Raw genomic sequence first — 144,179 nt, forward strand, 5'->3', positions numbered from 1 at the left:
AGAACATGGGCCGTTCTTACAGTATTCTCCCTGTACACCAAGTCAGAACCGTAGGATAAATAAAGAGGCATATAAACAGACAATGAAAGCTCTTACAATATTAGATGATTACATTTCTCTAAAAACAGCCTATAGGGTACATGTGCACCACCAAGTCAGAACAGTAGGCTAAGTTATGAGGGAGAAAGGGACCAAATTGTTAGGGTGATGCACATGGACTACTAACAGCTTACTACACAACATACACTTAGTATTACTTTCTTAGCTACAGTATACATATCTCCCTGGCATATTACATAATTTCCGACTCACCTTGTTGTGCCGTGCTCACTTGAACAGGAAGGTGGCGCTGCGGTCCTTGTGTGCACATTTTGCCATCAAAGTCTGGCATTCTCTGGATGTATGGTACTTTCAAGACACCCAGATGTCTTGAACTCACTGAAGTCTGTTCCCAGTTGTTTTGAACGCAGTAGAAGTCATGCTGGATTGACAGCATGTCCAATGTAGTCAACCTTTTCTGGCCTGTGGTGTTGCATATGAATGTTTTTTCCTTTTAAGCTTGGAAAAAAGACTCCAAAACCCAGACTTGGACCAGACACCCACTCCACTGAATCGCAGTCTAGTGATTCCTTTGCAATGTTATTGTCCAATGGCCGATGAGGACAGATACGTTTTACCTATAATTTCTCTTCATATTACAAAGATTGAAAAGGACTTGCCAGTAGATGGTCGACTTGATTCATGATGATGACTGCTTGTCTGGCTTGCTAGCTAAGATTTAGAAAGTATGATATTGTTAACATGATCAGTCCAATCAAAGCAACCGTAGATATAACTTGATTTGACGTAAATGTTTCTGCAGCTAACGACCTTGAGCTTTCTTGGATGGGCACTTCTAATGTAGCTCTATGGCAGCACCCAAGGGGCTGTCACGGATCCCTCTGGAACTGTCATTAAGCAATCCTGGTCCCTATTCCCTGATTAGTAATTGTATAAGTGTGTCCTTGGTTTACCATTGCCTTGTCGATTGTTGTTACACTGTCCGTTGGTTCGTGTGAGTACCTGTGCTATGTTGTTTTGGCTTTCATGCTACGTATATTGTGCAGATGATTACAGGTCTCATCCCGTGTGATAATAATTGTGCGATTGTGTATTTATTCAAGTTACTCCTCGCTCTTGTGTTTGGGTTTCTACCCTGTGTTTTGTATAGTGTTTGTTTGGTCTTCGTCCCCGTGCCTTTACATGGCACGCTGTAATTTGGGAAATAAAAACCCATGTTATGCATTCCTGCGCCTGTCTCCCGAACCATTTATACCAACGTGACAGGGGCTTGAGTTTTCGAGCTCTCCCCATAGATGTCCCCATGAGGGAAAGAACATTGAGCCAATCAAGGCGCAACTAGAGAACATTACCAACCCCTAGGCTCTGTATTTTCCGCTGGCTGCCCCACCACAACAGAATGCACCGAGCTAGGCTGAAACACCTTAAATTTGAAAGTGCCTTACTCAAGAAAGCAAAAAAGAGACTATGTTTGTATGCAACTTTATTAATTCAATTATTATTATTTTTTACATTGTTTTCAAACTGATATGTTGCATGTATTAATGACAAAAACATGCAAAGCAGGCACAACAAAATATATTTATACACTACACTAAAGTTTGGGGTCGCTTAGAAATGTCCTTGTTTTTGAAAGAAAGCAAGTTTTTGTTCTTTAAAATAGCATGAAATTGATCAGAAATACAGTGTAGACATTGTTGGTGTTGTAAATGACTATTTTCATTAAATAGTACCCGCAAAACACCAGTCTCAACGTCAACAGTGAAGAGGCTGCTGGCCTTCTAGGCAGAGTTGCAAAGAAAAAGCCATATCTCAGACTGGCCAATAAAAAGTAAAATATTAAGATGGGAAAAAGAAGACAGACACTGGACAGAGGCACTCTGCCTAGAAGGCCAGCATCCCAGAGTCGCCTCTTCACTGTTGAGACAGGTGTTCTGCAGGTACTATTTAAATGAAGCTGCCAGTTGAGGATTTGTGAGGCGTCTGTTTCTCAAACTAGACACTCTAATGTTCTTGTCCTCTTGCTCAGTTGTGCACCGGGGCCTCTCACTCCTCTTTCTATTCTGGTTAGATCCAGTTTGCGCTGTTCTGTGAAGGGGGTAGTACACAGCGTTGTACGAGAACTTCAGTTTCTTGGTAATTTCTCACATGGAATAGCCTTCATTTCTCAGAACAAGAATAGACTGACGAGTTTCAGAAGAAAGGGCTTTGTTTCTGGCCATTTTGAGCCTGTATCGAACCCACAAAAGCTGATGCTCCAGATACTCAACTAGTCTAAAGGCCAGTTTTATTGCTTCTTTAATCAGAACAACAGCTTTCAGCTGTGCTAACATAATTGCAAAGTAGTTTTTTAATGATCAATTAGCCTTTTAAAATTATCAACTTGGATTAGTTAACACAACGTGCCATTGGAACACAGGAGTGATGATTGCTGATAATGGGCCTCTGTACGCCTATGTAGATATTTCATAAAAAATCATCAGTTTCCAGCTACAATAGTCATTTACAACATGAACAATGTCTACACTGTATTTTGGATCAATTTTATGTTATTTTAATGGACAAAAAAATTAGCTTTTCTTTCAAAAACATGGACATTTTTAAGTAACCCCAAACGTTTGGGTAGTGTGTATATATATTTTTTGCTAAACAGGTAGGGCTCAAAACAGTTTCTATCTGTTCGTGCTTCCACCATGGAAGACTGCAAAGACATCGAGAGGATGATCATGGTGAGTTTACCCATGGACCTCATAATATACACTGAGTGTACAAAACATGACAGACTGACCAGGTGAATCCAGGTGAAAGCTATGATCCCTTATTGATGTCACTTGTTGAGTCCACTTCAATCAGTGTAGATGAAGGGAAGAGATAGGATAAAGAAGGATTTTTAAGCCTTGAGACAATTGATTGTGTATATGTGCCATTCAGAGAGTGAATGGGCAGGACAAAATATTTAAGTGCCTTTGAAAGAGGTATGGTAGTAGGTGCCAGGCACACCAGTTTATGTCAAGAACTGCAATGCTGTTGGGTTTTCCACACTCAACAGTTACCTGTGTGTATCAAGAATAATCCACCACCCAAACGACATATAGCCAATTTGACACAAAAGTGCGAACCATTGGAGTCAACATGGACCAGTATCCCTGTGGAACGCTTTCGACACCTTGTAGAGTCCATGCCCCGATCAATTAAGGGTGTTCTGAGGGCAAAAGTGGTGGTCAAAGATTTGCATAACTAACCCAAGATAGACCACATGCTGCTTCGTGGGCAGAACAAGCAAGGAGTTGGGCAGAGACAAGTACGAGCTAGCGAAATCCTATTGGCACGTTCTAGCATGTATTTGCATATTTCCATTAGGCAATTCCTACTCTGTGAAGTGCATATGTGCAATAACTCAATTCCCCCTCCACTCCTGAAGAACAAAATATTTTTTACATCTACAAAACTTAGTCCACTCTGTTCATAACAGATTTTAGTTTTTGAAACCGATTTTTTTATTGAGATGAAATGTTTCATCGTTGACAAAATTAGCAGAATGTCAGCCAAAATCCATCTCAATCCATCTTCTCCTACTTCCAGGCACTGGGTTTCCTCTCATCACCATATTTGGTAGTGAGTGGAAACGTCAACCGGATCCTTCACATTTATACATCAGGTGAAATATCTGGCTACAACTTAATATTCGGGAAGGGATTTCTTAATGTTTTGTACACTCAGTGTGTAAAGGCAAGGGCATGCTTGGAATTTGGTGAACAATGAATGACATTTGCATATAAATATTATGTCAGTATCTACATAGATCTCTATTCTTCGTCATGTGAAATCAAATTTTTTGTTTGCAGCTGCAGTTACGTTGTATAAATTATTTTGTCTCGCAACAGCTAGGCGTATCCTGTTAATCAACAGGCTACAGAAGCCATGGTTGTACAGTTGGAGTGATACAAATGTTTAATCAAACCTGGGCCATGTTCAGTTGCCAAATGTTGTCGAAATACCATGATTAGATTCCTTGTCAGAGAGGCATATTATTTCTATATTACAGATTTCTAATGGAACGTTCCAAAACCTTGTGTCCTGCTGAACGTCCCCCTGGTATATATATATATATCCCATTTAGCAGACGCTTTTGTCCAAAGCGACTTACAAGTCGGCTGGGGCCACTACTGCATATGGGTGGCCCCAGTGGGAATCGAACCCACGACGCTTGGCGTTGCAAGCGCCATGCTCTACCGACTGAGCCACACAGGACCCTGGTATGAGATTATTGTATACAATCTCTCTTATGATTGTCTCAGTGACCCTGCTGGTCATCTATCAACGTTTGAACATCTTGAAGAACAATCTGGCCGTATTGGCCATGTACTCTTATAATCTCCACCTGTCACACAAAGAAGAGCCTGGTTCCTCTCTAGGTTTCTTCTTTGATTCCTGCCTTTCTAGGGAGTTTTTCCTAGGCACCCTGCTTCTGCATCTGCATTGCTCTCTGTTTTGGGTTTTAGGCTGGGTTTCTGTATAAGCACTTTGTGACATCTGCTGATGTAAACATGCCTTTATAAATATATTTGATTTAATTTGTAAAATCAATGTTAATTATGTTTGGAATCAATAACACTAATTACATTTTGTTAGGCCTAATGTGAATTGTATGTCCTCATGTGTCCTCGGGAACTGGCTGAAAACGAGAAAGTATTCGACCAAATAAAACTTACACAGAAAGGTTGAATAATTCAACCCAATTAAAAAAATATTCATCAAATATTTTTTTTCCTGAATCGATGTGCTATTAAATCAGTACTTTCTCCTTCACTCAATCCCCCTAGTGATGAGTTGAGTTCGAGCTCTGTAAATAGATTACAACGTTAACCCTTCCTGCCCTGTGTCTTTGTCAACTTTCACAAAAAAAACATTATTTCCCAGTATCGTTGCAGAAGTACCCAAACATCAGAGAGTGAGAGAACAAAGGACTGTCTTCTCAATCTATCCTCCCCATCATAGTTACCAGGCTGGCTCCATATGTTAATTCGCTCTCTTTCTGTTACTTAACCGTCAGTGCTGACTCTGCTCTCTTTCTGGCCACTCATTATGTAAGAGGCCTAACATATTTTTATGAGACCACCAGAATGAGAACATTATGCATTTCAACGACAGCCAGTCTCTCTTTTCCTTCCATGACACGTCTCTTTTTCCACATTCAGAGCAGAAGCCGCCTGGTTGCCGTTGGCCACCTGGTTAATATTCCTAACAGCAACCTCTTCACATCTATTACTCTGTCTTTATGGATTCTCTCTCTGTGTGTGTGTGTGTGTGTGTGTGTATGTGTGTGCGTGTGTGTGTGTGTGTGTGTGTGTGTGTGTGTGTGTGTGTGTGTGTGTGTGTGTGTGTGTGTGTGTGTGTGTGTGTGTGTGTGTGTGTGTGTGTGTGTGTGTGTGTGTGTGTGTGTGCCTGTGCCCATTCACTCCCCTACATATTTATTTGAACAGTGAAGGTAAAACTTTTAGTTTGGTTCTATAGTCCAGCATTTTGGATTTGATATCAAATGTTTTATATGAACTGACAGTACAGAATGTCATCTTTTTATTTGAGGTTATTTTCATAAAGAATTAACTACCGTTCAAAAGTTTGGGGTCTCTTGTTTTTGAAAGAAAAGCACTTTTTTTTGGTCCATTACAAAAACATAAAATGTATCAGAAATACAGTGTAGACATTGTTAATGTTGTAAATGACTATTGAAAGCTGTTGTTCTGATTAAAGAAGCAATAAAACTGGCCTTCTTTAGACTAGTTGAGTATCTGGAGCATCAGCATTTGTGGGTTCGATTACAGGCTCAGAATGGCCAGAAACAAAGACCTATCTTCTGAAACTCGTCAATTCTTGTTCTGAGAAATGAAGGCTATCCCATGCAAGAAATTGCCAAGAAACTGAAGATCTTGTACAACACTGTGTACTACTCCCTTCACAGAACAGCGCACACTGGCTCTAACCAGAATAGAAAGAAGAGTATCACAGGTAAAGGCATCGGGAAGGCACTTATGAGCAAAGTAGCTCAAGTAAGTGATTCTGTCCTGGTGTTGCATTTGTCATAAAAGTGAACCCTCTGGCTATGTTTCTGTTCTGTTGATGTATTGACACCGCTAAAGCCATTTTTTTTTCTCATGGTACACGTGAATTATTGTTGTCATCCATGTACAGTGGCATACGAAAATATTTACCCCCCCTTGCATTTTTCCTATTTTGTTGCCTTACAACCTGGAATTAAAATGGATTTTTAGGGGGTTTGTATCATTTGATTTACACAACATGCCTACCACTTTGAAGATGCAAAATATTTTTGGTGCAACAAACAAGAAATAAGACAAAAAAAACAGAACTTGAGCGTGCACAACTATTCACCTTCAAAGTCAATACTTTGTAGAACCACCTTTTGCAGCAATTACAGCTGCAAGTCTCTTGGGGTATGTCTCTATAAGCTTGGCACATCTAGCCACTGGGAATTTTGTACATTCTTCAAGGCAAAACTGCAACAGATGCCTCAAGTTGGATGGATTCCGCTGGTGTACAGCAATCTTTAAGTCATACCACAGATTCTCAATTGGATTGAGGTCTGGGCTTCAACTAGGCCATTCCAAGATATTTAAATGTTTCCCCTTAAACCATTCGAGTGTTGCTTTAGCAGTATGCTTAGGGTCATTGACCTGCTGGAAGGTGAACCACCGTCCCAGTCTCAAATCTCTGGAAGACAGAAGCAGGTTCCCCTCAAGAATTTCCCTGTATTTAGCATCATCCATCATTCCTTCTATTCTGACCAGTTTTCCAGTCCCTGCCACTGAAAAGAATCCCACAGCATTGTGCTGCCACCACCATGCTTCACTGCGGGGATGATGTTCTCAAGGTGATGAAATGTGTTGGGTTTGCACCAGAAATAGCTTTTTCCCTGATGGTCAAAAAGCTCAATTTTAGTCTCATCTAACCAGAGTACCTTCTTCCATATGTTTGGGGAGTCTCACACATGCCTTTTGGCGAACACCAAACGTGTTTGCTTATTTTTTTCTGGCCACTCTCCCGTAAAGCCCAGCTCTGTGGAGTGTATGGCTTAAAGTGGTCCTATGGACAGATACTCCAATCTCTGCTGTGGAGCTTTGCAACTCCTTCACGGTTATCTTTTGTCTCTGTGTTGCCTCTCTGATTAATGCCCTCCTTGCCTGGTCCATGAGTTTTGGTGGGCGGCCCTCTCTTGGCAGGTTTGTTGTGATGCCATATCCTTTCCATTTTAGTAATGGATTTAAATGGTGCTCCATGGAATGTTCAAAGTTTTTGATATTTTTTTATAACCCAACCCTGATTTGTACTTCTCCACAACGTTGTCCCTGACCTGTTTGGAGAGCTCCTTGGTCTTCATGGTGCAGCTTGCTTGGTGGTGCCCCTTGCTTAGTGGTGTTGCAGACTCTGGGGACTTTCAGAACAGGTGTGTATATATACTGAGATCATGTGACACTTAGATTGCTCACAGGTCGACTTTATTTAACCAATTATGTGACTTCTGAAGGTAATTGTTTGCACCAGATCTTATTTAGGGGCTTCATAGCAAAGGGTGGAATACATATGTACGCACCAAGTTATTTTTTCACTTCACTTCACTTCATTTCACTTCACCAATTTAAACTATTTTGTGTATGTCCATTACATTAAAACAGGTTGTAATGCAACAAAATAGGAAAAATGCCAAAGGGGATGAATACTTTTGCAAGGCACTGTATACTCTGCTATTTCTAGTTGAGTGTGTACATATCTGTGATTATTAATGTGCAAACCTGTCTGTTTATTTTTTTGTTAGCGTTTCCTCTTCAGGGAACTTTCTTTGACCTTTTTCTCTCTCTCCTCTTTTCCTTCTCGCATGCGCGCACACACACACACACGCACACGCACACACCCCTACCCTTGTAGTGTAGATGGACCTGGCCGCCAGCTGCACCCAGCTCAACTTTACTGTGCTGGACTGGAATAAACCATCTCTGGATTTCTACTTTAACCAGGGGTGTTTTGACATGTTGGCAAACATGGGGTACCACTGCATGAGCTCTGAGGGGAACAACTGGAACAGCTAGGCCAGGGGGACACCTACCCTCTGCAATACTCAGGTCAACCTGGAACACGTGCAGGAATAAAGAACCAACTCAAAGGCCCCGCTCCAATAGTTGAAAATGTACATTTCCTTTCCTCCATCCTCCCTGAACTGATCTAATAGGATTGAGAAAATGTCTTTGCATAGTCCTCGCAAGATCAGTGATTACCTTCAAGGAAATGAGGAAGACGGGATACATTTCCTAAGTATTGGAACGAGCCCAATGCAATGTAAAATGGTTGTTGATGAACCAACAAGGCCCGACCAGTGTTTTGACATTACTTGTGTGTACAGTAATGTTTACCTGTAACCCCATAGCACTTGTCCCTGCCTAAGCTGTTGATATTATGTGAGAAATCTGGTAAACAGGAACCAAAGACACTATACAATCACCTGTCTAAAACACCAGCCAAATTATGATTAAGTACTGTACAATTGTCTTTGTGATGAAGCACAATGTGATTTAAAAAAAAACTGCTACTTGTTTCACCTTCAACAGTATTGAATGCCTGTTCAGGTTAGTTTATCATTTCTGCAATCTTAGGCTGCTACTTTAAGCAAATACGACAAACCAAGGCTTGCAATTTGCAATGGTGATTTATGAACAAAGTGTTTTATAGTACATTGAGCTATTATGCCTTCTGGGGATCTGGCTTAGAGCCCAGTCCACAACATCATCATCATTACTCTACACTGGACAGCTCTCTAAGTTATTACATATCCAGATGATCATCTTGGTACATTCATATAATAGGTAAGATTGATCTTTAATCTACTTGTAGCTTTATCACTGAATTGAATGTAATTGCTTTGCTTGATTGTTTTTGCTTGGCTTCTAGGTTGATGGTGAATAACGTAATTTATTGTTGATGGAAAATGCCATTAACAGAACTGTAAGCGAATGCCATTTTTAGTTGACCTTAGTGTTATTGCATATCATCCATTAATCTCTAGATGTAAAAAATAAAGATGGAACATATTTTCATTCAAGAGATCTATAAAACATTGACGTTTTAAACAAAATCCACTCGTCCATCCCCACTTCTTTTGTCACTAAGTAAAACTGTCAACCTGTTACACTTTGAAATCACAGCAAGAACCTTAGTGTTGCATTGCATACTACATTAAATAAGCTATTTGTTGTGTTTGTTACACACTATTGAAGAAAGTGGTGTGCCAATACAGTTGTGTGCTCATAATATGGTATCATTTTTTATTTGTTTCCTTTTATTATTGAACCACTCCTCACTGGGGAACATAAATAACTTTATTGTAAAATTGTTTTATCATTCTATATATTCCCATGGCCCAAATCCAACTATTGATAAATACCCTATATATATATCCAAAGGTATGTGGACACCCCTTCAAATGAGTGGATTATGTTATTTCAGCCACATCCGTTGCTGACAGGTGTATAAAATCGAGCACACCGCCATGCAATCTCCATAGACAAACATTTGCATTAGAATGGCCTTACTGACTTTCAACGTGGCATCATCATAGGATCCGATCCCACTATTCCAACAAGTCAGTTCTGCTCTGCTAGAGCTGCCCCGGACAACTGTACATGCTGTTAGGGTGAAGGGGAAATGTCTAGGAGCAACAACGGCTCAGTAGTGAAGTGATAGGCCACACAAGCTCACAGAATGGGACCATTGAGTGCTGAAGCACGTAGCACGTACAAATCGTCTGACTTCGGATGCAACACTGACGACCATGTTCCAAACTGTCTCTGGACGCAACGTAAGTACCAGAACTGTTCGTCGGGAGCTTCACTAAATCAGTTTCCATGGCCAAGCAGCTGCACACAAGCCTAAAATCACCATGAGCAATTCCAAGCGTCGGGTGGAGTGGTGTAAAGCTCGCCACCATTGGACTCTGGAGCAGTGGAAACGCATTCTCTGGAATTATGAATCACGCTTCACCATCTGGCAGTCCGATGGATGAATCTCGGTTTGGCGGATGCCAGGAGAATGATACCTGCCCTAATGCATAGTGCCAACTGTAAAGTTTGGTGTAGGAGGATAATGGTCTGGGGCTGTTTTTCATGGTTCAGGCTAGGTCCATTAGTGATTGGGAATCTTAACGCTACAGCATACAATTACATTCTAGACGATTCTGTGCTTACAACTTTGTAGCGACAGTTTGGGGAGGACCCTATTGTGTTTCAGCATGACAATGCCCCCATGCACAAAGCGAGGTTAATTTAGAAATGGTTTGTCAAGATCGGTGTGGAAGAACTTGACTGTCCTGCACAGAACCCAGACCTCAACCCCATCAAACACCTTTGGGATAAATTGGAACACAGACTGTGAGCCAGGCCTAATCGCGCAACATCAGTGCCCGACCTCACTAATGTTCTTGTGGCTGAATGGAAGCAAGTCCCAGCAGCAATGTTCCAACATCTAGTAGAAAGCCTTCCCAGAAGAGTATAGGCTGTTATAACAGCAAAGTGGGGACCAACTCCTATCAATGCCAATGAGATGTTCAACGAGCAGGTGTCCAACTACTTTTGGTCATGTAGTGTATATTCCTTGTCATCAAATACATAATGACATAGAGTTATTCTGTAGAATAGGCTATTTTGACAGAATAGCCACAAATATGTACACCTATCTACTGGTATGATGGGCTCCTCACATTAAACCCTGTGGTATATGGTACTTCCACTCTACACCTAAATATATAGTCCCATTGATAGACAATCTATTTTGGGCCATGATACACACAACGGAACGAAACTGGGAGGGACCTACCTGAATTAGTCCAATGGAAACGCTTGTTTTCGTTACAAACACGCAACTGTTTGCAACGGTTTGGACTAATGACTACACCCCAGGTCACACAGAGCCTGCGCGTAGCACCTTGCCCTATACAACAGAGCCACCTTGTGGACACTTGGATTAGTTTAATCGATCGGTATATTCTAATAGCCTACAGTTCTCCCCTCCCTGCAACAAGTTGATTCAGCTCGGTATTTTGATTTGTGCAATGAAGCAAATATAGTGTGACTAATGCGTTAATAGTTATTTAGTGGCTTTTGAGAGTGCATCCCAGTTGTGGGTTGAGGCTTTGCATTCGTGCGAGCGTCTGGCACACGACGGGTGCACTGCACTGAAAACTCTTTCCCGGAGAAGAAAAGCTCATGCGAAAGTGTGCTAGATCATACGTGGTCTAGGTCAGAAATGACCCCCAGGAATGCTGCAAAGGCAAAGGGAAGACAAGGAAGTTGACTCAACGAATCAAGTGGTAGAAGGATGCAATCGTAGTGGATGTAAAATACATATTTCGTTGCACCCTGGCTGCATATTGCTCAACATTGCGCATTTGAATACGACCTGCAAGCCAGACAGTCCACGATATTTCGTCTGATTAAATGCATTGATTAAAGCAACATGAATGGCTATTGATTTGAAACCCATGTAATTGTTTAATCTTTCACATGACTTTAACTTGTATCAATAGGGCTGTTGAGATATCATTTGTTACTGCGGGCAATAACACTTGCGTGTCTTGTCGAAAATGTGAGCATTTGGATTTGATTTCACCAAGAAGGGAAACATGTGTCGCTGGAATGAAGTTAACGTGAACACTTCGAATAGTCTGCAATGATAGCCGGGGAATGTGGAACGACCATGCATCGAATTCTACAGAGAAGAACAGTGCGCAAACTTCGCTTCGTCTGGGTATTCATGGCCATGGTGGCTCTGTCGCTCGCCGCCTGCAGCGCACTATTTACGGCGTGGACCTGGAGACAGACGCTGGACCTGTCCCAGTCCGTTAAAACTCTGCAAGACCGATTGGAGCAAGTAAGTAGCCATGCTATGTCATTATTATATATATATACATACCCGTGACAATATATCCTCCAAACACCGGCTTCTCGGGCATTATCACTTAAATAACCGATGATAGTGTGGAAAGCATGGAATTCAAATTTATATTTATTTATATATATATTGCAATTTTACGAATTAAATTTGAATTCCATGCTTTCCACACTATCATCGGTTATTTAAGTGATAATGCCCGAGAAGCCGGTGTTTGTAGGATATATTGTCACGGGTATGTATAATACATGTATATTACACATTCGGATTTTGTAGCAACGCTAACGTAGCTACATGTGTGCATCAATTCGTCTTGGTCTTGCCATTGTAAATTACGCACGCTCTCACTCTGTAGGCCGACTCCAAGTTATTATTTCTATCGTAACAATTTGAAGCAGTTGAAGTGACTGTTGAACAACTTCTTTGTCTCTGCTATGGAAAATGCAAAGCCATATTTTAATTCCCCCCTCTACGCCCAAGCTTTGTGGCGTTAAGTTGTACACAAATAGCGGGCCACTTCTCTGCTGGTGACCTGCGCATTCTGGGGACTGCTCTAGAGGCAGTTTTATTGCTTACAAATAAGTGTGCTCAAGCCGTGGAGTTATTGCTTATAGTTTCTCTGCCAAGTTTAATCGTTCTACTGCCAGTTGTGTTCCAATTTTAGCCCAATTTACTGGAATCCTTTGACTTCTTGGCTCGAGCGCACATTATAGCCAACTGACTTTGCACTGAACTGAGGCATTGAATTGCGTAAAACAGAGTAGACCTTACTGTGGTTAAGCGATTTGCAACATGTAAAGCCTACTAATTGCAGGTAGGCTAGGCTACCACAGGTGGTAGAATTCTGCAGGTCAATGTATTGCTTTCAAATGCATAGTACAATTATTTCTATACATCATTGTAATGCACACTGTATTACATTGTAACAATTTACCCAACACTGGACTTTTAACACAAGTCACTGATCTTTTCATTCATTCGAAACTCATCTTTATTAATAATACATTATGCATGTGCATCCTCAAATAGTCTACTTATGCACTTAATACACATGCACTCAATATCACTCATGGTGTGTCTGACAGTAGGCTACCAGTGATCTGACTCTGCCATCTGTTGATACTTTTTGCAAGCACTCAATGAGCTGGCCTGGGACAGTTCAAGTCCCCAATAAATTTAACCTCTAGTCCAGGCAGAGCTGAGTACATCTAAACCAGCCCATAGGCTGCACGCACCGACACACTAGCGGTATATTGAAACCTACTTCCTCCTCTTTGGCATGTATACGGCAGGCCCCAGTACTTCATAAAGTACGAGTTCACTTTGCTAGCTTGCCAAATTTTAGCACAGCTTTTTTTCCCTTCCTGCTTCTCAGTCTCAGCAGGGAAGTTAAGAAAGGGAGTTAAGAAATGTGAGGAATGCGGGCACTAAAAACACCATTAGTTGTCACAACCGGTTTAGGCGGAAGTGGTTGACCTATTCTAAGCTTTGGAGTTACAGCGTGATACTGCAAGATACTGGAAGACGATTTGTTTATGTGGTTTTGCTGAAATCTTTTGTCTGTGTAAATTTGCAGCGGGAGCCAATTTGAAGACTCAATGGTCTCTCTGACGGTTCCATTCTCTCTCTCTCTCTTTCTTTCACTTTCTTGATTTCTTGCTCTCTGTCTGTATTTCTCTTTATTTATTTATTTATTTCTCTCTATCTCTCGCTCTCCCTCTCTCTCTCGCTCTCGCTCTCCCTCTCTCTCTCTCTCTCTCTCTCTCTCTCTCTCGCTCTCTCTGTGCAACAGGTGAACACTCAGCGTAAGGCCATTGTCCAACTCATCATGGAGAAGAGAGAGTTGCTGGTGGGGCAAAGGGTGAAAAGAGATGGTACATGCCTGTGTGTGTGTGCTGGCGTGCCTGCATGCTGATGTATGTGTGTGTGTGTGTGTGTGTGTGTGTGTGTGTGTGTGTGTGTGTGTGTGTGTGTGTGTGAGACTATTTGTGCATGGAAGCAAAAAAAGGATCAAAATAGCACTACACCTCAAGTACACTCTACTACAGACAATGCCTCTTTCTCTGCATCCCCATCATCATACATGCAATACATAATCAACAATAACCAAACAGATGAGATAGATCTCATCGATGGTGCTCTGCTCTGTGTTTTTGCGGAGCTGGAGCAGCATTTAACTACAGCGACCAGACCAGGGGAATCTTGGCTCTGCATGGCACCTTGGTTAAGCCCTGTGGTCACTTGCTGCCCGCTGCTAAAAGTCGACACAGGAAACAGTAGGCAGCTGGATGACTGATGCAGAAATTACAGGTCTGCTCTGGACTGACGAGAACCTGGAGAAACCATCTGGCAAGAGGAGGGAGACAATGTTGCACGCTTCAGGGACTTAAAATGATTTTGCTCTTGACGAGACTGACAACAGCTATTATTTGGCGATTTGTTTATGATTAAGCAGTCATATATAGGCTAGGTAGTGCACATGTCATGTCTAAATAGGGTGTGTCATGAAATAATGCTGAAGATGGCCAATAGTAAACTTGGGTCAATTTGTTAGGAGTGCTACTCTAGACTTAAAGACATCCTCCAGTGATTTAGGAACTTTTCCTGTTGAATATAAATACAGAATAATATAGTAAATGCAGTAAAGTACACACACTAAAGGGTAAAAAAAATGTTTTGAGCAAAATACTGTTTTTTAGACAAAACTGAAAATTGGTCTGATGGGAAGTTGTGATGTCATCGGCCTCCCCCTTGCTTGAGGAACAATAGAGGAGCAATAGAGAACAAAAGAGGAAATCCCCCCCCCCCCCCACTTGTGCTATGTCATGACTTACCTGGACCACCTATTGAGATGTGCCTTTTCTTAAGTAAATCAGGTGTTGAATTCGGTGAAAAGGAGACTGGAGTGACACTTTAAGAGTTGATGTACAGTACCAGTCAAAAGTCTGGACACACCTACTCATTCAAGGGTTTTTCTTGATTCTTACTATTTTTGTGGCCTTCTGAGTGGCACAGTGGTCTAAGGCACTGCATCGCAGTGCCACTAGAGATCTTGGTTTGAGTCCAGGCTCTGTTGCAGCTGGCCGCGACCGGGAGACCCGGCGCACAATTGGCCCAGCGTCGTCTGAGTTAAGGGAGGGTTTGGCTGGCAGGGATGTTCTTGTCCCATCGCACTCCAGTGACGGGCCGGGTGCAGTGCACGCTGACACGTTTGCCATGGTGTTTCCTCTGACACATTGGTGCTTCTGGGTTAAGCGGGCAGTGTGGCTTGGTTGGGTTGTGTTGTGGAGGACGTACAGCTCTCGACCTTCGCCTCTCCCAAGTCCGTATAGGAGTTGCAGCAACGAGACAAGACTGGAACTACTAATTGGATTTATTTTTTTTATGTTATTTTTTATTTGTACTATTTCCTACATTTAAAAAAAATATTGAATGAGTAGGTGTGTCCAAACCTTTGACTGGTACTGTATGTTCAGTTCAGAAGCATGATATATCAAATATCATCCCTAAATGGGCCAAATGATAAATGGCTTAAATTCCCAAGCCCACCAGTGTTCAATGTTTGCTGTTTTTTCCCCCAACATAACTGATCCTATAGTGAATACTTTCTGTGTATTTGTGTGAGTGAACGAGTGAGTGTGTGTGGGTGTGTGTAAAGTCCAGTTCAGATACAACAGCCGACATGAGACTAGACAAGATAAATCTAGCAAGTTTTGGAATTTTGTGTTGTACCACAGCTGATTAAAAGACAGGTCATTCAGATCAAGAAGACAATACATGCAGTTGAGGCCATTTCCACAGTAACCGTGCCTCTTTACAATGACTTGATAAAACTATGAAACAAATTGGAGACTTTTTGTACTCAGCTATTGTAGCAAACAAGTGTCATGAGATACATGCACCAAAAACATGGTACACTTTGTTGCTTGTCAGATAAATATCAGCAAGCTAGGCTAGCTATGTGCAGAAAAATAGCTAGCTAGCTCTCTGCTTGGTTAGCTAGCTAGCTGCTTTGCTGAACACAGGACATTAGCGCACTGCTCTCTGATTGGCTAAATGGATCCTTCCATTCTCAAGACTTTAGCTAAAGGTTTGACATGTTGAATCTTGGAAACTCCAGCCGATGACATGAGACATCCTAAAACTAGACAGTTAGGATCAAACCAAATTAGATCTAAAACTCTATAAGACCGTCACGTTGTGTATCGTCTAATGTAGTTGAAATGGGCTTAAGGCCTGGAATCACTCCCTGCAGGCCTGATACTGGAGCTAAAATAAACCTCTGGAGAACAAAAAGGCCTGTCTTACCCCTCGCTCTTCCTCTTTTCCCCTCCCTCCCCCCTCTTATCCACCTATCCCCCAGTTTTCAAGATAGATTTGTATATATTGTATTTATTTGAACGGTGTCCATGGCTGTTGCTCTTGCCTGTTTTTCCTGACAGGGCCGTTACAGTTAATTTGGGTCATAGAACAGCCAAAGACCTCTCTCTATTTCTCTCTTTTGCTCCATCTTTCACCCTCTCTCTCCATCCCCCTTCCCTCTCTCTCTCTCTCCCTCAGCTGTCTCCTGTCTCTCTCTCTTGCGTTCTCTCTCCTTCTGTGTGCTTCTCTTTCTATCGTCCCCTTCTGTGTGCCTCTTTCTTTCCCTCCATTGAGCTCTTTCTCTCTCCTCCATCTATCTCTTGCCCTCTCCTCCCTCTTACCCTGTTCTCTCGTACTGTATTCTATGCTTCTGTCTTGCTCTACTCCAGCTGGCACAGAAAGTAGTGAGAACAGACAGAGAGGAAAGTAGACTACACTTAACTGAGAACAAGTAAAAATGAAATATCAGAACAGAGCAGGAGAGGAGAAATGAAATCCTTCTCCATCTGTTAGAGCCGGTTGAGTATTCAGGTGGTGGATAAACAACTGCAAATTAATACATTATGGTCGCCACGACACACACCACAGATGTGAACAATGATATAATCTCCTCTACTTGGAAAAAACAACAACAAAAACATCCCTCTGAATTGTTTTCTTCTGTCGTATTAACTCATATTCTTTCTTCCTTCCCTCTGCAAGGGGGAACTGGGAAAGGGAAGAGTGGAAATGGAAAGAAAGTGGCTTCTCAGTTTGAGAGTAAGTGACTTGGCAGATCCTCATCAACGGTTGCATCTGAAATAGCACCCTATTCCCTATGGGCCCTGGTCAAACTTAGTGCACTATATAAGGTTTAGGGTGCCATTTCAAACGTACCCACAGTGTTATAATGTAGCATCTGTTGAAGTGGTTTTGATTGGACACCAAATACGATTACAGTTATAAAATCTTAATTACTCCTTTCGCTCTCTTTCTTTCCGCTAGTAACCAAAGAGTCTGTTCAGAAAGGTAAGCTTTATGAACGTGGATCAAGTCAAATCACATTTTATTTGTCACATGCACCAAATACCTTACAGTGGAATGCTTACTTACAAGCCCTTAACTAGCAATGCAGTTTTAAGAAAATAGCTTTTTTTGTAACAGACAAGAATAACAAATAATTAAAGATCAGCAGTAAATGACAATAGCTGGGTTATATATAACAATAGGGGGTACCTGTACAGAGTCATTGTGTGGGGGCACCGGTGTCGAGGTAATTGAGGTAATATGTACATGTAGGTAGAGTTATTAAAGTGACTATGCATAGATAATAACAGAGAGTAGTCATAGAAGGGGGGGGGGGCAATGCAAATAGTCTGGGTAGCCATTTGATTAGATCTTCAGGAGTCTTATGACTTGGGGTTAGAAGCTGTTTAGAAGCCTCTTGGACCTAGACTTGGCGCTCCGGTACCGCTTGCCTTGCGGTAGCAGAGAGAACAGTATGACTCGGGTGGCTGGAGTCTTAAACAATTTGTAGGCCCTTCCTCTGACACCGCCTGGTATAGAGGTGCTGGATGGCAAGAGGCTTGGCCCCGGTGATGTACTGGGCCGTACAAACTACCCTCTGTAGTGCCTTGCCGAGCAGTTGCGATACCAGGCAGTGATGCAACCCATCAGGATGCTCTCGATGGTGCAGCTGCAAAACCTTTTGAGGATGACAAATATTATAGAAAAGGGTCTTCTGGGTTTCTGGAATTGGATTCGTAAGATCACTGCCCCCATGACAATGATACAAACTGTACAAAATTGACCCTACACACACAAACCTACAGTATAAATAAAGAGAAAATAATATACTGCTATATTTATGTCAATGGGTGCAATGGTTCCTCCCCCACAACATGTGTGTGTTTCAGTGGGAGCTGATGGCTTGATAAAAGGATGGACGGACTCGGAGCAGTTGAATATGAGCAAAGCTGTGAAGTACAACACAGACAGAGGCACCTTCACAGTGGAGAGAGCTGGAGTCTACTTCCTCTACTGTCAGGTGAGCCTCTGAGAGTTGTAGTCCTGTGCCACCTGTCAAACAACACAGGCTCAATCAAACCCTGATTGGTCTGCTCTTTTCTTCTACTTCTTCTTCTTATTCTCCATCTCTCTCTCTCCCTCCATCCCTCCCACAGGTGTTGTTCAATGAGAATCAGTCTCAGCTGGTGAAGTTGGAAGTGGCGGTGGTGAAGAGCGGCCAGCCGCTGCAGAAGCTGCAGTGCATGGAGGGCTATGGCACTACACCTGCATCCGGATCCCACCAGTTCCACTTTCTCAAACCCTGCCAGGTGTCTGGCCTGCTGCGGCTAGAGAAGGGGGCAGAGCTACAGGCCATCACAGGCGCCGGCTTCAGCCTCCACACCACGGGGAAGCACTACTTAAGCCTCTTCAAGGTCAACTGAGTTGCCGGAGAGGATGGAAATATTGGAAGGATGGAGGGGGTGGAAAAATGTTTGAAGGAAGCGGTTTGTCCTATTCCGACCTGTATTAATGAGACACACCAACGTGACATTCCTCATTTGTTTTATTGTGAAATCTGGACCAATGATCAGGGGCATTGGAATAACTATGGATCATGTTCGCTACAGACACTTTGTATCAGAGGAGGCTGGTGGGAGGAGCTATATGAGGACTGGCTCATTTTAATGGCTGGAATGGAATAAGTGGAACCGAGTCGAACGTGGTTTCCATATGTTTGATACCGCTCCATTTATTTCCTTCCAGCCATTACAATGAGCCTGTCCTCCTATAGCCCCCCCCACCAGCCTCCTCTGCTCTGTATGATACTTCTTCAAAGACAGAAGCTGTAAGGAAGATTATAAAGGGATACTCATGCACTTCTCGACCCTCCTAGCGATTCTACCCCTGCTTTTTTAAGGAAAACCCATGGAACGTTGTCTGGATCAGTTGATGCTGTTCTTCTGGAGTGAAGCTCATCCTCCTGAGTCGTAGTTCACCGTGACTTCGCCGGAGCATAGCAGAGAACTGACCCATGATGCACCTCTCTGAGGCGCTAAGCTGGTGGACTACTGAATGAGAAGGATTCTGAGTAATGAGCTGGATGGATACGTTGAACTATGAGTCTCTCATCCATTGTAATCCTTGTTATCTCAGCAGTTGGGTTGTACATGTCTTTCACACACAGGAACGTATACAACAACAAAAAAACTAGCCTATGATCTTACCAACGTCTCTCAGTCTAGAGACTCTTTATGACTATGCATCTCAATCTTTTAAACTGAGTCTCTTAACATTATAGGCCTATCATATATCATTTAAGATACAAATATTCAGTATGTTCTGTCGAATCACATTTCAATATGTTACATGATTGTCAGTTTCAGACTGCACATCGAAGAACTAGGGCCGCGATTCATTCCAAGACGCGTTACAGAGCAACACTCTATAAACAGCCGACAATGAGTCTTTTAAAGGCATTTTCCCAAAAATTCACGAAGATCGCATCCACAGTAATCGCTGCGCATGTTGGCTCAAGAGAAAATGACCTTCAAAAGTCCATTACAGTGAGCTGTGCTATGAGACGCGTTGGATTGAATCCCGGCGTAGATGTGTATATAAGGCTCAGCCTGTCGAGATGCAGTATATCATGGTGGAAATATAAATGATTTAGTATATCATAATCACAATACTTGTACTCATTCCAAGCTCTCTTAGGTGCCATTTGCAGCAATATGTATTGAACACAGACAGTACAAACAGTATTTCTAGCAGGTGGTCTGGTTTAATGTTTTAACACTCCTACTCTGGTTTATAAGTAGTGTGTGGGTGACCACATTGGCTTCTCCTCAGCAATTTACACACATACACACACACACACACACACACACACACACACACACACACACACACACACACACACACAGAGACAAATACACCACAATGCAAAAGTCACATAATTCTAGTTTTCAGTTCAAAACAGTCCTAATTTCTCATCATTAAATGGAAAGTACCTAATTTGTAAAAAAAAGAGGTCTATTTGTGAGTCAAACCCGTAGGTCAAGGTTGAAGAACCAGTGAGGGGATATTGTGTGTGCACGTGTTTGCGAAATTATGTGTGCAATGCTGGTTGTTGTTCTAAACTGACTTCCCAAAAGTCAAATAATTCTGGTTTTCAGCTCAAAAGAGCTGTAGTTTGTCATCATTAGATCACAAGTGGAAAGTGTGTTATTGTGTTGTAAACATATTTCCTGTTTGATTTCCTAATCCTTCTCCGCTTCCCTTTTGCACCTCACATTTAGCCCGTTTTGCATCTAACATTTCCCTTTCAGAACCCAACACACACACACACACACACTCACACTTCCTGAATCCAACCAGAACCAAATAGCTGACCGCTTTTGAGGAATCAAATTCCTAACACTTCACTCCCCCAATTCCTATATTTTTAAATGTCAAAGTTTATTGCCAACTTAAAAAGCATTATTTGGCACAAAGAGGCCTGTCTTGTGAGAAGTCCAAAAAAGTAGGTAAAGGTTGAAGAACCAGCAAGGGGATATAGTGTGTGTACGTGTCTGCGAAATGATGTGTGCAATGCTGGTTGTTGTTCTAAACTCACTTCCCATAAAATAGTAAACCTTTTTAAACCCTTTTAATATCTCCTTGTGTTCGCTTTCAACTCTGGCCAGGGACTACTACTGCTCTATGATACAATATGACAAACAAAAAAATAGACAATCTTCTTACTCCTCCGTTATTCTCCACCGTCGCCCAATGACATCACTGTATTGCTAAATAGAATGTGTGGAACGCTGCACTATTCTGGTTCTTTAGTCATGACTCACATACTACTGTGTATTGAGTCGTCACCACCTGTGATTCATACTTCTGTAGCTCAAGGTCTGGAGTCAGTACAACACAGTGCAGACAGACTGGGATGACTTCATGTGAGGGCTAGATGAGGCGATTCAGCAGCCCGTGTGTCTTCCTGTGTTGCTATTCAAGCATCCATCCACGAATCACATCATTTTGTTCAATTTAATTTGATTTTATTACAAACAAAACTCGAAATAAAAAGAGATGCATTTTTATTATTGACATGTTTAACTGCCACTCATTGTTTATCGGTCGGCACCACCACATCGTACACAGTGACACGAAATATCGAGGAATTAAAAACAAAACACAAAATTTGAAAAAAGAACAAGAAAAGAGAGAGGAAGTGCCTGATTTGACCGTGCCCATTTTAGTTAAGGGGTTGCAAAACACTTCCTAAGAAACATAATCAGTGAAATGTAGTTTAGACTCTTCACTTGGAACACCTGTGTGGAGTATTCATGGTTTTAAGGAAATACATGAATATTTTCTACTTTAATTATTTGAAATATGTCCAGGGAACTAACTAAAAGTGGTCTATTTCAACTAGCATGTAAAAAGTTTACATCTCCCGATTAATTCAGACTTAAGACTTAATTCAGACTTAACTTCTTTACACTTATTTCAGCTATGTTATGTTTAAGGCTGTTTGTGGATACAGTATATAAAGTTGACTTGATTCTACTAACAGCCTCTGAGTTTCCAGAGAATAAGGAATTGATGTACTTTAACTGATGTTAAGATAGTACAGGGTTTAATTTTGTCTTAACGCATTTAGGGTTACATATGTAGTATATTATATTGGTTATTTGCAAGCCCCGAATCTAGAATGTAAGCAAGAAATGTTTTGTTGTTGCTGTGTTCTCTCAACCCCTTCGCTTTGCTTTATGCTCCGACTATAAGACGTCTGATATAAGAGGTGCATTTGTGCACCAAAACTTATGATTTTATTGTTTTCTCAACCTCTCATTTGGTAGAAGCTCTTTTTTTTCAATAGCAACAGCAACGTCAACAGCAACGTCAACAACAACAATAATAATCATAGTTGCAGTAAGTCAACAAGAGTAAAAACACAAGAGAACACGAATGAGCCAAGTTTAAATATGCAAAGAATATCACAGAATTCGTAGAAAGAAGGAGAAACTCAAAAAGAAACTAACAAGAAAGAAAGGATTGATTGAGAGGAGGAGGAGGAAAGGAAAGGGAGATATAGTGCCTTCGGAAAGTATTCAGACCCCTTGACTTTTTCCACATTTTGTTACTTTACAGCCTTATTCTAAGATGGATTAAATAAAACAATTTCCTCAGCAATCTACACACAATACCCCATAATGACATGAATGAGAAAACAGGTTTTTAGAATTTTCCGCAAATTATTTAAAATAAAAAAACAAAAATACTTTATTTACATGAGTATTCAGACCCTCGAAATTGAGCTTAGGTGTTTCCATTGATCATCCTTGAGATGTTTCTACAACTTTATTGGAGTTCACCTGTGGTAAATTCATTTGACTGGACAAGATTTGGAAAGGCTCACACCTGTCTATATAAGGTCCCACAGTTGACAGAGCATGTCAGAGCAAAAACCAAGCCATGAGGTCGCAGGAATTGTCTGTAGAGCGCCGAGACAGGATTGTGTCGAGGCACAAACTGGGGTGAAGGTTCACCTTCCAACAGGACAACGACCCTAAGCACACAATCAAGACAACGCAGGAGTGGCTTCATGACAAGTCTCTGAATCTCCTTGAGTGGCCCAGCCAGAGCCCGGACTTGAACCCGATCTAACATCTCTGGAGAGACCTGAAAAAACCTGTGCAGCAACGCTCACCATCCAATCTGACAGAGCTTGAAAGGATCTGCACAGAAGAATGGGAGAAACTCCCCAAATACAGGCGTGCCAAGCTTGTAGCGTCATACCCAAGAAGACTCGAGGGTGTAATCGTTGCCTAAGGTGCTTCAACAAAGTACTGAGTAAAGGGTCTGAAAACTTATGTAAACGTGATATTTCATTTATTTTTTATTTTTTTTTATAAATGAGCAAACATTTAAAAAGAATGATGGGGTATTGTGTGTAGATTGATGAGGGGAAATACTATTTAATCAATTTTAGAATAAGGCTGTAACCTAACAAATATGGAAAAAGTCAGGGGGTCTGAATACTTTCAGAAGGCACTGTGTAAGCTTTACGTAGGGGGTCAAATAGCAAGGGGAGAGGACTGTAGTTGAGGGTGGTCAACACTGTATGACTTGCCTATGAAAGGTTATGACCAGTTCTATGAGTGAGGCCTATCCCGAACAAGCACTGGGACCTCCCATCCCAATCAAAACCAAAGATATAAACTGTGTACCCTGGTCTGTAAGAAAATCCTCTGGCATACCAGCTATAACTCATACAGTCAACATAATACTAAATTGGGCTGGACTGACTGACATTTCAGTATTTCTACATGTACAATCAGGTCAACATGAAAGGGAAATGGGCTGAGAGTTTCCTGACAAGTTTACAGCCCCGAGTCCTGTAATACTTCACTCAATCAATTCTCCAATGGGGCGATTGATGAATGGTTTTCGGCAAGCTTCGGAGATAAAACCAGCACTAGAAGAAATACTGTAGGCACAGCTTGCATGATAACGCCATTGTTTTGTGAGTTTTAGCACAGCATGCTTCTCAGGGCGAATGGCAGGAATGGTGTCAAGAGCAAAATCTTCACAATGTTATATCATGCAGTTTCATGTCACTGGAGCGACCCCTGAGGGGATCAAAGGTCAAGGGTCAGGTTTGGTAGTATGTGAGCGATGCTAGGATAGAGAGGGAGGTTCTAGATTACAGAACCATACTGTTCTGGAGGGGAGATATTCTATGAGTAGGCTGCTTGTGAGGATTGGTTGGTTTGAGGCAGACAACAAGCGATTGAGCAGGTGAGTATGTAAGTGACAGCATGGACCACAAGTGTGTGTGTGTGTGTGTGTGTGTGTATTCATAGGGAGTGTCAGTCTGTGGAGTGCGGATACTGTACTGTGTGTATTGTGTGTTGGTGTGTGTATGTTCATGTGTGTGTGTATATATTCATAGGGAGGGTCAGTCTGCGGAGTGTGGATACTATACTGCGTGTGTTATGTGTTGGTGTGTGCGTATATGTTTGTGTGTGTGTGTGTGTGTGTATATATGTTTAAGTATATATGTGTGTGTATATATGTTGACGTGTGTGTGTGTGTGCGGTCAGTGAGCGATATTGTTCAGTCGTCGATACAGATGACCTCTCCACGGCGCTGGTCTCTCCTGCTCAGGAGCTGCTCTGCTTCCCTCTCCTTCTTCACTGACACAGGAGGACCGTTCAACACTGTAGCGGGAAGAGAACACACACATGAGCACACACACACAAGCACACACAGCATATAAACTGAGTGTACAAAACATTAGGAACACCTGCTCTTTCCATGACAGACTGACCAGGTGAATCCAGATGAAAGCTATGATCCCGTATTGATGTCACTTTATTTTTTGGGGTCTTAACATCCACTTCAATCAGTGTAGATGAAGGAAAAGAGACAGGTTAAAGAAGGATTTTTAAGCCTTGAGACAATTGAGACATGGATTGTGTATATGTGCCATTCAGAGGGTGAATGGAGAAGACAAAAGAGTTAAGTATCTTTGAACGGGGTATGGTAGGAGGTGCCAGGCGCACCGGTTTGAGTGTTTGAGGTCCGACTTAAAATGTTTCTCAATTCCATGACTAACAGAGGTTAAGGTTGTGCTGAATCAAACTGCAATGCTGCTGGGTTTTTCACACTCAACAGCTTCCCGTGTGTATCAAGAATGGTCCACCAGCCAACTTGACACAACTGTGGGAAGCATTGGAATCAACATGGACCAGCATCCCTGTGGAACACTTTCGACACCTTGTAGAGTCCATGCCCCGATCAATTAAGGGTGTTCTGGAGGCAAAAGGGGTGCAACTCAATATTAGGAAGGTGTTCCTCATGATTTGTAAACTCAGTGTACATGCATACGGTATATTCAGAAATATTTGGACAAACACGCACGCACGTGAGAACACACACACACACACACAGACACATCAAACCCTGCACTTTGTTTGATGTCCGACTTAAAATGTTTCTCCATTCCATGATGAACAGAGGTCAAGGCATGTTGTGCTGAATCAAAGCCCCGTCCTCCACAAGAATCATCACAATGTCACACGCTATCACTCTCTTAATCCTTACCCTGAACTGTCAGCATCAAGAACGTGGGAAAGAGAAAAAAAATCAAGATAGAGGGAGTGAGTGAGAGAGAGGGAGAGAGAGGGGGGGATAGAGGGAGAGAGTGGGGGAGAAAAAGAGAGGGAGAGAGGGGGTGAAAAAGAGAGGGAGAGAGAGAGGGGGTGAAAAAGAGAGGGAGAGAGAGAGGGGGTGAAAAGAGGGAGAGAGAGGGGGTGAAAAAGAGAGGGAGAGAGGGGGTGAAAAGAGAGGGAGAGAGAGAGGGGGTGAAAAGAGAGAGAGAGGGGGTGAAAAGAGAGGGAGAGAGAGGGGGTGAAAAGAGAGGGAGAGAGAGGGGGTGAAAAAGAGAGGGAGAGAGAGGGGGTGAAAACAGAAGGAGAGAGAGGGGGTGAAAAGAGAGGGAGAGAGAGAGGGGGTGAAAAGAGAGGGAGAGAGGGGGGGGTGAAAAGAGAGGGAGAGAGAGAGGGGGTGAAAAGAGAGGTAGAGAGAGAGGGGATAAAAAGAGAGGTAGGGGGAGAGAGGGGGTGAAAAGAGAGAGGGAGAGAGAGAGGGGATAAAAAGAGAGGTAGAGAGAGAGGGGGTGAAAAAGAGAGGGAGAGAGAGAGGGGGTGAAAAGAGAGGGAGAGAGAGAGGGGGTGAAAAGAGAGGTAGAGAGAGAGGGGGTGAAAAGAGAGGTAGAGAGAGAAAACAGCACATACTACACTGATGAACAGAATGATTACACACCATTTGCTTCCGAGCACGTATGACAACCTTTTTAATGAGCGAGCTGGCATATACATTCAGAATATCAAACTACAGCTGAAGTCGGAAGTTTACATACACCTCAGCCAAATACATTTCAACTCCGTTTTGCACAATTCCTGACATTTAATCCTAGTAAAATTTCCCTGTTTTAGGTCAGATAGGATCACCACTTATTTTAAGAACGTGAAATGTCAGAATAATAGTGGAGAGAATGATTTATTTCAGCTTTTATTTCTTTCATCACATTCCCAGTGTGTCTGAAGTTTACATACACTCAATTAGTATTTGGTAGCATTGTCTTTAAATTGTTTAACTTGGGTCAAACATTTCAGGTAGCCTTCCACCAGCTTCTCACAATAAGTTGGGTGAATTTTGGCCCATTCCTCCTGACAGAGCTGAGCAACTGAGTCAGGTTTGTAGGCCTCCTTGCTCACACACGCTTTTTCAGTTCTGCCCACAAATGTTCTATAGGATTGAGGTCAGGGCTTTATGATGGCCACTCCAATACCTTGACTTTGTTGTCCTTAAGCCATTTTGCCACAACTTTGGACGTATGCTTGCGGTCATTGTCCATTTGGAAGACCCATTTGCGACCAAGCTTTAACTTCCTGACTGATGTCTTGAGATGTTGCTTCAATATATCCACATAATTTCCAGTCCTCATGATGCCATCTATTTTGTGAAGTGCACCAGTTCCTCCTGCAGCAAAGCACCCCCACAACATGATGCTGCCACCCCCGTGCATCACAGTTGGGATGGTGTTCTTTGGCATGCAAGCCTCCCCTTTTTCCTCCAAACATAACAATGATCATTATGGCATAAACAATTATATTTTTGTTTCATCAGACCAGAGGACATTTCTCCTAAAAGTACGATCTTTATCCCCATGTGCAGTTGTAAACCGTAATCTGGGTTTTTTATGGCGGTTTTGGAGCAGTGGCTTCCTCCTTGCTGAGCGGCCTTTCAGGTTATGTCGATATAGGATTCGTTTTACTGTGGATATAGATACTTTTGTACCTGTTTCCTCCAGCATCTTCACAAGGTCCTTTGCTGTTGTTCTGGGATTGATTTACACTTTTGGCACCAAAGTACGTTCATCTCTAGGAGACAGAACGCGTCTCCTTCTTGAGCGGTATGACGGCTGCGTGGTCCCATGGTGTTTATACTTGCGTACTATTGCTTGTACAGATGAACATGGTACCTTCAGGCATTTGGAAATTGCTTCCAAGGATGAACCAGACTTGTGGAGGATTCCAATATTTTTCTGAGGTCTTGGCTGATTTCTTTTGATTTTCCCATGATGTCAAGCAAAGACGCACTGAGTTTGAAGGTAGGCCTTGAAATACATCCACAGGTACACCTCCAATTGACTCAAACGATATCAATTAGCCTAACAGAACCTTCTAAAGCCATGACGTCATTTTCTGTAATTTTCCAAGCTGTTTAAAGGCACAGTCAACTTAGTGTATGCAAACTTCTGACCCACTGGAACTGCGATACAGTGAATTATAAGTGAAATAATCTGTCTGTAAACAATTGTTGGAAAAATGACTTGTGTCATGCACAAAGTAGATGTCCTAACCGACTTGCCAAAACTATAGTTTGTTGACAAGAAATTTGCGGAGTGGTTGAAAAATGAGTTTTAATGACTCCAACCTAAGTGTATGTAAACTTACGACTTCAACTGTATATGTAATGTTAAGAATAATAAAACAAAACCAAACATAAAAACAGCTTATATCGTCAATATTGAATGGGGGTCTGCTTGAGGAATATGGGGCTGGCATACACTTACAAATACAGTTGCTAAACACATGCATACACACACACTACACTACACCAATAGGTAGTGGAACACCACAAATCCAGAGGAAGACCCACGTTTAAGCTTCCACCTTGCCAAGTAGATCCGTAGCCTCAAGCCAACACGTGTGTCTCGGAGCAGACTAGCATCTGTTACACTGAGGTAGATAAAGTCTGCTGCTACTGTCCCTTCACCTCCATCCAACATGCTAACTGCGGGGACACCACAACAAACACGCACGCACACACACACGCACGCACGCACGCACGCACATGCACACACACACACACGCACACGCACACGCACACACACACGCACACACACACACACACACACACAAACACACACAAGATATACATCCATTTCCCTTTAGATTCACTGTCACAGCTGTAAACGGATGGTAGTGATGACCTCAAACTCACTCCTGGAGGCTAAACTCTCCTGGAGGTGGTGGTCCATCACAAACAGACCCAGGCCTGTCCGCTTTGGCTGGAATGGTCTCTGGCCCCGGAGAGGCATACATTGTCATAACACGCGCTGTCTAGATCAAAGCACTGATAGTGTACTGTAGGAGAGCAATGGGTGTGATGATAATGATAACTACCGCTGCTGTGGCTGTAGCTGCTGTACGTCCAGCCGGAGAGAGACTGAGGGGGGGATACAGGGACACCGTATGGCATGTGGCCCAGTGGAGGCCAATGCAAGGGGAGGAAGGCAGACGGACTACTTAACTTAGAGCTGTGTGACTGTGTGTGTGAGTTCAAATCTGATAACGAGCAATACAAATAAAGCTGGAAAGTTGGAGAAAGAGGGGGGAGGGAGTCGAAGAGAGAAGGAAACAGAGGGAGAGGAAGAAGTAACGATTTACAGAATAAAAAAGAAAAAGAGATGAAGAAAGAGAGGGAGGGAGGTAGAGAAGGAGAGAGAGAGAATGAGTATGTGAGTGAGGGGAATGTAATGGATCACTTGTGGTGTACAAGATAAAGGCTTTCATATCATGTAGTTCCCTCGAAACCCATATCTCTCCCTCTCTCCTCCCCCTTTCTCTTGTTCTCTCTCTCCTCCTTCTGTCTCTGTCTCTGACTCCAAAGTCAGCCTTTTCACTAATCCAGCACTTTCACAACTTCCCTCCCCTATTGCTCCCCCTCCTTCTCCCTCGTCTTCCTCTCTCTCCCTCCTCAGGAGTGGAGTGTCTAATCCCTTGTTCATTCTGTTCTACCTGTGTTTCCTTTGTTCAAGCGGCTGTTTCTGGCCTATCAGAGAAAATGAGAGAGAGCGGTGGGGGGGGGAAAAGGAGAGAAGGCGAGAGAGTGTTCTGTCCTGCTTGTCTAAACAGACACTGCGCTGGTGCATCTATCATTCACCTCAGAGAGAAATGAAAACCATGAACAGAGGAGGGGGAGAAGACCTGGCAACACAAACGAGCGCAGGCAGCAGAGGTTTTGGAGTTCACAGGGATTTATAGTTGTCCATTTAGGACGAGAGCAGTCTAGGAGAGAGAATTGCAGCTCCACTTGGGATAACATACAAGAAGATCCACAATTACACTGTCAGAAATATGTGATGTATGGATTTGTGTGTGTGTGTGTGTATACCCATGCATTTTCATGTGTGTGTGTGTGTGTGTGTGTGTGTGTGCCCATGCATTTTCATGTGTATGTGTATGTGTGTGTGTGTGTGTGTGTGTATTCACATATACAGTGCATTCTCAAACTATTCAGACCCCTTCACTTTTTCCACATTTTGTTACGTTACAGCCTTATTCTAAAATGTATTAAATATGTTTGTTTTTTCAGCAATCTACACACAATACCAAATAATGACAAGGCATGTAAGTATTCAGACCCTTTGCTATGAGACTTGAAATTGAGATCAGGTGCATCCTGTTTCCATTGATCATCCTTGAGAATTTTATACAACTTGATTGGAGTCCAGCTGTGGTAAATTTAATTGATTGGACATGATTTGGGAAGGCACACACCTGTCTATATAAGGTCCCACAGTTGACAGTGCATATCAGAGCAAAAACCAAGCCACGAGGTCGAAGGAATTGTCCGTAGAGCTCCGAGACAGGATTGTGTCGATGCACAGATCTGGGGAAGGGTACCAAAACAATTATGCAGCATTGAAGGTCCCCAAGAACACAGGGGCCTCCATTATTCTTAAATGGAAGAAGTTTGGAACCGCCAAGACTCTTCCTAGAGCTGACCGCCCAGTCAAACTGAGCAATTGGGGGAGAAGGGCCTTGGTCAGGGAGGTGACCAAGAATCTGATGGTCACTGACAGAGCTCTAGAGTTCCTCTGTGGAGATGGGAGAACCTTCCCGGAAGGACAGCCATCTCTGGACCACTCCACCAATCAGGCCTTTATGGTAGAGTGGCCAGACGGAAGCCACTCCTCAGTAAAAGACACATTACAGCATGCTTTTAGTTTGCCAAAAGGCACCTAAAGGACTCTCAGACCATGAGAAACAAGATTCTCTGGTCTGATGTAACCAAGATTGAACTCTTTGGCCTGAATGCCAAGCGTCACGTCTCCCCATCCAAACTCTCCCCATCCAACCTGACAGAGCTGGAGAGGATCTGCAGAGAAGAATTGGAGAAACTCCCCAAATACAGGTGTGCGAAGCTTGTAACGTCATACCCAAGAAGACTCGATGCTGTAATCGCTGACAAAGGGGCTTCATCAAAGTACTGAGTAAAGGGATTGAATACTTATGTAAACATGATATTTCCGTTTTTTTTTTTTTAAATAAATTTTCAAAATATTCAAATAACCTGTTTTTGCTTTGTCATTAAGGGTTATTGTGTGTAGATAGATGCCTGTGACATAACAAAATGTAGAAAAAGTCAAGGGGTCTGGATCCTTTCAGAAGGCCCTGTATGTGTATTTGTGTTTGTGCACAGGCATGTCCTTTACAATATCACTTTCCCTTCTTCAGATCCAACCTAATCTCTTTGTAATGTCGCTCCATGAAGGAATTTGGGTGGACAAGTCGAGCCACGCTTTGTGCTTTGAGGTACAGGAAACGCCAGATGAGAACTTTTTCACACAGACACACTTCATGACACGACACTGTTTGAACAAAAGAACCTAAAAGGGTTCTTCGGCTGTCCCCATAGGAGAACCCTTTGAAGAACCCTTGTTGGTTCCAGGTAAAATATATTTTGGGTTCCATGTAGAACCCAATAGCCTGTTATTTTACTGCTGCTCTATAATTATAATTATTTTTATTTATTTTTATTTATCTATTTTTTACTTAACACTTGTTTTTCTTAAAATTGCATTGTTGGTTAAGGGCTTGTAAGTAAGCATGTCCCTGTAAGGTCTACACCTGTTGAATTGGGCGCATGTGACAAATACAATTTGATTTGGTTTGATTTGATTCACGCGGAGGGTTCTACATGGAACCCAAAAGGGTTCTACCTGAAACCAAAAAGGGGTTCTGTTTTGGGGACAGCCAAAGAACCCTTGTGGATCCCTTTTTTCTAAGAGTGTACACTACATCCTCATCCCAATACCAGATCCCCTATTGCCCCTGTTTCCTTCTTACATCCATCATGATAAAGTGACCTCATATAATGGTGCTACAGTAAGTATGATTGGTCAATACAGTACAAAGATTACATGTCTCTACACCAAGCTCTCTTCCCATTGGGCACTGTCCTGTCAACATCGCATGTTGATTGGTTCATTACAACGACAACAATATAAAAACAGGAAGTTGTTTTTGTCTCTACATCTATGCTCCTTTATGGTTGGTCGGGGGTGGAATGCCGAGGGGTGACAGAGTTCAAGAAGAAGTGTGTTATACTTAGAAGTCATTCATTTCTCCTGCTCTGTTGGTTGAAATGAGAAACTCCAGGATGGTCCTCTTTGGCTTGCGTTTGCATCCCAGTGTCTTGTATTGAACAGAGGAGGGTGGCTACGGAAAGAGAAAGACGACTTAATAGGTTTAGGTCATGTTGTGTGTGAGGTCTGCAGTGTTTGGGAGTGTGAGTGTGTGTGAGAGAGAAAGAGAGAGGGAGTGGGGGATGAGGAGGTGTGCAGGACTGAGAGAGGGATTGAGGAAGAATAAAGGAGGGCGGGGTCAGACTTGTTCACTCTGCCATTGGATAAAGAAGGATTCCCGGAAGGGAAACGTTGCGGCCGGGGTCAGGAGCAGAACGGGACAGTAGATCTGTCTGACACAGGGAAGGAGGGATGAAAAAGGGCAAATCTCCCCTTTCTTTGTATTTTTTGTTCTTTCAGCTGCTCAGACCTACATTCTCTCTTGAATACATTAACATACTCTCGTTATTTTCACTCTCTGCCGACATTTCAACTCCAGGTTCAGCTTTCAGGCCTCTTTCCTCCCCTTTTTCTCCCTCTAATTTTGGGCCAGATGATTCACCTCTACCTCTCTCTATCTCTCTCTCTCTCTCTCTCTCTCTCTCACACACACCCTCAGAGTTTCTCTGTACTTCTCCATCCCTCCATCCTCAGGGTTTCTTGGGCCTCTCCATCCTCAGTTTCTCTGTCCTTCTCCATCCCTCCATCCTCAGGGTTTCTTGGGCCTCTCCATCCCTCCATCCTCAGAGATTCTCTGTCCTTCTCCATCCCTCCATCCTCAGAGTTTCTCTGTCCTTCTCCATCCCTCCATCCTCAGATTTTCTCTGTAATTCTCCATCCTCAGGGTTTCTCTGTACTTCTCCATCCCTCCATCCTCAAGGTTTATCTGTACTTCTCCATCCCTCCATCCTAAGGGTTTCTCTGTACTTCTCCATCCCTCCACCCTCAGAGTTTCTCTGTACTTCTCCATCCTCAGGGTTTATCTGTACTTCTCCATCCCTCCATCCTAAGGGTTTCTCTGTACTTCTCCATCCCTCCATCCTCAGAGTTTCTCTGTACTTCTCCATCCTCAATGTTTCTCTGTACTTCTCCATCCTCAGGGATTCTATGTACTTCTCCATCCCTCCATCCTCAAGGTTTATCTGTACTTCTCCATCCCTCCATCCTCAGGGTTTCTCTGTACTTCTCCATCCCTCCATCCTCAAGGTTTCTCTGTACTTCTCCATCCCTCCATCCTCAAGGTTTATCTGTACTTCTCCATCCTTCCATCCTCAGAGTTTCTCTGTACTTCTCCATCCTTCCATCCTCAGAGTTTCTCTGTACTTCTCCATCCTCAGGGTTTCTCTGTACTTCTCCATCCCTCCATCCTCAGGGTTTCTTGGGCCGTCCATTGCGGGGCAGGTTCTCCACAGTGTTACTGAAACGATACTTGACGATGATGCTGTGCACTGTGGACTTAGGCATCCTCAGCTCCTGCCCTATGGACCCCTCCGACTTGCCGTCCTTCCACAGGTCGACCACGCGCTGCCGCTGAATGATGTTGTGCTCCTTGGTCTTCAGGAAGCCGGCGCCGCCGCCACCCGGGGCTTCTGGGGCTTCTGTGGGGGCAGACAAGCGGCAGAGCTGTAGAGACTGGGTGGGACTGGGAGGGAGAGGTAGGGGTGGCCACGGCAACGGCACAGCAACAGGAGTGACAGTCAGGCAGTTCAGGCAGTACCGTAGCAGAGACACTCTGTCTGGCCCTCAACACTCCAGTACTGAGAGGGTCAGTTTCCTCAAGGTGTCATGGAAACAACGACAACCACCGTTATACTTCCCAGAGGGCAATGCATTTTGGGGGACTTTCAATGTTGTTGAAAGTTTGTGTTCCCACAATTCAGGATTGTTGAAAAGCACAGAGAGTGACTGGTATGAGAGTCCAATATGTCATGCGTAATTGCTTGGAGTTCACCAAATGTAGCTTAAAGTTACGTGATGAGAAAAGAAGCAGGGCAGACAGACATTGTTTACTTTGAGACAGCAGCAGCTTTGCGTACTCAGGACTAGGATGAGGTTAACAGACTGTTGAGGTTACTAGGAGGTTATTATGAGGTCACAGTTGTCCTCCCTCGCCCTCTCATATCTCTCCTCTCCTCATCTGCCTCTACCTTTTTTCCTTCTCTCTAAAAAGGGGTCAGTAACAACAACCAAGACAGCAACCCCAAGGCGACCCCATGTACCAAATATGTCTAGCTCTCTCCAGAGAGAGAGAGAGAGAGAGAGAGAGAGAGAGAGAGAGAGAGGGGAGCGAGAGAGAGAGAGAGAGGAGCGAGAGAGAGAGAGAAGGGAGCGAGAGAGAGAGAGAAGGGAGCGAGAGAGAGAAAGAGAAGGGAGCGAGAGAGAGAGAGATAGAGAGGAGCGAGAGAGAGAGAGAAGGGAGCGAGAGAGAGAAAGAGAAGGGAGCGAGAGAGAGAGAGAGAAAGGAGCGAGAGAGAGAGAGGGTTCAGCGGGTTTGCCTGTGCATTCAGGCAACATTCAGCTCAGCACGGTCCACTCAGACTCAACACCCACGGAGAACAGACGGCGCGCGATCTGGCGACTATTTCTGAACACCAGCGTTCAGCCCAACATTCAGTTCGGTCTCAGAGGGATCTAGTTTACAAGTCCCAACAAGGAGTTTACATAAGTAAGTTGTGTGTGGTTTGGTGTCCTCTTAAAATACCTTTGTACAAAAGTCCCTGGAGACTGAATTGTATCTTGGCACCACAACTCGGTACGAAACTGCACTGCAATGAGATTTTCAGAAAAATCTCCCAAAAATACTATGTCTCTGACAGACGGGCCCCTCTGCAAAGACATAAATCAAGACGTTGGAATACAGACAGTGCCCACGCTACAGGCGGACTGGACTGGACAGCACACGGGGTCAGGCCAATTACAAGGTAATACCAGTCGAGAGTATCAGGTTTCACCACATATCTCTATTACATTACAAAACGTCTTGGAACACAAACCCACCCCAGTGCAGACGTATCTGGTCAACATCTGCTGTAGCCAAACTAAAGGAGGGAAAAAACATTCCATCATTGGCAGTTGAAGAGGACTAAGAAAGAGTGAAGGAGCTGGATAATAAGCCAACAAACCTTTGAGGTGGAGAGTTTAGGAGATTTGAATGAAAAAAGCACTGTAATGAGTACAATAAACCTTTAGGAGGAAAAAAGAAACATCTGCAAATATTCTTCCAAAATTGTCGGTGGGTTCCAATGTACTAGAACCCTTCATATTTTTACAAGCTTTGTTCGTAACATCTGATAGAAAAACATTTGTAGGGTTTTTTAACGATCGTGTTGAAAAGATCAAGGAGAGAATCCTAACTTGCACCTACATTGAAATCTTAAATCTCCCATTGCCATCAACGCATGACAAAGTGAAAGTTCAATTTAGGCGGAAGTTAGGATTCACCATAGAAATAGGATGATATCATACCAGTTCTGGGGGGGGGGGGTCTGCCCCAAAGTGACATCAGAGATTCTGATTGGCTGTTAACCTGACTACTTCAGGTGGCAACAATCTGTCAACAACAACGACGACAGAGAGGAAGGCGAAGTGGATCTCGTGGATCTCACTGATGTAAAGTGTCTCCCGCATTGGTAGGTTATATCATGACAGACGAGGGTAAGACGTACTCAACTCTGTTTTCTTCAAAAAACAGTGCTTAGGAGGGTGATATAAAACATGGAGTAATCTCACAGTGCCATTTGAGAGAAAAAAATTATGATTACTACACAGAAGCACTAGCCTCACCATAATGATTTATATATAGCAGCAGCTGCAAATATTTCACTACATTATGTCTCACTACAAAATGTATGACCATATAAAGATGCTACATTCCCCATGCATATCTGGAACAGATTTGACCCATCTGTCCAAGTTGCCAAAGCCAGAAGCCAATGCATTCTGAACTGTACCTTATTAGGTCTACATCAACACAAATATCGTGACATACTTCTCCATCCCTCCATCCTCAGGGCTTCTTGGGCCGTCCATTGCGGGGCAGGTTTATATCGATTACGATTGACTTTAAGGGTGGCTACTCGGTAGCAGCTGCAATGTCCTCTGAAATTGTTCATGGACTGTCTGATATAGTCATCAATTGACTAGAAAACCTTCATCAGTGGTGCTTTGGAAGAAGAAGAAATGTGTGTGTGTGTGTGTGTGTGTGTGTGTGTGTATGTAAGTGTACTGAGCTAAATTGATCTGTTTACTCCGTATGGACTGTACAGACCACCTACTTGGATCGAGTACACACACACACACACACACACACACACACACACACACACACACACACACACACACACACACACACACACACACACACACACACACACACACACACACACACACACACACACACACACACACACACACACACACACACACACACACACACACATTTCTTCTTCTTCCAAAGTACCACTGATGAAGGTTTTCTAGTGAATTGTTGACTATATCAGACAGTCCATGATCGATTTCAGAGTACATTGCAGCTGCTGCAGAGTAGACACCCTTAAAGTCAATCGTAACCGATATAAACAGTGAATCCTTCATCAGTAGTTTTGGAAAGCCCTTCTCAGTGAATGGGTATATGTACAGTATGGGCCACTGACCTGATACGAAGGATCCAGGAGGCATCTGGCTGTAGTTGGCTCCTCCCATGGGTAAGACTCCCAGGGGGGTGGGGGTGAAGGGGGGCCCAAAGTTCTGAGGAGTGGCGTAGGGTCCTGGAGGGATGGTCTGGAGGGAGAGGGGACAGATGGTTCATCTGATGATCAATCTTAAATCAAGTCATCAGAACCCAGAATATCTTAAACCAGTGTGGGATTGTGTGTGTGTGTGTGTGTGTGTGTGTATGTGTGTGTGTGTGTGTGTGTGTGTGTGTGTGTGTGTGTGTGTGTGTGTGTGTGTGTGTGTGTGTGTGTGTGTGTGTGTGTACGCTTGCATGCGTGTGTGCTCACCGGGGGCGGGTGTGTGTCAGTGCCCTTGCTGGCCAGCCTGCTGAGGATGCTCCTCTCTGACATCTGCAGACGTGCGGCGATGGGCGGGACCCGGGACAGCGTGGCGGGGAGCCGTGTCACGTCAGCCTTCATGTCGCTCAGCAGCTCCTCCAACTGGTTCAGCACTGACATTACACCAACACAACGGTCAGTTTCCAGTTAACAGGCACCTCTTCATTTACTATTATTAAGTCAACCATCAACCATCTACTATTCAGTTCCACTGGAACTGGGTTTGAGGGACATTATCCACTAGAAGTGGGACACATAGCGAACGTGAGTCACGGTGCACAGAGAATCCGGTGGGTTGGTGCTGGACTACAACCAAAGACTTCAAACTCTGCAGTCCGCCAGTATTGAACATTCCTTTTCAACATCATTTAACAGTTGAAAATGTACCAAGTATGTTGTCCTTTCAAATTAACAGTACAAACATACCAACTCTTCTGAGATCGTAACTCTATCCTGATGATGACATTGTGAAATGTTTGCCTCTGGCAGCAACAGCTCTGTGAGGCTTACTGGACAGATTTAGGTCAAAGAACCTTGAAAAAATATAGCCCGGGGGGGGGGGGCTGTGTTTCTTTATCACTGATATAAATGCGTACAGACACACACACACACTCCTCCCTCCACCCCCTTCCACACTCCCCCTCACCTTTATGCAGCACGGCATTGGCCGGTTTGTTCCCGGCCAGGGACTCCTTGCTGAGGTGTTGGTGGGACTCGGCCAGACACTCCACCTCGGCATAACGGGCGTTCAACGCCATGGCGGGGTGGACCGGGTCCTGGGTCATATTCAGGTAGGCTGCCCGTCTCAGTTGTTCCTCTATCACCAGGGCCTGCTCTAATAACTGGGGGGAGAGTGGGAGGGGAGAAGGGAGAGAGAGGGAAGGGGGAGACAAGGAGAGTCAGTGTCACGTCTGCTCCCTCTCCGGCTCCAGGTCACCAGGCTGCTCGATATGGCGCACACTTGTCACCATCGTTATGCACAACTGCGCGTCGTCAGACTCACCTGGACTCCATCGCTTCTCTGGTTACCTGACATATATATATATATATATATATATATATATATATATATATATATATGTCACTCCCTTTGGTTCCTTCCCTATATATGTCACTCCCTTTGGTTCCTTCCCTTTATATGTCACTCCCTTTGGTTCCTTCCCTTTATATGTCACTCCCTTTGGTTCCTTCCCTTTACATGTCACTCCCTTTGGTTCCTTCCCTATATATATATCCCTATATATATGTCACTCCCTTTGGTTCCTTCCCTTTATATGTCACCTCCTTTGGTTCCTTCCCTATATATGTCACTCCCTTTGGTTCCTTCCCTTTATACAGTGCCTTGCAAAAGTATTCGGCCCCCTTGAACTTTGCGGCCCCCTCCACATTTCAGGCTTCAAACATAAAAATATAAAACTGTATTTTTTTTGTGAAGAATCAACAACAAGTGGGACACAATCATGAAGTGGAATGACATTTATTGGATATTTCAAACTTTTTAACAAATCCAAAACTGAAAAATTGGACGTGCAAAATGATTCAGCCCCCTTAAGTTAATACTTTGTAGCGCCACCTTTTGCTGCGATTACAGCTGTAAGTCGCTTGGGGTATGTCTATCAGTTTTGCAGATCGAGAGACTGAAATTTTTTCCCATTCCTCCTTGCAAAACAGCTTGAGCTCAGTGAGGTTGGATGGAGAGCATTTGTGAACAGCAGTTTTCAGTTCTTTCCACAGATTCTCGATTGGATTCAGGTCTGGACTTTGACTTGGCCATTCTAACACCTGGATATGTTTATTTTTGAACCATTCCATTGTAGATTTTGCTTTATGTTTTGGATCATTGTCTTGTTGGAAGACAAATCTCCGTCCCAGTCTCAGGTCTTTTGCAGACTCCATCATGTTTTCTTCCAGAATGGTCCTGTATTTGGCTCCATCCATCTTCCCATCAATTTTAACCATCTTCCCTGTCCCTGCTGAAGAAAAGCAGGCCCAAACCATGATGCTGCCACCACCATGTTTGACAGTGGGTATGGTGTGTTCAGGGTGATGAGCTGTGTTGCTTTTACGCCAAACATAACGTTTTGCATTGTTGCCAAAAAGTTAAATTTTGGTTTCATCTGACCAGAGCACCTTCTTCCACATGTTTGGTGTGTCTCCCAGGTGGCTTGTGGCAAACTTTAAACTACACTTTTTATGGATATCTTTAAGAAATGGCTTTCTTCTTGCCACTCTTCCATAAATGTCAGATTTGTGCAATATACGACTGATTGTTGTCCTATGGACAGAGTCTCCCACCTCAGCTGTAGATCTCTGCAGTTCATCCAGAGTGATCATGGGCCTCTTGGCTGCATCTCTGATCAGTCTTCTCCTTGTATGAGCTGAAAGTTTAGAGGGACGGCAGGTCTTGGTAGATTTGCAGTGGTCTGATACTCCTTCCATTTCAATATTATCGCTTGCACAGTGCTCCTTGGGATGTTTAAAGCTTGGGAAATCTTTTTGTATCCAAATCCGGCTTTAAACTTCTTCACAACAGTATCTCGGACCTGCCTGGTGTGTTCCTTGTTCTTCATGATGCTCTCTGCAATTTTAACAGACCTCTGAGACTATCACAGTGCAGGTGCATTTATACGGAGACTTGATTATACACAGGTGGATTGTATTTATCATCATTAGTCATTTAGGTCAACATTGGATCATTCAGAGATCCTCACTGAACTTCTGGAGAGAGTTTGCTGCACTGAAAGTAAAGGGGCTGAATAATTTTGCACGCCCAATTTTTCAGTTTTTGATTTGTTAAAAAAGTTTGAAATATCCAATAAATGTCATTCCACTTCATGATTGTGTCCCACTTGTTGTTGATTCTTCACAAAAAAATACAGTTTTATATCTTTATGTTTGAAGCCTGAAATGTGGCAAAAGGTCGCAAAGTTCAAGGGGGCCGAATACTTTCGCAAGGCACTGTATGTCACTCCCTTTGGTTCCTTCCCTATATATGTCACTCCCTTTGGTTCCTTCCCTATATATGTCACTCCCTTTTGTTCCTTCCCTATATATGTCACTCCCTTTGGTTCCTTCCCTCTTCCCTATATATGTCACTCCCTTTGGTTCCTTCCCTATATATGTCACTCCCTTTGGTTCCTTCCCTTTATATGTCACTCCCTTTAGTTCCTTCCCTATATATGTCACTCTCTTTGGTTCCTTCCCTTTATACAGTGCCTTGCGAAAGTATTCGGCCCCCTTGAACTTTGCGACCTTTTGCCACATTTCAGGCTTCAAACATAAAGATATAAAACTGTATTTTTTTGTGAAGAATCAACAATAAGTGGGACAAAATCATGAAGTGGAACGACATTTATTGGATATTTCAAACTTTTTTAACAAATCAAAAACTGAAAAATTGGGCGTGCAAAATGATTCAGCCCCCTTAAGTTAATACTTTGTAGCGCCACCTTTTGCTGCGATTACAGCTGTAAGTCGCTTGGGGTATGTCTATCAGTTTTGCAGATCGAGAGACTGAAATTTTTTCCCATTCCTCCTTGCAAAACAGCTTGAGCTCAGTGAGGTTGGATGGAGAGCATTTGTGAACAGCAGTTTTCAGTTCTTTCCACAGATTCTCGATTGGATTCAGGTCTGGACTTTGACTTGGCCATTCTAACACCTGGATATGTTTATTTTTGAACCATTCCATTGTAGATTTTGCTTTATGTTTTGGATCATTGTCTTGTTGGAAGACAAATCTCCGTCCCAGTCTCAGGTCTTTTGCAGACTCCATCAGGTTTTCTTCCAGAATGTTCCTGTATTTGGCTCCATCCATCTTCCCATCAATTTTAACCATCTTCCCTGTCCCTGCTGAAGAAAAGCAGGCCCAAACCATGATGCTGCCACCACCATGTTTGACAGTGGTGATGGTGTGTTCAATGTGATGAGCTGTGTTGCTTTTACGCCAAACATAATGTTTTGCATTGAACTTTTTGGCAACAATTTTGGTTTCATCTGACCAGAGCACCTTCTTCCACATGTTTGGTGTGTCTCCCAGGTGGCTTGTGGCAAACTTTAAACGACACTTTTTATGGATATCTTTAAGAAATGGCTTTCTTCTTGCCACTCTTCCATAAAGGCCAGATTTGTGCAATATACGACTGATTGTTGTCCTATGGACAGAGTCTCCCACCTCAGCTGTAGATCTCTGCAGTTCATCCAGAGTGATCATGGGCCTCTTGGCTGCATCTCTGATCAGTCTTCTCCTTGTATGAGCTGAAAGTTTAGAGGGACGGCCAGGCCTTGGTAGATTTGCAGTGGTCTGATACTCCTTCTATTTCAATATTATCGCTTGCACAGTGCTCCTTGGGATGTTTAAAGCTTGGGAAATCTTTTTATATCCAAATCCGGCTTTAAACTTCTTCACAACAGTATCTCGGACCTGCCTGGTGTGTTCCTTGTTCTTCATGATGCTCTCTGCGCTTTTAACGGACCTCTGAGACTATCACAGTGCAGGTGCATTTATACGGAGACTTGATTATACACAGGTGGATTGTATTTATCATCATTAGTCATTTAGGTCAACATTGGATCATTCAGAGATCCTCACTGAACTTCTGGAGAGAGTTTGCTGCACTGAAATTAAAGGGGCTGAATAATTTTGCACGCCCAATTTTTCAGTTTTTGATTTGTTAAAAAAGTTTGAAATATCCAATAAATGTCGTTCCACTTCATGATTGTGTCCCACTTGTTGTTGATTCTTCACAAAAAAATATAGTTTTATATCTTTATGTTTGAAGCCTGAAATGTGGCAAAAGGTCGCAAAGTTCAAGGGGGCCGAATACTTTCACAAGGCACTGTATGTCACTCCCTTTGGTTCCTTCCCTTTATAGGTCAATCCCTTTGGTTCCTTCCCTTTATATGTCACTCCCTTTGGTTCCTTCCCTATATATGTCACTCCCTTTGGTTCCTTCCCTATATATGTCACTCTCTTTGGTTCCTTCCCTATATATATGTCACTCCCTTTGTTTCCTTCCCTTTATATGTCACTCCCTTTGGTTCCTTCCCTTTATATGTCACTCTCTTTGGTTCCTTCCCTATATATATGTCACTCCCTTTGTTTCCTTCCCTTTATATGTCACTCCCTTTGGTTCCTTCCCTTTATATGTCACTCTCTTTGGTTCCTTCACTTTATATGTCACTCCCTTTGGTTCCTTCCCTTTATATGTCACTCCCTTTGGTTCCTTCCCTATATATGTCACTCCCTTTGGTTCCTTCCCTATATATGTCACTCCCTTTGGTTCCTTCCCTTTGGTTCCTTCCCTATATATATGTCACTCCCTTTGGTTCCTTCCCCAGGCATCATTGTTTCTGTTTCATGTCTGTCCGTTTTTCAAGGTTCTTGTTTTGTATTATGTTACGTTTACACTAACTCCCTGAACTTGCTTCCCGACTCTCAGCGCATATCCTTACAGTCAGTTCTTTCATTAAAAAAAAATGTAACTAGGCAAGTCAGTTAAGAACAAATTCTTATTTATAACGACGGCCTAGGAACAGTAGGTTAACTGCCTTGTTCAGGGGCAGAAGGACACATTTTTTTCCTTGTCAGCTCTGGGATTCGATCTAGCAACCAAGCGGTTACTGGTCCAACGCTCTAACCACTAGGCTACCCTGCCGTGCCATCATAAAACTCTTCTGCTTTCTGACATACAGTATATCTACAGTATCTACTGCACTTCATGGCAATACAGTTCTATTGAATTTCATTGATCTGAACTGTAATGAGGAAGATGTTAGAGATAGAAAGGAAGAGAGAGGAGAGAGATACCGTATAGGTGGGTGTGGGGTGAAGAGAAGGAAAACGATAGATGACATGTTTGGAGACATTCTAGTGATTATATTCATATTTACAGTTTTATTTTAGCCAGCTGTGATTTAGTCAACACCATGATTTGTGATTTTACTCAATTCGGGGGCAGAGAGAAAGAGAGAAAGAGAGAGCATGCGAGAGAGAGAAAGAATGCGGATGTTGAGGTCAGGGTATGAAACATGTGAGGCCGTCAAAAACAGGATGAGTGTCATTTCACAAATGCACCAGTCAGCAATACCAACCCGGTCTGTCAACCCAATATCTGTCTCTCATAGGGTCTGTCTTGTTCTTACATCCTTCAAACAGATGTTTTCTATTAGATATTATAAACTGGGTGGTTCAAGCCCAGAATGCTGATTGGCTGACAGCCATGGTATATCAGACCGCATACCACGGGTATGACAAAACATGTATTTTTACTGCTCTAATTAAGTTGGTAAATAGTTTAATAGCAATAAGGCACCTCGGGGGGTTGTGATATACGGCCAATATCGCAAGGCTACGGGATGTATCCAGGAACTCTGCGTTTTGTCGGGTATACGAACAGTCCTTAGCCGTGGTATATTGGCCATATACCACACCTCCTTATTGCTTAATTGAATAGTACAAAAGCATGTCCTGAATCCTGACAGTCTTGTCTGTGTCACGGTTGGATTTTGTTGTGTCATAGTTATGTTATGGTAATGTTATAGTATGTCATGTGATGTGTCGGGTCCAGAGTGTTTCCAGGCCTTCGAGTTATGCTATGAAGGTTATACCATGCTACACTGTTATGCCATGTCACGTTTTTTTCACCCTATGTCATGTCATGTTATGTCATACTATGTCATGCTGTGGTGTCGCACCTTGAAGCGGCGGGCCAGGAACTTGTTCTTCATCTCCAGGAAGTTGCCCTTGTTGGCCTGCGACTTGAAGGGCTCGTTGACGATAGCAAACTGGGGATCGTTCTGGATGTCCTGCCACCTCGCGTACCCATGACTGATGCGCAGGGGTCAAGGGTCATACAGCTCAATACACCAGTAGCCAAAGCAATACCTAGTCTGTCAGTAGTAATAAGTGTTTTAGCACAACTTCTATGAATAGGGCTATTCTCATCAAGTGTATTCCTACTGAATCCTTTCAGATCTTTATTGTTTCTTGTGGTAGTCAGGGCTAGGGTTGGATTCGATATTTGGCATTCTAGTCAAAGTCATACAAATAGAACAGAATGGACTGTTCCAATCCCTATTTCATGTGTAGATTTCTGCAGATACAATCTAATACCTCTCTGCTACACAAATGCACCGGCGGGTGGACTTCACACGAAGCCACTGCCGCAGCATGACAGATAAATAAACACGACAAGAAGGTCTCCGCGGCAACCACCGTCAAGGATACAGTACAATTCCCGCCAGCAGCCAGAAGTCGTGTCGCCGGTGCCAGATCTCATTCATCTTCCCGGAGGAGATGGCGGCCCGCTCCTCGTTCTGCCACAGCGTATGCAGCTCTGCAGGGTGAAACGTCAGCATAATGTTGGGTCAGTGTTATAGCATCCACGTAACGTTGTGTCAATGTCATAACAAACAGTGATACGGACTCAGTGTATTATGCCACTGTGTATGCTTCTAAGCACAGGGACAGCAGCATAACGCTGTGTCAATGTTAAAACAACATCTGATGCTGAGTTTGATCCACCACTGTGTGTGGAGCTCTTTGTGGTGGATCGTCAACATAACTTTGTGTGTCAATGTGATAAGAGCAACCTGTGATACTGAAAATATTGACGTCAAAACAACCCATGATACAAGCATTTCACTACACCCGCAATAACATCTGCTAAATACGTGTCTGTGACCAACACAATTTGATTTGATTTGATACTAAGTCACTGTGTGTGGAGCTCTTTGTGGGAGATCATCAGCATTACGTTGAATTCATGTTGAAACAACCCATGACACAGTGAGTTCTGCCTCTAAACTGGGTGGTTCGAGCCCTGAATGCTGATTGGCTGACAGCCATGGTATATCAGACCGCATACCACAGGTATGACAAAACATGTATTTTTACTGCTCTAATTACGTTGGTAACCAGTTTAATAGCAGTAAGGCACCTCGGGGGGTTGTGATATACGGCCAATATCGCAAGGCTGCGGGATGTATCCAGGAACTCTGCGTTTCGTCGGGTATAAGAACAGTCCTTAGCCGTGGTATATTGGTCATATACCACACCTCCTCGGGCCTTATTGCTTAACTGAATAGTACAAAATCATGTCCTGAATCCTGACAGTCTTGTCTGTGTCATGGTTGTATTTTGTTGTGGTAATGTTGTGCTCTAATTACGTTGGTAACCAGTTTATAATAACAACAAGGCACCTCGGGGGTTTGTGAAATATGGCCAATATATCACGGCTTAGGGCTGTGTCCGCTCTAATACACAGTACCAGACATGACATATGATAGGGCTCATTTACCCGTGAAGCCCCCATCAGCGATGTTGAACATGAAGCGCCGTCGCTCGGGGGGGGTGATGGGGGGTTTTGTCAAGGCATCTTTGGCAACCTCCTCCTTCGCCACTTCTTTCCCAGCATCCTTTTCACCTTTTACTTCCTCTGTGAGCAGTAAAAACACAAGCCAGTTCATTCAGATAAGTGGATGCCATTGAACTATACCTAATAGTCTATACCTATCTACCAGTGACTAGTCAGTGAGTCACTAACTAACTAACTGACTGACTAACTAACAAGACATGTACAGACGGACAGGTGAGGTCACTCACCTTTCATCACGTCAGAGGGTTGCTGTCGCTCCATCCTTTCCATGTTGTCTGGCCCTTCTGTGAGGACAGGGGCCTCCTCACTCTTCTCTGTGTCCTTTTCCTTGTTGTTGTCCTTCTCTTTCTCCTCCTCCACCTTCTCTCTAGGTGAGAGTGTTACACTACCTGGTTTCTCATGTTTGACCTCCGACCCTTGCTTAGTTGTTTCTCTGAAGGACCCCTCCTCCTTACTCTCCTCCTCAACTTTCTTCTCCTCCACTAGGGCCGGAAGGGTGTCAGTCGTTTTGGTTTCTTTCCCCTCCTTCTCCTCTTTTGTACCCTTCTCCTCCTTGTCTGTTGTTGTGCAAGGGGATAATTCTTGTAGTGCTTCTTTGGTAGAGATTGGAGTCTGGGTACATGACAAAATATTCAGTGACAGTTATTGGTAGAAAGATTTATTAAGACCGTGTAATTAATAACGTTCAATCTCTCACCTCTTCAGGGTCTGCACTCTTGTTGCTCTCTTCCTCCTTCCCCTTGTTCTTCTCCTTCTCGCCATCTTGCTCTGGCTCTGGCTTACCCTCCTCATCTTCCTCCTCTCCATCTTTCCCGTTCTTCTCTAGTTTGTCCGACGGAGCAGGGGTAGCTGAACACAACACACATGCAAGTGGGTCATTTCTTACTCACTCGCACACACACACACACACACACACACACACACACACACACACACACACACACACACACACACACACACACACACACACACACACACACACACACACACACACACACACACACACACACACACACACACAGTGGGAGAGATGATGACCTTCTTGGACTGTGATTCAGACGCGTTGGTGGCTGGCTGGCACAGGAGCACAGCGTGATGATTCAATCACATTTTATGATATTTATGATATTGTGGATAGATGGCCACATCTTTGAACTTCAAAGAGCATCCTGAACTCGTACCTCCAGCCCTCGACAGGACAGCGGCCTACAGGAGATTCCACTTGTCTCCTGGAAAGTGATTAAAACTGGACCTTATGTTGTGAGTGTTTGTGCGACTTCAATTGTCGTGTTCGGGTTTGTTTCAAAGATTAGAAATGCATTATATCCATTAATTCCGATATGACTTATTGCAATGTACAGTTGAAGTCGGAAGTTTAGATACACATTTAAACTCAGTTTTTCACAATCCCTGATATTTAGTCCAAGTAAAAATTCCCTGTCTTAGGTCAGTTAGGGTCACCACTTTATTTTAAGAATGTGTAATGTCAGAATAATAGTAGAGTGAATGATTTATTTCAGCTTTTATTTCTTTCATCATTCCCAGTGGGTCAGAAGTTTACATACACTCAATTAGTATTTGGTAGCATTGCCTTTAAATTGTTTAACTTGGGTCAAGTATTTCGGGTAGCCTTCCACAAGCTTCTCACAATAAGTTGGGGGAATTTTGGCCCATTCCTCCTGACAGAGCTGGTGTAACTGAGTCAGGTTTGTAGGCCTCCTTGCTCGCACATGCTTTTTCATGTCTGCCCACAAATGTTCTATAGGATTGAGGCCAGGGCTTTGCAATGGCCACTCCAATACCTTGACTTTGTTGTCCTTAAGCCATTTTGCCACAACTTTGGAAATATGCTTGGGGTCATTGTCCATTTGGAAGACACATTTGCAACCAAGCTTTAACTTCCTGACTGATGTCTTCAGATGATTTTCCTTCATCATGATGCCATATATTTTGTGAAGTGCACCAGTCCCTCCTGCAGCAAAGCAACCACACAATATGATGATTCCACCCCCGTACTTCACAGTTGGGATGGTGTTCTTTGGCTTGCAAGCCTCCCCCTTTTTCCTCCAAACATAACAATGGTCATTATGGCCAAACAATTCTATTTTTGTTTCATCAGACCAGAGGACATTTCTCCAAAAAGTACAATCTTTATCCCCATGTGCAGTTGCAAACCGTAGTCTGGCTTTTTTATGGCGGTTTTGGAGCAGTGGCTTCCTCCTTGCTGAGCGGCCTTTCAGTTTATGTCGATATAGGACTCGTTTTACTGTGGATATAGATACTTTGTACCTGTTTCCTCCAGCATCTTCACAGGGCCCTTTGCTGTTGTTCTGGGATTGATTTGCACTTTTCGCACCAAAGTACGTTCATCTCTAGGAGACGGAACGCGTCTCCTTCCTGAGCGGTATGACGGCTGCGTGGACCCATGGTGTTTACACTTGCGTACTATTGTTTGTACAGATGAACGTGGTACCTTCAGGCGTTTGGAAATTGCTTCCAAGGATGAACCAGACTTGTGGAGGTCTACAATTTTTTTCTGAGGTCTTGACTGATTTCTTTTGATTTTCCCATGATGTCAAGCCAAGAGGCACTGAGTTTGAAGGTAGGCCTTGAAATACATCCACAGGTACACCTCCAATTGACTCAAATTATGTCAATTAGCAGAAGCTTCTAAAGCCATGACATAATTTTCTGGAATTTTCCAAGCTGTTTAAAGGCACAGTCAACTTAGTGTATGTAAACTTCTGACCCGCTGGAATTGTGATACAGTGAATTATAAGTGAAATAATCTGTCTGTTAACAATTGTTGGAAAAATGACTTGTGTCATGCGCAAAGTAGATGTCCCAAACAACTTGCCAAAACTATATTTTTTTAAGAAGAAATTTGTGGAGTGGTTGAAAAAACGAGTTTTAATGACTCCAACCTAAGTGTATGTAAACTTCAGACTTCAACTGTATGTATTCTGAATTGATGGGTTTTCAGAGCGACCTGTTTGACTGGTTTCAGGCATATTCCTGTTCTCCGGTCATGACATTCAAATTTAATTGAGTTGATTTGACTCATATCTGGGTGTGATGTCCTGCCTTATGTTTTTCAACAGCAGAATGCTGAGTCATGTTTATTTAGGGTGGGGGTGACTTAAGTTTTTTCCCTGGATACAATGTCAGAGTTTTCTCTGGTAAAATGTGCCAGTATTACAATCTCCTGGTATACGCAGTATGATATATATTTAGACTTGGTTTATTTCATCGATATTTCATCGAGCCCCATGTGTGTACAGGCGCATTCACTCAGAGATTATTCTAAACTGAAGACACATGTAACCACGTTAAGTCTTAGCCTATTGGTGATAGTCATTTACTCTGTCTTATTCTGTAACGTATCATGCATTTCATGTAGCATTTATCCGCATATTAATGGAGTCAGATTGATGAATGTAGCCTACTGTAGTTTCCACACAGTTATCACAGTCAGACTTGAGTGCCCTCTGCTGGGCATCCTGTGAGCTGCGTGCCTGCGTCTGCGCGAGTGTCTTTGTTCACCCACCTGGTTTTGAGGTGCAGGGGGTGTTGTCTGAGGTACAGCTGGGGTCAGGGGTGGGCGTAGCGGTCTTCATGGTCCCTCCAGGGGAGGAGGCTCTGGAGGAAGAAGACACACTGACCTCTGGTCTCAGGGCCTCTGGCTTCATCTCTGGCTTCAGTTCTGGAAGACTCCACCGCCCATTGATGTGCTCAAACTCCTGGATCTGAGGAAGGGGATTGTGACAAAATCAAGCAATAAAGTATTTTTATTCTGTTCTGTTCTAATTCTATTCTAGCCAACAGTCCCTTTCCCTTGGAAAGAAATTGACCCTAATTTTCTGTCTATTATCGTTATGTTACAAGGAAGTCACAGCCTGGGAAAATGTCTTAGTGGAAACGAAATAAGTTGAAAAAACGTGAATTATCTGTATTTCCTCACACGATTCTGGTCTGATTCTGGACTGATTCTGGTCTGACAGGTCTGAATCAATTAAAGCTTCGTCCAAAAAACAGACAATTGCCATTGGTTGAAATGTAGCTAGCCTGTTAGCTTAGCATTGTGGTTTCCAAGATACACTTTGACCCCTGACCTTCTTCTTGACCAGGGACATGACCCCGATGCGGGTGAGCACAGGCTGCCGACACAGGCCCTCCCTCGGCACGCCGTCGGCAAACGTCTCGGCACCGTCGGCCACGGGCTCACACAGGTGACGCATGAACAGGGAGACATACGCCCTGGAAAAGAGAAGGGGAGGAGAAGGGGAAGAGTGATACATAAGATGAGAGAAGTGAGGGTGAGAGAACAGATGACAGAGAGGGAACAGACCAGCAGCAACATTGTAGCATGAAGAGCTCAGTGTAAGCTCATACTTTAGCCTGCCTATGACTCAAACAATAAGGACGCCATGCCATATCAGTCCCACTTCACTCACTTAAACTCCTTCTCACTCTTGCCCCTCAGGTCTCTGACCAGCCACTGGCAGGAGAAGGCATCCTGTGCGGGCATGCCCCAACGCATCACCGCGTTTAGGAAGGCTTTCCTCTGGCGCGTGTTGAAGCCCAATACCTAGAGGGGAGAGAGGGCATAAGGACTTCATAACACATTCAGAACCATACACTACCGTTCAGAAGTTTGGGGTCACTTAGAAATGTTCTTGTTTTTGAAAGAAAAGCACATTTCTTGTCCATTAAAACAACATTGAATTGATCAGAAATACAGTGTAGACATGGTTAATGTTGTAAATGACTATTGTAGCTGGAAACGACCGATTTTTTAAAATGAGTTTATCTACATAGGCGTACATAGGCCCATTATCAGAAACCATCACTCCTGTGTTCCAATGGCACTTTGTGTTAGCTAATCCAAGTTGATCATTTTAAAAGGCTAATTGATCAATAGAAAACCCTTTTGCAATTATGTTAGCACAGCTGAAAACTCTTGTTCTGATTAAAGAAGCAATAAAACTGGCCTTCTTTAGACTAGTTTGAGTATCTGGAGCATCAGCATTTGTGGGTTTGATTACAGGATCCTGAAACAAACAACTTTCTTCTGAAACTCGTCAGTCTATCCTTGTTCTGAGAAATGAAGGCTATTCCATGCGAGAAATTGCCAAGAAACTGAAGATCTCGTACATAGCTGTGTACTACTCCCTTCACAGAATAGCGCAAACTGACTCTAACCAAAATAGAAAGAGGAGTGGGAGGCCCCGGTGCACAACAGAGCAAGAGGACAAGTACATTAGGGTGTCTAGTTTGAGAAACAGGCGCCTCACAAGTCCTCAACTGGCAGCTTCATTAAATAGAACCCGCAAAACACCAAACTCAACGTCAACAGTGAAGAGGCGACTCCAGGATGCTGGCCTTCTAGGCAGAGTTGCAAAGAAAAAGCCATATCTCAGACAGGCCAATAAAAATAAAATATCAAGATGTGCAAAATAACACAGACACTGGACATGAACTCTGACTAGAAGGCCAGCATCCCGGAGTCGCCTCTTCACCGTTGATGTTGAGATGAAGATGAAGGGAACCTACATAAGAAGATGAGGGGAACTTACTTAAGGAGATGAAGTGAACCTACATAATAAGGAGATGAAGGGAACATACATAAGGAGATGAAGGGAACCTACATAAGGAGATGAAGGGAACATACATAAGGAGATGAAGGGAACCTACATAAGGAGATGAAGGGAACATACATAAGGAGCTGAAGGGAACCTACATAAGGAGATGAAGGGAACCTACATAAGGAGATGAAGGGAACATACATAAGGAGATGAAGGGAACCTACATAAGGAGATGAAGGGAACATACTTAAGGAGATGAAGCGAACCTACATGATTATGGCTGCAGCGAATTTTCGAAACTTTTTGTTAAAAATCGCGCAACATTTCAACATCCTGCTACTCATGCCAGGAATATAGTATATGCATATGATTAGTATGTGTGCATAGAAAACACTCTGAAGTTTCTAGAACTGGTTCAATAGTGTCTGAGACTATAACTGAACGAGTTCCGTGGTCAAAATCGCAAGAAAACCTGATCACAAAATCGACAAAGAAAAAATCCATCCGCCAGTCTCGGTATTGTCTATGGCTCGTCATAATTGATGGGACTGGGCTTGCAATTCCTACAGCTTCCACACGATGCCGCCAGTGTTGTGATTTCCAGGGGTCAGATTAGTGAATGGCACATCCTGTCTTCGGGTCTGCAGCTGGAAACAATGGAGGTGACAAAATGGACTTTGTTTTCCTAACTTGTAGCTATTGAATACAGATCGCTCCGTGATCAATTTGATTGTTTATTAACGTTTACTAATACCTAAAGTTGGATTACAGAAGTAGGTTGAAGTGTTTTGTCAAAGTTTATAGGCAACTTTATGAATTTAAAAAAATGACGTCGCGTTGGGAAACGTGACTTTTTCCCTGGATTTCACGTTGTTCATAAATGGACATTTTGGGTATATATGGACCGATTTAATCGAAAAAAAAGACCCAATTGTGATGTTTATGGGACATATAGGAGTGCCAACAAAGAAGCTTGTCAAAGGTAATGAATGTTTTATATTTTATTTCTGCGTTTTGGGTAGCGTCGGCTACGCTAATTTCTTTGTTTACGTCCCCTTTGTGTGTTTCTGGGGGCTGCATGCTATCAGATAATAGCTTCTCATGCTTTCGCCGAAAAGCATTTTACAAATCTGACATGTTGGCTAGATTCACAACGAGTGTGGCTTTAATTGAGTACCTTGCATGTGAGTTTTAATGAAAGTTTGAGTTGTATCGAGTACAATTAGTTGGCGCTCTGGAATTTTTGCTGATTTGGTTTCTGTACAGGTACAGCAGCCGTAAAAGGATAAGGAGAGGAAGGGAACCTACATAAGGAGAGGAAGGGAGCGTACATAAGGAGAGGAAGGGAACGAACATAAGGAGATGAAGGAAACCGAAATAAGGAGATGAAGGGAACTTACATAAGGAGATGAAGGGAACCTACATAAGGAGATGAAGCGAACTTACATAAGGAGAGGAAGGGAACTTACATAAGGAGAGGAAGGGAACTTACATAAGGAGAGGAAGGGAACTTACATAAGGAGAGGAAGGAAACTTACATAAGGAGAGGAAGGGAACTTACATAAGGAGAGGAAGGGAGCTTACATAAGGAGAGAAAGGGAACTTACATAAGGAGAGGAAGGGAACTTACATAAGGAGAGGAAGGGAACTTACATAAGGAGAGGAAGGGAACTTACATAAGGAGAGGAAGGGAACTTACATAAGGAGAGGAATGAAACTTACATAAGGAGAGGAAGGGAGCTTACATAAGGAGAGGAAGGGTACTTACATAAGGAGAGGAAGGGTACTTATTTAAGGAGAGGAAGGGAACGTACATAAGGAGATGAAGGAAACCTAAATAAGGAGATGAAGGAAACCTAAATAAGGAGATGAAGGAAACCTAAATAAGGAGATGAAGGAAACCTAAATAAGGAGATGAAGGGAACTTACATAAGGAGATAAAGGGAACTTACATAAGGAGATGAAGGGAACTTACATAAGGAGAGGAAGGGAACTTACATAAGGAGAGGAAGGGAACTTACATAAGGAGAGGAAGGGAACTTATATTGTGGCGAAATCTGCTCGGAGCCTTCACCGTGCACTGCCACTTTAAGAGCGCATGAGCAGTAAGGAAGGAGGAAATAAAGAGAGCTCGTTCAGCTCTTTGGGGAGGGGCTCTTGGCTGGCGCGACAGTTTGATTGTGTGTGCTGTGCTGCAGAAGTTTTGTTTGTTTTCAGCGTTTGTAGTTTATAAAGTATTTAACTCAATCATCGTTGTGATCGCTTTAGATCGTGGTTGTTTTTGTTTGGGACCGCGCCCGTTATGGATCGCATGGAATAGTAGCAACATTGTTGCGAAGCTTTAACATACAAACCAACAAAACATCGGACAGTCAGACCGTACACCGGCAGGCCTGAAGACCACAGCTAAGATTTCTCTTTTTCTCTCTCTTTCTCTTCCCTCTCGTTCCAGTGCTTTACCCTGCAACAGACTCTCTATTTTTCAAATGCACTTCCCATTGAAGTTCATTAGAGCTGGACTATTATTGCCCTGCCAGAAGTATTTTGATGGACATTTTAGTTAAAAGGGAGGTTGCTTGCAAGTTGTGTATTGTTATGTGAACTGTATTGAGGTGAGGTGTACTAATGACATGTGGCCGAGAAGACTGTGGACATTTTTAAGGCCTTTGATGTGTCGATGAACACCCCCCACATTCATACCCTCTGCACTCATCCACTAGAAAATAATTCAGATTATTGCAAATCTTCTGTTGATGACTGGGTTCGTTCTTGTATGAAGTTGCTGTTTAATTGCTCTGCCATTATTAGTATTAGTATTATTGTATGAGGTATTCTTGTTGGGGTTACCCCTGTGCTGTGATGTGGGTTTTATATGGTGTGTATTCTCTTTTCTCTCCACTGGCTATCTGGTAAACAGGCTACACTCTAGGCAGTCTCTTCTGCTGATATGTGTGGGTCTGGAAGTGGTACTCTCTCTATTCTACTCTTTTCCTTTCGGCATGGTTAATACCTGCCTGGCGCCCGAACAAAATCATTCTTTACCCCTCTCTAATAAATACCTCTACAAGATAAGGAGAGGAAGGGAGCTTACATAAGGAGAGGAAGGGAGCTTACATAAGGAGAGGAAGGGAACTTACATAAGGAGAGGAAGGGAACTTACATAAGGAGAGGAAGGGAACTTACATAAGGAGAGGAAGGGAACTTACATAAGGAGAGGAAGGGAAAGTACATCATAAAATATAGTTGAAGTCGGAAGTTTACATACACTTAGGTTGGAGTCATTAACTCATTTTTCAACCACTCCACAAAATTCTTGTTAACAAACTATAGTTTTGGCAAGTCGATTGGGTGCATGACACAAGCCATTTTTCCAACAATTGTTTATAGACAGATTAATTCACTTATAATTCACTGTATCACAATTCCAGTGGGTCAGAAGTTTACATACACAAAGTTGACTGTGCCTTTAAACAGCTTGGAAAATTCCAGAAAATGATGTCATGGCTTTAGAAGCTTCTGATAGGCTATTTGACTTCCTTCGAATCAATTTGAGGTGTACCTGGGAATGGATTTCAAGGCCTTCCTTCAAACTCAGTGCCTCTTGGCTTGACATCATGGGAAAATCAAAAGAAATCAGCCAAGACCTCAGAAACAAATTGTAGACCTCCACAAGTCTGGTTCATCCTTGGAAGCAATTTCCAAATGCCCGAAGGTACCACGTTCATCTGTACAAACAATAGTATGCAAGTGTAAACACCATGGGACCACGCAGCCGTCATACCGCTGAGGAAGAAGACACGTTCTGTCTCCTAGAAATGAACGTACTTTGGTGCGAAAAGTGCAAATCAATCCCAGAACAACAGCAAAGGACCTTGTGAAGATGCTGGAGGAAACAGGTATTTCCCCAGTAAAACGAGTCCTATAGAGACATAACCTGAAAGACCGCTCAGCAAGTAAGAAGTCACTGCTCCAAAACCGCCATAAAAAAGCCAGACTACGGTCTGCAACTGCACATGGGGATAAAGATCATAGTTTTTGGAGAAATGTCCTCTGGTCTGATGAAACAAAAATAGAACTGTTTGGCCATAATTACCATCGTTATGTTTGGAGGAAAAAGGGGGAGGCTTGCAAGCCGAAGATCACCATCCCAACTGTGAAGCACAGGGGTTGAAGCATCATGTTTTGGGGGTGCTTTGCTGCAGGAGGGACTGGTGCACTTCACAAAATAGATGGCATCATGAGGATGGAAAATTCTGTGGTTCTATTGAAGCAACATCTTGGTCAGAAATGGGTTTTCCAAGTGGACAATGACCCCAAGCATACTTCCAAAGTTGTGGCAAATGACTTAAGGACAACAAAGTCAAGGTATTGGAGTGGCCATCACAAAGACCTGACCTCAATCCTATAGAACATTTGTGGGCAAAACTGAAAAAGCGTGTGCGAGCAAGGAGGCATACAAACCTTACTCAGCTCTGTCAGGAGGAATGGGCAAAAATTCACCCAACTTATTGTGGGAAGCTTGTGGAAGGCTACCTGAAACGTTTGACCCAAGTTAAACAATTTAAAGGCAATGCTACCAAATACTAATTAAGTGTATGTAAATGTCTGACCCACTGGGAATGTGATGAAAGAAATAAAAGCTGAAATAAATCATTCTCTCTACTATTATTCTGACATTTCACATTCTTAAAATAAAGTGGTGATCTTAACTGACCTAAGGCAGGGAATGTTTACGAGGATTAAATGTCAGGAATTGTGAAAAACTGAGTTTAAATGTATTTGGCAAAGGTGTACGTAAACTTCCGACATCAACTGTATAATATCCATAACCCCTATACAGAATGTATAAATTCTTATGTCAACAAGAATAGCAGATAAGTTGTTGTCTCTAACCTCCAAGTTTCCCCCTACTCTGGCCAACAGGGGGGGAAGTGGCTTGTCTCTCTCGTTCCTCATCTGGCGACGGGACTGTCGGCGAGAACCTGGACGAAGATAGAGAGAATATGAAGGGGGGGTGAGAGAGAGAGAGTGAGAGAGAGGGGGGGGGGGGAATCAGGAGAGTAAGCAGCATAGTCATTATGGTACTTGAGTGAAACAGCCATAACATCTGAAATCTAATCATCCATCTGTTACAGGGGTGTCAAAGTCAATTCCTGGAGGGCTGTGTGTCTGCTGGTTTTCGTTATTTCCTTTCAACTTCTGGGAGTTCCTTACTAATCAATCAAGTACAAGGGAGGAGCTAAAACCAGCAGACCTTCGGCCGTCGAGGACAGGAGTTTAACACGTGATCCATCCCAACACATTCAACAGAAGAGGCTTCATTCCAAATGTGTTTGTGCCTTGTGTACTTAGGCATACCTTCTGGCCTCTCATCGAAGTCTTCATCCTCCTCCTCAGAGCCCACAGAGTACTCGGACTGGTTATCTGAAATACCAGCATGCCACTCTGAAACAGCACATGGTGTACCGTCAATAGGCTAGGCCCACTGGCCCCATGCGGCTACCATTAGCAATACTTTAGCAATACCTAACGTATAGCACAGAGACCATATTACATGATCTAATTCTAGAAAAGAGCACAGCTTTTATTTAAAACAATCATGGATGAACCAATATATGGGCCAATACAAAGTAGGAGGAGTCCAACCCTTCTTTAATTATAAAAAAGAAGAAGTTATTCAGAATGCGTGACAGTACAAAATGGCCCATGTTGTCATAGTGATGCATGCTAATAACATAAACGACACCTCCATCCATCTCCATGACAACCAGGACTGACGGTTCCCAACTACCTACCTTGGTCCTCCTGTGCTGCGTCGTTGTAGTTGACAGGCTTGCGGTTCCTCTTGCCCTTGCCCAGTTTACTAGCCAGGTCCTCCTGTTGTTGCTCATAGTGATGTCTCAACAGCTTCTCCCAGTATTCTGGGTCCACACACTCTTCCTGCTTAATGATCTCACGCTCCACCTCCTCAATCTGGATACACGCATGCAAGAACATGGAAGTAAAGTTTACAGACAACCAGTGTGATACAATCTACTTATAAACTATAATAGCTCAATGGACAGTGTTAACAGTTTACACATGGATAAACCCGTATAATAGCTCAATGGACAGTGTTAACAGTTTACACATGGATAAACCCGTATGTATAATAGCTCAATGGGCAGTGTTAACAGTTTACACATGGATAAACCCGTATAATAGCTCAATGGACAGTGTTAACAGTTTACACATGGATAAACCCGTATAATAGCTCAATGGACAGTGTTAACAGTTTACACATGGATAAGTATTTTTTAAAGTACACTAAAGTGCCATACACATTTTTGTATACATTAAAGCGTACAAAAACAGTAATGTTATCTATCACTTCTCTCTCAAACAGCTTTTCTCCATCACTCTCTCTGTACATCACCTTATCCTCTCAAACCATGTAGCCAGGTACTTTGAAGGAGCTTAGGTATTCCCAAACTGCCCCCCCCCCCACAAATACTCACCTCTCCCTTCCCTCTCTCTCCTTCCCTCTCTCCCTCCTTCCCTTTCTCACCTTATCCTCCTCTCGAACCATGTAGCGGGCCACTTTGAAGGAGCTGAGGTATTCGTTCATGTTCTGCATGTCTGTGTCGTCTGTAGCGTCCTGGCTCCGGTCCAGCAGTCTCTCGATGGCTGAGCTGTCATAGTGGATCACACTGCCCTCATCATCCCTGTTGTCCCCCGCTGGACAGCGTATAGGAGAGAGAGGGGACATACGTGGTGGTGAGAGGACTTTGGGGGAATAGAAAACGGTGGTGAAACACAGATTAGGATGTGACTAAAATCGATCTATATAAAGATATGTAACAACCCCCAAAATGCAATGTATATTACAGAATTCTCCCAAATCTAAACATATACCCAAAATAAATGTCCTATCCTTGCATTTCTTACTCTGAAATCCCTCATTCCTCCTCCTGCTCCTCCTCTATCCTTCCAACTCCCCCCCTTTCTCCTATCCTCCTCCCATCCCCCACAATCAATCATCAATCAAATCAAACCAATCAACAAATGTCACTTACATTCGATCTCGTCCTTGAAGAGTTCCTCGGTGCCGAACTTGAGGATGTCGTCCAGTTCCTGTTTGGACATGGATCCAGCCTTGGAGCCCAGGCCTGGCCTCACCACCAGGTGGGTCAGCATCATCTTCCTCTTTGCCACCTGGGTGATGCGCTCCTCCACACTGGCACGGGTCACAAAACGGTAGATCATCACCTTGTTGGCCTGCCCGATGCGGTGGGCGCGACTGAATGCCTTGTGAGGGAGAAGGAGGGAGAAGAGGAGGGAGGAAAGAGTGAGATAGGTAGGGAATGGACACAGAATGAGGGAGAGAGAAAAGGGATTAAGGAATTAACCATTAAATCAAATCAAATTGTATATGTCACATGCTCCGAATACAACAGGTGTAGTAGACCTTACAGTGAAATGCTTACTTACAAGCCCTTAACCAACAATGCAGTTTTAAGAAAACACCTAAAAAAAGTAAGAGATAAGAATAACAAATGATTAAAGAGCAGCTGTAAATAACAACAGCAGGGCTATATAAAGGGGGTACCGGTACAGAGTCAATGTGTGGGGGCACCGGTGTCGAGGTAATTGAGGTAATATGTACAGGTAGGTAGAGTTATTAAAGTGACTATGCATAGATAATAACAGAGAGTAGCAGCAGCGTAGAATAGGGGGGAATAGTGCCTTGCGGTCGGAGGCAGAGAAGTTGCCATAACAGGCAGTGATGCAACCACTCAGGAAGCTCTCTGGTGCAGCTGTAAAACCTTTTGAGGATCTGAGGACCCATGCCAAATCTTTCAGTCTCCTGAGGAGGAATAGGTTTTGTCGTGCCCTCTTCATGACTGTCTTGGTGTGCTTGGAACATGTTAGTGTGTTAGTGATGTGGACGCCAAGGAACTTGAAGCTCTCAACCTGCTCCACTACAGCCCCGTCGATGAGAATGGGGGCGTGCTCAGTCCTCCTTTTCCTGTAGTCCACAATCATCTCCTTTGTCTTGATCACATTGGGGGAGAGATTGCTGTCCTTGCACCACACTGTCAGGTCTCTGACCTCCTCTCTATAGGCTGTCTCGTCGTTGTCTGTGATCACTGTTGTGTCATCAGCAAACTTAATGATGGTGTTGGAGTCATACCTGGCTGTGCAGTCATGATTGAACAGGGAGTACAGGAGGGGACTGAGCACGTACCCCTGAGGGGCCATTGTGTTGAGGATCAGCGTGGCGGATGTGTTGTTACCTACCTTTACCACCTGAGGACAGCCCGTCAGGAAGTCCAGGATCCAGTTGCAGAGGGAGGTGTTCAGTCTCAGGGTCCTTAGCTTAGTGATGAGCTTTGAGGGCACTATGGTGTTGAACGCTGAGCTGTAGTCAATGAATAGCATTCTCACATAGGTGTTCCTTTTGTCCAAGTATGAAAGGGCAGTGGGGAGTGCAATAGAGATGGCATAATCTGTGGATCTGTTGGTGCAGTATGCAAATTGGAGTGGGTCTAGGGTTTCTGGGATAATGGTGTTGATGTGAGCCATGACCAGCCTTTCAAAGCACTTCATGGCTACAGACGTGAGTGTTATGGGTCGGTAATCATTTAGGCAGGTTACCTTAGTGTTCTTGGGCACAGGCACTATGGTGGTCTGCTTGAAACATGTTGTTATTACAGACTCAGACAGGGAGAGGTTGAAAATGTCAGTGAAGACACTTGCTAGTTGGTCAGCGCATGCTCGCAGTACACGTCCTGGTCATCCGTCTGGCCCTGCAGCCTTGTGAATGTTGACCTGTTTAAAGGTCTTATTCACATTGTCTGCGTAGAGCGTGATCACACACTCGTCCGGAACAGCTGATGCTCTCATTCATGTTTCAGTGTTACTTGCCTCGAAACGAGCATCAAAGTTATTTAGCTCATCTGGTTGGCTTGTGTCACTGGGCAGCTCTCGGCTGTGCTTCCCTTTGTAGTCTGTAATATTTTGCAAGCCCTGCCACATCCGACGAGCATCGGAGCCGGTGTCGTACGATTCGATCTTTGTCCTGTATTGACGCTTTGCCTGCTTAATGGTTCGTCGGAGGGCATAGCGGGATTTCTTATAAGCTTCCGGGTTACTCCTCAATGCCATCGGAAGAATCCCAGAACATATTCCAGTTTATGCCAGAAAAACAGTCCTGTAGTTTAGCATCTGCTTCATCTAACCACTTTTTTATAGACCGAGTCACTGGTGCTTCCTGCTTTAATTTTTGCTTTTAAGCAGGAATCAGGAGGATATAATTATGGTCAGATTTTCCAAATGGATGGGGAAGGAGAGCTTTGTACATGTCTTTGTGTGTGGAGTAAAGGTGTTGAATTTTTTTCCCTCTGGTTGCACATTTAACATACTGATAGAAATTAGGTAAAACTGATTTAAGTTTCCCTGCATTAAATTCACTGGCCACTAGGAGCGCCGCCTCTGGATGAGTGTTTTCCTGTTTGCTTATGGCGGTATACAGCTCATTGAGTGCGGTTTTAGTGCCAGCATTGGTCTGTGGTGGTATGTAGAAAATTACAAAAAATACAGATGAAAACTCTCTAGGTAGATAGTGTGGTCTACAGCTTATCATGAGATACTCTACCTAGGCGAGCAAAACCTAGAGACTTCCTTAGATATCATGCACCAGCTGTTGTTTACATATATGCATAGGCCCCCGCCCCATGTCTTACCAGAGGCTCCTGTTCTATCCTGCCGATAGTGTATAACCCGCCAGCTGTATGTTCTTAATATCGTCGTTCAGCCACGACTCAGTGAAACATAAGATATTACAGTTTTTAATGTCCCGTTGGTAGGTATATACGTGCTTTCTGTTCGTCCCATTTATTTTCCAGCGATTAAACGTTAGCTAGCAGGATGGAAGGCAAAGGCAGATTAGCCATTTATTTACTGTTTGTATGATGTTTAAAGAGCAAAAATTAAGTGCATGGAAATGTATGTAAATTCTACATGAATGTCCTTAAAACTTGTTTTTTTTCTCGATAATGGAAATTATTTCAACATTCAAGTGACAGTCTACCTGGATGTCATTGTGGGGGTTCCAGTCTGAGTCAAAGATGACAACAGTGTCTGCTGTGGCCAGGTTAATACCCAGACCCCCTGCCCTGGTGGACAGCAGGAAACAGAATTGAGGAGCACCAGGAGCTGAGAGAGTGAGACAGAGGGAAAGAGAGAGAGAAGGAGATAGAGAAAGTGAGATGGGGGAGAGAGAGAAATAAATTGGATTAGATCACAATGTTCCCTTTCACCTAAATGGAAATATTTGTATTTGTTTCTAGAACCTGCAGTAGACTGAGCGTCTGCCTCACCATTGAACCTGTCTATGGCCTCCTGTCTCAGAGCTCCTGTGACTCCTCCGTCGATCCTCTCGTACTTATAACCCTCAAAGTCCAGGAAGTCCTCCAACAGGTCCAACATCTTAGTCATCTACCAGGGAGGGAGGAGAGAGGGAGGAGAGCAGGAGAGAGAAGAGAAATGGTTATGGAACTGCTAACAGCGCGCATGTTTGTATTTGCGTGTGTGTGTGCGTGTGTGTAACAACCTGTGAGAAGACTAGCACCCGGTGTCCCTGGTCCTTCAGTTTCCTCATCATCTTCTGCAACAGAGTCAGTTTCCCAGAAGCCTTTGTGAGGTCCATGCCCTCGTACGCTCCGCTCGCCGTCTTGCGGGCTTCCTAATACCACAGTAAAGACAACACACCATGGCCATGTGATGACATATAACTCATACATTATATATAGATATAAATTCTTTATTGAACTTGAATAACTGAAAGAATGTAAACTCTTTCATTTCCATGAACATTTGTGGTCATGTTTACATTAATGCATATTTCTAGGTTTTTCCCCCCTTAGACTGAAATAATAGGCTGAATACAATTTATACTACTCAAACCTACCAGAATGTGTCACCGTTTTGCAATTCAGAGGTGAATTACAGTGTCCTTACTGTTGAAAATGTGACTTAAGATAATATACACTAATATTGAGTTGCACCATTTTTTGCCTTCAGAACAGCCTCAATTTGTCGGGTCATGGAGTACTAAGTGTTGAAAGCGTTCCACAGGGAGGCTGGCCCATGTTGACTCCAATGCTTCCCACAGTTGTGTCAAGTTGGCTGGATGTCCTTTGGGTGGTGGACCATTACTGGTACACACGTGAAACTGTTAGGAGTGAAAAGTGAAAAACCCAGCAGCATTGCAGTTCTTGACACACTGAAACCAATGCGCCTGGCACCTCCTACCATAACCCGTTCAAAGGCCACTTAAATATTTTGTCTTGCACAGTCACCGTCTGAATGGCACACATACACAATCCATGTCTCAATTGCCTCAAGGCTTAAAAATCCTTCTTTAACCTGTCTCTTCCCCTTCATCTACACTGATTAAAGGGGATTTAACAGGTGACATCAACAAGGGACCATAGCTTTCACCTTAATTAATGAGTCTGACATGAAGGGTATAATGTTGCTCCCAGACAAGGCCCAAATCCCCATTATTCACATGAAGAAAATAAGGAAATACAGGGGGCGCAGATCAGTGTGCCTTGTGAGAATTCTTCGGCAAGAGGGTAACTCACCTCTACCATCTGTTCTATTAGCGTGCAAACACTGTAGAAAACACTGGATGGGCTCTGTTCGAGACTATCCTACCAATGGGACATTAAAAACTGTAATATCTTATGTTTCACCAAGTCGTGGCTGAACAACGACACGGATAATATACAGTTGGCTGTGTTTTCCGTACATCGGCAGGATAGAACAGCTATGTCTGGTAGGGTTGGGCGTTTGTGTCTATTTGTAAATAACAGCTGGTGCGCGATGTCTAATATTAAGGTAGGCTTGAGGTATTGCTCGTCTGAGGTAGAGTACAACATAATAAGCTGTAGACCACACTATCTACCAAGATAAGCTGTAGACCACTCTACCATATTTTTCATAGCAGTCTATTTACCACCACAAACCGAAACTGGCAGTAAGACCGCATTCAATGAGCTGTATAAGGCCATAAGTAAACAAAAAAATGCTCATCCAGAAGCGGCGCTCCTAGTGGCCGGGGACTTAAACACAGGCAAACTTAAATCCGTTTTATCTCATTTTATACCAGCATGTCACATGTGCAACCAGAGGAAAAAAAAACTCTAGACTACCTTTACTCCACACACAGAGACACATGCAAAGCTCTCCTTCGCCCTCCATTCGGCAAATCTGACCATAATTCTATCCTCCTGATTCCTGCTTACAAGCAAAACCTAAAGCAGGAAGTACCAGTGACTCGCTCTATACGGAAGTGGTCAGAGGACGCGAATGCTATGCTTAAGGATTGTTTTTCTAGCACAGACTGGAATATGTTCCGCGATTCATCCAATGGCATTCAGTCACCGGCTTCATCAATAACTGCATTGATGATATTGTCCCCACAGTGACTGTACGTACATATCCCAACCAGAAGCCATGGATTACAGGCAACATCTGCACCGAGCTCAGGGCGAGAGCTGCCGCTTTCAAGGAGCGGGACATTAATCCGGAAGATTATAAGAAATCCTGCCATGCCCTAAGATGAACCATCAAACAGTCAAAGTGTCAAAACAGGACCAAGATTGAATCCTACTACACCGGCTTCGACGCTTGTCGGATGTGGCAGAGCTTGCAAAGTGTTACGGACCACAAAGGTAAACTCAGACGTGAGCTGCCCAGTGACGCAAGCCTACCAGACGAGCTAAATACCTTATATGCTCGCTTCGAGGCAAGCAACACTGAAACATGCATGAGAGCACCAGCTGTTTCAGATGCCTGTGTGATCATGCTCTCCGTAGCCGATGTGAGCAAGACCTTTAAACAGGTCAACATTCACAAGGCCACGGGGTCAGACGGATTACCAGGACGTGTACTCAGAACATGTGCGGACCAACTGGCAAGTGTCTTCATTGACATTTTCAACCTCTCCCTCAAGCAGACCACCATAGTCCCTGTGCACAAGAAAGTGAAGGTAACCTGTCGAAATGACTACCGACCCGTAGCACTCATGTTAGTACCCATGAAGTGCTTTGAAAGGCTGGACATGGCTCACATCAACACCATCATCCCAGAAACCGTAGACCCACTCCAATTCGCCCCAACAAATTTGATTTGATATGATTTGATTCACCTGGTCAGTCAATCATTGAAAGAGCAGGTGTTCCTAATGTTTTGTACACTCAGTATATCATTATGATCATAGTTACCATGGAGGCGACGGGGAAGAGATAGGGGTGGTTGGCACACTTCTTCAGGTCCATCATGATGTTGAGTAGAGACACCTGGTTACCTCCTCCTTTAGAGTTCAGAGCCTCAAAGTTCCTCGTCAGAATCAACTTGTAGTATTTCCTTTTATAATACATCAATGAAGAAAGACACAGTTAGTGTGTGATTATTTTTATGATTCTCTTGTTAACTACTCCCTCACTTTCTCTTTTTCAGTCTCTTTATCAACCATACACCTTTCCCTCCTCTCTTCCCTCTCTTTCACTATTCCTGTCCTTTCGTTCCTCTCCTCTCCTTTCTCCCTCCATGCATCCTCCCCCACCCCTCCCCCACTCTCTCTCCACCCCGCTCCTCCTTACTTCTGCATGGGGCTTAGTTCCACTCGTACGATGAGCTCAGTCTTGGACGGCATGTTCTTGAAGACGTCAGCCTTCAGCCTCCTCAACATGTGGGGACCCAGCAGGTCATGGAGCTTCTGGATCTGGTCCTCCTTGGAGATGTCTGCAAACTCCTCCAGGAACCCCTCCAGATTACTAGAGGGAGGGAGAGAGAGAGAGAGAGAGTGGAAGGATGTCTGGTTAATGGAGGCTATTTAGGTTGAAAACATGCAAATAGAAGTAGAGATGCATGGCTGTGTAGTGTGTGAGTGGTTTGCTTACATATATGGCTGCGTTTAGACAAGCAGCTCGATTCCACTAATTGGTCTTTTGGCCAATCACATCAGATCTTTTCACGTCAGCTCTTTTTCAGAGCTGATCTGATTGGTCAAAATACCAATTAGTGGGGGGAAAAGATCAGAATTGGGCTGCCTGTCTAAACACAGTCTATAAGTGTGTGCATCTATACATCCACATACGTCCAAGTCGGTGTCAGTCTATATGTACATGTTATGCGTATGTGTATGTGTTTATATGGCTGTGTTTACACAGAGAGCCCAATTCTGATATTTGGCCTAATTATTGATCTGATAGGTCAAAATACCAATTAGTGGCAAAAGATCAGAATTAGTCTGTCTGTGTAAATGCAGCCATTATGTGAATATGTGTGTGCGTGTGTTACCCTACTTGAAACGGTTGGGAGTGAGGAAGTTGAGCAGGTGAAACAGCTCCTCCAGGTTGTTCTGTAGAGGGGTACCAGTCAGCAGCAGCTTGTGGTCAATCGTATAGTCATTCAGACGTCTGAAGAACTGAGGAGAGAAAACACAGGCAATAATGTATTGATTGATTCAACGATTGATTGATTGTTGACGTTCATTGTCTTTCAAGAGGAAATTCTGTAAGGTTTCAAATTTTATTTGTGAAGTTTTCAGGTTTTATGATTAGCGAGAGTCTTCCTGGATGGCTCGGTATTGCCTTCCTCGAAGTGAGCATAGAATGTGTTAAGCTCGTCTGGGAGGGAGGCTTCAGTGGTCACCGCACAGCTGGATGTGCCTTTGTAGTCTTTGATAGTCTGTAGTCCTTGCCACATGCGAAGTGAGTCTGAGTTGTTGGACATTAATTGAAGCTTGAGTCTGTATTGTCTTTTTGCATCCCTAACGGATAGCTCGTATCTGCTTGCCTTGTACTCGTATACATCGCGCACACGGCCAATTAAATTCAATTCTTACTTGCAGGTTCCTTCTCGACAATGCAACAACAATAACAAATAATAAAAGATAAGAATGCGAGCATAAAGTAAATAACTCAGTAGAATAGAATAAACATTTTAGCATAAGTATAATACAGGCATGAGTATAATATAGGAAGGCACAATTTATAGTCCAATATATACACGTGTATTGGTGAAAGCGGGATGGGGGGGGCAATTGTATAAATTGAGCATTATAATAAGAGTCTGGTAGCACCGACTGTTAAGTGTGTGTAGCATTGTCACGCCCTGACCATAGAGAGCTTTTTATTCTCTATGTTGGTTAGGTCGGGGTGTGACTAGAGGTGGGTCATCTAGGGGATTATGTTTCTATGTTGGCCAGGTATGGTTCCCAATCAGAGGCAGCTGTTTGTCGTTGTCTCTGATTGGGGATCATATTTAGGCAGCCATTTCCCCTTTGTGCTTTGTGGGATCTTGACTATGGATAGTTGCATGTTAGCACTATTGTTAGCGTCATGTTTAGTTTGAGATTTATTGTTTTGTTTTGCTGTGAGTTTCACTTAGAAAAAGAAAGATGTGGAACCCAGATCACGCTGCACTTTGGTCCAGTTATTATGACGAACGTGACAAGCATGAATGTGTGTGTGTGTGTGTGTATGTGTGTGTGTGAGTGTGCATGAGTGAGTGCATGAGTGCTAAGGTGTGGAGAATCAGAGCAGGTGGTCAGTCCAGTTCAACTGTTCGGCAATCTGATGGCTTGTAGATACAAACGGTCTCTGAGTCTGTTGGTATCAGACCTCATGCTCCGATACTATCTTCACAATGGTAAGGGAGGGAACAGCTTGTGGCTGGGGTGTGTGGGGTCCTTGATTATGCTGTGGGCCTTCCTCAGGTGACTGTTTCAAGTAGATATCCTGGATGGGTGGACGCACGGTCCCAGTGATGTACTGGGTCAGCTTCACCTTCTGCTGGAGGGCCTTGTGGTCGTGGACGGAACAATTCCCATACCAGGCCGTGAAGCAACCGGTCAGGACGCTCTCGATGGTGCAGCGGTAGTATTTGGAGAGGATTTCTTCAGCCGCCTTAAGAAGTAGAAACTCTGTTGCGCCCTCTTGACAATGGTGGTGTTGGTGTTGGTCCATGACAAGTCCTCGGTGACGTGGACGCAGAGGAACTTAAAACTCTTGACTCTCTGTACTGTAGCCGTGGTGATGTGGATCAGGGAATGTTTCCTCCTCTGCTTCCTGAAGTCAACAATCACTTCCTTTGTTTTGCTGGTGTTGAGTTAGAGATTGTTGTCCTGGCACCACAATGCCAGTTCACTTACCTCCTCCCTATAGGCTGACTCGCCGTTGTTGGTTATCAGACCTACAACCGTGGTGCCGTCAGCAAACTTGCTGATGGAGTTGGTGTCGTGCAAAGCCACGCAGTCGTGGGTGAACAGGGAGTACAGCAGAGAACTGAGGACACACCTCGGGGGAACACCTGTGTTAAGAGTCAGTGTGTAGGAGGTGTTGTTGCCAATCCTCACAGCCTGTGGTCTGCCCGTCAGGAATTCATGATCCAGTTGCAGAGGGTGGTGTCCGACCCAGGGCTCTGAGCTTGGTATCGAGTTTGGAGGGAACAATAGTGTTAAATGCTGAACTGTAGTCAATATACAGCATTCTCACATAGGTGTTCCTCTTGTCCAGATGTGTTACGGCCATGTGAATAGCGATGGAAATGGCATCTTCCGTGGATCTGTTGGAGCGGTAGGCAAATTGGAGTGGGTCCAGTGTGCCTGGCATGCTGACCTTGATGTTTTATTTTTTATTTTATTTTACCTTTATTTTACTAGGCAAGTCAGTTAAGAACAAATTCTTATTTTCAATGACGGCCTAGGAACAGTGGGTTAACTGCCTGTTCAGGGGCAGAACAACAGATTTTGTACCTTGTCAGCTCGGGGATTTGAACTTGCAACCTTTCGGTTACTAGTCCAATGCTCTAACCACTAGGCTACCCTGCGGGGCATGACAGCCTCTCGAAGCACTTCGTGAGGACAGGGGCGAGCACGACGGCGAAAGTCATTTGGGCATGTCACCTTGTTTTTCATGGGCACTGGGATGATGGTGGTTTCCTTAAAGCAGGTGAGGACTGCAACCAGGGAGAGGGACAGGTTGTAGATGTCCGAGAAGACGCCTGCCAGCTAGTCAGCACACACTGAGGACAGAGCCAGGGATGCCATCTGGGCCAGGGGCTTTGGGAGTACTCACTCGTTTGAGAGTTTTCCTCACGTCGCCCTCGGAGAGTGAAAGCACCTGGTCGTCTGGAGCAGCGAGAGTTTTCCTGGATGGCTCAGCACTGTCTGCCTCGAAGCGAGCATAGACTGTGTTGAGCTTGTCTGGGAGGGAGGCTTCGGTGGGAACCTCACAGCTGGATTTGCCTTTGTAGTATTTGGTAGTGTGTAGTCCTTGCCACATACGGAGTGAGTCTGAGTTGTCGAACGTCAATTCAAGGTTTGAGCCTGTATTGCCTTTGGCGTCCCTAATGGATTTGCGGAGATGCTCGCCTTGTACGCGTTGCGTGCCACCAAGTCATCGGGGTTCGTTCTGCTGACATTGAACGCTGCAGTACAGGCTATCAACATTGTACGGATATCTCCGTTCATCCAGGGTTTTTGGTTGGGGCAGTGGTGTAGTGGTGCCTGGAAAAGTAGGTATACTCAAATTTTGCCCATTTTTCTCCAAACGGCCTGTCCGGCAAAGGAAAGGCACCCTGTCTGAAAACTAGGAACCTACAATGATAAATCCCACATTGGTCTTTCACAGTCAGGCCAACCCAAGCTGTTCTATGCAGTAGGCTAATAGTAGGCCTACTATTGAAACTGATAAACTGAGTCAGAAATGTACAGGTTACAGATTTTACCCAATTTTGTTTCCAGGTTTTCATTCTCAAAGTCACACGGTTTTTAACAGAAAAACAACATAATTGTATGTTCTAAGTCAATAAAAATGCTTAAACCACATCAGGAGACCACCTTTGAGATCTGGGAAAATCAACATTTCTTAGATTTAAAATAAAGTGACCCTTTACTTCACGTGTGCAGGCACCTAGCACTATTGTTTGATTAGCATGTTTCTAGCACATGAGATGGAGTTTGCAAAGGAAAAGGCCACTGGAATTATGCAAATAATCATGATCTGTTTCTGACAGGTAGGATACTTTGTATCTAGCTAACATTTAATAGAGAAGGTTTTTGGGAAAGCCTTTCAATCTACCAGAAGATGGGTTTGCCTTTCATTAGCATCGCCATTACTTCATATTATGAGGCATGTCTTACCTTGCTTCAAAGTAGCATGTAGCCAAAATCTACCATAGAAACGTGAAGGCAACTCTTTTTTTATAAAGACTTCCTCATATGTGTTCTATTGGTTTTCTTTCAACTTTGTTTCATTGTCTAGCAGCCAAAGGCATCATCCTAATCATGTTAGTCGCCCATGTTGCTATGCCCTCCAACGAAACATCAAACAGGCAAAGCGTCAATACAGGACCAAGATCGAATTATACTACATCGGCTCAGACGCTCTTCGGAAGTGGCAGGGCTTGCAAACTGTTACAGACTACAAAGGGAAGCACAGCTGAGAGCTGCCCAGTGACAAGAGCCTACCAGACGAGCTAAATAACTTTTATGCTCACTTTGAGACAAATAACACTGAAACATGCATGAGAGCTTCAGCTGTTCCGGACGACTGTGAGATCACACTCTCCGCAGCCGATGTGAGTAAGACCTTTAAACAGGTCAACATTCACAAGGCCGAAGGGCCAGACGGATTACCAGGATGTGTATCCCCGAGCATGACCTGACCAACTGGCAAATGTCTTCACTGACATGTTCAACTACTCCCTGTCTGAGTCAGTAATACCACCATAGTCCTTGTGCCCAAGAACACTAAGGTAACCTGCTTAAAACTTGTTGGGGATAGGGGGCAGTATTTTCACTTTGGATGAATTGCGTGCCCATAGTGAACTTCATCCTACTCTGTCCTAGATTGCTAATATATGCATATTATTATTACTATTGGATAGAAAACACTCTGAAGTTTCTAAAACTGTTTTAATTATGTCTGTGAGTATAACAGAACTCATAGTGCAGGCAATCTGAATACATGTCTAATTTTAAGTCATCGCCTATCCACTTGCAAATAAGATATGGATCTGGAAGCACTTCCTACGCCTTCAACTAGATGTCCTCATTCAGTAGAATGTGGAATGGAGCTTCTGGTGATTCAGAAGTGAGTATACAGCAATGCCCACTGAAGAATAAGTGGGTATATGGCATATACCTGCGTATACCCTCCACTACACCACCGGCTTGGGGTATGTCTGGATTCTTATTGTGGGTACAACATCATCAACACATTTCCTATTGAAGCCTGTGACTGACGATGTATATTCCTCAATGTTGATGGATGACTCCTGGGTGGATGAATCTTTGACCGTATTCCAATCAGTATTCTCAAAACAGTCCTGCAGCATTGAGTCTGCCTCCTCTGTCCAGCGCCTCACTATTCTTTGTGTTGGTGTCTCCTTCTTGTGTTGCTGCGAGTAGGACGGGGGAGTAGGAACAGAGAGACGTGATCTGATTGGCCAAAGTTAAATACAGTACAAACGCACACACACACACAAAACCAAACAGGTGCAGCCTACCTTGCTCTGGTTGTTCTTGAGGCGGTGGGCTTCGTCCACCACTAGACAGGCCCAGTCTATAGACTTCAGGGAGGTCTGGTCTATCGTCACCAGCTCATAGGACGTCAACAGGACATGGAACTTTATAGGGGCTTCTCTCTGGAGAGGAGAAAGAGAGAGGAGGAGGGGGGATAGAGGGGGGATAGAGAGGGGAGAGAGAGGGAGAGGGACAGAGAGAAACAGAAGCAGATATTTGATTTTTTTCTTTTTTAGAAGATGGGATGAACAGATCTGAGCTTTCTCTCATGACGTTCCTCTGCCCCCTCCTCTCCTCCTTCCCTCCCTCCCTCCCGTCCATCCTCACCCTCAGTTTGAAGGTTTTCCTCCCTCCCCGTATGGCCGTGTCGTCGAAGGTCAGCTCGTTCTCTCTGATGATGGCTCTGCTGTCCTTGTCCCCTGTGTAGGTCACCACGTAGAAGTCAGGGGCCCACATCTCAAACTCTCTCTCCCAGTTAATGATGGTGGAGAGGGGGGCACTCACCAGGAACGGGCCCCTAGTGTGGCCCTTGGTGGGGGGAAGAGGGTAGGAGAGATTATTTTTTTCTACAAAGATGAATAGAATACTTTATTATTCTATTAAAATGACAACATGATACTCAAGAGGGAATTTGCATAGCACAGAGAACACATGGCTCCTAACGGTGCCGTCCTACCTCTTTGAAGAGTGAGTAGAGGAAGACGATGGTCTGGATAGTCTTGCCCAGCCCCATCTCGTCTGCCAGGATGGTGTCAGTGCCCTGAGCCCAGGAGAAACGCAGCCAGTTGAGTCCCTCCAGCTGGTAGAGGTGCAGAGTGCCCCCCGTCGCCGTCACAAAGTCTGGCTGCTCCTCATACTTTATCGTAGGCTGGAAGATAACGAGAAAGAGGGATGGTGATGTAAGGGAGGAAAAATGGAGATAAACATCATTGACATCATTGTACAGAATGACACTAGAGTTTTGACTTGGTAGTGAGAGTTGATCGGCTACCGGAATGACGACCAATAGATGTGGCCGTTACAGAGTGAGTGAGCCAATCAGAACTCACGTCGTTGACAGGTGATCTGTGGGGGTCTTCACTCTCTTCCATCCTCATCCTCCTCATCCTCCTCGGCATGTCTGGGGCCTCCTTCATCACCTCATCCCTGAACCAATCAATCAATCGATCCATCAATCAATCATCAATCCAGTGTCCCTGAGCTATTTACAACAGCATACAAGTTTTGCCAAACTTGGTTTGTGATGTAGAACTGTGATGTTCACCATGTTGACACTGACATTATTAAGACAGATTCACTGTAGTAGTGTTAAGTGCCAACATGGACGCCATTTGGCCAGTCCACTAGTCCAGTACCTGTGTGCCCAGTAGTTGGCCTTGTGAATGACAAACTCTGGCATCTCCAGATCATCTCTCTCCCATGTGCACTGGTCGTAGGTCAGGTCTCTCCACTTGACCAGGTAGTGGTATATCCCTTTCTTGTCCATACTGGGAAACACACACACACACATACACACACGTACACACACATTATGGACAGAACTGCACACAATAATAAACTAGCACACACACACACATACATACACACACACACCCTCCTCACACATACACACACACACCCCGCCCACCAACCCCCATCTCACCCCCCCTCCCCAGCACACCCCACATGCACATGTACCTGTGGTTGATGATGCGGTGGACCATCATCCATTCAGGCTTGATGCCGTATTTATAGAACTTGTCATCCAGGGCAGCATAGTCGGGGTCTTTCAGCCTCCTCTTCTCACTCTTAACACTCTCCTCCTCTCCCCCCGACCCATAGTCCAGACTGGGAGGCTCCTCCATATCTGTCTTCCTCTGGTAGTTACGGAACATCACCGAGTGGAAGATCTCCAGCTAGACGGATGGTAAAGAAGAGAAAAAAGAAGAGAGGAATAGATGGAGGAAAGAGAGAATGTGTTGAATGAAAACAAGGAAGGGAAGTGTGTAGGATACTTGCATGCTAAGCGTCTTGTCGTTTTTCATATCATTACATCAGCCTCTCCTCCAACTGTTTCACTCTCTCTCTCTCTCCCTCCCTCCCTCCATGCCTACTTCTCTCTCCCTTTCCTCTCCTCTCCCTCAATTTCCCTCTCACCTGCAGTTCAGTGATCCAGGTACAGTGCCAGTAGGACTGTCCAGTCAGCTTGACAAAGAACTCCCTCTCAGCCCTGCCCTTCATGGGGGGTGGCGGAGGAGCATCAGGAGGGGTATCGGGGGCGGGAGGCACGGGTACAGGATCGGGGGGCTCGCCCCATCGCCAGTGGAGGATCCTCTGCACCCTGCCCTTGATAGCAGGACACTGGGGGTAGAAGATGAAAATGAAGAATCAGAATAGATTAGAGTAAGGTAAAGTAGAGTAGATCGAATAGAATACAATAGGAAAGCTTTATTGTCCACACAATGTGGACATTTTGCATTTGGCCTCATAGTGGCATTGTGCACATAATGATAACAAACAAACAAGACTTACAGTGCAGCGTGGACACAGCCACTCTCCGTTGGGGATTTCAGGCAGGGGCGGGTTGAGACAGTGGATGTGGTAGGAGGAAGTGCATGTGTCACAGCATAATAGTTCCCCCCCATCTTTACAGACCCTGCAGAACTCAATGTGGTCATCCTCTTCTTCCTCCAGTCCTACCAGCAGTCCAACCCCAGGTACCTCTGGTACCACCATGTCCTCACTCTCCTCCTCAAACTCCTCAAAGTCCTCATCCTTCGCTTCCCACTGGATCCCCTCTTTCTCCTGCAGGAGAAGAGGAGAGGAGGAGGACAGGAGAGGAGAAGAGGAGAGAAAGAGGACAGGACAGGAGAGGGGAAGAGGAGAGGAGGAGGACAGGAGATGAGAAGGATAGGACAGGAGAGGAGGAAGAGGACAGGAGAGGAGAAGAGGAGGAGGACAGGAGAGGAGAAAGAGGACAGGAGAGGAGAAGAGGAGAGGAAGAGGACAGGACAGGAGAAGAGGAGGAGAAGAGGAGAGGAGAAGAGGAGAAGAGGAGAGGAAGAGGACAGGACAGGAGAAGAGAAGAGGAGAGGAGAGGAGAAGAGGAGAAGAGGACAGGACAGGAGAAGAGGAGGACAGGATAGGAGAAGAGGAAGAGGACAGGAGAGGAGAAGAGGGAGAGGACAGGAGAGGAGAAGAGGAGAGGACGAGGAAAAGAGGAGAGGAGGAGGACAGGACAGGAGAGGAGGAGGACAGGACAGGAGAGGAGAAGTGGACAGGAGAGGAGAAAGGAGAGGAAGGGGAGAGGAGAGGGGAAGAGGAGGACAGGATATGAGAAGGATAGGACAGGAGAAGAGGACAGGAGAGGAGAAAGGAGAGGAAGGGGAGAGGAGAGGAAGAGGACAGCACAGGAGAGGAGAAGAGGAGGAGGACAGGAGAGGAGGAAGAGGAGGAGGACAGGAGAGGAGAAGAGGAAGAGGACAGGAGAGGAGGAAGAGGACAGGAGAGGAGAAGAGGAGAGGAAGAGGACAGGACAGGAGAAGAGGAGGAGAACAGGAGAGGAGAAGCGGAAGAGGACAGGAGAAGAGGAAGAGGACAGGAGAAGAGGAGAGGACAGGACAGGACAGGAGAAGAGGAGAGGAAGAGGACAGGACAGGAGAAGAGGAGGAGGATAGGATAGGAGAAGAGGAAGAGGACAGGAGAGGAGAAGAGGGAGAGGACAGGAGAGGAGAAGAGGAGAGGATGAGGAAGAGGACAGGAGACGGGAAGAGGACAGGACAGGAGAGGAGAAGAGTACAGGAGAAGAGGAGAGGAAGAGGACAGGAGAGGAGAAGAGGAAGAGGACAGGACAGGACAGGAGAAGAGGACAGGAGAGGAGAAGAGGAAGAGGACAGGAGACGAGAAGAGGACAGGACAGGAGAGGAGAAGAGGAGGAGGACAGGACCGGAGAAGAGGAGAAGAGGAGAAGAGGAGGAGGACAGGACAGAAGAGGAGAAGAGGAGGAGGACAGGACAGAAGAGGAGAAGAGGAGGAGGACAGGACAGAAGAGGAGAAGAGGAGGAGGACAGGAGAGGAGAGAAGAGGAGGAGGACATGAGAGGAGAAGAGGAGGACAGGAGAAAAGGAGGAGGACAGGAGAAGAGGAGAGAAGGAAGACATGAGGAGAGGAGAAGAGTGCATGTTGAATTAATAGGGATATAAAATAATTTGATCCATTATCATCATCATTGGTAGGGTTTATATGTCTGATGATACCTTACAGTGCATTCAGAAAGTACTCAGACCCCTTGACTTTATCCATACCCATTTTGTTACGTTACAGCCTTATTCTAAAATGTATTAAATAAAAAAATATCAATAAACACACAATACCCTAAAAAAACAAGGCAAAAACAGGTTTTTAGAAATGTTTGCAAATGTATAAAAAAAAAATCTGAAATACCTTACTTACATAAGTATTCAGACCTTTTGGTATGAGACTCGAAATTGAGCTCAGGTGCATCCTGTTTCCATGAATCATCCTTGAGATTTTTCTACAACTTGATTGGAGTCTACCTGTGGTAAATTCAATTGATTGGACATGATTTGGAAAGGCACACACCTGTCTGTATAAGGTCCCACAGTTGACAGAGCATGTCAGATCAAAAAACAAGCCATAAGGTCGAAGAAATTGTCCATAGAGCTCAGAGACAGGATTGTGTTGAGGCACAGATCTGGGGAAGGGTACCAAGACATTTCTGCAGCATTAAAGGTCCCCAAGAACACAGTGGCCTCCAGAATTCTTAAAGGGAAGAAGTTTGGAACCCAAGACTCCGCCGGGCCAAACTGAGCAATCGGGGGAGAAGGGCCTTGGTCAGGGAGGTGACCAAGAACTCGATGTTCACTCTGACGGAGCTCCAGAGTTCCTCTGTGGAGATGGAATAACCTTCCAGAAGGACAACCATCTCAGCAGCACTCCACCAATCAGGCCTTTATGGTAAAGTGGCAAGTTGAAAGCCACTCAGTTTTTCAATGGCAGGGAGACGAGTCAGGATCATGGGAAAGATGAACAGAGCAAAGTACAGAGAGATCCTTGATGAAAACCTGCTCCAAAGTGCTCAGGACCTCAGAATGGGGCGAAGGTTCACCTTCCACAGGACAACGACCCTAAGCACACAGCCAAGACAACGCAGGAGTGTCTTCGGGAAAAGTCTCTGAATGTCATTGAGTGGCCCAGGCAGAGCCTGGACTTGAACCCGATCGAACATCTCTGGAGAGACCTGAAAATAGCTGTACAGCGAAACTCCACATCCAACCTGAAAGAGCTTGAGAGGATCAGCAGAGAAGAATGGGAGAAACTCCACAAATACAGGTGTGGAAAGCTTTCAGCATCATACCTAAGAAGACTCAAGGCTGTAATCACTGCCGAAAGTGCTTGAACAAAGTACTGAGTAAAGGGTCTGAATACTTACGTACAGTTGAAGTCTGAAGTTTACATACACTTAGGTTGGAGTCATTAAAACTCATTTTTCAACCATTCCAAAAATGTCATGTTAACAAACTATAGTTTTGTCAAGTCAGTTAGTACATCTACTTTGTGCATGACAAGTAATTTTTCCAACAATTGTTTACAGACAGATTATTTAACTTATAATTCACTGTATTACAATTCCAGTGGGTCAGAAGTTTACATACACTAAGTTGATTGTGCCTTTAAACAGTTTGGAAAATTCCAGAAAATTATATCATAGCTTTAGAAACTTCTGATAGGCTAATTGACATAATTTAAGTCAATTGAAGGTGTACCTGTGGATGTATTTCAAGGCCTACCTTCAAACTCAGTGCCTCTTTGCTTGACATCATGGGAAAATCAAAATAAATTGTAGACCTTCACAAGTCTGGTTCATCCTTGGGAGCAATTTCCAAACGCCTGAAGGTACCACGATCATCTGTACAAACAATAGTATGCAAGTATAAACACCATGAGACCACGCAGCCGTCATAGCGCTCAGGAAGGAGACATGCTCTATCTCATAGAGATGAACGTACTTTGGTGCGAAAAGTGCAAATGAATCCCAGAACAATAGCAAAGGACCATGCGAAGATGCTGGACGAAACAGGTACAAAAGTATCTATATCCCCAGTAAAATAAGTCCTATATCGACATAACCTGAAAGGCCGCTCAGCAAGGAAGAAGCCACTGCTCCAAAACCGCCATAAAAAAGCCAGACTACGGTTTGCAACTGCACATGAGGACAAAGATTGTACTTTTTGGAGAAATGTCCTCTGGTCTGATGAAACAAAAATAGAACTGTTTGGCCATAATGACCATCATTATGTTTGTAGGAAAAAGGGGGAGGCTTGCAAGCCAAAGAACACCATCCCAACCTTGAAGCACAGGGGTGGCAGCATCATGTTGTGGATGTGCTTTGCTGCAGGAGTGACTGGTGCACTTCACAAAATAGATGACATCATGAGGCAAAACAAATATGTGGATATATTGAAGCAACGTCTCAAGACATCAGTCAGGAAGTTAAAGCTTGGTCGCAAATGGGTCTTCCAAATGGACAATGACCCCAAGCATACTTCCAAAGTTGTGGCAAAATGGCTTAAGGACAACAAAGTCAAGGTATTGGAGTGGCCATCACAAAGCCCTGACCTAAATTCCATAGAAAATTTGTTGGCAGAACTGAAAAAGTGTGTGCGAGCTAGGAAGCCTACAGACCTGACTCAGTTACACCAGCTCTGTCAGGAGGAATGGGCCAAAATTCACACATTTTATTGTGGGAAGCTTGTGGAAGGCTACCTGAAATGTTTGACCCAAGTTAAACAATTTAAAGGCAATGCTACCAAATACTAGCTGAAATAAATCACTCTTTCTACTATTTTTCTGACATTTCACGTTCTTAAAATAAAGTGGTGATCCGAACTGACCTAAAACAGGGAATTTTTACTTGGATTAAATGTCAGGAATTGTGAAAAACTGAGTTTAAATGTCTTTGGCTAAGGTGTATGTAAACTTCTGACTTCAACTGTAAATGTGATATTTACGGGTTTTGACTTTTTTATTAACCTCTTGAAACTTTGGGGGCGCAATTTCATTTTTGGATGAAAAACGTTCCCGTTTTAAACAAGATATTATGTCACAAAAAGATGCTCGACTATGCATATAATTGATAGCTTTGGAAAGAAAACACTTTGAATTTTCCAGAACTGCAAAGATATTGTCTGTGGGTGCCCTAGAACGGGAGCTACAGGCAAAACCAAGATGAAACGGCAACCAGGAAATGAGCATGATTTTTGAGGCTCTGTTTTCCATTGTCTCCTTATATGGCTGTGAATGCAAGAGGAATGAGCCTGCCCTTTCTGTAGTTTCCCCAAGGTGTCTACAGCATTGTGACGTATTTGTAGGCATATCATTGGAAGATTGACCATAAGAGACTACATTTTCCAGGTGTCCGCCCGGTGTCCTCCGTCGAAATTGGTGCGTCATTTTCAGCTGCTGGTATTTTTCCATGCGATTCTGAGGGGAAAGCAGGCTTCCACGAACTGCATATCAATGAAGAGATATGTGAAAAAACACCTTGAGGATTGATTCTAAACAACGTTTGCCATGTTTCGGTCAATATTATGGAGTTAATTCTGAAAAAGTTTGACGTTTTGGTGACTGAATTTTCGGTTCGTTTCGGTAGCCAAATGTGATGTACAAAACGGAGCGATTTCTCCTACACAAAGATTCTTTCAGGAAAAACTGAACATTTGCTATGTAACTGAGAGTCTCCTCATTGAAAACATCCGAAGCTCTTCAAAGGTAAATTATTTTATTTATTTGGTTATCTGGTTTTTGTGAAAATGTTGCGTGCTAAATGCTACGCAAAATGCTAACCTAGCTTGCAATACTCTTACACAAATGCTTGATTTGCTATGGTTCAAAAGCATATTTTGAAAATCTGAGATGACAGTGTTGTTAAGAAAAGGCTAAGCTTGAGAGCAGGCATATTATTTTCATTTCATTTGCGATTTTCAGAAATCGTTAACGTTGCGTTATGCTAATGAGCCTGAGGCTGTATTCACGATCCCGGATACGGGATGGGGAGTATCAATTAAGCAAAAATACCTAAAAACATTTTTTTCTTTGTCATTATGGGGTATTGTGTGTAGACTGAGGGGGGAAAAAACAATTTAATCAATTTTAGAATAAGGCTGGAACGTAACAAAATGTGTAAAAAGTCAAGGGGTCTGAATACTTTCCGAAAGCTCACTGTGAATAGAGTACACACTAAAGTAGCATTACACGCAGCTCGGTCTGTAATGCTGACATAAACAATCAGTCAAAAAGGCAGACTTGAGGATTATTAACACCAACTTTGAGGATTACGGTACGGTACTCACACAGTGTGGGCAACTCCACTTGCCCTCAGGGGCCTTCTCCAGCTCAGGCTCCAGACAGACCAGGTGGTAGGCCCGAGGACAGGTGTCACACAGAATGATCTCCCCTCCCTGCTGGCACACCTCACAGTAGTCCTGGTGGTCTGTCTCATAACCATCCCCCTCCACCTCACCCTCATCCAGCACTGAGAGAGAGGGAGAGAGAGAGAGAGAGAGAGAGAGAGACATGGGGAGGTAAAATGAGGAAGGAAAAGGGATAAGAGAGAGGGGTGGGAGAGAGGGAGAAGGAGAAAAGACAGAGACACATCACATGCTGAGCATAAGTCTGACAGATGCAGAGTTTATGACCTTTTTTTATGGAACATTTTGTTTACTCTTCTTATTCTTCTTGGCCGGACGTCCTCTTTTGTTCTTCTTGACCCGGGAGGAGCTGTCGGAGCGGACCGAGGAGCTGTGGACACTGGAGTCCTCTTGCAGCGAGTCCTCCTCATCAACATCATCACCACTCTGAGAGGAAGGGATGGAGTTAGATATATACATAAACTCAGCAAAAAGAGTAACGTCCCTTTTTCAGGACGCTGTCTTTCAAAGATAATTTGTAAAAATCCAAATAACTTCACAGATCTTCATTGTAAAGGGTTTAAACACTGTTTCCCGTGCTTGTTGAATGAACCATAAACAATTAATCAACATGCACCTGTGGAACAGTGGTTAAGACACTAACAGCTTACAGACGGTAGGCAATTAAGGTCACAGTTACGAAAACTTTGGACACTAAAGAGGCCTTTCCACTGACTCGGAAAAAAACCAAAACAAAGATGCCCAGGGTCCCTACTCATCTGCGTGAACATGCCTCAAGCATGCTGCAAGGAGGCATGAGAGATGTGGCCAGGGCAATAAATTGCAGTGTCCGTACTGTGAGACGCCTAAGACAGTGCTACAGGGAGACAGGACAGACAGCTGATCGTCTTCGCAGTGGCAGACCACGAGTAACAAAACCTGAACAGAATTGGTACATCTGAACATCACACCTGCGGGACAGGTACAGCATGGAAACAACAACTGCCCGAGTTACACCAGGAACGCACAATCCCTCCATCAGTGCTCAGACTGTCCGCAATAGGCTGAGAGAGGCTGGACTGAGGGCTTGTAGGACTGTTGTAAGGCAGGTCCTCACCAGACATCTTCGCTGGACAAGACAGGACTGGCAAAAAGTGCTCTTCACTGATGAGTCACGGTTTTGTCTCACCAGGGGTGATGGTCGGACACCGAGGCCTGTACTCTGGAGCGGGATCGATTTGGAGGTGAAGGATCCATCATGGTCTGGGGCGGTGTGTCACAGCATCATCGCACTGAGCTTGTTGTCATTACAGGCAATCTCAACGCTGTGCGTTACAGGGAAGACATCCTCCTCCCTCATGTGGTACCCTTCCTGTAGGCTCACCCTGACATGAACCTCCAGCATGACAATGCCACCAGCCATACTGCTCGTTCTGTGCGTGATTTCCTGCAAGACAGGAATGTCAGTGTTCTGGCGTGGCCAGCGAAGAGCCCGGATCTAAATACTGGGACCTATTGGATCGGAGGGTGAGGGCTATGCCCATTCACCCCAGAAATGTCCGGGAACTTGCAGATGCCTTGGTGGAAGAGTGGGGTAACATTTCACACCAAGAACTGGCAAATCTGGTGCAGTCCATGAGAAGATGCACTGCAGTACTTAATGCAACTAGTGGCCACACCAGATACTGACTGATTTCTTTTGACTTTCCCACGATGTCAAGAAAAGAGAAACTGAGTTTGAAGGTAGGCCTTGAAATACATCCACAGGTACACCTCCAATTGACTCAAATGATGTCATTTAGCCTATCAGAAGCTTCAAAAGCCATGACATCATTTTCTGGAATATTCCAAGCTGTTTAAAGGCACAGTTAACTTCTGTCCCACTGGAATTGTGATACAGTGAATTAATTATAAGTGAAATAATCTAACTGTAAACAATTGTTGGAAAAATTACTTGTCATGCACACAGTTGGTGTCCTAACCGACTTGCCAAAACTATAGTTTGTTAACAAGAAATTTGAGAGAGAGAGAGAGAGAGAGAGAATTTTTGTTCAAAGTGAAACACCAAATAATGCATGCAGAGCAGAATTAGACCGATGCCTTCTAATTATCAAAATCCAGAAAAGAGCCATCTACAACAACCTAATAGGAAGTGATTCTCAAACCTTCCATAACAAAGCCATCACCTACAGAGAGTTGAACCTGGAGAAGAGTCACCTAAGCAAGCTGGTCTTGGGGCTCTGTTCATAAACAAAAACAGACCCTGCAGAGCCCCAGGACAGCAACAAAATTAGACCCAACCAAATCATGAGAAAACAAAAAGATAATTACTTGACACATTGGAAAGAACAGAGCAACCTAGAATGCTATTTGGCCCCAAACTGAGAGTGCACAGTGACAGAATACCTGACCACTGTGACTGATCCAAAATAAAAGGAAACTTTTGACTATGTACACAAAGCCTTGCTCCTGGCTCTCAAGAGAATACAGGCTATGTGCACACTGCCCATAAAATGAGGTGGAAACTGAGCTGCACTTCCTAACCTCCTGCCAAATGTGTGACCATATCAGATACACATATTTCCTTCAGATTACACAGACCAACAAAGAATTTGAAAACAAACCCAATTTTGATGAACTCCCAAATCTATTTGGTGAAATAACACAGTGTGACATCACAGCAGAAAGATCTGTGACCTGTTGCCACAAGAAAAGGGCAACCAGTGAAGAACAAACACCATTGTAAATACAACCCATATTCATGTTTATTTATTTTCCCTTTTGTACTTTAACTATTTGCACATAATATGAAATGTCTTTATTCTTTTGGAACTTTGTGAGTGTAACATTTACTGTACATTTTCTATTGTTTGTTTCACTTTTGTTTATCTATTTCACTTGCCTTGGCAATGTAAACATATGTTTCCCATGCCAATAAAGCCCTTAAATTGAACTGAACTGAACTGAGAGAGAGAGAGAGAGAGAGAGAGAGAGAGAGAGAGAGAGAGAGAGGAGAAACACCGATCTGTCGACTCTCATTCACCAGCATACTCCCACATACATTGGCCTACACCGCACATCTTTAGATCCAAATTCACAGCATTATAATACTTACAGAGCTGCTCTTCTTTCTCTTGTTGCCTAAGGCCCCCAGTTTTATGCGTATGGGGGACATCTTCTTGGCTTTAGCTACTGAAGCCGCGACTGCTGCTGCCACCGCCTTCTTCCTCTCAGCCAGAACACGAGGACTCTTACTGCGACTCTTCTTATACCCAGGGCCTGAGAAACAGGGACAGAATGAAGTCAAGATTTCTACTAGTGCTCTTGCGCGGGATTTCCCAAACCTCTCCTTGGGGTCCTCAGACGTTTCACATATTTGTTCTTGCCCTAAACTGGCACACCAGATTAAATTAATCGACTATCACCCAAACCCTTGATCAGGGCTACAACATGTCTGAGGGTCCAGACTACAATTTGGGACCAATTCCATTTCAATTCAATCAGTCCTTGCTATACATGACACACTCCACCACTCCACCCTTCTCTCTCATCCTCTGACCTTTGCCCTCTTTGGTCTTGGCCTTGCGGAGCGGGGGAGGCGGGGGTGGTGGCAGGGGGGGCGGCCGTGGGGGTTGGGGCTGCTTCCGGGGTGGAGGTGGCTCCGGGGATGGGGTTGCCGCGGAGACCTGCTCAGCGACGGCAATGGCGGCAGCGGCGGCTGCAGCTGCCACGGCTGCAGCACCGGAGCCCTTGAAGGGGTTGTTAGAGCTGAACTCCCTCCACTTGACCCCCAGGATGGTCATCATCTTAGACATGGGGATCTTAGGGTTCTTCTTGGCGATCATCGGCCTGGGAAGATGAAGAGGCAGGGGAGGAAGAAGAGCTGAGTGTTTGATGTACAGAACAGTAATGACAATTGATTTTGAACAGTGTGGCAAATAATCTTGAACTTGAAAATAAACTTGAACTAGAAATGGTTGTTTCTGAGGGATTGTGAATGGAGGGAATTGTTCCACGGTTGGTAGTGAACTAGACAACTGAAATAAACAATAACTCATTGAGTCATCTCACTGACAGTCAATCACTACAGCAGGCCAACTGTACCTCATGGACTGGCTGAAGGCTTTGTAGTTGGTGAGTGTGCGGTAATCGTCTTCAGTGAATGTATGATCCACATCCTCCAGACCCCAGTCCATAGCCAGCTGGGCCGACGTCTTCTGTTCTATTGGCTGCAGGAGAGAAACAACCAGTCAGAGAGCTTGAAGACTTGAGCCATCAGAATATGTAAAAAAAAATGAAGCAAAACAACAACTATAGCACTTTCTTGTTGTGTTCTTCTTACCTTTGTTGTCTCCTCATGCGTGCTGTCCCCATCATCTTTTTTCTTCTTCTTGGTTTTCTTCTCCTTCTTTTCCTTGTGTTTCTTCTTCTTCCTTTTCTCGCCAGAGAAGTCACTCGCTGCGCTGTCGGAATTCTCACCATAATCTCTCTCTCGCTCCGAGTCTCTCTCTACATCACTTTCCTGAGAGGAGGAGAGGAGAAAAGAAGGGGAAAGGGGAAAGGGAGGAAAAGAGAAAGAACAGAAGAGAGGATGAGGATGCTAAATCAATATGTAATGTCACAGATAGTTTTTTTCTATGACTTCAATTAAGCAAATGAAATAGAATGACGTGTCATCAGAATGTATGGCGGTTGATGGACCGTAATGATCGAGAGGCTTACAATCTTTTTCCGTTTTTTGGCTTTAACCGGTTTTCCCTCTTTCTCTTTCTCCTTCTTCTTTGTCTCCTTCTTCTTGGGCCCTCGTTTCTTCCTCCCTAGACTGGCCCTGTCTGATGCTTCCCTTTCTTTCTCTACTGGGGATTGAAGCGAGGAGAGGGGGATGGAAGAGAGAAAGAGAGAGATGTGACTAAATCATATTGACTATAATCATCATTGAAGGCTTTGAATTGTCGATCTAATCTCTTCTGAACACAAAATCAAATCAAATCAAATGTATTTGTCACATACACATGGTTAGCAGATGTTAATGCGAGTGTAGCGAAATGCTTGTGCTTCTAGTTCCGACAATGCAGTAATAACCAACAAGTAATCTAACTAACAATTCCTAAACTACTGTCTTATACACAGTGTAAGGGGATAAAGAATATGTACATAAGGATATATGAATGAGTGATGGTACAGAGCAGCATAGGCAAGATACAGTAGATGGTATCGAGTACAGTATATACATATGAGATGAGTATGTAAACAAAGTGGCATAGTTAAAGTGGCTAGTGATACATATATTACATAAGGATGCAGTCGATGATATAGAGTACAGTATATACGTATGCATTGTTTAAAGTGGCTAGTGATATATTTACATCATTTCCCATCAATTCCCATTATTAAAGTGGCTGGAGTTGAGTCAGTGTCAGTGTGTTGGCAGCAGCCACTCAATGTTAGTGGTGGCTGTTTAACTGTCTGATGGCCTTGAGATAGAAGCTGTTTTTCAGTCTCTCGGTCCCAGCTTTGATGCACCTGTACTGACCTCGCCTTCTGGATGATAGCGGGGTGAACAGGCAGTGGCTCGGGTGGTTGATGTCCTTGATGATCTTTATGGCCTTCCTGTAACATCGGGTGGTGTAGGTGTCCTGGAGGGCAGGTAGTTTGCCCCCGATGATGCGTTGTGCAGACCTCACTACCCTCTGGAGAGCCTTACGGTTGAGGGCGGAGCAGTTGCCGTACCAGGCGGTGATACAGCCCGCCAGGATGCTCTCGATTGTGCATCTGTAGAAGTTTGTGAGTGCTTTTGGTGACAAGCCAAATTTTTTCAGCCTCCTGAGGTTGAAGAGGCGCTGCTGCGCCGTCTTCACAATGCTGTCTGTGTGAGTGGACCAATTCAGTTTGTCTGTGATGTGTATGCCGAGGAACTTAAAACTTGCTACTCTCTCCACTACTGTTCCATCGATGTGGATGGGGGGTGTTCCCTCTGCTGTTTCCTGAAGTCCACAATCATCTCCTTAGTTTTGTTGACGTTGAGTGTGAGGTTATTTTCCTGACACCACACTCCGAGTGCCCTCACCTCCTCCCTGTAGGCCGTCTCGCCGTTGTTGGTAATCAAGCCTACCACTGTTGTGTCGTCCGCAAACTTGATGATTGAGTTGGAGGCGTGCGTGGCCACGCAGTCGTGGGTGAACAGGGAGTACAGGAGAGGGCTCAGAACGCACCCTTGTGGGGCCCCAGTGTTGAGGATCAGCGGGGAGGAGATGTTGTTACCTACCCTCACCACCTGGGGGCGGCCCGTCAGGAAGTCCAGTACCCAGTTGCACAGGGCGGGGTCGAGACCCAGGGTCTCGAGCTTGATGACGAGCTTGGAGGGTACTATGGTGTTGAATGACGAGCTGTAGTCGATGAACAGCATTCTCACATAGGTATTCCTCTTGTCCAGATGGGTTAGGGCAGTGTGGTTGAGATTGCATCGTCTGTGGACCTATTTGAGCGGCAAGCAAATTGGACTGGGTCTAGGGTGTCAGGTAGGGTGGAGGTGATATGGTCCTTGACTAGTCTCTCAAAGCACTTCATGATGACGGAAGTGAGTGCTACGGGGCGGTAGTCGTTTAGCTCAGTTACCTTAGCTTTCTTGGGAACAGGAACGATGGTGGCCCTCTTGAAGCATGTGGGAACAGCAGACTGGTATAGGGATTGATTAAATATGTCCGTAAACACACCAGCCAGCTGGTCTGCGCATGCTCTGAGGGCGAGGCTGGGGATGCCGTCTGGGCCTGCAGCCTTGCGAGGGTTAACACGTTTAAATGTTTTACTCACCTCGGCTGCAGTGAAGGAGAGACCGCATTTTTCCGTTGCAGGCAGTGTCAGTGGCACTGTATTGTCCTCAAAGCGGGCAAAAAAGTTATTTAGTCTGCCTGGGAGCAAGACATCCTGGTCCGTGACTGGGCTGGATTTCTTCCTGTAGTCCGTGATTGACTGTAGACCCTGCCACATGCCTCTTGTGTCTGAGCCGTTGAATTGGGATTCTACTTTGTCTCTGCACTGACGCTTAGCTTGTTTGACAGCCTTACGGAGGGAATAGCTGCATTATTTGTATTCAGTCATGTTACCAGACACCTTGCCCTGATTGAAAGCAGTGGTTCGCACTTTCAGTTTCACGGGAATGCTGCCATCAATCCAAGGTTTCTGGTTAGGGAATGTTTTAATCGTTGCTATGGGAACGACATCTTCAACGCACGTTCTAATGAACTCTCACACCGAATCAGCGTATTCGTCAATGTTGTTATCTGACGTAATACGAAACATGTCCCAGTCCACGTGATGGAAGCAGTCTTGGAGTGTGGAGTCAGCTTGGTCGGACCAGCGTTGGACAGACCTCAGCGTGGGAGCTTCTTTTTTTAGCTTTTGTCTGTAGGCAGGTATCAGCAAAATGGAGTCGTGGTCAGCTTTTCCGAAAGGGGGGCGGGGCAGGGCCTTATATGCGTTGCGGAAGTTAGAGTAACAGTGATCCAAGGTTTTTCCGCCCCTGGTTGCGCAATCGATATGCTGATAAAATTTAGGGAGTCTTGTTCTCAGATTAGCCTTGTTAAAATCCCCAACAACAATGAATGCAGCCTCCGGATAAATGGTTTCCAGTTTGCAAAGAGTTAAATAAAGTTCGTTCAGAGCCATCGATGTGTCTGCTTGGGGGGGATATATACGGCTGTGATTATAATCGAAGAGAATTCTCTTGGTAGATAATGCGGTCTACATTTGATTGTGAGGAATTCTAAATCAGGTGAACAGAAGGATTTGAGTTCCTGTATGTTTCTTTCATCGCACCATGCCTCATTAGCCATAAGGCATACACCCCCACCCCTCTTCTTACCAGAAAGGTGTTTGTTTCTGTTAAGCACAACAAAAGCCTCTCACCAACACACTGTCATGTGTGCGTTGACACCAAATGTGTCATATGGGAGAGTATAGTGTCTTAACACAACCTATGAGATTGACTGAATTGTGACATGCTGAATTAGTTCCAATTTGACTGGTAAGTGGGATTGACAGCTGCTTTGTATCAGTTCAGTGAAAACCAAATCCATATCTGGCTTATCTGTTAATGAATGCCTCACAAAAACACAAGAATGTTGTTCATGGTGGCATTGAAAATGTGAGGCTAAGACATATGAAAGTAAGGCCTTATGTTGGCTACATGTTACACAGTGCTTTAGGGCTTCTAAAACGTTATGTCCATAGCAATATATATATTTCCGCAATAATGAATTGGGAAAATCAAATAAAATCAAACATGTAATAGACTTATTTCGAAGACACGACATCCCACGTTTTGAGGGTCAGTAAGTGATAATGAGTCGTTCATCCCTGTATTCAAGTTTTTCCCCTGGCAAAAAAAGTGAGACTGTACCCTATTGGAGAGTGAGAGAGAGTGAAGCATGTGCTTTGTCAGGGGGATGAAGAGATGGGGGAAAACATCACAAAAGAAACTGTCGCTTGCGGCCGCCATTGCACTTGGTAGGAATTAGGTCGATGTAATGGTTTGTCTTTGTTGGTGGGCGACAAGACGCAGCGCGCGCCCAGACGTGGTCTCCGCATATTTCTGCTGCAGAGTGAAGCCAGGGGCGGCATTAGCATCACGCGGGGCTCGGTGATTCTGAGGCCGCAAGCCAGTCTGTCTCTATAGGATGAACTGAAACGACTCCCTACCCTACTTCCCCGCAATTAATTTCAACACCTGGTTCCCGACCACAACAGCCGCCAGCGCATGTCGCGGGAGGTTTAGAGACGCTGCGGGAAGCGCACTAATTGATACGCGGCTCTTGTCTCGAGACAGGCGACATAGTTTAGGCTAGTTGTTCAGAGTGATGCTAAAATGTCCCTTGTTGAATACCCCAACATCATGATCTGCAATATCTGATGTCACTGTTGAATACATGCCAATTAATGTAATTGTATTAATTAACATGAACTGCAAAATAATGTAAACATGTTCTTTGGTGTGGAACCAGCTCGGCCAAATCTGTAATCCCTCAAAAAGAAACTTCTTTCGAGTAAAATAAGATTTCTGTTGATCGTATTTTTCACATTAAATTGTTGTTCGGCAAGTCCTTTCTTTAATTAGGCTTCACAGTATAGTTTCTAGGCTTTAGGCTCTGTTTATTATAGGCCTACGTGTTACATGTGTTTGTCTGCTATGACATCGAAAAGAGAGTGGGAACAATAGCCCTGTAGGCTACACATAACGGTTATATTCAGAATTTGGGAGTAGTGTCGGTGTCCTATCATGAACCGTCCCTGTCAGTATGACAGTGGAGACCGTCATGGGGTAGGAGGCAAGTTTATTTACACTGTCATACCAGCACTTACTCTATCATCCGGTTTTAACGCTCACGCCTCGGGAACAGACATCCCAGCACTATTCTAAAGATCACAATCAGAAAGCTTATTCCTGGAGAGTCTATGTTTTCTGCCAGTGATGTCGTGAGCTGTACACTTCACATCGACCTATTAACATTGAGATATTATTTACATCTATGAATATGGCAGCATTGTCAGGATGAAAAGCAACGTTGAGGAGGATCAACTTTGTGGAATTGTTTATACGTTGGAATTCTTCAACTCTTTCTGTTTCAAAGCTGCGCTATCATTTGGAGCAACGGGCGCGCAACTAATTATATTGCAGCAACGGATAACTATTGAGATGAGCGGCACAGGGTGTCCTGGCGTACTTTAAAAAAATTGTGGCGTATGTGTTTCTATTTTGTGTGCGCGCTCCCGAGTCTTTCGCCAGTGTCTCTTTCGACTGTAGCTAATATAGCCTACCTGGCGCGGCTAGTGTTGCAGTTTCTCGAGGCGCCGCCGGCGAGTTTATGTCGCTTGCGTTCTCGTCTAGATCTCCGTCGTCCTCGTCTTCTTCATCAAAATCTACTCCCTCGGAATTAACCAACATGCCCTGGTCTTCCTCACAGGACCGGAGAGGAGAGGACATTATATTCCTGTCATCGGCTCCTTCCTCGAAATCAGAAACCTTCCGGAATTATGATATTTATTTAATATTCAAATCAACATCAGAATAAAAGTGGGGGCCGTTTTGGAATATTTTACACTACAAGGCAGGGAAACAAAGATGGCCGCTCTTATATTTATTTTTTAACAACCCCCCAATAAGAAAAATCCCCTTACATAAAAAATGGCGGACTATATTATTGCAGAACGCCCCCCCCCCCATCTTCTTTTCTCTCTCTCTCTGCCTCTCTCCGTTTACCCCTCCCTCCTCAAAAAACATCTACATTGTTACAAGAAAGGGGGTGTTTGACTGCTTGTAATGTTACTGCCCCCTCCCCATGATCAGCCATCCCAACTGTCTCAAGATCACACGCAACAAAACTCCCTTTCTGCACTGTTAAACGCGATACAAATCTATCAAATATGGCCACTTTAATCATCTTAAAGGCCCCCACCGTGGTATAAAATGATACGTGTGAGAGAGAGTCGGGGAGGGAGCTTGAGAGTGGGGGGGTTGGGAAAATCTGCCGCAGCCATGCCCAGATTTACATCAGATTGGATTGCTTAAAAATTAACCACTTGTGGTAGAGAAAAATCTATGCAATGTGCAAACGGGCATTTTTTTCAACTGGAGGTGATTTTATTATTATAATAATATAAATCGAAAATATATTTTTTAACATTCTGGAAGCATTAAAATGAAAGAGGATACATTGAAAATCATATTGCAAACTTTCACTAGAGTCCCTTTGATATGGGTGGCAGTAAGGCCATGGGAACCTCTAGGAGTCAGACAATGGTTGGTCTCCCTTCAGGCAGCCCAGCTTTGTTAAAGGGGTCTATGGTCAGACATACATACATACATTATGCACATTTTAGAGGAAAAACTGTGTGTATAATTGTGTATGATGATAAATAGCCTAGATATTGATAACAATGACAGGTCACTGATTAATAGAACTATGGATAACATTTCGCTACACTCGCAATAACATCTGTTAACCATGTGTATGCGACCAATAAAATTTGATTTGATATTATATATCAGACTGACTAAACCTGATATTGTAAATGGAAATCTTAACCCAGCAGAGCCACAAAGGTGCTGTTGAATATCACATAAACAATTACCATGGTTACCATGCTATTTTATGTAAAATGTTGGCATGAATTTATGTAGGCCTACTGTAAAGATGCAAGAAGCTTTGAAGGAATGACAAAAGGATGACACTGGGATAGAATGACAAGGAAAGGAACAGGTTAATTGTGAGGTTACCAGTTCAAGTCCTAATGTGTTAAATTGGCTATAATAAAATTGCTACAACAATAATATAACGCTAACAAATAACACATACAGAAAATGTATTTTGTGAGTCAACATTTTAATAGATTGTCTGCTCATATTGCTCACCACCATTTTCTAACATCCTTACATATGGGGTTAAAGTTCAGTGAGGTCGTCGTTAAAGTACAGGCAGATGGACTGGGAGAAGAGGTCGCGGTCCATGCGTGTGTTGTAGAAGTCCTCGTCCTCGTCGGGGATGCCGTTCTCCTCCAGCGTTTTACTCATGTCCAGGTTGACACAGTCGTGCTTCCAAGTGTAGCTGGCGGCGTGAGAGTTGTAGCGGAGGTACCGCTGGAGAATCTCATTCAAGGTCTCCTCGGAACACACCTGGGGAAAGAGAGAGAGGAAGGAGAAGTTGCAGTTTTTTAAAATTATTTTACTTTTCCAACCCATGTACAGTAGTTCCTGATTTCCCAGGGGATACATTGACTGCAGCAGAAATCTTTTGCAGATGTTTCAGATCTAGAACCTATATGTATGATCAGTCATTGTCATCAGCCATTGTATTTCAATAGTAAAAATATATATGTATTTTCCATTGTATTTCCCCCTGAAACCCATTCTGTGGCCTATGGGCATGTCTTGCAACTGGGGGTTAAACCACTCTAGCCTGGCTTCCAGGAGCCAACAAAAAAAATAAGAAAATTATTTGTTTATGCAGGGTGCAATGGGCACACTTGCTAAGAACCACTAGAGAGGGGGGGGGGGGGGGCAGGGCGAAAGAGAAAGGAGGAGAGATTGTGTGCGAGGGAGAGAGTGTATGAGAGAAAGAAAGTGAGAATTTGTGTGTGGTGTGTGCGTGAGTATTTGTGACTGTATCAGAGAGAAAGAGAGCATGTGTCTGACTGTGTGGGGCATGGAGCACCCACACTAAGCTTCTGGCCCAGTAGAAGACTACTAGTGCCAGCTGGGGCAGGTTGGTGGGAAAGCCTGCTCTCCCACCGTGCTGGAGAGGAGAGGAGTACTCTGCTGTCGGTGCGAGCGTGTTGTGTTGTGTGTTTGTTTGTGTAGGCTGCGGGGGGAATGAGCGAACCAAGCCAGGACTTGCTCACAAACCCCCCAGCGCTTGACAGTGACACACTGCACTACTGTGCTACTCACTCCCCCTCCCAGTGTCCCTTTGGTCCCTTTGGAAGCTAGTCACATACAGGCCAGGGCTCCCTAGAGTGCAGTGTGGTAACCCATATTTTATTCAGCCAGTGACACACAGAGTAAGGGAGACACAGCACCTGTGTTCCAGTCAGTGATATTACGCAGTATGTGTGAAACAGTGCCAGATGAGTGGATACACTCCTAATAGACTGCTACTGCGATATGCTGACAATGCTTTGCTGGTAAGGCGGTTGAGGGGGAGGTGGGAGGATAAGGCTTGAACAGCTACAATAGTATGCATGATGGTTACGTATAAATGGTGCATGTATGCATGAAGGTGACATGTATGTGTGCAGAATGATGTCAGTATGATGTGTGCATATCTATAGCATATGTATAATACATGCATGCAGCATTTATGATATCTATGTATGGCACTAGCCCCACTTGCCAGGGGATGGTGTCTTGCTATGTGAGATTAGTATGATAACACATGTATTCATGTGTCATGTACACATGCAGCCTCTTATAATCATTGCATGAATAAGGATGACTTACCTCCAGACCCTGCTCCTGGGATGTGAGGGTGTTGATGATGCGGATCCACCTGGTCTTGGCAGAAAGTAGTCCCACCTCATATTGCGTATCTCTCCACCAGGGTCGCCCAAAGTCATTGGTCCAGTCAGTACGAGGGCAGGGAGGGGGCACGTGCACAAAGCGCCCCCTAGGGGTGTAGTACTTCACACACCCAGATAGTGGGTCAATGTGGGTCAGAATCTGAAAATACAAATGGGGAATTTGCCTACTCATCATCAATATAATGAAAAAGAAAGACAAATATGTAACATTCTTTATAGAAGTCTGATTATTTTCTCACTCACATCTTTTGTCTTTGGGTCAAACCAGTGACTGATGTCCTTTCCTGCACACTCAATGATAGGCTTCAGAAGTACATCCCCTGAAAAAAAGTGTGTTATTTATTAAACTGTTGTAACCTAATAGCCTATTTGTATTCGACAACTTACCTTTAAATTCATTCACCAATGGTGTCAAGTCGTACACCTTGCCCAGGTATGACACCCACAGGTCGCCAAGGGTGTTATGAAGGGACACCTCTGTTGGGGTGAAATACTTTGTTGGCCGCATTTGTATTACTTCCGCAAATTTACCCAATTTATGTAGAGCTATAAAAGGTAATGTAAAATGTAACAACTGAGCATATGTCAGAGATATAACAAGTAACGTATATTGTTTATGTGCAAGCTCACTCGCTATTGTATCAACGAGTGTACACACGAACAGCTGGAGCTCCGTTACTGTGGTAACCACGGAAGCGTCTGGCAAAGACAGCACGACACTGAAATCAGCTTTGCGGAACTCACACAAGTGGTTGCACAGTCAATAAATCATGTCACACATTTGACCAATTTTATCATAGAATTAAGCATGACAATACTTTGTAATTTAATAGGATCTAACTGAATAATCCATTAAATGCTCCAAAACCAAATAGGTGCAAAGTTTTACCAAACCTCTGGCTTTACCTACCTACATTGCATACTACAATACCCACAATGCATCGTATTCCCTAACGAATTTCCGGCTGTGAAATAATTCCTCAAGAAAAATACAATCAAGAAAGGGTGGAATGGCAACAATGATTGAAGAAAATGGTCCATCAACTCATGTAGGGGTGATATATATTTAATAATGTCGTATTTGACACACTTCTAATACATAATATTCACTTTGCCAAACTGAAAGGAGAGCGTGCATAGTTGATCCATACATTTCGTGGGCAAGTTGGATCCACTAGCTAGCTAAGCTAAAGTAGCCCAAGATGTCCTCTTAAGGAGCCGACCGTTAACATTACTCCTTAAGGACCTTGTGTTTTTTTTCTTCCAAAGATAGACTTGCTCTGACAGCCAAATACTTCAGCTAAACGATACGGTTCTAGAAACATAAAGCCCTTTACTTTCATCAAAAATAATTTCACAAAGGCAAAATGTACTATTACTGTACAACACAGGAGGTTGCTGGGGGGGCTCATAATATTGTCCGTAACGGAGCAGATGGAATGGCATCAAACACATGAAAACTGTGTTTGATGTAGTTGATGCTATTCCACAAATAACGCTCCAGCCATTACCACGAGCCTGTCCTCCCAAATTAAAGTGCCACCAACATCCTGTGCTGTACACTGTTTTAACCGGCTTTATCAAAGTTGCAGGCAACAGTATTTTTCAGTGACAATACGTTTCTGGCAGCCTTCTTCCATTAAACACGGGTGTTCAGAACATGCTATATAGCTAATTAACACCGATGGTCCTTCTGTCTTCCGTAAACCCCTTCAGTAACATGGATGTATGGCCGTGTCGGAACCCTATAAAAGGTGTGTATCAATGTATTTTTTTTGTTGCTGATATGAAAGATAAAGTCCTTATGCTTCCAAAACCGTACCGCAAGCTATGCGTGTTAATGTTCAGACTGAGTGTTGGGGCTCGTAACAAAACTTCCCCATACGGAAGATGCCTTATATGTAATGGAACTGAGAGTCATGATCAAGGGCTAACGTTAACGGTCGTTCCATTTCCTTCATAGAGGATTTCTCAGATTTTGTCTCGTGACTGACTTCAATAAACTTTCGTTACCAAAGTAAAGATGTTGCTATAGTGCCGATAAACTTCTCTGTATGTTCAAGCTGTCATCTCTTCAAAATACAAATAAACACATGTTGCGCATTTTGCTTACCTTCAAACTAGCTCTGGTCCAAGCGCATACGTCACTACGATCTGCTTGCACATCCGCTGTATGCACATGGACCAGAGCTAGGTAAATAAAGTGTTTGAAAGTCGTGTCTCCTTGTCAACCCTGCCAAGGGGAAGTTGAACAAGTATAGGCTACAAAGAGAGCAAGCCACTTTAGACGGTTGAGATGCACCCAGTATCACCATTATGCTTCTGTTACAAGTATAGTCCTATCATCTAATTTCTCCCTATTTCTAGGGGTGGGGCGAACTGTCATCTTACTCCTCCAGAGCACGTCAGAAGCTGGAGAGCCTGCTGAACAAAAACATGAGAATCAGAATGACAGACGGACGAACACTGGTGGGACTGTTCCTGTGCACAGACAGAGATTGCAACGTCATCCTGGGGTCCGCTCAGGAGTTCCTCAAATCCTCAGGTAACGACAGTACTTATCAGGCTAAGCCCACATACTCTAGTAAGCTCACTGCTACTCACCCCTGTTCCTGCAGAGCAGTGGGTGCAGGGTTTTATCCAAACCCAGCACTAACAAAACCAATTCAGCTAGCAAATGTATTGCTTAGTTTATTTGCTGTAAAAACCTTATAGCTCTCTGGGACCGGAGTGAACACCATATCCATATTCTGCTTTGTAACAGAGTAACATTGCCGTTAATACACTGTGTACATGTTCATTATTAAAATGTATTTTGTGTGTGTCTTACTTGCATCTGCATCAGACTCCTTCTCCCAGGGTGAGCCCAGAGTGCTGGGGTTAGCCATGATTCCCGGCCACCACGTGGTCTCTATCGAGGTGGAATCAGACAGCCTGGTCGGCACACAGGGGTTCAGGTCCAGCCACTGAGGAACAAGATCAGCTCGCCCAAAGCTGGAGGAGACTAGCTAACATCCTGGCTAGCCAGGTCTATGTCTCAGCAGCCTACAGTACAGACTTGAAATTGAGAATTCAATCAAAGGAGAATTCCAGATGCAGCTGATCTCTGGTGCCAGTGTATTTGGTTTAGCAGGCAGCCATGGTGTGTTTGAGGTCTAACCAGGCACTCTCAGTGACATTACATTGTGTGTGTGTGAGTACAACAGATGTTTATTCAAGGAGGGGCATGGACTGAGCCAGGCTGTACAGTATATGTGTTTGTATGGAACCTCTGTTTAATTGTATGGAATATGGATAAATGTTTTCCAATACATTTCAGTATCTAAACCTGTCTGATCTGTTAATGAAGAATGATGCACTGTCCTTATATACTGGTAATGCAGCAGTTACAGATGGTCCAGAGCATGACTAGCTAAAGTTCATGACTTACTTGACTTAAACACCTCAACTAGCCTGTACCCCTGCACACTGACTCAGTACCGGTGCCCCCTGTATATAGCATCGTTATTCTTGTGTTACTTTTTATTTTAGCCTACTTGGTAAATATTTTCTTCTTCTTGAACTGCACTGTTGGTTAAGGGCTTGTAAGTATTTCACAGTAAAGTCTACACTTGTATTTGGTGCATGTGGAAAATAAAGTTTGATTTGATTAAACCCTTGTCTCCTATTAGCAGCATAGACCGTTGACAAACGTCCTACATCTCACTCATTTCGGGACACATCTTTCCAGGTCACACCAGTTGAGGCCATCAGTTAGTGTTGAAGTGCACGTGTTACTAGGAAAACATATTCAGTATGAGGGATTTTTTTTATTTTTAATTACCCATTTTTCGTGGTTTCCAATTTGTAGTTAGTCTTGTCTCATCGCTGCAACTCCCGTTACGGACTCAGGAGAGGCGAAGGCCGAGAGCCGTGCGTCCTCCGAAACACAACCCAGCCAAGCCACACTGCTTCTTGACACAATGCTCGCTTAACCCGGAAGCCAGCCACACCAATGTGTTTCGGATGGTACACCTGGCGACCATGTCAGCGTACATTGCGCCCAGCCCGCCACAAGAGTCGCTAGAGTGCGATGGGACAAGAACATCTCTGCCAGCCAATCCCTCCCCTAACCCTGATGACGCTGGGCGAATTGTGTGCTGCCCCATGGGTCTCCCGGTCACAGCTGCGACAGAGCCTGGACAAACCAGGATCTCTAGTGGCACAGCTAGCACTGTGATGCAGGGCCTGAGACCACTTAGGCCACTCAGGAGACCCCAGTACGAGAGTTGCATGATTGCAAAAGTTTGCCATTATTTCCTGGTAATGTGTATTTGTCGTATCAATTTTTGCCCTTGGGGTTTGCAAAGCAAATGCCCCACTTACATCTTCATTTTTCTTATTCTTTAGTGCGCAACTCCTCTTACACATGCCATTCAAACTTCAAACGTGTAGACTGGTTTGAGTTGAGTTGCTCATATTCAACTTTTGATATCTTTTAAAATATTCAACTTTGTATCTATCTTCATTCACGAGAGTGGGACTTTTTTCAACAATCTCCCCATTGTGACATCATCACTTCCAACATTCCATTCGCTTTAAATGCAACAACGTTTGACACAAATCTGCTACTTTGAATATTTGCCAACAATTTAGACAAAAAGTTTGTGGGAAATCTTCCTCTAATTCACTGTTTTTAAAATCTGAAAACGGATTAGGAATAGCTTCTTCAAATTAATAGAGTGATCTGTTTAGTAACACATCAACTGCTTGCAATTATTCATGTCAGAAGCTAGCAGATTCATTACTTACCAACAGCAGTAAATTCCAATACAACTAAATCACATTTTGAAGTTCTCTCCATGCTTTGTCTAACAACATTATCATGAATATATTAAATAAATTGTGGGTCAGAGTGCAGCATTTATTTAGTTTCAAAGCACAAACGTTTGTTAGCATGTTTATCACTGCTTTAGCAACACGTGCCTCGGAGGGTGACAATGTCTTCATAATACATTGATCCCGTTGCGCTGATCTGATCTGTTCACTCACTTTTTTTTCACCCGATAACTTCTCATCGCACTTCGTTCAGTTTTCACATGCAATAACTGTAGTTTAGACTGACCACCACCAGAATCTTAGAAAAAAAGGTTCTGGATAGAACCAAAAATGGTTGTACGGTTCTTTGATTAGAACCCATTTGGTTCTTCTTCACTGAACTAACATTGGTGCTATATAGTGTTCTATATGGAACCAATTTCGGGTCTATGTAGAATTAAGGGGCGCCATATATGAAGCAAGCAGATGACCCTTTTTGATTCTTTACAGAACCTTTTTTTCCTAAAAGTGCACACAACTATTTACAACACACCTATTGCACCACACAACTACTGACCACAACAACACAACTATTGACCACCACTACAGACTATAACTACTGACCACAACTACTGAACACCACTCCTGACCACAATTACTGACCACAACCACAAAATTACTGACCACAACACAGAGACCATAACTACAACTCATGACCACAACCACACAACTACTGACCACAACACTACTGACACACCACACAACTACTGATCACAACTGACCACAACTACTGAAAACAACTACCGAACCACAAAACTACTGACCACAAAAACACAACTACTGACCACAACGTAACTACAGACCATAACTACTGAAAACAACTACTGACCACAAGCACACAGACTGTCCAAAACTCCCGAACAGAACCACACACCTACTCACCAAAACTACTGAACAGTACTGACCACAACTACTGAACAGACAACTACTTAACCACACAACTAATGACCACAACTACTGACCACAACCACACAACTACTGAGCCACATCCAACTACTGAACACAACTAGTAACAACTCCTGACCATATCCACAGAACTACTGACCACAATTACTGAACCACAACTACTGACCACTACTACTGAATCACACACCTACTTACCAAAACTCCTGACCATAACCACACAACTACTGACCACAATTACTGACCACACAACTACAGACCACAACAGCAGAACTATAGACAACAACTGACCATAACTACTGACCACAGACACAAAACTACTGACCAAAACACAACTAAAGACCATAACTACTGACCACAACCAACTACTAACCTGAACAACACAACGAGAGACAATAGCTACTGACCACAACTCCTGACCACAACCACACAACTACTAACAACTTCGGACCAAGACTACTGACCATATCACCACAACTACTGAACCACACTACTACCACAACCACAGCCCTACTGACCACAATTACTAAGCACAACACACAACTACTGACCACAACTACCGATCACAACCATGCAACTACTGAACAACAAAACTATTGACCACACAACTACTGGCCGCAACAACACAACTTCTGACCAAGACTACTGACCATAACACACAACTACTGAACCACACTACTACCACAACCACACCCACACGACTACTGACCACAATTACTGAAAACAACTACTGACCACAACCACACAGCTACTGACCATACAACTACTGGCCACAATAACAACTACAGACCATAACTACTGAACCACAACTTACCACAAAACTACTGACCACAACTCCTGACCACAACCACACAACTACTGACCAAGACTACTGACCATAACACCACAACTACTGACCACACAACTACTAAACCACACTACTACCGCAACTACACAACTACTGATCACAATTACTAAGCACAACACTACTGACACACCACTCAACTACTGACCACAACTACTGAAAACAACTACTGAGCATACAACTATTGGCCACAACAACACAACTACAGACCATAACTACTACCACAACACTACTGACCACAAATACTAAGCACAACACTACTGACACACCACACAACTACTGAGAACAACTACTGGCCACAACAACACAACTACTGACAACATCTTGCCAAGACTACTGACCATAACACCACAACTACTGAACCACACTACTACCACAACCACACAACTACTGATCACAATTACTAAGCACAACACCTGACACACCACTCAACTACTGAAAACAACTACTGAACCACAATTTACCACAAAACTACTGAACACAACCACACACCTACTCACCAAAACTACTGAACACAACTACTAACCACATGACTACTGATCACATCCAACCAATTACTGCCCACAACCACATAACTACTGACCACAACAACTGAACCACACACCTGCTTAAGAAAAACTACTGACCATAACCACAAAACTCTGACCAAAATTACTGACCACAACCAACCAACTACTTACCACCCAGCCAAACAATGAGACCATAACTCCTAGCCACAACACTAGACCAAAACTCCAGACCACAACCACTGAACCACACCACTACTGAACCACACAACTACTGACCACAACCACACAATGAGATCACAACTCCAGACCACAACCACACAACTACTGACCACATCCAACCAACTTCTGTCCACAACCACAACTATTGAACCACACACCTGCTTAACAAAGCTACCGACCACAACAACAAAACTGACCACAACCAACCATCTACTTACTACACAACTACTGATCACAACCACACAGAGACCACAACTCCAGACCACAGCCACATGACCACAACCACACAACTACTGACCACATCCAACCAACTCCTGACCACTACTACTTAGCCACACACCTGCTTAACAAAACTACTGACCACAACCAACCAACTACTTACCACACAACTACTGACCACAACCACACAATGAGACCACAACTCCTGACGGCAACTCCAGACGACAACCACATGACTACTGACCACAACCACACAGCTGCTACTGACCACAACTACTGAACCACACACCTACTTACCAAAACAACTGACCACAACTACTGAGCCACAATTACTAACCACACAACTACTGACCACAAATACTAAACCACAACTGCTGACCACAAAACTGACCACAAACATACAACTACTGAACCACACACCAACTTACTAAAACTACTGACCACAACCACACAGCTGCTACTGACCACAACACTACTGACCATAACCATACAACTACTGACCACAACTACTGAACCACACACCTACTTAACAAAACTACTGAACACAATAAATCACACAACTGCTACTGACCACAACTACTAATCCACTACTACTGACCACAAAACTACTGACCCAACTACTGAACCACATACCTACTTACCGAAACCACACTTACTAACCACACAATTGCTACTGACCACAACTACTAAACCACTACTACTGACCACAAAACTACTGACCCCAACTACTGCACCACATACCTACTTACCAAAACCACACTACTGACCCACATACCTACTTACCAAAACCACACTATTGCCCCACACAACTACTGACCACAACACCAGAACTACAGACCACAACTGCCCATAAATACTGACCACAAGCACACATCTACCTACCACAACATGACTAGAGACCATAACTACTGACAACTTCTGACCAAGACTACTGACCATAACACCACAACTACTGACCACACAACTACCACAATTACTAACCATAGCACTACTGACACACCACACAACTACTGACCACAACTAATGATCACAAAACTAATACTGACCACAACTACTGACCACAAGCATGCAACTACTGACCACAACACAAATACAGACCGTAGCTACTGAAAACAACTACTGACCACAAGCATGCAACTTGTTTCTTCCTAGGTTTTGGCCTTTCTAGGGAGTTTTTCCTAGCCACCGTGCTTCTACACCTGCATTGCTTGCTGTTTGGGGTTTTAGGCTGGGTTTCTGTACAGCACTTTGAGATATCAAAATTTGAACTACTGACCACAACACAAATACAGACCATAGCTACTGAAAACAACTACTGACCACAATCACACAACTACTGAACCACAACTTACGACAAAACTACTGACCACAACCACACACCTACTCACCAAAACTACTGAACACAACCAAACAATGGGAACACGACTCCAGACCACAACCACAGAACTACTGAACCACAACTACTGTCCACTACTACTGAACCACACACCTGCTTAACAAAACTACTGACCCTGACCACAACCACATGACTACTGACCACAACCACACAGCTGCTACTGACCACAACATAACTACAGACTATAACCACTGAAAACAAGCACACATCTACTGACCACAAGCACACACACCTACTTACCAAAACTACTGACCACAACTACAAACCCACTCAACTAATGACAACAGCTAGACCACAACCACAGAACGACTGACCACAACTTCTGAACCACACACCTACTTAACAAAACTACTGACCACAACCAATCAACTACTGACCACAACTGCTAAACCACAACTACAGACCCACACACTTACTTACCTACTGACCACAACTACTGAACTACACACATACCGACTTACCAAAACTACTCACCACACTCCACACAACTACTGGCTAGGGTTTGGTATTTGAAATGATCACTTTCGAATAATATCATTAAAGTAACACTTTTTAAACTTCTTCCACTACCACAAACTACTTTTAAAAGAGCTTTACCAAGCCCCACAACTTTACTTGTAAAGTTAACATCTAGTTATTGGTTGTGATTACAGGGTAGTAGGAAACTAAATTGTAGGTGTGTCAAACAAATAATTAAAGTCCACATAAACATTCATTTTCATGGAACGAGACAGACCCACCACCTGCCACAGATTGCTGGAAGAGGATTCTCATATTTGCACAACAATAAAAAGACAACTCAAACAAGAGCTAGAGATGGTTTGCTATCAGTAATGTACAATTTTAAAACTTTCTTCAAAATAAGATCACACCATCCACATAAAAACAGGGTTTGTTCACATGTTTTAATATAGTTTTTGAATATTTCAGTTGATTCTGTTTGACAATGTAAAAACTATCCGTAAAAAACAAACCCCAGAAAATAACCCACCCCAAGCATTTAATTTAACACAAGGGTATCACATTAAAATGATGACGTACAGTGCCCTCAGAAAGTATTCAGACCCCTTGACTTATTCCATATTTTGTTGTTACAGACAGAATTCAAAATGGATTAAAGTCTCACCACCTCTTCCACCAAGTGAAAGCACATTTTTTGAAAATGAAACACAGAAATATCCAATTTACATACATATTCACACGTCCGAATCAATACTTTGTTGAAACACCATTGGCAGCGATTACAGCTGTGAGTCTTTCTGGGTAAGTCTCTAAGAGCTTGCCACACCTGGATTGTATTATTCTAGCTTGGTTAAATTGATTGTTGGTCATTGCTAGACAACCAGTTTCAGGTCTTGACATAGATTTAAGTATATTTAAGTCAAAACTTCTTGGTAAGCAACTTCAGTGTAGATTTGGCTTTGTATTCTAGTTATTGTCCTGCTGAAAGGTGAATTAATGTCCCAGTTTCCGGTGGAAAGCAGACTGAACCAGGTTCTCTTCTAGGATTTTGCCTGTGCTTCGCTCCATTGTTTCTTTTTCAACCTGATAAACTCACCAGTCCTTAACGATTACAAGCATACCCATAACATGATGCAGCCACCACTAAGCTTGAAAATATGGCAAGTGGTACTCAGTAATGTGTTGTATTGCATTTTCCCCCAAACATAAGACTTTTATATTCAGGACAAAGAGGGAATTGCTTTGCCACATTTCTTGCAGTATTACTTAAGTGCCTTGATACAAACAGGATGCGTGTTTTAGAATATTTTTTTAAATTCTGTACAGGCTCTCTTTTCACTGTCAATTAGGTTACTATTGTGGAGTAACTACAGTGTTGTTGATCCATCCTCCATTTTCTATCACTGCCATTAAACTCTTAACTGCTTCAAAGTCACCATTGACCCCATGGCGAAATCCTTGAGCAGTTTCCATCCTCTCTTGCAACGGAGTTAGAAAGCACGCCTGTATCTTTGTAGTGACTGGGTGAGTTGATACACCATCTAAAAGTATAATTAATAACTTCACCATGCTCAAAAGGGATATTTAATGTCTGCTCATATATATATATATACAAACAACCCATCAATCAATAGGTGCCCTTCCCTACGAGGAATTGGAAAACCTCCCTCGTCTTTGTGGTTAAATCGATGTTTGAAATTCACTGCTCGACTGAGGGACCTTACAGATCATTACCTGTGTGGGGGTACAGAGGTGAGGTACTCATTCAAAAAGTATATTAAACACATGACATTCCATGCAACTTGTGAAGCACATTTTTACTCCTGAACTTATTTAGGCTTGCCATAACAAAAAAGTGGTTGAATACTTATTGACTGAAGACATTTCAGCTTTTAATTTTTGTTAATTTTTCATTCATTTGTTAATTTATGAAAACCTAATTCCACTTTGACATTATGGGTTATTATGTGAAGTCGTCATAAAAACCATCTGTGTAAATCCATTTTAAATGCAGGCTGTAACACAACATGTGGTGAAAGTCAAGGGGTATGAATACTTTCTGAAGGCACTGTAGCTTAGCAGTCAGTGACATTCAAAGCTTTCAGTTACAGCTATACTGTATCCTTAGAATTCAATGCATGTTAATAGTTGATGGGACGATATTGACAGTCCATACATGTTGTAGTCTATCATTTGTTTGACCCATTAAAATGACTCAATAGTTTGTTCGTTGTTGCAGTCAGTCCCTTCAGTTGCTTTGAACCGTGGAACACATTTTCAGTAACATCAGGAGTGGTTATTAAAAAGAAAATAGACAAAATACAAAAAGTGCAAGTTTTCATTCAGACATGCTTTGAAATCAATGAAAAAAGGAGAGAGAATGCAACAACACAGGCCCTTTCAGGAAGTAGACAGAGAAGCTTCATACTCACCCTTTTGATTGGGTACACAACTAGGAAGGAGTCGTGGGATTGGCATTGAGAAAGGACTCATCTTTATATCTCTGTGCCATTATAGCAAGCTCAATTTTTATATAGTCAATTTTCTTCACGATTGACCAACCAGGATCAGCCATCAGCCAATGAAGCAGACATAGTGTGTGTGGTGAAGAGAACGACATCAATCTCTTATAAAACATTCTGAAAACTCTGAATGTTGTACTTTTCTGAATATAACCTGTCTGAGTAGCTTGGATTTCAGTCTGAATCTGATTTTATCCAACTTGAGCTCGTCTTAGCACTATAAATAAATGGATAAGGAGTCCAACACCCAGGTTATTATAGCAGAGCAAAAACCAAAAGAGCTACGTTGTTACCAAAACGAGCCATTTGAGGAAGAATGAGGCAAAAAAGAAAAAAAAACTGCAAACAAAGCAAAAGCAGCAGACAGACATCCCAAAGAAAAAGACATGGATACTGGAGGAGGGATGCACTGATGTCATCTACAGCCTGGGCCTAGTTGGGAGGACTGAACAGCACACCTATACTAGTCTTCATTCTCGCATCTTCGACCACTCGAGTGGAAAATTGCAATTGCTCCAGAACAGAGCAGCACGTATTGCACTTAGATGTACGCGGAGGGTGAATATCAGTGGTATGCATGTCAATCTCTTTTGGATCAAAGTTGAGGATTGATTGACTGCGTCACTATTGGTCTTTGTGTGAGGTGATGATGGGTTAAAAAGGTACTGAACTGTCCGTTCAAGCAGTTGGTACACAGTTCAGTACCACTCAAGACATGCAGCCAGAGGACTCTTCATAGTCCCCAGGTCAAGAAATGACACTGGGTAATGCACAGTATTAAATTAGAGCCATGACTACATGGAACTCTGCCACCCCAGGTAAGATTATCAGCCAGCCTTAAAACCAGATAAAAAATTTTAAAAAACACCTCACGACGCCAACTGTGGAGAGACAGACATTTTTACATGTATTGTATATTATTTGTTTTTTTGTTTCCCGTTTCAACCCCAGGAAGAGTAGACATTGCCTTGGAAGCGTCTAATTGGGGATGCTAATAAAATACTTTGAGTCAACTGCCGACACATTGTCACCCAGTTTCATCCATGTAGAATCTGTGGTAGAAAGTTTAACCCTCGAGGGACAGTAGTAGTCCACTGCCTTTGCCAGTCATTCACGTCCCCGTAGTCTCATTACATTACCCACAATCCCCCAAACATGGGTACATCCATAAATTACTCCACAGGTTTTCATAGGCCTTAAATCCCCCAATCGTAGGTCCTTTCCGGTTCCGTCAGCACCCGCATGTTTCTCGTCCTCACTCGTGGTTGAACTTGAAGTGGTAGTTGCCGCCGGAGTCGAAGGGGTTGAAGTGGAAGGGCCGTCCTTGGCCACCCTGACCCCCTCCTCCACCCTGCTGGCTCTCTGGGTCCAGGGGGTCCTCGCCTAAGTCAAATTTCTGACGCTTTTCTACAGGGGATGGAGAGATGTGGGAATAAGCAACAAGTTAATCTTGTTTCCGGCTAGGTTTTCAACAGAAATGTTGATTCCTGAAAACAGGATGTCATCATACTGCAAATAGGTTACAGCTTCCTAAATACAATCATACCAGGTATACATTTTCCAATATGGGAGGGGTTAATAGTCCTCTTATCTACCAGCTTGACGAACACTATCAGGTACATATACAGTAAAGTACAGTACCTGGGTCGGTGAGCACCTCTTTAGCAGAGGCGATGTCGATGAACCTTTTCTCCGCCTCCATCTTCTTTGCCTGCTCTCTGAAGTTGTCAGGATGCCACTGTTGGGCCAGCTTCCTGTACGCCTTGATGATTTCCTGTTTGTTGGCACTCCTGGAGAAAAATAACATAAGCTAAGGTAAACAACTGTTTGAATACAAGGAGCAAATGCATGCCAATTTCCCTGAGGTTATCACGGAGGTTGGTGAAAATGATTTCAACATCATGAACTTCTCAATTGTCCAATTGCTTAAAGATCACATATAGACAGTAGATTATGTCAAGGAAGGAAGGAATTATGTTTTTAAGAAATATTTGAACAGAACTCCCTTCTCTAGGTCAGTCATACCTATTGACACCCAAGATTTTGTAATAGTCTCTCTTCCGGGAGAGCTTGAGCAGTTTTTGGGCTCGCTCCAGACCTTCCCTGATCTCATTGTTCTCCATGTCAAACTCCCTCGCTTCCTGGTAGTCTTCCACCGCTAGAGACGTAGGGAGGGAGAGGTAAAGAAAGGCAGAGACAGAAAAATATCAAAATGGATACTTGACAAAGCTGGCACTACGATCCCACTGGGATTTGACTGCAGTAATCAGGACATTTACATATTTTACATGTTAGTCATTTAGCAGACACTCTTATCCAGAGCAACTTACAGTTAGTGCATTCATCTTAAGATAGCTAGCTGAGAACCATAAATCAGTCATAGTAAGTACATTCTTTCTCAATAAAGTAGATATCAGCAAAGTCAAAGCTAGTTAGAGGGGAAAAAGTGTTAGTTCAGGCTTTAGACTGGCTCCTGGCTACAAACACTGGGTTACATGGCAAATCTGTGTTCCCCTGAGCTACAAAAAGCCCACAAGTAAACAAAGGCAGTGTGAGTACTTGAGGGAGTGAAAAACAAAGCAAAATAAAGTGTTATCATTCCATGCCATCATTCTCTCTGCTACAGTACCGGTAATGGCATGGAGAAATCTGTGGTTTAAAGTACTCAAGTAAAACATACTTACAAGTACTACTTAAGTAGTTTAGGGTGTCTGTAGTTCACTATTTATATTTTTGACAACTTTTACTCCACTACATTCCTACAGAAAATAAATGTACCTTTTACTCCTTACATTTTCCCTGACAACCAAAGGTACTTGGTAGATTTTGAATGCTTAGCAGGACAGGAACATTTTCTAAATTCATGCACTCATCAAGAGAACGTCCCTGGTCATCCCTACTGCAGACTCACTAAACAAATACTTTGTTTGTAAATTATGTCTGAGTGTTGAACTGTGCCCCTGGCGATCTGCAAATAAATAATACAATTGTGTCGTCTGGTTTGCTTAATATAAGAAATGTTTAATGATTTATACTCTTACTTTTGATACTTAAGTACATTTCAAACCAAATACTTTTACTCAAGTAGTCACTTGTACTCGAGTCATTTTCTTTTAAGGTATCTTTAAATTTTACTCAAGTATGAAAAATTGGGCACTTTTTACACCACTGGGTGAAAGTACCTTTCTCGTAGTCCTGGTTGAGGATGAAAGCCTCAGCTCTGTCTCGGAGGATGTTGATGTTGCGTGGGTCTCTCTGGTGGGCTTCAGAACAGATGTCTATTGCCTTAGCAGTCATCTTGTTCTGGTGGAGAAAAATGGAACAACGTATATTAAGCATTATTATTGGGTCCCAGTCCATTAGTAATTACTCAATCATTAAGTAATATACTTTTAAAAAAGTTATGTGAAGTCAGAGGTAGTAAAAATATGATAATTTGAACACACTACCAATGAATTTCTGACTTTAGTAGAAGGCCAAGCTATTACTATCAAATGACTATGGCTGAGGCCATGGTAACGGTCCACTCCATAGGTTAAATCTTTCTACAGTATGTGATGGGACCCACCTTGACCAGGCAGAAGCAGATCCTCTCATTGGCCTTGTTGGTGTAGTATGGGACATTAGGCTCTCTTCTCATCACTGACTCATACTTGGCTATGGCCTCCTGATACCTGATAACAAACATTTAATAATATACATTTTAGAGCAACAAGACATAAATACAACCACCATACAATAGTCAGAACTAAAATCAACCAAAGTGGATACAAATAGGTTTGGTGCTAAAACCTAAAATATAAAACTGTCAAAGGAACACAAGGAGTGAAATTATAAAACACAAAGCATGGGAACTGAAACATAAGCCCACATGGAGGGACTACCATTTAAGACCACATAGAAAGGCAGGAATTGACATTAAGGGATGACCTATTGCCTGGGGCTGAGCAGTCGTACAAGTTGAGCCTGCTCTGAGGTTGCCCCATTTAAACAACCAAACTGCGAAGAATTCCAGCAGCCTAAAACAGGTTTTTCTGGTTCCTCTCCATTGTTTAAGTGAAACGCCAAACATTTATGGAGGTCGGGCAAGTAGAGGCTGCTCAGATTCTTTTTACTGAACAAAATACAAAGAATTCCAGTATTGATCTTTCTCATTCAATTCTTGGACCGACTCTCTTCTCTGTATACATCAATAATGTCGCCCTTGCTGCTAGTGAGTCTCTGATCCACCTCTACGCAGACGACACCATTCTGTATACTTCTGACCTTTCTTTGGACACTGTGTTAACAACCCTCCAGGCAAGCTTCAATGCCATACAACTCTCCTTCCGTGGCCTCCAATTGCTCTTAAATACAAGTAAAACTAAATGCATGCTCTTCAACCGATCGCTGCCTGCACCTGCCCGCCTGTCCAACATCACTACTCTGGACGGCTCTGACTTAGAATACGTGGACAAGAACAAATTCCTAGGTGTCTGGTTAGACTGTAAACTCTCCTTCCAGACCCACATCAAATATCTCCAATCCAAAGTTAAATCTGGAATTGGCTTCCTATTTCGTAACAAAGCATCCTTCACTCATGCTGCCAAACATACCCTTGTAAAACTGACCATCCTACCAATCCTCGACTTCGGCGATGTCATTTACAAAATAGCCTCCAATACCCTACTCAACAAATTGGATGCAGTCTATCACAGTGCAGAGGAAGGTTGGAAAAAATTGTTATGGACAGACGAATCTAAGTTTAATGTGTTTGGATCAAAGAAGAACATTAGTGAGATGCAGAAAAAAAGAAAGAAGTTCCCATCAAGGCAATCCAACTTGTGGGAGGTGCTTCAAGAAGCATGGGGTGAAATCTCTTCAGATTACCTCAACAAATTGACAACTAGAATGCCAAAGGTCTACAAGGCTGTAATTGCTGCAAATTGAAGAATCTTTGACGAAAGCAAAGTTTGAAGGACAATTATTATTTAAAAGAAAAATCAATATTTAAAACCTTGTCAACATCTTGACTATATTTCTTATTAAAAAAAAATATATACAGTGCCTTGCGAAAGTATTCGGCCCCCTTGAACTTTGCGACCTTTTGCCACATTTCAGGCTTCAAACATAAAGATATAAAACTGTATTTTTTTGTGAAGAATCAACAACAAGTGGGACACAATCATGAAGTGGAACGACATTTATTGGATATTTCAATTTTTTTTAACAAATCAAAAACTGAAAAATTGGGCGTGCAAAATTATTCAGCCCCCAAAGTTAACACTTTGTAGCGCCACCTTTTGCTGCGATTACAGCTGTAAGTCGCTTGGGGTATGTCTCTATCAGTTTTGCACATCGAGAGACTGAAATTTTTCCCCATTCCTCCTTGCAAAACAGCTCGAGCTCAGTGAGGTTGGATGGAGAGCATTTGTGAACAGCAGTTTTCAGTTCTTTCCACAGATTCTCGATTGGATTCAGGTCTGGACTTTGACTTGGCCATTCTAACACCTGGATATGTTTATTTTTGAACCATTCCATTGTAGATTTTGCTTTATGTTTTGGATCATTGTCTTGTTGGAAGACAAATCTCCGTACCAGTCTCAGGTCTTTTGCAGACTCCATCAGGTTTTCTTCCAGAATGGTCCTGTATTTGGCTCCATCCATCTTCCCACCAATTTTAACCATCTTCCCTGTCCTTGCTGAAGAAAAGCAGGCCCAAACCATGATGCTGCCACCACCATGTTTGACAGTGGGGATGGTGTGGTCAGGGTGATGAGCTGTATTGCTTTTACGCCAAACATAACGTTTTGCATTGTTGCCAAAAAGTTCAATTTTGGTTTCATCTGACCAGAGCACCTTCTTCCACATGTTTGGTGTCTCCCCCAGGTGGCTTGTGGCAAACTTTAAACGACACTTTTTATGGATATCTTTAAGAAATGGCTTTCTTCTTGCCACTCTTCCATAAAGGCCAGATTTGTGCAATATACGACTGATTGTTGTCCTATGGACAGAGTCTCCCACCTCAGCTGTAGATCTCTGCAGTTCATCCAGAGTGATCATGGGCCTCTTGGCTGCATCTCTGATCAGTCTTCTCCTTGTATGAGCTGAAAGTTAAGACGGACGGCCAGGTCTTGGTAGATTTGCAGTGGTCTGATACTCCTTCCATTTCAATATTATCGCTTGCACAGTGCTCCTTGGGATGTTTAAAGCTTGGGAAATCTTTTTGTATCCAAATCCGGCTTTAAACTTCTTCACAACAGTATCTCGGACCTGCCTGGTGTGTTCCTTGTTCTTCATGATGCTCTCTGCGCTTTTAACGGACCTCTGAGACTATCACAGTCCAGGTGCATTTATACGGAGACTTGATAAATACAATCCACCTGTGTGTAATCATCATTAGTCATTTAGGTCAACATTGGATCATTCAGAGATCCTCACTGAACTTCTGGAGAGAGTTTGCTGCACTGAAAGTAAAGGGGCTGAATAATTTTGCACGCCCAATTTTTCAGTTTTTGATTTGTTAAAAAAGTTTGAAATATCCAATAAATGTCGTTCCACTTCATGATTGTGTCCCACTTGTTGTTGATTCTTCACAAAAAAATACAGTTTTATATCTTTATGTTTGAAGCCTGAAAATGTGGCAAAAGGTCGCAAAGTTCAAGGGGGCCGAATACGCAAGGCACTGTATATATATCCCCCCTTCAGAGCAGGCTCAACTTGCATACAGTGGTACTGACCTCGCCTCATCGATGTGCTCCTCGGCAGAGTCCAGCTGCTTGCTGAGCTTCTTCACCTGTTTGTAGTGGGATAAACAGTCCTTGTCATCCTGGTCCAGCTTCAGACACTCTCGGACGTGACTGCACAGAGAGAGATTTACATATAATGTAAAGCGGATTGAGATTATTTTTCCCCCATAAATTTTAAAAGAGTGAGTATTCTTTACCAACTGACAAACCTCAAGCGCCACAATCAACCACAAATACAACAACTCAAACCAATGTTGCTCTGAAGCTCAAAACCTCTTCATTTAAAATGTATTTGCTTTTTAAAAATGTTTTATTTATTTCACCTTTATTTAACCAGGTAGGCTAGTTGAGAACAAGTTCTCATTCGCAACTGCGACCTGGCCAAGATAAAGCATAGCAGTGTGAACAGACAACACAGAGTTACACATGGAGTAAACAATTAACAAGTCAATAACACAGTAGAAGAAAAAAAAGAAAAGAAAAAAAAGAAAAACATGGTTGATTGTTTGCTTAAATCACACCTCCCTATTACTAATAAATTAATGGTGAGCGTACCCTAGTGACTCCTGGTGCTCTCCCAGGCTATAATGCAGGATGCTGAGCTTGAGGAAGGCAGCTCGGTTGTCATTCCTCAGCTGGGTGGTGGGAGTCAGGTCGTGGATGGCCTTCCTGGGGTCTCCCAGGCGGATGTAGCAATCAGCTCGGAGCTCCCGAGACTCAGGGTCCCAGGGGGAGAGCTGAGGAGAAAGAGAGGTAAGGTCAGTGGTGTGAATTTTCCCTTTTTGTGATTTGATACCAAGACTGTAGAAGTATAGTACAGCACTGTTTGATGATGAAGGTATTGTTTAGGTGAAAAGGCCTTTCTTTCCATCCTCAGATGAGGCCCTGTGACAGAGGGAGCCCCGACCTCCATGACAAGGCCCAATTTCTAGGCCCTGTGGTGGAGCTAGCCCCTACCTCTACGACGCGGTCCAGCACAGTGATGGTGGTGCTGTAGTCTCCTCTGTGGTGGGCCACGTGGGCCTCCTCCCGCAGCTCCTCCAGCTTGTTGGCCCTCATCAACTGGTCCCGTGCCTCCTCCTGGTCAGGGGAGCGATGCAGCTGAGGAGGAGAAGGAAGTAAATCAAATAGAAAGATCAAGTTTCTGAAGAAACTGTGACATATTTATTACAAGCTTATAATTGCTATAAAAGATCAATCATATCAGGTCTAAAAATACATATCCCCACACAACACATCAAGTCTTATCTAATCCTTCAGATTCCCTTTACTTCGCCCACATCACATAATTGCAGTAACAAAATGACAATGAATAAGATTATTTTTAAGCGAAACATGAGACAGTGAAACGATACGATGGCATGGGCATTTGGAAATTACAGCAGTGAGATTTTGATTGAAAGAAGGATAAGGTAGAAATATATAGAGATATATAGAAACATAATTAATAGTATGGTAGTAGTAGCAGCATTATAAACTCAGCAAAATAAGAACCGTCCTCTCACTGTCAACTGCGGCATCTTAGGCATCTCACAGCATGGACATTGCAATTTATTGACCTGGCCACATTTGCAGTCCTCATGCCTCCTTGTAGCATGCCGAAGGCACATTCACGGAGATGAGCAGGGACCCTGGGCATCTTTCTTTTGGTGTTTTTCAGAGTCAGTAGAAAGGCCTCTTTAGTGTCCAAAGTTTTCATAACGGTGACCTTAATTGCCTATTGTCTGTAAGCTGTTAGTGTCTAAAAGACCGTTCCACAAATGCATGTTCATTAACTGTTACGGTTCATTGAACAAGCATGGGAAACCGTGTTTAAACCCTTTACAATTAAGATCTGTAAAGTTTTGGATATTTACGAATTATCTTTGAAAGACAGCATCCTGAAAAAGGGACTTTTTTTGTTGTTGCTGAATTTAGTTCTATTTCTAAGCATCTAGACTTACCACAGTCTCAAAGTCCTCCCGAGCATCCTGGGTGTTGCCCTGCTTCAGGAGGATATTCCCTCTCTGCAGTCTGGCCTGGAAACATGGAGGGAGAGAGAGAGAGGGATGAATGTTGAAAGTAGGAGGAGAGAGAAACAATGAGGGAGGGAGCCAGAGAGGGTGACATGGGACACAAAGACAGAGAAAGATACAGGTAAACAGGCAGAGATAGATAAAGAAAGAGTTAATAACAATATCACAACATTGTGTCCATAACTGTGATTTATCATGAAAACAGAGATGATTTTATTGTTGATGACTGTCTGTGTCCACTTACAGCCAGGAAGTCTGGTTTGAGCTGGATGGCTCTGGTCAGATCTGGAAGGGCTGATTTGGACTTCCCCATGGCCAGAAATACAGCTGCCCGCGTGTAGTAGGTGAGGTAGTTCTTAGAGTCTCCCTCTGAGGGCAGGCATAGGGTTGAATACATTACGTCAGTAGGTGATCACATACTTTAGATCTAGCTATTTTCATGTGGCTACATTGATTACATGGCCCTACATTGACTGAAAGTGTGTAGGTATAAATGGTCAATGTGTTTATCTAAGTGAAAGAGAGTGAGATCTGAAAGGATGCATGACAAAGTTGGAATACAACGATTCATCCTGTGGAAGGACTGTGTTATGCATTGCAGCAGCCTGACTTATTTTTAAGAGAGGGTACTAACAGACAGACACAAAGGCTACAGGCTGAGATCTAAGGATGTTTGAGTTATGATAACGAGTGTCTGGTTGGTAACCTTACCCACTGCATAGTGGTAGTGGGACAAAGCCTCCGCCAGTTGACCAGCGGCCAACAGCTTACGGCCCATCTCCAAGTGCTGCTCAATCTCCACATGAGTTGCCCCCAAGACACCTGAAACAACACTTTGTGTGCGTGAGCCTCTAAGAAGGCCCCATATAGCTAGTTCAGCTAACCGCATAGGAACTGACTTTAATGCAGGAAACAGAGTATGTTTTGTTGGGAAGGGGAATATTCAAAAGACAAGTGGAAAAGCAGCTAAGTTACAGCCAAAGGATTTGGGGGGGGGGCACACCTGATCATGCTGAACCCTATACAACCGGTCGTAGTTAAGGAAATGACAATACTTTAGTTAAGGGTATTTTCTATGCACAATGCAGGCAGAACTTTTGCAGCACAAAACACAAGCTAACTACCTTGTCTGTCTTGTCTTACCGTCCAACTGGATGTCCAGAATGACACAGAGCAGAGACAAGGAAGACAGGACCCCGTTGAGACCTTTCCGTCGACCCGACTCCATACTTGAATACTTCAAACTTCTCCCGGAGATGTATATTTCACGCCTCTAATTATATTGTACGCTATCATTTAAACTGTAATTTCCTTCGTCGTTTTTCTTCCTGAACCTTTGAGGATAACAAGTGTTCCCATAGTCCGGTTAAGAAATAGTTCCGAGTGACACAGTGGAACGCCACTGGAAGGTTCCTGCAATTTCCTTGCGAAGGACAACACAAGTTGTTTAGACAACCAAGAGTGAGCAAAATATAGCATGAATCTAATATATTGTTCCAATTTTCTCTACGTGGCATGCCATTGGATAACTTCGGCAAATGTCAACAATAGGTGGTTTCTTAAGTGAAACTTCAACCGGTCCCGTTACTGGACTCCTTCACTGATTCAAGCTGCCCTACATTTCTTTAGTGAAGTGCAGTTCGCGAATTGTTTATTCTTTTTGAACGGTTCTTTTTACCGACTCGCGAGTCATGATTCATTTTCTGAGTGATTTGTTCATTTTTGTCGTTAGTTTAACTTGCTAGTGCTGGCGTCAATGAGTCCTACAGCATAGGCTGGCTACACGCTCTTCCGGTACAGAAGCTCCAGAGACATGATCAAACCGCAAACTGTCTGTCATATACGCGCAAAGAAATAGATCATGAGCATAGCGAAGACAAATACATGTTTAGAACTGATCATTGATCTCATGGTGCAAGAAATAATATAAATAAAGAATTATTGAACGTTATGATGGACACAGCGTTGTAGAACCAAAACATACACAGCCTCAGAGCCACCTGCTCAACAAATCCGAACTCGAGAACGAATATTTTGGAGGGGCTGCAGTTCGCGAACGATATTGTGCTTATCACCCTCACCGCAATCACGCAATACATTCCGCCAAGAGTCGTTCACAATCTAGTCCGGGGACGGCCATAACTAGACCTCGTTCCAAATGTATCATTCAATAAATAATATTTAGTGTATGCCTAGAAATCAACAAATGTACATTGTTTAAAGCACACGTTTAAAAGTCTCAGTCACAAATTACAGCTCTATAAGCCCCCTTATGGCAGGGGCTCCAAAACTTTTTCACTCGGGCCCCCCTTCCAGCATCCGGGAACATCACGCACCCCTCTGCGCGCGCCACGTCTATTTCTATGGGCACAATCACTGTTCATAACGCAAATGATTCACACTCCTCTTGTTGGTGGAGAGTACTTTGCTGGTTTAAAGCTTATTTCCTGCAATTCTTCACATTTTGTCATGGGACGCAAATAAAATGTTGCCGTTTTGAAGCTAATTTTCTTGCAATTCTATACATTGTGCCATGTCTAATGTGTATTCATGTAATATATGAGTAGCTAAAAAACCTAAATAAAAATGGGCAAGTTCATCAGGACATTTCTGACAAGTTAAAAATAGCTAAGATATGCAATGCCTAACATGACAAGAGGAGCTGATGATGCACTACCCAGTTATGAAATTGCACCTTGAGATATGAACGAGAGATCAAAATTACTTTATACTATTACAACTTTCAAGAGTAAATTTAAAGACGCCCCCCCATGGTGAACGAGAGGCTTGTAGAATCGTGACTCTTTCGAGTTTTCAGTTCATTATTCGCCAGTTGGGCAGTAGGGGGTCCTGTGTGCTCTGGTCATGAATGAAAGAAATTAGTCGAAAGATTCGTTCTTTGAACGAGTCGAAAATATCCGAGTCAGTAATAAGAGCCGAATTCCATGACTCATTTATGTGCGGTGAGTGGCCACTGGCCAGTCCTAGCAGCACACATCCTTGTTGCCTACAAACGTGGGGCGGTCTCATTGGTTGAACTATTTTAACTCGTACACGAAACTCCCATGTCATTGTATGGAAAAGAATGCCGTCACTGCACAGGCAGGCAAGCCATACAGTGGAAATACCAGAAATAATCACACAAGGAAATTCATTGATAGGCCTACGCTGTCTAATGTTCTGTGGTAATAATAAACATATCTTTGACGATGTTCATTCTTTATTAGATATAAAAATATATAGTATTTAAAGAGGAATTGTATTGGTTGGAATTATAAAAAACTAAAACAAACATTCAGAATGGCATATGACCACCACACCAGCAGTGTAGCCACGTGTATGCGTTTGCCTACTCAGTTTGATCTCAGGTCTACCCAAAACATTTCCCCGAAATTATCTAACATAAATTGTGTTTTATCTAATCACATTTTTAAAATGAACGCATGTGAGATTTATTTTCTGTTGGTAATTTTTGGTAATTTTATTATAATGTAATTGGCTTCCGACTATTAGTTACATTTTTTAAAATCATACCGTCGTTTACCTCAACAACCTGGCAACCTCACGTGGCTAAACTTTGTAGCACATAAGCTAGTAAGCTCTACCATGCTGGCTTACTTGAATTGACTTACCAGCTAAGGTAATTTAGTAGTTCTAGCAATGACAAACCAATGTCGATCGCTAGGTTTAAAAAAAAAAGATGTCTGGAGGAAAAGGAGTGTGTGCCAGAAAATAATTTCGATCAATCTACTGATAGCTTCCAGAATGAGACATTAACAGGTGGCGACAGGATAGAAACAACCGCAATCGCCATCACAACCGCCAATGCCACGTTGAGCCAGGCATGCTTGCCTACCCCACCGTCTCCTCCCGTTCTTGATGCTGCGGGCAGGGGTGAACCTGCAGTAGGACCACCGACAGTTTTGTCTGCCGTTGATGAACTAGCTAAGTTCCCTTCAAGTATGATAAATGGCTAATCACGATGCTTCTCTTCAAGGTGGTATGACCAGTTCCTGTGGATTGAGTATAGTAAAGCAAAAGATACAATTTATTGTACCTTTTGTATGCACTTTCCTGGGGCAAATGTCGAATTCAGATTTATACAAGATGTATTTACAAACTGGAAACTCACAAGAAATGCTTGCTGCAAACACGAGAATAGTAAATGACATGCTAGTGCACTTGCAAAATTTGAATCCTACAAGGCGACCCATGGGTCGAGAAGTCGTGGGACTGTGTTGAACCAAATCCATGGTGATGCGAACATGGATTTTATAGAAAGAAACTGTGCACATGTTAAAGTGGTCATAGATATTGTTCTAATATGTGCAAAGTAGGATATTCCACTCAGAGGTCATAGAGAAACTGAAGAGGGAATCAACAAAGGCAACTTTTTAGAAATCTTCAATTTCATTTTAGCTGAGTAGTGTTGGAGGCTACAGTGCCTTGCGAAAGTATTCGGCCCCCTTGAACTTTGCGAACTTTTGCCACATTTCAGGCTTCAAACATAAAGATATACAACTGTATGTTTTTGTGAAGAATCATCAACAAGTGGGACACAATCATGAAGTGGAACGACATTTATTGGATATTTCAAACTTTTTTAACAAATCAAAAACTGAAAAATTGGGCGTGCAAAATTATTCAGCCCCTTTACTTTCAGTACAGCAAACTTTCTCCAGAAGTTCAGTGAGGATCTCTGAATGATCCAATGTTGACCTAAATGACTAATGATGATAAATACAATCCACCTGTGTGTAATCAAGTCTCCGTATAAATGCACCTGCACTGTGATAGTCTCAGAGGTCCGTTAAAAGCGCAGAGAGCATCATGAAGAACAAGGAACACACCAGGCAGGTCCGAGATACTGTTGTGAAGAAGTTTAAAGCCGGATTTGGATACAAAAAGATTTCCCAAGCTTTAAACATCCCAAGGAGCACTGTGCAAGCGATAATATTGAACTGGAAGGAGTATCAGACCACTGCAAATCTACCAAGACCTGGCCGTCCCTCTAAACTTTCAGCTCATACAAGGAGAAGACTGATCAGAGATGCAGCCAAGAGGCCCATGATCACTCTGGATGAACTGCAGAGATCTACAGCTGAGGTGGGAGACTCTGTCCATAGGACAACAATCAGTCGTATATTGCACAAATCTGGCCTTTATGGAAGAGTGGCAAGAAGAAAGCCATTTCTTAAAGATATCCATAAAAAGTGTTGTTTAAAGTTTGCCACAAGCCACCTGGGAGACACACCAAACATGTGGAAGAAGGTGCTCTGGTCAGATGAAACCAAAATTGAACTTTTTGGCAACAATGCAAAACGTTATGTTTGGCGTAAAAGCAACACAGCTCATCACCCTGACCACATCATTCCCACTGTCAAACATGGTGGTGGCAGCATCATGGTTTGGACCTGCTTTTCTTCAGCAGGGACAGGGAAGATGGTTAAAATTGATGGGAAGATGGATGGAGCCAAATACAGGACCATTCTGGAAGAAAACCTGATGGAGTCTGCAAAAGACCTGAGACTGGGATGGAGAATTGTCTTCCAACAAGACAATGATCCAAAACATAAAGCAAAATCTACAATGGAATGGTTCAAAAATAAACATATCCAGGTATTAGAATGGCCAAGTCAAAGTCCAGACCTGAATCCAATCGAGAATCTGTGGAACGAACTGAAAACTGCTGTTCACAAATGCTCTCCATCCAACCTCACTGAGCTCGAGCTGTTTTGCAAGGAGGAATGGGAAAAAATGTCAGTCTCTCGATGTGCAAAACTGATAGAGACATACCCCAAGCAACTTACAGCTGTAATCGCAGCAAAAGGTGGCGCTACAAAGTATTAACTTAAAGGGGCTGAATAATTTTGCACGCCCAATTTTTCAGTTTTTGATTTGTTAAAAAAGTTTGAAATATCCAATAAATGTCGTTCCACTTCATGATTGTGTCCCACTTGATTGTTGTTGATTCTTCACAAAAAAATACAGTTTTATATCTTTATGTTTGAAGCGTGAAATGTGGCAAAAGGTCGCAAAGTTCAAAGTTCAAGGGGGCTGAATATTTTCGGCCCGGGAACCCTGTGGCACCCCATAGAGACTGCCAGAGGTCCAGACAACAGGCCCTCTGATTTGACACACTGAACTCTATCTGAGAAGTAGTTGGTGAACCAGGCGAGGCAGTCATTTGAGAAACCAAGGCTGTTGAGTCTGCCGATAAGAATGTGGTGATTGACAGAGTTGAAAGCCTTGGCCAGGTCGATGAATACGGCTGCACAGTAATGTCTCTTATCGATGGCGGTTATGATACCGTTTAGGACCTTGAGCGTGGCTGAGGTGCACCCATGACCAGCTTGGAAACCAGATTGCATAGCGCAGAATAGAGGTCGAACGATTAATCGGAAAGGGACGATTTCAAGTTTTCATAACAATTGGAAATCTGTATTTTTGGACACCAATTTTGCAGATTTTTATTTATTTTGTTATATTTTTTTTACACCTTTTATTTAATCTGACTAGCCTAGTTCTTATTCCTATTTTCAATGATGGCCTAGGAACGGTGGGTTAACTGCCTCCTTCAGGGACAGAATGACAGATTTTCACCTTATCAGCTCGGGGGATGCAATCTTGCAACCTTACAGTTAACTAGTCCAACGCAATAATGACCTGCCTCTTGTTGTACTCCACAAGGAGACTGCCTGTTATGCGAATGCACTAAGCCAAGGTAAGTTGCTAGCTAGCATTAAACTTAACTTACAAAAAACAATCCGTCATAATCACTAGTTAACAACACATGGTTGATGATATTACTAGATATTATCTAGCGTGTCCTGCGTTGCATATAATCTGACTGGGCATTCAAGTATCTAAGTATCTGACTTAGTGGTGTTAGGCAGAAGCAGTCGCGTAAACATGAATTCAAACAGCACTTTAATGCATTTTGCCAGCAGCTCTTCATTTTGCGTCAAGCATTGCGCTGTTTATGACTTCAAGCCTATCAACTCCCGAGATGAGGCTGGTGTAACCGAAGTGAAATGGCTGGCTAGTTACCGCGCGCTAATAGCGTTTCAAACGTCACTCGCTCTGAGCCTGTGGTTGTTTCCCTTGCTCTGCATGGGTAACGCTGCTTCGAGGGTGGCTGTTGTCATTGTGTTTCTGGTTCGAGCCCAGGGAGGAGCGAGGAGAGGGACGGAATCTATACTGTTACACTGGCAATACTAAAGTGCCTATAAGAACATCCAATAGTCAAAGGTTAATGAAATACAAATGGTATAGAGGGAAATAGTCCTATAATTCCTATAATAACTACAACCTAAAACTTCTTACCTGGGTGTATTGAAGACTCATGCTAAAAGGAACCACCAGCTTTCATATGTTCTCATGTTCTGAGCAAGGAACTTAAACGTTAGCTTTCTTATGTGGCACATATTGCACTTTTTCTTTCTTCTCCAACACTTTGTTTTTGCATTATTTAAACCAAATTGAACATGTTTCATTATTTATTTGAGGCTAAATTGACTTTATTGATGTATTATATTAAGTTAAAATAAGTGTTCATTCAGTATTGTTGTAATTCTCATTATTACAAATACATTTTAAAAAATCGTCCGATTAATCGGTATCTGCTTTTTTGGTCCTCCAATAATCGGTATCTGCGTTGAAAAAAATCATAATCGGTCGACCTCTAGCGGAGAAGGTACGGTGGGATTCGAAATGGTCTGTGATCTGTTTGTTAACTTGGCCTTCGAAGACCTTAGAAAGGTAGGATAGGCATAGGTCTGTAGCAGTTTGGGTCTAGAGTGTCTCCCCCTTTTGAAGAGGGGGATGATCGTGGCAGCTTTCCAATCTTTGGGGATCTCAGACGATGCGAAAGAGAGGTTGAACAGGCTAGTAATAGGGGTTGCAACAATTTTGGCAGATAATTTTAGAAAGAGAGGGTCCAGATTGTCTAGCCCGGCTGATTTGTAGGTGTCCAGATTTTGCAGCTCTTTCAGAACATCAGCTATCTGGATTTGGGTGAAGGAGAAATGGGGGAGGCTTGGGCAAGTTGCTGTGGGGGGTGCAGAGCTGTTGACTGGGGTAGGGGTAGCCAGGTGGAAAGCATGGCCAGCTGTAGAGAAATGCTTTTTGAAATTCTCAATTATAGGGGATTTATCGGTGGTGACAGTGTTTCCTAGCCTCAGTGCAGTGGGCAGCTGGGAGGAGGTGCTCTTATTTACCATCGACTTTAGTGTCCAGAAATTTTGGGAGTTTGTGTTACAGGATGCAAATTTCTCTTTGAAAAAGCTGGCCTTAGCTTTCCTAACTGCATGTGTATATTGGTTCCTGACTTCCCTGAAAAGTTGCATATCGCGGCGGCTATTCGATGCTAATGCAGTACGCCACAGGATGTTTTTGTGCTGGTCAAGGGCAGTCAAGTCTGGATTGAACCAAGGGCTATATCTGTTCCTGGTTCAATTTTTTCAAATGGGGCATGCTTATTTAAGATGGTGAGGAAGGCACTTTTGAAGAACAACCAAGCATCCTCTACCGACGGAAATAGGTCAATATCCTTCCAGGATACCAGGGCCAGGTTGATTAGAAAGGCCTGCTCGCTGAAGTGTTTTAGGGAGTGTTTGACAGTGATGAGGGGTGGTTGTTTGACCGCAGACCCATTACGGACGCAGGAAATGAGGCAGTGATCGCTGAGATCCTGGTTGAAGACAGCAGAGATGTATTTGGAGGGCAGGTTGGTTAGGATGATATCTATGAGGGTGCCCGTGTTTACGGATTTGGGGTTGTACCTGGTAGGTTCATTGATCATTTGTGTGAGATTGAGGGCATCAAGCTTAGATTGTGGGATGGCCGGGGTGTTAAGCATGTCCCAGTTTTGGTCACCTAACAGAATGAGCTCTTCAGATCGATGTGGGGCAATCAATTCACATATGGTGTCCAGGGCACAGCAGGGGCCAGAAGGAGGTCTATAGCAAGCGGCAACAGTGAGAGACTTGTTTCTGGAAAGGTGGATTTTTAAAAGTAGAAGCTCAAAGGCACAGACCTGGATAGTAAGACAGAACTCTGCAGGCTATATCTGCAGTGGATTGCAACTCCGCCCCCTTTGGCAGTTCCATTTTGTTGGAAAATGTTACAGTTAGGGATGGAAATTTCAGGGTTTTTGGTGGTCTTTCTAAGCCAGGATTCAGACACGGCTAGGACATCCGGGTTGGCAGAGTATGCTAAAGCAGTGAATAAAAATGCATACTGCCTCCATCTCAAAGTGGTGTTTCGCGCTGATGAAGCGTACCTTCCGTTGCCTATGCATTTGCATGGCAAATGGGAGGTGCGCTTCAATAATTGTCCATCTCACAGTTCAGCTATCTGAGCTTTGAGCACTAAATGGATAAGGGCATGGCATGCAAAGGCCTTTAGGCTGAAATCCAATTTATGCTTGATCTGGAAATGTGGTCAGAGGCACTTGACGCAATTGTGGAGCCCCCTTAGGCATGTTGAGGCCAAATCAAGCTCCTTACCGATGCGCCTCTCAAAATGTTTAACAATGCGAAGGGCTCTGTATAGCTCCGCATTGACTTGATTGGTTGATGGTAGGTGGGGGCGGGAGGTCCTGTATATACACTAACTCACTTCCTTGACAAATTCCTTCACAATAGTCCTGCTCCGCTAAGCGCAAGAAGTATGAAAGCCCTGACTTCTGAGGCTACATCGCGGTAAATGCTGTAAGGCCACTTCAGAGGTTTGATTGACCATGCAGAGCCTTTAATAGCCCCACCACACAAAACATTCACAACCTTTTCTCAACTTTATTAAGGTAATATTAACAGTAAGTCAAGACATTGCTTATAGGGAAAATACGAGCAGGATTGTTTCATTCAGAATTAAACAAAACAGGTTTTGCATATGCTATTTAAAGAACTGGTTTAGGTTCATAAATAGGCCAACAATAATAATGATATATAATAATAATAATAATGATGATAAAACAAAGTATAATACCCCCCAAAAAATCAGCACGTGGAAATCCTAATAACGCTTCTGCTGAACTATACAAATTTGATTATAGATGCATGCAATACATCACCATTTTTGTAAATGTACCATCCAGCACTTCTAACTCAAAACCCCTTCCTGCAGCTATGCTTATTAGTGAGCTGGACAGTCAATAAACTGTGTTATAATTTCTACACAGTTTGGATTTAGTCATTTTAAAGTATATTGAATCCCTCCCCCCTAATTTTTTTATTTAAAAAAAAAATATATATATATATAAGCAACAGCGGCCAAGAAGTGCTCTGCATATGTGGGAACTCCTTCAAGACTTTTGGAAAAGCATTCCAGGTGAAGCTGGTTGAGAGAATGCCAAGAGTGTGCAAAGCTGTCATCAAGGCAAAGGGTGGCTACTTTGAAGAATTTGCTTAACACTTTTTTTGTTACTACATGAATCCATATGTGTTCTTTCATAGTTGTGATGTCTTCACTATTATTCTACAATGTAGAAAATAGTAAAAATAAAGAAACCATTGAATGAGTAGTTGTGCCCAAACTTTTGACTGGTACTGTATGTCTAAAATACTCAAACCAACAGCAGGCGGGATTGGCTGTATGTTTGACACCTTTATACAGTACAGTATAAAACTCTCAATAGATATTGTTTAGGGAGCGGTCAAAACGTATATAATTGTTACCAGGAGGAAAATGGGGGAGGTTCATGCGTTTTGAATTTCATTCATGGGGAGGTTTTTTTTTTTTTTTTAGTCCGGGGGACGGTCATGCGATATGTAATAGATGAAATGTCATATTTCTCAGTGTTTTGAGAATTAGTTGCTTAATATAGTATCTCGATGTGTGCCCGATTATGCCCCACATCCCTGATTCTCTGCTTGGTGTGCAATTCTCAAGTACTCCTAGTGTAGTCTCAATAAAATGATCCATAGCCTATACCCCACAAACTCAAGTCTGGACCTCGAAGCCAGTTCCACTGCATTGTTCTCCTCCTAAACAGGGACTGATTTAGACCTGGGACACCAGGTGTGTGAAATGTAATTACCAGGTAGAACAGAGTTCCAGCAGGCTCCGGATCTCATAGGGTAAGGGTTGAGTACTACCCCTGGCCTATACTACAGGCTATAAGGAGAGCATGCTTGGAGAAGCACAGGGCAAAGTTATGTTTCTAAGAAAATATACTTCCTAAGTTTTTGTGCTGCTGGGATGATGTATATTAAACTACACTGCAATGGATAGACATTCTGAATTATGAGCCCCGGCTTGCCCTGCTCTTGCTGATGTCAACCCTGTCGTGCTGCCTAACCAATGACTGTGGTGTGTATGGTGGCACTTCAGGAGGCGAGTCAAGGCTTCTTCAGAAAAGACATGTTCATTTGTAAAAAGAATGCAATATCTGTGCAAGGGACTAGGCCTACTGATGTCCTGTTTAGTTTGAGAGATTGAGCACTTAGATTAGGACTGGAGGTAATCTTGCTACTGCTATAATTGATTTTTAATAAAATCATTATGTTTTGTTTCCTAATAAAACTATTTGTCAGAGTTACTGACCTTTTACAATAAGCCATATTCGAGTAATTTACATAACTTACATTATTATGAAGCGGCAGCAGCGCATGGGTGTTGGGTAAGTTCATTCGAGAAGGCCTAATTCATTTATACAGTTTTTGATGTGACTTTAGGCCAATAACAAGAGGGCTTTGTGTTGGAGCCTACTTCTTCCTATTCAAGAAAAAAGAGGAAGGCCTACCTGTTTGACAGACGAAATTATAGTCTACTATCCGTAGATTTTGTCAACAAATTCCTTCAGTCACCATGTACTCCTTAAATACCTGTGTCATTGAAGAGCTTGGTGTGTTAAATTAACACCAGGGCTCGAATTGAGGGGGTATGCGAGGGTATTGTGGCTTTTGTTAAAGAAAATGGCTAAAAGCATAGGACCTGATTTATATAAAGCGATCTACATATAACAACACTTTAGTCCGTAAAGCTTTATGCTAGAAACAACCTGTAAAATGCAGGGGGAAGACGTGACTCCGATGCACGTGGGATGTCTTTGGTTTGTCTCTATGACATTGAGGCAGCGCTACAACGTTCTATAACTGAGGAGACAAAAAAAAGACTTTGCTTCGGAAGGAATGTGTGATTCTGTCAATTGATGACGTTCGACATTTCAACAGGCTATTAAACAACATACTAATTCTAAATCAGTCAGAAGCAAGCCAGGTAGCCTAAGAAGGAACAACAATTAATTATTTAGGCTATATTATGATTTCAAAGCTATAGCCTGCCTATACATTTTGCATTTAGGCTGTATACAAAAAAATGATTCCTTACTATTGAATAATAAAACAAAATGCCTTTATTCTACAGTGCAGTCATTTTAACTGTACCTTTTGAATTCACTTTTAGAAACATGAGTTTGGCCAGTCTTTGGTTTGAGGATCATGCAGTGAGCCTCGTTTGTTAATTTAGAATACTGTAGCAGATGCTCTTGTATTCCCATGCCCCAATCACAGACAACACAAAACAATTTTGTAACAACAATGTCATGGAATAAAATAGAATAAATAAGAACATTATTTCCCAAATGAAAAAAGTTACAAGTGCATATCGCTTTTTCTTGAATTCATTAATGATCCGTTGCTTCAATTGTAACTGGTTCTGTTGCACTACATTTCTACAATTGATCGATAACTTTAGCACTGTTCCTATCATCCTTTTAACAATACCCTGAATAGAAATGAAAACGTCTCTGGTGCTGCAGCATGCGCTCATTTGTTGTCATGCTCTGTTGTGGTGTTAAAAAAAGATTCTGCTTGTCTCCAGTCGTGTAGAATTGCATGAAATGCATTTATAAAAGGCATGTTTTTATCAGCCCGAAAATAAGAGATTAATGCAGTGTTTTTATTATACTGTATATCTTTTCACCTCATACCACTGTGTGCGGTGGTCTGCGAACCCACAACTTAATACTTATAAAACGAAGAACAGTTTCGAAAACTGCATATCTAAGACTCTGGCCTGTCCTAGGATTGAGGGTAAACGGTAGGCATGTTCTCTGCTATCCACTTGATGTTTTAATTATTATTGTGGGTATAGGGGTTGGTCACTTGTTTTTTTACATTCAGGGAGGGTCGGGTAATATATTTTACTGAGGGGAGGGACTTTCATTTTCATTTAAGAGAAGTCCGATTTTTCTCCATTTATCCCTCATAAATAACGTACAGTCCCTTACACCTTCTCAGTAGCTGTGCGTGTAACAGTGTCTGGTAGGTTTGACACGTGGTGAATGAAGGTGATCCACAGGGTCCAGTGGTGTGCCCTGTCTTTCTCAGACATAGACGTCCTGGCCGTAGGAAGTGGCAGCCTGACTCCGTGATGGTGCAACTCCAGAGTACACTCTGCCCCTGGGCTGGTATGGGTAAGGTCTGAGGAAGGGAAAGAAGAGAGGAAGAATGGGTGAGGACACACATAGATGTGGATCAGGAAGGATACAGACACACACATACATACACACAGTATCCACTGAACTCACTGTTTCTCAGACGTGCTCAGTTTGCAGGCACATGTCAAACATGACCCTCCAGTGAGAGCAAGAACAGCCGAGCACCAGCCAATGTAGAGGCCCTCTCCGATTTCATACCTGCAACACACAGTACGTCCTACAGTAAATCAAGTTTATAAACAGGCTTTGGAAGTGAGACTGCTCTTCTGTCTAAAATACAGCAGAGGGCAGCAGTGTGCTACTAGCCTCATTACTGCAGTTGGAATAGGCCAACAGTCTCCTCTCACTTACTTTATCCCGGGATAGAATGGGTTAAAAAAGTCCTGGGTGATGTTGAAAGCATACCAAGACACTGAGATCATTGTGCACAGGCCTGCGAGAGAGCGAGAAGTTAATTGTGCACAAATTGAGATTTGGCAGTTATAACACATAGAAACAGTAATTGTAGTAAACTTGAGCATGCCCAGTTACCTTGAAGAAAGAAAAGCACACCACCAGCGCCAACTATTCTACCCTTTAGAACCATGTCCTCTCCGGCCGCTTTAGAACACTGTACCCCGACCAGGGTGGCGACGAGCCCGATTGATCCAAAAACGACCGCTGCAATCATCAATGCTCGAGACGCCTGGATGTATCCTGCTTAAAAATAAAGACAAATTGTACAATCAAGATTTAATAGGGCTATTACATGTTTTTTTATATACTGTAAAAATAAATACAATGATTATCAAATTGGTTTCACATGTGATTTGTACAGAATCATATTGACTAATGCACATTGTAATTGCCACACTTGAAACTAATAATTATGATAAATATTTAAGGATATGATGTATTGTATTTGTTGAGTAGGGAAGGTAAATTGTCACAATCAAATACCAGAATTGTGTAGTATAGAATAAATTATTTGGCAGATTTTTATCTTAACCAATTACATCTTGGTTCCACCTAAATTGATTGATTACTTATGTCGTTCTTGGATAATCATATGTTTAACCACAAATGAAAAAGGTCAAAGTATTGCCTATGGGCCTTTACATATTCGTTTAACTACAACAAAACAATATCAAACATCACAGGCAATAAATCGATTTACTCTTCAAACATTGTTGCTTAATTTCTCTATTGCAATTGTTCTATTTTTTTATTGACAAAGATTCCTATTATCTTGTGGTGCACTTGCCGTTCAGGGCCAGTAGAGAGGGGAACTCGCGGCAGTTGTGGACACCAGTTGAGTCCGTGGCACAGGACATCCATAGGTTCTCATAGATGTTCGAGGTAATGATGACGTTCCCGTCATCCGTTGAAACCTTCCAGTAACGGTTCGGTATAGCTATCCCCACCATCACCCATCCTATGAACCCAAGCAGCAAGCAAACAACCTCCAGTATAGGATCCATTTAGATTTTTCAAGTAATTGGTGTAAATAAAAACAGAAGGAGAGAGAAAAGAGAGAAAAAAATAGGATATCCTATCGTTAGCTTGTAAAATATAAAATATAAGCATATAGCTCCACAGGATGAAATTCTGTTGAGTGTCTGCTCCCCTTCTTGGTCACGATTGTGTCAGGTTGTCAATGAGCAACAGACATCCTCAGTGATTTGTCTTTGCCTACCTGTGTTCTCTCCCACCCCCTCATAAACACACACACACAGACACACACACACTTGTATTTGCTACATCATGGGGAAACATGTCTGGGAGGTGCATGACAGGGACTTTCTCAAATGGTCTAGGGACATGATCCAAACTGATACACGTTTCTTGTGCTTCTGCAATCTTAGAAATTGCTTGAAATATCAAGATATTATCATATTAACCACACCTGACATTTCACATCCTGCTGAGTACTTGTCAGGTAATCCACCCTAATGAGGACCAGTGATGTCATTACTATTTGCATTTCAAAGTCCAAGCTTCTGGTGTGTCTTTGCATTGCGTTTAATGGTTTACAACATTCTAGAGGTTGACCGATTATGATTTTTCAACGCCGATACCAATTTATTGGAGGACCAAAAAAGTCGATACCGATTAGTCGGACGATTTTTTTATATTTTTTATTTGTAATAATGACAATTACAACAATACTGAATGAACACTTATTTTAACTTAACATAATACATAAATAAAATCAATTTATACCCAAATAATGAAACATGTTCAATTTGGTTTAAATAATGCAAAAACAAAGTGTTGGAGAAGTGCAATATGTGCTATGTAAGACAGCTAACGTTTCAGTTCCTTGCTCAGAACATGAGAACATATGAAAGCTGGTGGTTCCTTTTAACATGAGTCTTCAATACACCCAGGCAAGACGTTTTAGGTTGTAGTTATTATAGGACTATTTCCCTCTATACCATTTGTATTTCATTAACCTTTGACTATTTGATGTTCTTATAGGCACTTGTAGGCACTAGTATTGCCAGTGTAACAGTATAGCTTTCATCCCTCTCTTCGCTCCTCCCTGGGCTCGAACCAGCAACACAACGACAACATCCACCATCAAAGCAGCGTTACCCATGCAGAGTAAGGGGAACAACTACTAGAAGGCTCAGAGCGAGTGACGTTTGAAATGCTATTAGCGTGCGGTAACTAGCTAGCCATTTAACTTCAGTTACACCAGCCTCATCTCAGGAGTTGATAGGCTTGAAATCATAAACAGCGCAATGCTTGACACACAACGAAAAGCTGCTGGCAAAATGCACAAAAGTGCTGTTTAAATGAATGTTTACACGCCTGCTTCTGCCTACCACCGCTCAGTCAGATACTTAGATACTTGTATGCTCAGTCTGATTATATGCAACGCAGGACTCGCTAGATAATATCTAGTAATATCATCAACCATGTGTAGTTAACTAGTGATTATGATTGTTTTTTATAAGATAAGTTTAATGCTAGCTAGCAATTTACCTTGGCTTACTGCATTCGCGTAACAGGCAGTCTACTTGTGGAGTGCAACGAGAGAGAGGCATGTTGTTATTGCGTTGGACTAGTTAACTGTAAGGTTGCAAAATTGGTTCCCCTGAGCTGACAAGGTGAAATTTTGTCGTTCTGCCCCTGAACAAGGCAGTTAACCCACAGTTCCTAGGCCGTATTGAAAATAAGAATGTGTTCTTAACTGACTTGCCTAGTTAAATAAAGGTGTTAAAAAAATTGGCAAATCGTTGCCCAAAAATACAGATTTCCGATTGTTATGAAAACTTGAAATTGGCCCTAATTAATTGGCCATTCCGATTAATCGGTTGACCTCTACAACATTCTCATGTTTTTAAACCCATAGGGGATAGTGGCCTAGAGGTGTGGAGAATGGTTATATATGGGATTTATATTCTGTAATCCTCAATCTGCCTCAGAAGTGAATCTTCCCTAAAGACTGGTAGCACAGCTACCATTGTGCAGTTCCTTACTGGTAGTTTACTTAACAAGGTGGCTGGGTCTTAAATTGGGTCTGCTGGCCTGCTGGAGTTAAATTTGTTGGATTCCAATGTGTCAACACATCCTATACATCTTTGGGGAAGCTTTCACACTCTAGCAAACAAAGGGATATGAGGGGTGCTCGACAACTAGACATATACTGAAATGTTCACTGATATTTTTTTTTAAAAGACATAATTGGATCGTGTTCAAGCACTCAACAATCAGAATATTGAGGAATTTATGCATTCATATTGCACTCACTTCATTCCTCCTGAGGACAGATGAACATCCTTGTATATCTTATAACCCTTTTATTTTGAAGGGTCATGGCACCACTACATGACTCCAATTGCTTCCAATTACCCTAGGTCACGCCCCTTCCCTCCACTCCCTAATCGCCTCTCCTCTACTTTTTACCCCAGGTCACGCCCCTTCCCTCCACTCCCTAATCGCCTCTCCTCTACTTTTTACCCCAGGTCACGCCCCTTCCCTCCACTCCCTAATCGCCTCTCCTCTACTTTTTTCTCCAGGTCACGCCCCTTCCCTCCACTCCCTAATCGCCTCTCCTCTACTTTTTTCTCCAGGTCACGCCCCTTCCCTCCACTCCCTAATCGCCTCTCCTCTACTTTTTTCTCCAGGTCACGCCCCTTCCCTCCACTCCCTAATCGCCTCTCCTCTACTTTTTACTCCAGGTCATGCCCCTGGAGTAAAATGGGTGTCCTGACTCTCTAAGGTCATTGAAGATCCCAAGTAACTTATTGTAAGAGTAGGGGTGTTACCCCTGGTGTCTTGGCTAAATTCCCAAGCTGTCCTTCATACCATCATGGTCACCTAATCATCCCCAGCTTACAATTGTCCCATTCTTCCCTGTAACTATTCCCCAGGTTGTTGCTGTAAATGAGAATGTGTTCTTCGTCAGTTTACCTGGTTGAATAAAAACCCCATGCCAATTACCTCTCCTTTTTACTCCAGGTCACGCCCCTTCCCTCCACTCCCTAATCGCCTCTCCTCTACTTTTTACCCCAGGTCACGCCCCTTCCCTCCACTCCCTAATCACCTCTCCTCTACTTTTTACCCCAGGTCACGCCCCTTCCCTCCACTCCCTAATCACATCTCCTCTACTTTTTACCCCAGGTCACGCCCCTTCCCTCCACTCCCTAATCACATCTCCTCTACTTTTTACCCCAGGTCACGCCCCTTCCCTCCACTCCCTAATCACCTCTCCTCTACTTTTTACCCCAGGTCACGCCCCTTCCCTCCACTCCCTAATCACATCTCCTCTACTTTTTACCCCAGGTCACGCCCCTTCCCTCCACTCCCTAATCACCTCTCCTCTACTTTTTACCCCAGGTCACGCCCCTTCCCTCCACTCCCTAATCACCTCTCCTCTACTTTTTACCCCAGGTCACGCCCCTTCCCTCCACTCCCTAATCACCTCTCCTCTACTTTTAACCCCAGGTCACGCCCCTTCCCTCCACTCCCTAATCACCTCTCCTCTACTTTTTACCCCAGGTCACGCCCCTTCCCTCCACTCCCTAATCACCTCTCCTCTACTTTTAACCCCAGGTCACGCCCCTTCCCTCCACTCCCTAATCACATCTCCTCTACTTTTTACCCCAGGTCACGCCCCTTCCCTCCACTCCCTAATCACCTCTCCTCTACTTTTTACCCCAGGTCACGCCCCTTCCCTCCACTCCCTAATCACCTCTCCTCTACTTTTTACCCCAGGTCACGCCCCTTCCCTCCACTCCCTAATCACATCTCCTCTACTTTTTACCCCAGGTCACGCCCCTTCCCTCCACTCCCTAATCACCTCTCCTCTACTTTTTACCCCAGGTCACGCCCCTTCCCTCCACTCCCTAATCACCTCTCCTCTACTTTTTACCCCAGGTCACGCCCCTTCCCTCCACTCCCTAATCACATCTCCTCTACTTTTTACCCCAGGTCACGCCCCTTCCCTCCACTCCCTAATCACATCTCCTCTACTTTTTACCCCAGGTCACGCCCCTTCCCTCCACTCCCTAATCACCTCTCCTCTACTTTTTACCCCAGGTCACGCCCCTTCCCTCCACTCCCTAATCACCTCTCCTCTACTTTTTACCCCAGGTCACGCCCCTTCCCTCCACTCCCTAATCACCTCTCCTCTACTTTTTACCCCAGGTCACGCCCCTTCCCTCCACTCCCTAATCACCTCTCCTCTACTTTTTACCCCAGGTCACGCCCCTTCCCTCCACTCCCTAATCACCTCTCCTCTACTTTTTACCCCAGGTCACGCCCCTTCCCTCCACTCCCTAATCACCTCTCCTCTACTTTTTACCCCAGGTCACGCCCCTTCCCTCCACTCCCTAATCACCTCTCCTCTACTTTTTACCCCAGGTCACGCCCCTTCCCTCCACTCCCTAACCACCTCTCCTCTACTTTTTACCCCAGGTCACGCCCCTTCCCTCCACTCCCTAATCACATCTCCTCTACATTTACATTACATTTAAGTCATTTAGCAGACGCTCTTATCCAGAGCGACTTACAAATTGGTGAATTCACCTTCTGACATCCAGTGGAACAGCCACTTTACAATAGTGCATCTAAATCATTTAAGGGGGGTGAGAAAGATTACTTTATCCTATCCTAGGTATTCCTTGAAGAGGTGGGGTTTCAGGTGTCTCCGGAAGGTGGTGATTGACTCCGCTGTCCTGGCGTCGTGAGGGAGTTTGTTCCACCATTGGGGGGCCAGAGCAGCGAACAGTTTTGACTGGGCTGAGCGGGAACTGTACTTCCTCAGTGGTAGGGAGGCGAGCAGGCCAGAGGTGGATGAACGCAGTGCCCTTGTTTGGGTGTAGGGCCTGATCAGAGCCTGGAGGTACTGCGGTGCCGTTCCCCTCACAGCTCCGTAGGCAAGCACCATGGTCTTGTAGCGGATGCGAGCTTCAACTGGAAGCCAGTGGAGAGAGCGGAGGAGCGGGGTGACGTGAGAGAACTTGGGAAGGTTGAACACCAGACAGGCTGCGGCATTCTGGATGAGTTGTAGGGGTTTAATGGCACAGGCAGGGAGCCCAGCCAACAGCGAGTTGCAGTAATCCAGACGGGAGATGACAAGTGCCTGGATTAGGACCTGCGCCGCTTCCTGTGTGAGGCAGGGTCGTACTCTGCGGATGTTGTAGAGCATGAACCTACAGGAACGGGCCACCGCCTTGATGTTAGTTGAGAACGACAGGGTGTTGTCCAGGATCACGCCAAGGTTCTTAGCGCTCTGGGAGGAGGACACAATGGAGTTGTCAACCGTGATGGCGAGGTCATGGAACGGGCAGTCCTTCCCCGGGAGGAAGAGCAGCTCCGTCTTGCCGAGGTTCAGCTTGAGGTGGTGATCCGTCATCCACACTGATATGTCTGCCAGACATGCAGAGATGCGATTCGCCACCTGGTCATCAGAAGGGGGAAAGGAGAAGATTAATTGTGTGTCGTCAGCATAGCAATGATAGGAGAGACCATGTGAGGTTATGACAGAGCCAAGTGACTTGGTGTATAGCGAGAATAGGAGAGGGCCTAGAACAGAGCCCTGGGGACACCAGTGGTGAGAGCGCGTGGCGAGGAGACAGATTCTCGCCACGCCACCTAGTAGGAGCGACCTCTCTGGTAGGACGCAATCCAAGCGTGGGCCGCGCCGGAGTTGCCCAACTCGGAGAGGGTGGAGAGGAGGATCTGATGGTTCACAGTATCGAAGGCAGCCGATAGGTCTAGAAGGATGAGAGCAGAGGAGAGAGAGTTAGCTTTAGCAGTGCGGAGCGCCTCCGTGATACAGAGAAGAGCAGTCTCAGTTGAATGACTAGTCTTGAAACCTGACTGATTTGGATCAAGAAGGTCATTCTGAGAGAGATAGCGGGAGAGCTGGCCAAGGACGGCACGTTCAAGAGTTTTGGAGAGAAAAGAAAGAAGGGATACTGGTCTGTAGTTGTTGACATCGGAGGGATCGAGTGTAGGTTTTTTCAGAAGGGGTGCAACTCTCGCTCTCTTGAAGACGGAAGGGACGTAGCCAGCGGTCAGGGAGGAGTTGATGAGCGAGGTGAGGTAAGGGAGAAGGTCTCCGGAAATGGTCTGGAGAAGAGAGGAGGGGATAGGGTCAAGCGGGCAGGTTGTTGGGCGGCCGACCATCACAAGAAGCGAGATTTCATCTGGAGAGAGAGGGGAGAAAGAGGTCAGAGCACAGGGTAGGGCAGTGTGAGCAGAACCAGCGGTGTCGTTTGACTTAGCAAACGAGGATCGGATGTCGTCGACCTTCTTTTCAAAATGGTTGACGAAGTCATCTGCAGAGAGGGAGGAGGGGGGGGAGGGGGAGGAGGATTCAGGAGGGAGGAGAAGGTGGCAAAGAGCTTCCTAGGGTTAGAGGCAGATGCTTGGAATTTAGAGTGGAAGAAAGTGGCTTTAGCAGCAGAGACAGAGGAGGAAAATGTAGAGAGGAGGGAGTGAAAGGATGCCAGGTCCGCAGGGAGGCGAGTTTTCCTCCATTTCCGCTCGGCTGCCCGGAGCACTGTTCTGTGAGCTCGCAATGAGTCGTCGAGCCACGGAGCGGGAGGGAGGACCGAGCCGGCCTGGAGGATAGGGGACATAGAGAGTCAAAGGATGCAGAAAGGGAAGAGAGGAGGGTTGAGGAGGCAGAATCAGGAGATAAGTTGGAGAAGGTATGAGCAGAGGGAAGAGATGATAGGATGGAAGAGGAGAGAGTAGCGGGGGAGAGAGAGCGAAGGTTGGGACGGCGCGATACCATCCGAGTAGGGGCAGTGTGGGAAGTGTTGGATGAGAGCGAGAGGGAAAAGGATACAAGGTAGTGGTCGGAGACTTGGAGGGGAGTTGCAATGAGGTTAGTGGAAGAACAGCATCTAGTAAAGATGAGGTCGAGCGTATTGCCTGCCTTGTGAGTAGGGGGGGAAGGTGAGAGGGTGAGGTCAAAAGAGGAGAGGAGTGGAAAGAAGGAGGCAGTGAGGAATGAGTCAAAGGTAGACGTGGGGAGGTTAAAGTCGCCCAGGACTGTGAGAGGTGAGCCGTCCTCAGGAAAGGAGCTCTACTTTTTACCCCAGGTCACGCCCCTTCCCTCCACACATATTTCCACTCCCTAATCACCTCTCCTCTACCTTTTTCCCCACACTTCTGTTTCCCCATATAAGCTTCATGTTCATTCCTACCAACCATTTCAGTTTGGTTCAGGTCATGCTGGGTGACACCATGACAGCCCGATCCTGCTGTACATGATATGATGAACTAAGTGTCCTTTGTTGTTCTACTGTTTGAGGAAATGTAAGTACTAAATAATATATATATTAGTGATGGGATAGCGCTTTCACAATATTGTGCCCAAAAAAAACAGTTCATTGCTCAGTTTCATTATCTGTTCACAATGCAAATTAGTGACATCTGTTGGTCAACAATAAATAGCAGATTGTCAGAGATGTTCTCTTTCTCCACTGTTTTTAACTCTGTGGCGCAGGGGTAAGTTGTTGGCTTTACTAGCCTTACAATCAGTTGTAATGCCAAATTTCCATCATACTTGCCTATTTTGCCTTCAAATGTACTATTTTTCAATATGCATTTATGAAATAAGACAGATGCATATAGTATACTCAATAAAACAAATTTGAAAATGGTTTCAAATCGTTTTTTAAAGTGTGCCTTTCAAAGGGATTCGACACCCTCACATCGCTGAATGATCCCTACTCTACCCGCTAAGTTTACCTGAAAGGTAAACGTTTTTGTATAAAATCCTACCTATATTTGTAACTACTGTAGGGGTCGGTGTTTGAAAGCAGCTTGGAATCGAAGAGGGCACTGGAATCATGTAGAAATCAGTGGGATTTCACATTTTGCAACACACGGTTTGAAAAAATCCTGTATCAAATCTAACACCACTAATAAATATTCAGTTGCCCTACGTTATCTTTTTGATGTTCATGTCCTCAGTTTGGTCATTCTAATTGCTCCTTTGTATATCCTGGCAGTCTCCTCAGTTATATGTTAAGCTTTTTACACATAGTCACCTGGCACTACTTTGTCATGTCTACACCTTTTCAATGTGCTTCTAATGTTTCCCTTTTGTATGTCCCTTCCAGACCAGCACATCCTTGATATCCACATCGTATCTCAATGCCTTACATGCCACAACTCCTAACACATCTTGCCTACCTACAAGCCCCAACTCCTAAACTCCATCCAAACCCTCCCTGTGTTCAAGTGGGTGTAATAAATACCCCTATTCCTGCCCCATCTCTTCATTTGCATTATATCCGATGTGCCATGGTGGCAGCAACAGTCCTGAACCTAGTTTACAGTCCACGGTGGCAGCAACAGTCCTGAAACTAGTTTACAGTTCATGGTGGCAGCAACAGTCCTGAATCTAGTTTACAGTCCATGGTGGCAGCAACAGTCCTGAATCTAGTTTACAGTCCATGGTGGCAGCAACAGTCCTGAATCTAGTTTACAGTCCATGGTGGCAGCAACAGTCCTGAATCTAGCTTACAATCCATGGTGGCAGCAACAGTCCTGAATCTAGTTTACAGTCCATGGTGGCAATCCTGAATTTACAGTCCATGGTGGCAGCAACAGTCCTGAATCTAGTTTACAGTCCATGGTGGCAGCAACAGTCCTGAATCTAGTTTACAGTCCATGGTGGCAGCAACAGTCCTGAATCTAGCTTACAATCCATGGTGGCAGCAACAGTCCTGAATCTAGTTTACAGTCCATGGTGGCAGCAACAGTCCTGAACCTAGTTTACAGTCCATGGTGGCAGCAACAGTCCTGAATCTAGTTTACAGTCCATGGTGGCAGCAACAGTCCTGAACCTAGCTTACAATCCATGGTGGCAGCAACAGTCCTGAATCTAGTTTACAGTCCATGGTGGCAGCAACAGTCCTGAACCTAGTTTACAGTCCATGGTGGCAGCAACAGTCCTGAACCTAGCTTACAATCCATGGTGGCAGCAACAGTCCTGAATCTAGTTTACAGTCCATGGTGGCAGCAACAGTCCTGAACCTAGTTTACAGTCCATGGTGGCAGCAACAGTCCTGAATCTAGCTTACAATCCATGGTGGCAGCAACAGTCCTGAATCTAGCTTACAATCCATGGTGGCAGCAACAGTCCTGAATCTAGTTTACAGTCCATGGTGGCAGCAACAGTCCTTAGCCTAGCTTACAATCCATGGTGGCAGCAACAGTCCTGAATCTAGCTTACAATCCATGGTGGCAGCAACAGTCCTGAATCTAGCTTACAATCCATGGTGGCAGCAACAGTCCTGAATCTAGATTTACAATCCATGGTGGCAGCAACAGTCCTGAACCTAGTTTACAGTCCATGGTGGCAGCAACAGTTCTGAACCTAGTTTACAGTCCATGGTGGCAGCAACAGTCCTGAAACTAGTTTACAATCCATGGTGGCAGCAACAGTAGTAAACCTAGTTTACAGTCTATGGTGGCAGCAACAGTAGTAAACCTAGTTTACAGTCTATGGTGGCAGCAACAGTCCTGAACCTAGCTTTACAATCCATGGTGGCAGCAACAGTAGTGAACCTAGTTTACAGTCCATGGTGGCAGCAACAGTCCTGAACCTAGTTTACAATCCATGGTGGCAGCAACAGTAGTGAACCTAGTTTACAGTCTATGTTGGCAGCAACAGTCCTGAACCTAGCTTTACAATCCATGGTGGCAGAAACAGTCCCGAACCTAGCTTTACAATCCATGGTGGCAGCAACAGCCCTGAACCTAGCTTTACAATCCATGGTGGCAGCAACAGTCCTGAACCTAGTTTACAGTCCATGGTGGAAGAGACAGCCCTGAACCTAGCTTTACAATCCATGGTGGCAGCAACAGTAGTGAACCTAGTTTACAGTCCATGGTAGCTGCAACAGCCCTGAACCTAGTTTACAGTCCATGGTGGCAGCAACAGTCCTGAACCTAGTTTACAGTCCATGGTGGCAGAGACAGCCCTGAACCTAGCTTTACAATCCATGGTGGCAGCAACAGTAGTGAACCTAGCTTTATACAGTCCATGGTGGCAGCAACAGCCCTGAACCTAGCTTTACAATCCATGGTGGCAGCAACAGTAGTGAACCTAGCTTTATACAGTCCATGGTGGCAGCAACAGTCCTGAACCTAGCTTTACAATCCATGGTGGCAGCAACAGTAGTGAACCTAGTTTACAGTCCATGGTAGCTGCAACAGCCCTGAACCTAGTTTACAGTCCATGGTGGCAGCAACAGTCCTGAACCTAGTTTACAGTCCATGGTGGCAATAACAGTCCTGAGCCTAGCTTACAATCCATGGTGGCAGCAACAGTCCTGAACCTAGCTTTACAATCCATGGTAGCAGCAACAGTCCTGAACCTAGTTCACAGTCCATGGTGGCAGCAACAGTCCTGAACCTAGTTTACAGTCCATGGTGGCAGCAACAGTCCTGAGCCTAGCTTACAATCCATGGTGGCAGCAACAGTCCTGAACCTAGCTTTACAATCCATGATAGCAGCAACAGTCCTGAACCTAGTTTACAGTCCATGGTGGCAGCAACAGTCCTGAACCTAGTTTACAGTCCATGGTGGCAGCAACAGTTCTGAACCTAGTTTACAGTCCATGGTGGCAGCAACAGTCCTGAAACTAGTTTACAATCCATGGTGGCAGCAACAGTCCTGAACCTAGTTTACAATCCATGGTGGCAGCAACAGTAGTAAACCTAGTTTACAGTCTATGGTGGCAGCAACAGTAGTAAACCTAGTTTACAGTCTATGGTGGCAGCAACAGTCCTGAACCTAGCTTTACAATCCATGGTGGCAGCAACAGTAGTGAACCTAGCTTTACAATCCATGGTGGCAGCAACAGAGGTGAACCTAATTTACAGCCCATGGTGGCAGCAACAGTTCTGAACCTAGTTTACAATCCATGGTGGCAGCAACAGTAGTGAACCTAGTTTACAGTCCATGGTGGCAGCAACAGTCCTGAACCTAGTTTACAATCCATGGTGGCAGCAACAGTAGTGAACCTAGTTTACAGTCTATGTTGGCAGCAACAGTCCTGAACCTAGTTTACAGTCCATGGTGGCAGAGACAGCCCTGAACCTAGCTTTACAATCCATGGTGGCAGCAACAGTAGTGAACCTAGCTTTATACAGTCCATGGTGGCAGCAACAGCCCTGAACCTAGCTTTACAATCCATGGTGGCAGCAACAGTAGTGAACCTAGCTTTATACAGTCCATGGTGGCAGCAACAGTCCTGAACCTAGCTTTACAATCCATGGTGGCAGCAACAGTAGTGAACCTAGTTTACAGTCCATGGTAGCTGCAACAGCCCTGAACCTAGTTTACAGTCCATGGTGGCAGCAACAGTCCTGAACCTAGTTTACAGTCCATGGTGGCAGCAACAGTCCTGAGCCTAGCTTACAATCCATGGTGGCAGCAACAGTCCTGAACCTAGCTTTACAATCCATGGTAGCAGCAACAGTCCTGAACCTAGTTTACAGTCCATGGTGGCAGCAACAGTCCTGAACCTAGTTTACAGTCCATGGTGGCAGCAACAGTCCTGAACCTAGTTTACAGTCCATGGTGGCAGCAACAGTCCTGAGCCTAGCTTACAATCCATGGTGGCAGCAACAGTAGTGAACCTAGTTTACAGTACATGGTGGCAGCAACAGTCCTGAACCTAGTTTACAATCCATGGTGGCAGCAACAGTAGTGAACCTAGTTTACAGTTCATGGTGGCAGCAACAGCCCTGAACCTAGCTTTACAATCCATGGTGGCAGCAACAGTAGTGAACCTAGCTTTATACAGTCCATGGTGGCAGCAACAGCCCTGAACCTAGCTTTACAATCCATGGTGGCAGCAACAGTAGTGAACCTAGTTTACAGTCCATGGGAGCTGCAACAGCCCTGAACCTAGCTTACAATCCATGGTGGCAGCAACAGTCCTGAACCTAGTTTACAGTCCATGGTGGCAGCAACAGTCCTGAACCTAGAATACAATCCATGGTGGCAGCAAATTTACTGAACCTAGTTTACAATCCATGGTGGCAGCAACAGTCCTGAACCTAGCTTACAATCCATGGTGGCAGCAACAGTAGTGAAGCTAGCTTTACAATCCATGGTGGCAGCAACAGTCCTGAACCTAGTTTACAGTCCATGGTGGCAGCAACAGTCCTGAATCTAGAATACAATCCATGGTGGCAGCAAATGTACTGAACCTAGTTTTCAATCCATGGTGGCAGCAACAGTCCTGAACCTAGCTTTACAATCCATGGTGGCAGAAACAGTCCCCAAACTAGCTTTACAATCCATGGTGGCAGCAACAGTAGTGAACCTAGTTTACAGTCTATGGTGGCAGCAACAGCCCTGAACCTAGCTTTACAATCCATGGTGGCAGCAACAGTAGTGGACCTAGTTTACAGTCCATGGTGGCAGCAACAGCCCTGAACCTAGCTTTACAATCCATGGTGACAGCAACAGTAGTGAACCTCGTTTACAGTCCATGGTAGCTGCAACAGCCCTGAACCTAGCTTACAATCCATGGTAGCTGCAACAGCCTTGAACCTAGCTTACAATCCATGGTGGCAGCAACAGTAGTGAACCTAGCTTTACAATCCATGGTGGCAGCAACAGTAGTGAACCTAGTTTACAGTCCATGGTGGCAGCAACAGTCCTGAACCTAGTTTACAGTCCATGGTGGCAGCAACAGTCCTGAACCTAACTTACAATCCATGGTGGCTGCAACAGACCTGAACGTAGTTTTACAATCCATGGTGGCAGCAACAGTCCTGAACCTAGTTTACAATCCATGGTGGCAGCAACAGTAGTAAACCTAGTTTACAGTCCATGGTGGCAGCAACAGTCCTGAACCTAGCTTTACAATCCATGGTGGCATAAACAGCCCTGAACCTAGCTTTACAATCCATGGTGGCAGCAACAGTAGTGAACCTAGTTTACAGTCCATGGTGGCAGCAACAGTCCTGAACCTAGTTTACAGTCCATGGTGGCAGCAACAGTAGTGAACCTAGTTTAAAGTCCATGGTGGCAGCAACAGCCCTGAACCTAGCTTTACAATCCATGGTGGCAGCAACAGTAGTGAACCTAGTTTACAATCCATGGTGGCAGCAACAGTAGTGAACCTAGTTTACAATCCAAGGTGGCAGCAACAGTAGTGAACCTAGTTTACAATCCATGGTGGCAGAAACAGCCCTGAACCTAGCTTTACAATCCCTGGTGGCAGCAACAGCAGTGAACCTAGCTTTATACAGTCCATGGTGGCAGCAACAGTCCTGAACCTAGCTTTACAATCCATGGTGGCAGCAACAGTAGTGAACCTAGTTTACAGTCCATGGTAGCTGCAACAGTCTTGAACCTAGCTTACAATCCATGGTCACTGCAACAGCCCTGAACCTATCTTACAGTCCATGGTGGCAGCAACAGCCCTGAACCTAGCTTTACAATCCATGGTGGCAGCAACAGTCCTGAACCTAGCTTTACAATCCATGGTGGCAGCAACAGTAGTGAACCTAGCTTTACAATCCATGGTGGCAGCAACAGTAGTGAAGCTAGCTTTACAATCCATGGTGGCAGCAACAGTCCTGAACCTAGTTTACAGTCCATAGTGGCAGCAACAGTCCTGAATCTAGAATACAATCCATGGTGGCAGCAAATGTACTGAACCTAGTTTTCAATCCATGGTGGCAGCAACAGTCCTGAACCTAGCTTTACAATCCATGGTGGCAGAAACAGTCCCCAAACCAGCTTTACAATCCATGGTGGCAGCAACAGTAGTGAACCTAGTTTACAGTCTATGGTGGCAGCAACAGCCCTGAACCTAGCTTTACAATCCATGGTGGCAGCAACAGTAGTGGACCTAGTTTACAGTCCATGGTGGCAGCAACAGCCCTGAACCTAGCTTTACAATCCATGGTGACAGCAACAGTAGTGAACCTCGTTTACAGTCCATGGTAGCTGCAACAGCCCTGAACCTAGCTTACAATCCATGGTAGCTGCAACAGCCTTGAACCTAGCTTACAATCCATGGTGGCAGCAACAGTAGTGAACCTAGCTTTACAATCCATGGTGGCAGCAACAGTAGTGAACCTAGTTTACAGTCCATGGTGGCAGCAACAGTCCTGAACCTAGTTTACAGTCCATGGTGGCAGCAACAGTCCTGAACCTAACTTACAATCCATGGTGGCTGCAACAGACCTGAACGTAGTTTTACAATCCATGGTGGCAGCAACAGTCCTGAACCTAGTTTACAATCCATGGTGGCAGCAACAGTAGTAAACCTAGTTTACAGTCCATGGTGGCAGCAACAGTCCTGAACCTAGCTTTACAGTCCATGGTGGCAGCAACAGTCCTGAACCTAGTTTACAGTCCATGGTGGCAGCAACAGTAGTGAACCTAGTTTAAAGTCCATGGTGGCAGCAACAGCCCTGAACCTAGCTTTACAATCCATGGTGGCAGCAACAGTAGTGAACCTAGTTTACAATCCATGGTGGCAGCAACAGTAGTGAACCTAGTTTACAATCCAAGGTGGCAGCAACAGTAGTGAACCTAGTTTACAATCCATGGTGGCAGAAACAGCCCTGAACCTAGCTTTACAATCCCTGGTGGCAGCAACAGCAGTGAACCTAGCTTTATACAGTCCATGGTGGCAGCAACAGTCCTGAACCTAGCTTTACAATTCATGGTGGCAGCAACAGTAGTGAACCTAGTTTACAGTCCATGGTAGCTGCAACAGCCTTGAACCTAGCTTACAATCCATGGTCACTGCAACAGCCCTGAACCTATCTTACAGTCCATGGTGGCAGCAACAGCCCTGAACCTAGCTTTACAATCCATGGAGGCAGCAACAGTCCTGAACCTAGCTTTACAATCCATGGTGGCAGCAACAGTAGTGAACCTAGCTTTACAATCCATGGTGGCAGCAACAGTAGTGAACCTAGTTTACAGTCCATGGTGGCAGCAACAGTAGTGAACCTAGTTTACAATCCATGGTGGCAGCAACAGTAGTGAACCTAGTTTACAATCCATGGTGGAAGAAACAGCCCTGAACCTAGCTTTACAATCCATGGTGGCAGCAACAGTAGTGAACCTAGCTTTACAATCCATGGTGGCAGCAACAGTAGTGAACCTAGTTTACAGTCCATGGTGGCAGCAACAGTAGTGAACCTAGTTTACAATCCATGGTGGCAGCAACAGTAGTGAACCTAGTTTACAATCCATGGTGGAAGAAACAGCCCTGAACCTAGCTTTACAATCCATGGTGGCAGCAACAGTAGTGAACCTAGCTTTATACAGTCCATGATGGCAGCAACAGCCCTGAACCTAGCTTTTACAATCCATGGTGGTAGCAACAGTAGTGAACCTAGCTTTACAATCCATGGTGGCAGCAACAGTAGTGAACCTAGCTTTTACAATCCATGGTGGCAGCAACAGTAGTGAACCTAGTTTACAATCCAAGGTGGCAACAACAGTAGTGAACCTAGTTTACAATCCATGGTGGCAGAAACAGCCCTGAACCTAGCTTTACAATCCCTGGTGGCAGCAACAGTAGTGAACCTAGCTTTATACAGTCCATGGTGGCAGCAACAGTCCTGAACCTAGCTTTACAATCCATGGTGGCAGCAACAGTAGTGAACCTAGTTTACAGTCCATGGTAGCTGCAACAGCCTTGAACCTAGCTTACAATCCATGGTGGCAGCAACAGTAGTGAACCTAGCTTTACAATCCATGGTGGCAGCAACAGTAGTGAACCTAGTTTACAGTCCATGGTGGCAGCAACAGTAGTGAACCTTGCTGCCACCATGGATTGTAAAGCATGTTTCACTACTGGTGCTGCCACCATGGACTGTAAACTAGGTTCACTACTGTTGCTGCCACCATGGATTGTAAAGCTAGGTTCACTACTGTTGCTGCCACCATGGATTGTAAAGCTAGGTTCAGGACTGTTGCTGCCACCATGGACTGTAAACTAGGTTCAGGACTGTTGTTGCCACCATGGATTGTAAAGCTAGGTTCAGGGCTGTTGCTGCCACCATGGATTGTAAAGCTCGGTTCACTACTGTTGCTGCCACCATGGATTGTAAAGCAACAGTAGTGAACCGAGCTTTACAATCCATGGTGGCAGCAACAGCCCTGAACCTAGCTTTACAATCCATGGTGGCAGCAACAGTCCTGAACCTAGCTTTACAATCCATGGTGGCAGCAACAGTAGTGAACCTAGCTTTACAATCCATGGTGGCAGCAACAGTAGTGAACCTAGTTTACAGTCCATGGTGGCAGCAACAGTAGTGAACCTAGTTTACAGTCCATGGTGGCAGCAACATTAGTGAACCTAGTTTACAATCCAAGGTGGCAGCAACAGTAGTGAACCTAGTTTACAATCCAAGGTGGCAGCAACAGTAGTGAACCTAGTTTACAATCCAAGGTGGCAGCAACAGTAGTGAACCTAGTTTACAATCCAAGGTGGCAGCAACAGTAGTGAACCTAGTTTACAATCCAAGGTGGCAGCAACAGTAGTGAACCTAGTTTACAATCCGAGGTGGCATCAACAGTGGTGAACCTAGATTACAATCCATGGTGGCAGCAACATTGGTGAACCTAGTGTACAATCCAAGGTGGCAGCAACAGTAGTGTACCTAGCTTTACAATCCAAGGTGGCAGCAACAGTAGTTAA

General features: G+C 43.8%; 6 protein-coding genes and 1 non-coding gene across 14 annotated transcripts; 2 read left to right on the top strand and 5 right to left on the bottom strand.

The window, feature by feature from the left end:
- Window positions 1-4,237: 4,237 nt before the first annotated feature.
- trnaa-ugc (transfer RNA alanine (anticodon UGC)) lies at window positions 4,238-4,313 on the bottom strand. The gene has a single exon. It is a non-coding gene; the product is annotated as a tRNA-Ala (tRNA).
- Window positions 4,314-11,137: 6,824 nt separating this feature from the next.
- LOC135510588 (tumor necrosis factor ligand superfamily member 12-like) lies at window positions 11,138-21,459 on the top strand. Its single transcript, XM_064931618.1, has 6 exons — window positions 11,138-11,994; window positions 13,808-13,889; window positions 17,080-17,136; window positions 17,362-17,385; window positions 18,273-18,403; window positions 18,540-21,459. The coding sequence occupies exons 1-6, from the start codon at window positions 11,794-11,796 to the stop codon at window positions 18,804-18,806; spliced, it is 762 nt and encodes a 253-aa protein (XP_064787690.1). The 5' UTR covers window positions 11,138-11,793; the 3' UTR covers window positions 18,807-21,459.
- LOC135510585 (chromodomain-helicase-DNA-binding protein 3-like) lies at window positions 21,433-89,013 on the bottom strand. Of its 7 annotated transcripts, none has more exons than XM_064931614.1 (39): window positions 88,655-89,012; window positions 83,564-83,697; window positions 83,184-83,363; window positions 82,946-83,070; window positions 82,401-82,690; window positions 81,957-82,120; window positions 79,156-79,288; window positions 78,785-78,966; window positions 72,945-73,217; window positions 72,570-72,773; window positions 72,111-72,328; window positions 71,789-71,920; window positions 71,483-71,579; window positions 71,110-71,301; window positions 70,761-70,961; window positions 70,418-70,555; window positions 65,209-65,330; window positions 64,504-64,677; window positions 64,126-64,267; window positions 61,446-61,577; window positions 61,213-61,330; window positions 60,924-61,048; window positions 57,907-58,138; window positions 57,399-57,616; window positions 56,647-56,824; window positions 56,210-56,296; window positions 55,745-55,833; window positions 49,721-49,854; window positions 49,379-49,523; window positions 48,814-49,012; window positions 45,964-46,115; window positions 45,494-45,878; window positions 45,189-45,326; window positions 44,117-44,225; window positions 43,585-43,717; window positions 37,538-37,733; window positions 36,841-37,004; window positions 36,493-36,619; window positions 21,433-24,578 (listed from the first exon to the last, which is right to left on the bottom strand). In XM_064931614.1, exons 1-39 carry the CDS (start codon window positions 88,818-88,820, stop codon window positions 24,475-24,477), a joined length of 6,432 nt encoding a protein of 2,143 aa, XP_064787686.1. In that variant the 5' UTR covers window positions 88,821-89,012; the 3' UTR covers window positions 21,433-24,474. The 7 variants fall into 7 exon arrangements, with proteins under 7 accessions (XP_064787686.1, XP_064787687.1, XP_064787682.1 ...); XM_064931615.1 differs by lacking the exon at window positions 21,433-24,578 and adding an exon at window positions 31,378-33,438 and having other exon boundaries at window positions 57,399-57,568; window positions 83,564-83,694; window positions 88,655-89,013; XM_064931610.1 differs by lacking the exon at window positions 21,433-24,578 and adding an exon at window positions 31,378-33,438 and having other exon boundaries at window positions 83,564-83,694; window positions 88,655-89,013.
- Window positions 89,014-89,461: 448 nt separating this feature from the next.
- Window positions 89,462-92,641, bottom strand: LOC135510576 (cytochrome b5 domain-containing protein 1). The gene is made up of 4 exons (XM_064931597.1): window positions 92,300-92,641; window positions 92,156-92,232; window positions 91,833-92,051; window positions 89,462-90,509 (listed from the first exon to the last, which is right to left on the bottom strand). Exons 1-4 carry the CDS (start codon window positions 92,418-92,420, stop codon window positions 90,279-90,281), a joined length of 648 nt encoding a protein of 215 aa, XP_064787669.1. The 5' UTR covers window positions 92,421-92,641; the 3' UTR covers window positions 89,462-90,278.
- Window positions 92,642-92,844: 203 nt separating this feature from the next.
- LOC135510575 (N-alpha-acetyltransferase 38, NatC auxiliary subunit-like) lies at window positions 92,845-95,566 on the top strand. The gene is made up of 3 exons (XM_064931596.1): window positions 92,845-92,961; window positions 94,280-94,457; window positions 94,758-95,566. The coding sequence occupies exons 1-3, from the start codon at window positions 92,923-92,925 to the stop codon at window positions 94,880-94,882; spliced, it is 342 nt and encodes a 113-aa protein (XP_064787668.1). The 5' UTR covers window positions 92,845-92,922; the 3' UTR covers window positions 94,883-95,566.
- Window positions 95,567-101,743: 6,177 nt separating this feature from the next.
- LOC135510577 (dnaJ homolog subfamily C member 3-like) lies at window positions 101,744-114,293 on the bottom strand. 2 transcript variants are annotated; one of them, XM_064931598.1, is made up of 12 exons: window positions 113,711-114,293; window positions 113,298-113,419; window positions 112,831-112,955; window positions 112,515-112,589; window positions 111,529-111,672; window positions 111,127-111,308; window positions 110,563-110,682; window positions 107,412-107,517; window positions 107,026-107,146; window positions 105,869-106,001; window positions 105,485-105,633; window positions 101,744-105,250 (listed from the first exon to the last, which is right to left on the bottom strand). In XM_064931598.1, exons 1-12 carry the CDS (start codon window positions 113,812-113,814, stop codon window positions 105,099-105,101), a joined length of 1,533 nt encoding a protein of 510 aa, XP_064787670.1. In that variant the 5' UTR covers window positions 113,815-114,293; the 3' UTR covers window positions 101,744-105,098. The 2 variants fall into 2 exon arrangements, with proteins under 2 accessions (XP_064787670.1, XP_064787671.1); XM_064931599.1 differs by having other exon boundaries at window positions 113,298-113,408; window positions 113,730-114,291.
- Window positions 114,294-124,926: 10,633 nt separating this feature from the next.
- LOC135510578 (claudin-15-like) lies at window positions 124,927-127,677 on the bottom strand. Its single transcript, XM_064931600.1, has 5 exons — window positions 127,274-127,677; window positions 126,562-126,726; window positions 126,382-126,463; window positions 126,121-126,228; window positions 124,927-126,013 (listed from the first exon to the last, which is right to left on the bottom strand). The coding sequence occupies exons 1-5, from the start codon at window positions 127,488-127,490 to the stop codon at window positions 125,917-125,919; spliced, it is 669 nt and encodes a 222-aa protein (XP_064787672.1). The 5' UTR covers window positions 127,491-127,677; the 3' UTR covers window positions 124,927-125,916.
- Window positions 127,678-144,179: the final 16,502 nt, after the last annotated feature.

This window comes from Oncorhynchus masou, chromosome 23 (assembly GCF_036934945.1).
Source record: "Oncorhynchus masou masou isolate Uvic2021 chromosome 23, UVic_Omas_1.1, whole genome shotgun sequence".
Taxonomy (NCBI): Eukaryota; Metazoa; Chordata; class Actinopteri; order Salmoniformes; family Salmonidae; genus Oncorhynchus; species Oncorhynchus masou.

Bases quoted from the DNA above. Each gene is read 5' to 3' on its own strand.
- LOC135510588 (XM_064931618.1), top strand. From the start codon at position 11,794: ATGATAGCCGGGGAATGTGGAACGACCATGCATCGAATTCTACAGAGA. The intron at 17,137-17,361 runs GTAAGTGACTTG...TCTTTCCGCTAG, and splicing joins AGTGGCTTCTCAGTTTGAGA to TAACCAAAGAGTCTGTTCAG. The intron at 17,386-18,272 runs GTAAGCTTTATG...TGTGTGTTTCAG, and splicing joins CAAAGAGTCTGTTCAGAAAG to TGGGAGCTGATGGCTTGATA.
- LOC135510585 (XM_064931609.1), bottom strand. From the start codon at position 88,820: ATGTCCTCTCCTCTCCGGTCCTGTGAGGAAGACCAGGGCATGTTGGTT. The intron at 71,580-71,788 runs GTACTGGACTAG...TGATTGGTTCAG, and splicing joins GCCAACTACTGGGCACACAG to GGATGAGGTGATGAAGGAGG. The intron at 61,578-64,125 runs GTAACTATGATC...CTGTGGTATTAG, and splicing joins TCTTCCCCGTCGCCTCCATG to GAAGCCCGCAAGACGGCGAG.
- LOC135510576 (XM_064931597.1), bottom strand. From the start codon at position 92,420: ATGCGGCCAACAAAGTATTTCACCCCAACAGAGGTGTCCCTTCATAAC. The intron at 92,052-92,155 runs GTGAGTGAGAAA...TTGTATTTTCAG, and splicing joins TTGACCCAAAGACAAAAGAT to ATTCTGACCCACATTGACCC. The intron at 90,510-91,832 runs GTAAGTCATCCT...CTCTTTCCCCAG, and splicing joins CCCAGGAGCAGGGTCTGGAG to GTGTGTTCCGAGGAGACCTT.
- LOC135510575 (XM_064931596.1), top strand. From the start codon at position 92,923: ATGGCAACAATGATTGAAGAAAATGGTCCATCAACTCAT. The intron at 92,962-94,279 runs GTAGGGGTGATA...CCCTATTTCTAG, and splicing joins AAAATGGTCCATCAACTCAT to GGGTGGGGCGAACTGTCATC. The intron at 94,458-94,757 runs GTAACGACAGTA...CATCTGCATCAG, and splicing joins GGAGTTCCTCAAATCCTCAG to ACTCCTTCTCCCAGGGTGAG.
- LOC135510577 (XM_064931598.1), bottom strand. From the start codon at position 113,814: ATGGAGTCGGGTCGACGGAAAGGTCTCAACGGGGTCCTGTCTTCCTTG. The intron at 112,956-113,297 runs GTAAGGTTACCA...GCCTGCCCTCAG, and splicing joins CCACTACCACTATGCAGTGG to AGGGAGACTCTAAGAACTAC. The intron at 111,309-111,528 runs GTAGGGGCTAGC...CTTTCTCCTCAG, and splicing joins TGCTGGACCGCGTCGTAGAG to CTCTCCCCCTGGGACCCTGA.
- LOC135510578 (XM_064931600.1), bottom strand. From the start codon at position 127,490: ATGGATCCTATACTGGAGGTTGTTTGCTTGCTGCTTGGGTTCATAGGA. The intron at 126,727-127,273 runs GCAAGTGCACCA...ATTTTTAAGCAG, and splicing joins CTCTCTACTGGCCCTGAACG to GATACATCCAGGCGTCTCGA. The intron at 126,464-126,561 runs GTAACTGGGCAT...GCTCTCTCGCAG, and splicing joins TGTGCTTTTCTTTCTTCAAG to GCCTGTGCACAATGATCTCA.